This window comes from Hemicordylus capensis, chromosome 2 (genome assembly GCF_027244095.1).
Source record: "Hemicordylus capensis ecotype Gifberg chromosome 2, rHemCap1.1.pri, whole genome shotgun sequence".
In the NCBI taxonomy this organism is placed as follows: domain Eukaryota; kingdom Metazoa; phylum Chordata; class Lepidosauria; order Squamata; family Cordylidae; genus Hemicordylus; species Hemicordylus capensis.
The window spans coordinates 209789926-209931299 of NC_069658.1; the positions used below are offsets into that span (position 1 = coordinate 209789926).

General features: G+C 46.7%; 3 protein-coding genes and 1 non-coding gene across 10 annotated transcripts; all 4 read right to left on the reverse strand.

Moving 5' to 3' along the window:
- Window positions 1–1582: 1582 nt before the first annotated feature.
- LOC128342915 (GRAM domain-containing protein 2A-like) lies at window positions 1583–33635 on the reverse strand. Of its 6 annotated transcripts, XM_053291106.1 has the most exons (14): window positions 33252–33635; window positions 31340–31383; window positions 21167–21295; window positions 18282–18363; window positions 15693–15762; window positions 12835–12938; window positions 10367–10465; window positions 10116–10187; window positions 7761–7829; window positions 7317–7380; window positions 6692–6760; window positions 6448–6532; window positions 5406–5513; window positions 1583–2568 (listed from the first exon to the last, which is right to left on the reverse strand). In XM_053291106.1, the coding sequence occupies exons 3-14, from the start codon at window positions 21247–21249 to the stop codon at window positions 2553–2555; spliced, it is 921 nt and encodes a 306-aa protein (XP_053147081.1). In that variant the 5' UTR covers window positions 21250–21295; window positions 31340–31383; window positions 33252–33635; the 3' UTR covers window positions 1583–2552. The 6 variants fall into 6 exon arrangements, with proteins under 6 accessions (XP_053147081.1, XP_053147077.1, XP_053147078.1 ...); XM_053291102.1 differs by lacking the exon at window positions 31340–31383; XM_053291103.1 differs by lacking the exons at window positions 31340–31383; window positions 33252–33635 and adding an exon at window positions 28994–29325.
- A 12468-nt stretch (window positions 33636–46103) lies between these two features.
- On the reverse strand, window positions 46104–96165 carry LOC128347769 (mucin-16-like). 2 transcript variants are annotated; one of them, XM_053302862.1, is made up of 64 exons: window positions 95212–96165; window positions 95020–95115; window positions 93604–93720; window positions 91715–91843; window positions 91102–91241; window positions 89727–89794; window positions 89216–89388; window positions 87830–87856; window positions 87543–87703; window positions 87373–87440; window positions 87077–87249; window positions 86841–86867; window positions 86563–86717; window positions 86402–86469; window positions 86124–86296; window positions 85893–85919; window positions 85609–85763; window positions 85439–85506; window positions 85143–85315; window positions 84907–84933; window positions 84629–84783; window positions 84468–84535; window positions 84190–84362; window positions 83959–83985; window positions 83675–83829; window positions 83505–83572; window positions 83209–83381; window positions 82235–82261; window positions 79870–80018; window positions 79398–79465; window positions 79091–79263; window positions 78056–78082; window positions 77755–77903; window positions 77589–77656; window positions 77283–77455; window positions 76701–76727; window positions 76430–76566; window positions 76261–76334; window positions 75959–76131; window positions 75679–75705; window positions 72931–73067; window positions 72771–72835; window positions 72469–72641; window positions 72258–72287; window positions 71441–71583; window positions 67161–67228; window positions 65790–65962; window positions 65358–65384; window positions 64567–64709; window positions 64087–64154; window positions 61806–61972; window positions 61388–61414; window positions 61143–61291; window positions 58943–59010; window positions 58243–58415; window positions 54248–54402; window positions 52938–53005; window positions 51785–51939; window positions 50389–50552; window positions 50064–50131; window positions 49322–49494; window positions 49146–49184; window positions 47500–47579; window positions 46104–47298 (listed from the first exon to the last, which is right to left on the reverse strand). In XM_053302862.1, the coding sequence occupies exons 1-64, from the start codon at window positions 96152–96154 to the stop codon at window positions 47200–47202; spliced, it is 7671 nt and encodes a 2556-aa protein (XP_053158837.1). In that variant the 5' UTR covers window positions 96155–96165; the 3' UTR covers window positions 46104–47199. The 2 variants fall into 2 exon arrangements, with proteins under 2 accessions (XP_053158837.1, XP_053158838.1); XM_053302863.1 differs by lacking the exons at window positions 46104–47298; window positions 47500–47579; window positions 49146–49184; ... (4 more) ...; window positions 52938–53005; window positions 54248–54402 and adding an exon at window positions 55992–56411.
- An 898-nt stretch (window positions 96166–97063) lies between these two features.
- On the reverse strand, window positions 97064–104686 carry LOC128343762 (mucin-17-like; the record flags this gene model as incomplete). The annotated part of the gene is made up of 2 exons (XM_053293196.1): window positions 104668–104686; window positions 97064–102156 (listed from the first exon to the last, which is right to left on the reverse strand). Coding segments are annotated over exons 1-2 (5112 nt in total), but the record flags the coding sequence as incomplete, so codon positions are not given.
- Window positions 104687–124160: 19474 nt separating this feature from the next.
- TRNAA-GGC (transfer RNA alanine (anticodon GGC)) lies at window positions 124161–124236 on the reverse strand. The gene has a single exon. It is a non-coding gene; the product is annotated as a tRNA-Ala (tRNA).
- Between the last annotated feature and the right edge of the window lie 17138 nt (window positions 124237–141374).

Sequence of the window (141374 nt, forward strand, 5' to 3'; positions counted from 1 at the left end):
GAGTGCTGGGCTAGGACCGGGGAGACCCGAGTTCAAATCCCCATTCATCCATGATACTAGCTGGGTGACTCTGGGCCAGTCACTTCTCTCTCAGCCTAACTTACTTCACAGGTTTGTTGTGAGGAGAAACTCAAGTATGTAGTACACCACTCTGGGTTCCTTGGAGGAAAAGTGGGATATAAGTGTAAATAAATAATATTTTAAAACAAAACAAAACACCTACCTGATTGTAGGGTTTGCTAGATCAGCAATTTCACATTTGAGTTCCTTCAGAACTCTTGGGTGGATGTCATCTGGCCCTGGCAAATATGTAATTTTTTTAGTTTTTCAAGACAGTTTCCCCTCTCGTCACCTCAAATTGGCCCAGTTCTTCAGCCTCCAAGCCTGAGAAGCTCAGTTCCGGAGTGGGTAGATGCTCAGTATCCTCCGCCATGAAGACAGATGCAAATAACTCATTCAGCTTCTCTGCAATCTCCTTCTCCTTAATATTCCCTTCCATGCCTGCATTATCTATGGGACCAACCACCTCCCAGAAAACTGGCAAGTTTTCTGCTTCTGATATATTTATTTTTTTTGTTTTTCCTCTTGACACTCCTAGTTATATGCTCCTCAAACTCTCTTTTTGCATCCCTTATTGTCTCCTTGCATTTCTTTTGACAGAGTTTATCTTCCTTCCTGTCCTCTTCATTTGGGCAAGACTTCTATTGTCTGAAGGAGGTCTTCTTCCCTATTCTAGCTTCCCTGACTCTACTAGTTAGCCATGCTGGCGTCCTCCTGAACTTGGTGGTACCTTTCCTCCTTCTTGGTATACATTCCAACTGAGCTTCTGTTCTTGTGGTTTTAAACAAGAAAGTTCCATGCTTTCTTTGGCCCTCTTGACTTTCCCTTTCACCTTCCTTTTTACCAGTCCCCTTTTGCATTTGGATGGGAGACTACATGTGAGTGCTGCAAGATATTCCCCTAGGGGATGGGGCTGCTCTGGAAGAGAGAACTTGCAGGCAGAAGGTTCCAAGTTCCTTCCCTGGCAGCATCTCCAGATAGGGCTGAGAGAGACTCCTGCCTGCAACCTTGAAGAAGCCACTGCCAGTCTGGGTAGACAATACTGAGCTAGGTGGACCAAGGTCTGCCTCAGTAGGAGGCAGCTTCCTAGGTTCCATTCTGGGTTGTTGAAATTAAGGAAGCTTTGTAGAAAACCAGGACTGGAGTTTTGGGTGAAACAGATGGAGTGCATGTTTCTGCTCCTGGAAAAACCAGTTCCCAGGCTGCTCTTTGCTCTCCCTTCCATCTATACCTGCCGGGGCCCCCAGAGTTGGCTGGTGAATCTCAGCATTCTACCATGAAATGCAAAATGCATCCCAGCAGTCTGATGATCTGCCCAACCCTGAGGTCACATGGTTCCCTGATCTGGTATTTTAGCAGTAACACCTACACCAGTTTTTGTGGTGTCTCCTCCATCTGGAGGCCTCTTAACCTGGTCGTGGGAGAGAGTATGCCGACACAGCAAGAAACTGTGATCTGAGAAAACAAGCAGTTAGTGCCATGCACGCCACACGGTCTATATTAAATGAAAAGCCGATGCAACTTTGCAGTATAAATAGTTGAATTTTTAAAATCTAGCATGAGACTTGCAGCTTTATAATTCCCCCACAGAAAGGAACAGGGGAAAAGAAATCCACTCCCCTGCACCGCATGTTTGACTTCAATGTTTGGAGGGAGAAAACAGCCACCACCCTCACCATCCCAAAATAAATTCATGGATTCTTGCCCCCCCCCCCCACTCTTTAAAGAGATTTAAAAGACCTCTTTTAAAAAGAAAAAAAAAAGGAACCCTGCCTCTGCCTAGCCCTGTTCTGTTTCCTAAGAAGGTGCCAGCCTTCCCCTGTTTGTCCCCACCCAGCACCCCACAGGTAGACTACTACTGGCCATGGAGGTGATATGCTAGATGGCTTAAAAAAAGAAGTTAAATAGTGGACTGAAAATACAGAGTGTCCAGAGTTTGGTGCAGAGTCTATCATTTTTGAAATCCCTTGGGGAAGAACTTCAAATGATCAAAAAGGGGAGAAATTTAGATTACCACTGAATGCAAACTTGCAAGAGGACACTTGATTTAAAAGTCATAAAGGGGAGCTGTATTTGTGTCTCAAAATCCCCATTTTTTAAAAAAGAGAGATTTCTTTGCCAAAATGAAGATTTGCTCATGAAAGGAACAATTATTAGAAAAAGACGTTTTCCCCAAGGCACACTGTAGTTCTGAGCCATTCTCTCCTCCGCAGCCGAGACATCTCACCCAGCGGTATTTCAGATCTCCCCCACCCACCCCCACCCTGCTCCAATAACTCTATCTTGTAGCTGGAGCATCTTTAGCATGTTGCCTCTCAAAAGAATGGTCTCTCTTCCCACGCATCGGACGTGTATGGCATGTTTAGCGCTAACCAGCGGTTTGGGGATTGCAGCTGCCAGGGCTGCCTCTTTTAAAGTCTGACCAGCAGGAATGAAGAACGGTGGCGGACGGTTATGCTGCCCTCTCCATCAAGGCTCGGATCCAGGCTGCCTCAAGTTGTCTTGTACCTGTCAATACCAAGAAATGAATGAGGGCCAGGTAGATGTAGCCCCAGGCTGCTCATGCAGCGATGGAACCAAGCTGATCAAACTGTTAGGATTGTTAAAGTGTGTGTGTGTGTGTGTGTGTGTGTGTGTGTGTGTGTGTGTGTGTATATATTTGACTTTATATACCGCCTTTCATTAAAAACAATCTCAAGGTTGTTAAAAAACATACAATAAAATGACAATAAAAATATTAAGCTGAAAATATAAAAACAAACCAAATTTAAAATCTATAAGATACAAGCATAAAAACTATACATGGGTAAAAACACATAGAAGCAGCAATAAAAACAATCATGTAAAAGCCTGGATAAAAAGCCAAGATTTAACAAGCTTTCTTTTCTATTCCATCTCAGTCCTAATAAATTTGAGTTTCCATGCTACTTCTAAAAACTCTTATGGGCTAAATCTTATGCATATATATCTGTGGGTAAGCCTCACTATGTTCAATAACACTTCTTCCCAAGTAAACATGCAAAGGTCTAACCATTAGCGACCATCCTACATCTTACTACTGCATGGGAACCAACATCCCCATTTGTGTTGAGTCAGCCCTGATTTGAACACACGAAGCTGCCACACTGTCCGGCAACTGGTCTAGCTAGTCCCTGCTTGCCTGCTCTGACCAGCAGCAGTTCTCTGAAGTCCCCCCACCCCCGCTGGTCCTGCAACCTTAGAGATTTCTTGCTTTTTCTTTCTACTGGGGACTGAACCAGGGAATCTTCCCCTGCTTGCTCAGGGTAGAAAAGGACCAATGCGCCATGCATGCAGCTAGTAAAGGAGGCAAGAGGCTTGTCGTTGTCTAGCAAGAAGGAACCTGAACTGGGCGCCAGTTGCACAGTGAGGAGGAAATGACGCTGCTTCCTCGCCCCCCCCCCCCCGGCAAGTGTGGGGCAGTGAATCATGTCTTAATTTGCTTTGAGAAGAGGAAGGAATAAACTGGGATTCAAAAAAGGACTTCAGCTGCTTCTGCCCTTGTCAATCTTGGGGGAGGCGGGGAATAAGATCTAACAAAACCCTCAGAATGCTAATTTGAGCTGGGAAAGCAGTTTGGAAGAGTCCCCCTTTAACTGCACCACCATTAACTGCAGCTTCAGCAGTGCCCCACAACGCCACCTGGTTGAGCGGGATGCCTTTTCTCCCCCTAGTGTTCTGTAAATAGCAGATATTTGTGGAAGCTGGAGGGAGGGAGAAGCCACGGCTCTTGGCGCATGGAAAATAAGAGAGGGTTTACATTCTTAGTGGAGTTCACACAATCAGAACTAGGCTAGGAGGAGCCTTCTGTCCTAAACTGGGAGCTAGGCACCCTCCTGATTTCCGGTCAAAAAACCCAAGGTCAGAGGCAGGGAGCTTGATCATCAGTCAAGATCCAGCAGGGGAGGTAGATAATCTTTATTACGGTCAATGGCCAGCCTTAAATGCACTACCTAACAAACAGGACACAACAATATAAAACCAGCAGTGATTCTGGAGATCTTGAAATTGAATATGTCAGTGTTCTAATTATTATTAATGAACTGTTGACACACATTGCAGGCTGCTACACAGAACCTAGCAATTATAAGAACCTAGCAATTATGGAGAAGCATTTGGGTTCTCATCCAAAGGGAGGAGTCGGGCATAAAAATCAGCTGATCTGCCTGGATACATCCTTGAAAAGGGTAACAACTTATTTATTTAAAATATTTATACCCTGCCCCTCCAGTGCACTACTGCTCGGGGCGGCTCACAACAAGAAGTTAGATACAAGATACAATAAAAGTAATAATTAACTAAATTGAACAAAAACATTGTCAGATTAAAAATCAATCATTATTAGGTTTAAATTGAAGGTTATTTTAAAAGCTAAAAACTGAAAAATTATAAAAGCTAAGGAACCTACCAGATTTAAAAAAAAGAGCATTAAAAAGCCTCCTTAAAAAGGTGTGTTTTAAGATTTAAAAAAAAAAAAAACACTGAGGGAGGGAGCATGGTGAATCTCGTCAGGGAGGGTGTTCCAAAGCCGAGGGGCCACAACTGAAAAGGCCCTGTCCTCTAGTCTCTGCCAACCAGATCTCTGTTAGTGGCGGGGCCATGAGTGGAGGGCCCTGGCAGGTTCATATGGGCGAATTCGGTCTGAAAGGCACCCCAGCCCCAAGCCATGTAGGGCTTTAAAGGTCAAGACCAGCACCTTGAATCTAGCCCAGAAGCAGATGCAGGATGGGTGCAATATTTGAGATGGATGTCCCGATAAAAGGATGTACCCTGATTCTGTCCCCAGTGAGGGAAGCAGGGGAAATGGTGCTACTAGCTAGGGCTGATGATAATGATCCAAGCTCTCTGCCTCCAGCCTGGTAGAGGGGAAGGCAGGCAGAGGGAATTATGATCACAGAGGAGGGCAGGGTGGATGTGTTGACAACCCGGTTGCAAGTTCTATCAGTTTCTGTTGACAGATTCTCATCAATCCTTCATGTTTGCCCCAAAGTAGCTCTCCCTATGTTTTGTGGGGCCTACTCCCTGGTAAGCCTGCGTAGGTTTGCAGCCTTAATCCCTTGTGCAATGCCAGATATGTAACCCCGGAGGAAAACGAGTTAGCTAACATTTTGCTCGGGGTTTGTGGAAAGGAAAACATCAGCTGAGGGCAAGACGTCTGTGGTGTTCAACGTCTCAGCAATCTTGTTTGGGGTCCTCAGCAACTGTCTTTTCTTCTCTTAAGAAAAAAGTGTGCAAAGGTTTTTCTCTCTCTGTTTGCTTCTGGTTCAAGGATTTCAAATCCATCCTCTCCCAATAATCTAAGCAAGCAAACACAGGAAAATGCTCACCCATGCTGCAGCTCCAGCTTCGGCCAAGCGCCCATGGACGTCAGCTGCTCCTCCAGCTGGATGATACGGAGACCGATGTAGCCCGAAGAAAGGAGCAAGACCACCACCCTGCGAGGGAGAGGGGATGTAAGCATCACAATGAAGCGATTTTAGGCCAGTGGTGAGGGCGCTCCATGGGTGACCTCTTGTTTGCCCACTGAATGGGTGTACTAGTCACAGTAATTCTAGATGCCTCTGAGCATGCACAGAATGGCTTTCTTGCCACCATCATCGTGATGACTACGGGCCAAGGGAATAGCAGTCGGTATTGTGTTTTCCAGAAGCGCAATGAGCCAATGCATACAAGCAAAAGAAGCTGCTATGCACATTATTTAGGAATATTTATATTCTGCTTTCAACAACAGCGTCTCAAAGCATTTACTGTAGCAAAAGCACCAAGATGAGGCACCCTGGGCATCCCATAATTCCGACTGCTTCTGCAGGAAATAGTGCCCGCTGAACTCTATCGTCTTTGTTGGTATTAAACAGCATTTTAAATCTGCTCTGTGTTGTTGGGAATCTGCCTCATCTGTTTAATTGGTGTTTAACTGGTTTTATTCTGGTTTTATAGTTCTGATTTTAATTGTTAACTGGTTTTAATTGGTTTTATCCTGTTGTAAACTGCCCTGAGCTATTTTAAAAGGGCAGCATAAAAATCGAATGAATGAATGAAGAGTCCAGGATCACAAAGTGGGGAGGCAGCGGCTTGGTCTTCCTATTTGATCCTCACAACGACCCTGTGGGGTGGGCCATGGAGGAAAAGCACACCCACACCACTGGCCTAAAATCACCCACTCTGAGTTGCAAGTGTTTGAACCTGGGTGTTCAAACACCCACATATGCTCACATAAGGCTCTTCCTATTCCTAGGGCCATGATTCTGGCATCAGGTGCGAAGGGTTCTGGATTCAAATCCAAAAAAAGCTTTTGCACATGGGCAACACTTAAAAAAAAAAAGTTAAATGGGAAGGAACGCTGGCTCAGTGAGAGAGCGCCTCACTCACACGAATAAATAGACGAGGATCACTGTGTTGAGCAAGTTGAGGCGTGCCCACCAGCTTTCAGGCGCCCTCTTCACATGCTCTCCTCCTGCAAAGAGAAACGGCCATTAAGGCCCGGGAACGAAGGCCCTCGCTCTTAGAGAGTACCTGTTGATGTCACTCAGCCTTGAAGGTTTTTATTTCAACCAAGCAGGTAAATAAATTCTCTGCCCATGCAGCCCACCTGGGAAGACGGGCTGGCACTCACCGCTGCTTGTTAATGCCAACTGCTGCTCCGCAGATGCTTTCGGAGGCCTCTCCGACTCGCTCACCCTGTCTGGGAAACGAGAAGACCCACAGTGAGCACGGGCCAAAGCTGGAGGGAGAAGCAAGGCCCATGGGGATGGGTGGGGTGGGTGGGCACATGGGCAAAGCTAGATGGGGGGGTGAGTGTGCAGGGAAGGGGTGTGCACAGCACACTGGAGACAGGAAACTGGGGTTGAGGCCGAATACGATTACCAGAGGCGGTCCAGTTGTGGTTGTCACCGGCTCGCTTGGTGGCGACTCAAAATCGAGCCTTCTCTAGGGTTGCCCAGGGACTTTGGGACGCACATCCTGACAAAATTAGAGCCTCCCTTTCTCTGGTGGTTCTAAAGAAAGATCTGGAAACATATCTGTTGAACCAAGCTTTTAATTTATAAAGAGATTTTTTGTCTCTCTCTTAAATTGTTTTAATTGTATTAATGTTTTAATTGTGGTGTGTGTGTGTGTGTGTGTGTGCTTAGACTGTGAACTGCCCAGAGACTTGCGTGTGGGGCGGTATAGAAATGTGCTAGATAAATAAATAAAAACGAGGTGGGGTGGGGTGGGGGGAGAGGGCAAAGAGCTCTCACCGGGCACATCTGGAAGCATTTCTTGCTCTGGGAGGTCCTGGCTTGGGTCTGCCTCCCTGGAGATCTGCGAGGAAAGAAGAGCAAGGGTGGAGACGGACGGATGCCGGTTTTCTCTGTACCACGGGTTTTTTTTGTCAACAGCCGTCATGCCCCCCACCCTCTGCTTTGCTGGCTCCCCCCAAAAAAACCCTAAATGGCCACAGATGTGTTTGCCTTTCCGCTAACCCTCTGAGCATCTGTGCTGCCGTACCCTGCTCCGTTTCCATCTTCATGCAATCTGCCTAGAGAATCTCTGCAACGTGTTTCCAGCGTGGCTGCTTCATAGATTTACATACAGGCACTGTGAGACTGGCAGGTCATTTCTGGGATCTCTTTCCTGACACTACCAAATAATGTGTGTAGAATTACCCTGGGGGGGGACACACACTCCCCTCTTTCTCTTACCAGAGATATCTTCAGAAGATGCTCTGTGCTGGGATGAGGGGTCGTTGGGCTGCAGTTCCGGCTGCCATCCTAAGCCAAGGAGGAGAGGAAGCATAAGTCTCCAAGATACTAGAAGAGAGCCCTTAGGAGGCTCAGATATTCCAGGTAAATTTAAGTGGGGGTGTCACTACTATAGAGAGGCATCAGTTGACTCTCTCCCCTCAGCCCTATTTGCATGCCTAGCAACCAAGGGACAAATACTGCTAACTGGGCTTGTAAATACAAGCCAGTACAAGGGATCCCATTGTGCCCCTTTGTGGGTGGCAGCTGAAATTTCTCTGAGTGAAACTGAAGAGAGTGTTTCAGGTTTCCTTCAGGGCGGAACTGAAATTGAAAGAGGAATTTCAGAGCTCCTAGAGTTTTCTCCACAGCTCAAGTCAGGGTAGGGCCATATCTCAGGGGCAGAGCAGCTGCTTTGCATGCAGAAGGGTACCAGGTTCAAGCCCTGGCAGCATCTCTAGGCAGGGCTGGGAAAGACCCCCCGAGCGTGAAACCTCGGGGAGCTGCTGCCAGTCATTGTAAACAAGATGGAGCCAGATGCACCAAGGGTCTGACTCTGCATATATGAGACAGCTTCCTATGGGCCTAGTTTGCCAGTTACTCTATGAAGCTGTTCACGCGACCAGGAGCAATTGGGCGAAGGGAGCCTAGCCCCGTTTCTCCGGGTCATCTGCTGCCACGGGGGTTGCGTGGCTCCCGGCAGCAAACCACCTAAAGTACCCCTTCCCCTTAAACGGAGTTAGCGGAGCAAGCGCTCCACGAACCTCGTTTGGTTGCTCGGGTGCTGCCATGGTGCGGCTCCGTGCTGCTGCGGCAACACGAGGAGACCCCCACCACCAGGAGGCTGCAAGCATCCTCCCGGGCTCGGGGGTCTCTCCGGGATGCCCCATACACTTCTGCGAGGCATCCTGGAACTTCCTGGGAACATTTTCCTGGGGAACATCCTGGAATAGGAGAGGAGAGCTGGTCTGGTGGTCGCAAGCATGACTTGCCCCCTTAGCTAAGCAGGGTCTGCCCTGGTTGCATTTGAATGGGAGACTAGAGGTGTGAGCACTGCAAGATATTCCCCTCTTAGGGGATGGAGTCGCTCTGGGAAGAGCAGAAGGTTCCCAGTTCCCTCCCTGGCAGCATCTCCAAGATCCGGCTGAGAGAGACTCCTGCCTGCAACCTTGAAGAAGCCGCTGCCAGTCTGTGAAGACAATACTGAGCTAGATAGACCAATGGTTGGACTCAGTATATGGCAGTTTCCTATGTCCCTAACTTCCAGGGGGCGTGCGGCCCCCGATCTCCGCAGCCCCCGCCAGCTCCGTGACAGAACCGGCAGCTGATCCAGCCGTCCAGCTACGAGTGGCTGCTCGTCTGCGGGGAGAGCGGGCTAAGCCCCGCAAGCCCGACAGAAGCTCTTCTCACAGATCATGAGAAGAAAAGCTTCAGGGTCTGGTTCATGCTGCTGAAAAGACTTCTACTTCAACTTGTTGACAAACTGCATTGTTTTGTAGTGAATAGGAATTTCTCACTGTGATGCTGTAATTTGATATCTATTCTTTGCAAAAGCAGCCCATAAATATCAAAGTGTGTGTGTTTAAGTTGAGGTTTGGCGGTAGCTTTTGGCTTTCATTTATCGCTGCCTTGAGGGTTCTGTTTAGAGTGGAATGGAAAAGCAGGGTTTTTTTTTTTTAACAAGTCACGTCTCAAATGAGGGTCGACTCCTCTAGGATGCACACAGAACACCAAGCCCACACATGCACCTCCTGGCATTTCATGCACACAGGCAGTGGAAGGCAGCTTTGTATATTTAGGCGAGACTCCACAGGCGAGTGGCAGACCCCCTGCTTTGCATAAAGAAGGTCTCGGGTTCAATCCCTGGCAGCATCTCCCGGTAGGGATGTGAAAGTCTGAAACCATAGAGAGGTGCTGCCAATCAGGCAGCCGTAAACTAGGTGGACCAAGCATCTGACAGATTTGCTTTTCAGTCTGGGCCAAACTGGGGCATAGGAACCTAGGAAGCTGCCATATACTGAGTCAGACCCTTGGTCCATCCAGCTCAGTACTGTCTACCCAGACTACCCAAGGTTGCAGGCAGGAATCTCTCCCAGCCCTGTCTTGGAGATGCCACCAGGGAGGGAACTTGGAACCTTCTGCATGCACATGCTCTTCCCAGAGCAGCCCCATCCCTTAAGAGGAATACCTTACAATGCTTATTTGTCTCCCTTCCAAATGCAAACCAACAAACCCCTATTGAGCAAAAGGGGGCAATTCATGCTTGTCAGAAGACCAGTTCTCATCCCCGGTGCAATTAAACCTTCTGACGGTTACCTGGAGGTGTTTACAAACGGAGCGCAGCAGCTGGTACGTGCTTTCCCGCGAGCGTAGCGATCCAAAGAGGAACTGAGAGGGTAGGGAGAGAGAGAGAGAAAAGGGTGGGAAAAGATACTGGGGCTGAAAAATCTCCAGGAATCGCTTTGGTCAGCACTGGCCCCCCTCTGCCCCCTGCGACTCCAAAACGCCTCCTGCAGGTGCTGGCCCCCCATAGCCCCTGCCCCCATGCAGGGCTTTTCACATCTCACCTTCTCCCCTTCGGCCGTACGGACACTGATGGCGTTGGGTACCAGCAACGAGGTGTTGGCTTTCTTCAAGACACTGATGGTTGGCACAGGAACCATGACCTGTTTCAAGGAATCAAGAGGGCGGGGTGGATTCAGAGGCATCGGGCTGCCCCAGACACTGAACGACAAATCCCAGCCTCCCCAGCCTTTGGCCATTGTGGCTGGAGGTGATGGGAGTTGTAGTCCAAGAACATCAGGGGACTCCTGTCCCAACCATCGTCTATGTGACTGTCAGGTAAGCACTGTGGGTGAGCCAACAAGGGTGCAGAAGAAATGAATTGATTGATTGATTATTTGTTTAGTACATTTATATGTTGATCCCTGCAGAACGGCAGGGAAATCAAACACACGCATACATGGCTGGAGACATGGGAAATCGATTCTGCATTCAGTGTTCTCGCTATTTTTTTCCATCTGAGTGCGGAATGAGTTTTGTTCTGGGCGGCAGTATTATGGCAGTGTGTGCACCTACACATTCAAAGTGAGGCCTTCCTGATTCAACCTGAGTGGGATCTAAAATTAACTGAGCGGACATCAGGAAATGTGTGAGTGCGCACGCCTTAGAGGGAACAGTGCATACGTTTGGCACTCATTGAACTATCTGCCGTGTTTCAACAAAAAATATATATTTTTAATGATTTTCTGTACACAGGTGAAACTCGGAAAATTAGAATATCGTGCAAAAGTCCATTAATTTCAGTAATGCAAATTAAAAGGTGAAACTGATATATGAGACAGACGCATTACATGCAAAGCGAGATAAGACAAGCCTTAATTTGTTATAATTGTGATGATCATGGCGTACAGCTCATGAAAACCCCAAATCCACAATCCCAGAAAATTAGAATATTACATGGAACCAAGAAGACAAGGATTGTAGAATAGAACAATATCGGACCTCTGAAGAGTATAAGCATGCATATGTATTCAGTACTTGGTTTGGGCCCCTTTTGCAGCAATTACTGCCTCAATGCGGCGTGGCATGGATGCTATCAGCCTGTGGCACTGATGAGGTATTATGGAAGACCAGGATGCTTCATTAGCGGCCTTCAGCTCTTCTGCATTGTTTGGTCTCATGTCTCTCATCCTTCTCTCGGCAATGCCCCATAGATTCTCTATGGGGTCAGGTCAGGCGAGTTTGCTGGCCAATCAAGCACAGTACACTGTATACTTTTCAGAGGTCCGAGATTGTTCTATTCTACAATCCTTGTCTTCTTGGTTAGGTAATATTATAATTTTCTGGGATTGTGGATTTGGGGTTTTCATGAGCTGTATGCCATGATCATCACAATTATAACAAATTAAGGCTTGACTTATCTCGCTTTGCATGTAATGCGTCTGTCTCATATATCAGTTTCACCTTTTAATTTGCATTACTGAAATTAATGGACTTTTGCACGATATTCTAATTTTCCGAGTTTCACCTGTATAGGGAACTAGTAATGCAGCCTCACTCAGGGCTGTGCACCTTTGGTTCTCCAGCTGTGGTTGGACTACAACTCCCATTGTCCATCATGGCTGCGGATGATGGGAATTGTACTCCAAGAACTACAAGCTTGTAGCGGACCAAAGTTTTGAAGCCCTGGCTAAAAAAAGATTTTTGCTGAAACAGATCTGATTTCTAAGTGACTATATAAATATTATATTCTGTGCGTGGCTCATCTATTATATAAAGATTTTTTAAAAAGAAGTCTTTACCCTTGCTGTTTCCTTAGATCATATAACAGATAAGAGGAAGTTTTTAACCCTGTGTTGCAAAGGCTGTGTATGCCCTTACTGAAATCTAAACCTTGAGGTGTATTCTCAGAACAAAACTTGAGGGGTATTCTCCCCATCTCTGACAACTTTTAAAAAGTCTCTAAAGACACATTTATTCACCTTTTAGCCAGACTTGTGGTTTTAAATTGTTTTAAGGTTTTGATCTCTTAATTTGTTTCATGTTGCTGCAAACCGCCCACCGATGGAAGTTTGGGGCGGTGTAGAGACATAATAAATAATTACATTAAATTAAAATATTCTCCAACTCAGGGTCCCCCAAGTCAGCATACAGTCAATATTGCTCGAGTGTCTGATCGGGGTGCATTGGGCCTCACCTCATAATTGCACTCATTGCAACAAAACGGCACCTGCTTGGATTCCATCCTGTCTCACCGGGATGGCATTCCTGCAATGTGTTTGTGTGCAGGTGTGGCCACTCAAAGGGATGAAAGAGATTTCTGCAAGGTGAAAACTAGGGGCCAGCTGGTGCATGCTCCAGTTTAGGAATTCTCCAAGTAGCAGCAGAATTCAGGGGGAGTGAGACGTCGCAGGGAACAAGATCCCCGAGCAGCGAAGGAATGGGCCATCTGTCCAGCCCATGAGGTATCTCTGCGGCTGCTCCATCAGAACCCATCTCTGGTGGCCACCCCTGCCCAGCTTGGGAGACCTACCTTGACCTCCCGCCGAATCATACTGCAGTAGAAGCAGACGTGGTGGGGGGAAACGTACAGGCGGCCGTGATAAGGAACCTCCCTCTGCCAGGCGCACGAGACCGCTGGAACAGGAGGGGAGAAACGGGAAAGGGGTTTAGCCAAGAGGGCCACCACGGTATAGGGGTGGGGAACCTTGGCACTCCAGCTGTTGTTGAACTACAACTCCCATCATCCCCAGCCACAATTATTGTGGCTGGGGATGGTGGGAGTTGTAGTTCAAAAACAGCTGGAGTGCCAAGGTTCCCCACCCCTGGTATAGGGAGTCATTCTCGGAATGAACAAGCCCGAGTGCAAATGGGCCTCATCCGTGCCCAACTCCACTCCCAACCCTGGGGGAAAGGGCAACGAATCTGGAGTCTGGTTTGGGAGCCCTCCCCCACCTGCAATTCCTCTTTGGTTTGGTTTGGGGGGGGCCTTTTTATCAGCAAAGAGGCGGGCTGACTGACATCTGCCGATGCTGGGGGTCGTCTGCGCCATGCTGCGTTAGCCAAAGGTTGCTGTGCGAAAGCTGAGCCCGCAGTCTAGAGTAGGGCTGGACTTCTGAAGGAAGGCACAGAGCCGGTGGTGTGCCTTGTGCGCCTTGCAGGGCACTTTTGGCCGACGCGCGCAATGTTTAGCACCCCTGTGGCTGCCCTCTGCTGCAGCACAAGCTTCGGACACGACTACAGTTTTGTCCATGGTGGAAAGACCTTGTCTGGATGTCAGCGAGTGTGTCTCGCTTTTCACCAGGGGCTCTACTGAGCAGCTGCTGTCTCTCTTTTTGATGCATGCTGCCCCGTGGTGATGATGCTCCCCCTAACTGGGCCAAGAGGCCCCTTTCCAAGCGGTCATAAGGACATCAGAACAGCCCTGCTGGATCAGGCCCAAGAACGCCCATCTAGTCCAGCATCCTGTTTCACACAGTGGCCCACCAGATGCCCCTGAGAAGCCCACAGGCAGGAGTTGAAAGGGGCAAGCCCTCTCTCCTGCTGTTGCTCTCCTGCAAGTGGTACTCAGAGGCATCCTGCCTCTGAGGCTGGAGGTGGCCTGTAGCCCTCCGACTCGTAGCCCTTGATAGACCTCTCTCTCCTCCATGAAGTGATGCAAACCCCTCTTCAAGCCATCCAGGGCATTCTCTTCTATGCAGTAGGGGAGAGCAACTGTCCCTCTTCAGCCCAGCCCAGCATCCCTCCCAAGTGGCTCTTGCTGGTGTCTCCCTTGTGTTTCTTTTTAAACTGTAAGCCCTTTGCGGCAGGGGACTATCTTCAGATCCTCCTGTATTTAGGAATCCTCCTTCCTCTCCTAACTGAGCCAAGAGGCACCTTTTCAAGCGTGGGCTCTCTTCTGTTTAGCAGGGGGAGAGGAGCTGTCCTCCTTCAGCCCAGCCCAGCATCTCTCCAGTGGCTGTTGCCGGGGTCTCCCTTGCATTTCTTGTTAGACTGTGAGCCCTCTGGGAAAGGAACAATCTCAGGTATTTACTTTCGTTACCTGAAACTTGGTTTTCTCCCCTCCCCGCCCCACTTCCACTTTTTAAAAATTAGAAATCAGGAGGTCATCTGTTCTTTTTGAATAAATACAGGTATAACCTGTAATTAACCTGTAATTAACTTTTTAATGGGGTCATCTTAAATTCAAAGTTGTCTGATTTGAGTAATTAGCGTATTAGATTGTGTGTGTGTGTGTGTGTGTGTGTGTGTAAACTACTTGGAGCACGTTTGCTGAAAAATAATATGTAAGTATTCATAGTAGTGTATCCCATTTCCTGGTTAAAGAAAGATACACTTCCTTTTCTTTATAATTAAAAAAAAGGAAAAAAAGAATCCCCTACCAAGCAAAACGAGAAACACAGTAAATGCAAATAAATGAAGAGAATGAAACAGAAACAATAAGCCAAACCCGAAATAAAATGGATGAAAAAGAAACCATGAAGCTAAAAAGAAAGTGAATCTTTTTGGGCATTGTTAAGTTAATGGGCGGAGAGCTGGATTAGGAGGAGAGCTGGTCTTGGGGTAGCAAGCATGAGTTGTTTCCTTTGCTAAGCAGAGTCCACTCTGGTTTGTATTTGAATGGGAGACTAGAAGTGTGAGAAGTGTGAGCACTGCAAGATATTTCCCTCAAGGGATGGAGCTGCTCTGGGAAGAGCATCTAGGTTCTGAGTTCCCTCCCTAGTAGCACCTCCAAGATAGGGCTGAGAGAGACTCCTGTCCTGCCTGCAACCTTGGAGAAGCCGCTGCCAGTCTGTGTAGACAATACTGAGCTAGATAGACCAATGGACTGACTCAGTATATGGCAGCTTCCTATGTAACAAGACATGAAAACAGGATTCTTTATGAGAGCTTCCTTTCTTTTCAAATAAGATGAACACATGATGCATCCAGACCTTCAGATCTTGGTTCAGAAACATCATCTTCCTGGTAGTTTAATAAGTGTGCATTGTTGGAGTTCTGAACTATTGCAACGTTTTGGTGGGCACAAATTATGTGTGTTGATTCTCTAGGTCCACATTCTTTGTCTTGAAATGGAATTTGTGGTGAAGCCTGATATATCTGTGGGTGGCCTTCACCGCCTCACATCCCCATGTTTGCCTAGAATTCATGTGATGGGTTGACACTTATCTTTGGGGTGATTTTCCAAGTGTTGAAAAAAGAATCGAGAAATAAGAAGGGGGAATATGGAATCAGAAACTGGGCAACTCCAATATTCCCATGATTGTCTAGTATTCCCATGATCATTTGTTGCTTACCTGATTTTACCTGGTGATTTTCCAGGCGCTGAAAAAATACCCAGAAACGAGAAGGGGAAAGATGAGATCAGAAGCTGAGAAATCAAACACTTACTGTGCAGAAGTTCCTCTTCATCCGGAAGCTCTTTAAAGGCCCGGTGGAAGTTTATGGCATGTTTCATCAGCTGACGAGGAGGAAAAGAAGGAGACGGGTTAGAGCTGGTGTTGAAAGGACAGAACCTGAACAACAGAAGTGCTTCATTTCTAAGCAGGAGGGAGCCACAAGTTTAGAAACAGTTTTGCAGAATATGGGAAAGGCTCTGTGATTATTTTATTTTATTTTATTTTATTTATTGATTGATTGATTAGAAACATTTAATATACCACCCACTCCAAAGACTCCGGGCAGTGTACAAAAACATGTAAATAAGGCAACATTAAAGATTGCATTCTAAATTAAAAACTAAAGTAGCTAATGAAAAACAAAAAGTAAACTACAGGGCAAAAGGCTGGCGAAAAAGAAAAGTCTTCAGTAGAGATCTGAAGATCAGTAAGGAAGGGGCTAAACGAATCTGAAGGGGAAGAGAGTTCCAAAGAAGTGAGGCAATGGACTTAGCATTTATATAGTGTCTTATGAACATTCCCAGCACCACATCATTTATTATGGGGCAGCATCCTGAGTAAATTGCAGCCGGTAGGGTAGTCTTGATTAATTAATTAAGTTGTAAATCAGCAACATCTGGAGGATGTTGGGAACCCTGCCCTGAAGGGGACTATCTTACAGTGCTCACATGTAGTCTCCCATTCAAATGCAAATCAAGGCAGATCCTGCTCAGCAAAGGGGACAATTCACGTTTGCTACCACAAGACCAGCTCTCCTCCCCTTTTGTCAGAGAATGGAAGGGATGTGGTGATGGCCACTAGCTTGGATGGCTTTATAAGGGGCTTGGACAAATTCGTGGAGAACAGGTCTATCAAGGGCTACGAGTCTGGTGGCTAGAGAGGCCACCGCCAGCCCCAGAGGCACGGTGCCCCTGAATCAGTTGCAGGGGAGCAACAGCAAGAGACTGCGCACACCTTCAGCTCTTGCTTGTGGGCTTCCCAGAGGCATCTGGCGGGCCACTCTGAGCATCTTTTAAAAAACCCAACTTTTAATCTGTTCAGCCTTTTACCTCTTAGGGACTGCCGAGTTTCTCAGCTCTCCTGTTTCTGTTGCCTTTTGAATGGTTGGGTTTGGGGTTTGTTTTCGTTTTTTTGGTGTTTCGTGGTTTTTGTTTTTATACCGCCTTTCATAAAGCATCCCAAGGAAGTTTACAAAACTTAAAATACAGTAAAGTCCCATTAAAATCACAAATAAAGCCTTAAAATCAGTTCGATTTCAAGGTTTTATATGCTACTTATATGGAACATAAGAACGTAAGAACAGCCCTGCTGGATCAGGCCCAAGGAGGCCCCTCTAGTCCAGCATCCTGTTTCACACAGTGGCCCACCAGATGCCGCTGGAAGCCACAGGCAGGAGTTGAGGGCATGCCCTCTCTCCTGCCATTACTCCCCTGCAACTGGTACTCAGAGGCACCCTGCCCCCGAGGCTGGAGGTGGCCCACAGCCCTCCAACTAGTAGCCATTGATAGACCTCTGCTCCATGAAGTCATTCAAACCCCTCTTAAAGCCATCCAGGTTGTCGGCTGTCACCACAACTTGTGGCAGAGAGTTCCACAAGTGGATCACGTGTTGTGTGAAAATGGAATTTTATTTATCTTGATTTTCCATTTGAAAATAATTCAGATGGCTAATAAGAACTTCTAAAGCCCGTCCCCTACCTACCAGTTGCAGGGGAGCAAAAGCAGGAGAGAGGGCATGCCTCTTTCAAATCCTGCCTGTGGGCTTCCAGCGGCATCTGGTGGGCCACTGTGTGAAACAGGAGGCCGGACTAGATGGGCCTCCTTACATAGAACATAGAACATAGAAACTGCCATATACTGAGTCAGACCATTATCTAGCTCAGTATTATCTACACAGACTGGCAGTGGCTTCTCCAAGGTTGCAGGCAGGAATCCTTCTCAGCCCTATCTTGGAGATGCTGCCAGGGAGGGAACTTGAAACCTTCTGCTCTTCCCAGAGCGGTTTCATCCCCTGAGGAGAATATCTTGCAGTGCTTCTCACACATCAAGTCTCCCATTCATATGCAACCAGGGCAGACCCTGCTTAGCTATGGGGACAAGTCATGCTTACTACCACAAGACCAGCTCTCCTCTCCTTGGGCCTGATCCAGCCAGGCTGTTCTGATGTTACCTTTTCTCCACAATCTGAATATTGCCAAGAGGGTTGCTGGTGGGTTCTTTAAATATCTAGCCAGAAAAAACCACAATTGTCCTGTTTGCTGAGAGTTCAAAGCAGAGCTCCACAGCTGCTGTTGTGTGTGAAGCGGCAAGGTGAACACTGCATGGTGCTGTAGCACTCATGCGCATGCATGAAAATGCAGATGCACTAGAGACAAGATGGCATCCATTCCTCATTTCAGGACTGGAGTCTGAGACTCTCTCAGGGAGAGAGCTAAATCGCGTCAAATGACAACTCAAGGAATTCGCAGTCACAAAAATGCAACCAAGTGTCCTCTTCAGAAGGCAAATACCAGGGCTGTGGTGGTTTTTTAACAGGGGCGCTTGGAGCTTATGCGAACCTCTACCTTCTACCCCAGGCTTACATTAGAAACAGAATTTTTGTGCTGGGAGGAGATGCCTTCTTTCTCCACCTCTTTGGAGAAGGACGGATCGTATGTTTTTGACCTAGAACAAGATGTAGAATGGAGCAAAGGTTACTTTTTTTGTACAGGTGGGAGATTGCTCTGTTAGGGCAGGTGGGGCAGTGCCCCATCAACTCCCCCCATTTCCCTTTCATCAAGCACACCATCTGTTCATTCATTCTCTCTCTCTCTCTCTCTCTCTCTCTCTCTCTCTCTCTCTCTCTCTCTCACACACACACACACACACACACACACACACACACACACACACACCGCTCTGAGGGCACCCTCTGGCTCCTTGCCAGGCAGATCGGTGGCCATCAGAGCTCAGAACTGCAGTAATTATCAAACGATCAGTCCCTGCTGAGTTAGCATAATTAGTGCTCCAGAGCCAACTGGAGTTTGCCACCGCTCCCCCCGCTTTTATTTCCCCTGGGGCGTCAGCTTTCAACGCTCCCAGCCAATCAGAAGCCAGGATAGCTGACTGACAGCTATTCTGTCCAATCTCACCAGCCAGGACCCAATCATCTGATCTCCCAGGATCCTTGTATTCACTACATACAGAGAGAGGGGCAGCAGTGGGGAGGAGAGGCTGGAATCGTGCAAGGGGGCCAGGGAGAACAAATACTCCATCAGCAGTAGCCAGGTAAGGGGTTACTCCCTCTCTTCTCTTTCCCCTCTGCCCGCCTTTAACCCTGCTCTGTGATAAGTGGAAGTGGAGTGTGAGTTTGTTTTTTGCAACTAGAAAGGAACTAGAGAGAAGCTGTCCAGTTTTTTTAACCATTATTATCATGCCTAACGTTGGTTGGTGTTGTACAATAAATAAGGTTGAAGTATGTTTGTGCATTTTCATATTCATACATATACTTCTATATCTATACATCTATACCAGTGTTTCCTCTAACAGGGATTCCCAGATGTTGTTGACTACAACTCCCAGAATCCCCTGCTGCAATGCCTTTTGCTTGGGAGTTGTAGTCAACATCATCTGGGAATCCCTGTTAGAGGGAACACTGATCTATACCTATACCTACCTAATGGCGCAGTGGGGAAGTAATTTGCCTAGAGAGCAAGAGGTTGCCAGTTCGAATCCCAGCTGGTATTATATCGGGCAGCAGCAATATAGGAAGATGCTGAAAGGCATCATCTCATACTGCGCAGGAGCTGGCCATGGTCAACCCCTCCTGTATTCTACCAAAGAAAAACTACAGGGCTCTGTGGTCGCCAGGAGTCGACACCGATTCGATGGCACAACTTTCCCAGGTCTGGAATTTAGTAGCAAATGGAGCCTAAAATTGCTGGGGCTAAAACTGAAGTTGTTTAATGTGTGGTCCTGCACTATAGGTTTCCACTCCACTGTGTGTGCACTTTCTCTGCCCACTTCACGCGCCTGGGGAGGCAGACTGTGGCGTCTGAAAGCTCACGGCACCGTAAACCAACAAAAGTCTAAAGTCTAACAGGCGTGTTGTGGCAGATGTTTATACCACAACACACCTGCTAATCCCTAAAGTGCTACATCACTCTTTGTTGCGGTTGTAGTTGCTGTGGTAGTTGCATCACGTTAGCAACCTTCTGTTTAGTTTCAGTGCTCTGGTTTCTTAACTTCCTGCTTTGACCATCGTAATGATCCAAAAACAACTTCCTGCAGGAGTTTTCAAGCACATGACAGGAATATGCTTACGGTATTTTCTTGCTGTTTTGCTGGACAGAGGCCGTTTACTCCAAGGAAAGCCACAGTGGGGCTTACTCCCAAGTAACTGTGGTGTGCAGAGGACTGCATATCCAAAGAACTTGTCCACCTTGGACGTGCAAGGGCATGTCCAAGAAACATTTATATTTGGGAGAAAGGGAGAAACCAGGCTTGCATGAAAAAGGAGTCTGTGTGCATATTTCTGAGAGGAGCAGAAACGAGGGACTTCCGTGGGTGGCCAAATACCTTGTGGTATTTTGAAGTGTGTGCATGCAGGTGACGCCTGCAAGGGGGCACTTTGGACGCCAACCTCCACTCCAGTTGTTCCTCTTAAGGCCGGCTCACACCACCATTCATTGGGTAGGACCCGTGGCCTCATTAATCGTCATTCACGCAGCACTTAAAGTTTGCATGCTATGCTTGAAGTCTGCCAATTTTAAAAAAAAGGATTTTAAGATGTTTTGTATTGTATTTTCTCTCTTTTAAATTTTGTGTTGTAATTTGTTGTGTTTTTTTGTGTTTTCACTGGGTGTTTTTTAATGTTGTGGTGTGAGCCACCCAGAGAACAATTTGGGGGTGGGGTGGGGGCCTAAAAATAAAGTTGTTGTTAATGATGATGATGATAAATTTTGTTAGCTGCCCCACAACAAGTTGTTCTCCGGGCAGCTCACAACACAACATTTGAAAACATCCAATAAAAACACATGGAACATGACAAACAAATTAAAACACTTTAAAAAAAAATTAAAAATACAATACAAAACATTTTAAAAACTTTTTTTTAAAAAAACAACCAGTTGTGTGTGTATGTGTGGACTTTAATTGCTGTGTGAATGATACAGGTTATGGCTGAGACCAGCAAACAACTTTATAGATTGCGGGGGAAATGCCACTGCTGGTTGCCTCCCACTTCTTTCTGAATTCTCTGCGGGAGGGGTGCACCTGCTGTTAGCCCCGCCTACCGTTAGCCCCGCCTACCGTTAGCCCCAGGAACGGGTACCCCCTGACTCCACCTACCACTCACTGCTCTGTGTTCTTCCCCAGCAGCCTCAATAGGCACCTGTCCAAAGCATGTTTCCCCTTTCGGTTGGGCCTGATCCACCAGGGCTGTTCCGATGTTCTTATGAAGCACTCCACACCTGATGCAAAGACTTACCGGGACAAGGGGGGATTGTGTCCATTCCTGAGTCCTTCAGTGAAAGGCTCTTCTAGACTCTGAGACTTCTTCTGCTCGGACATCTTCTTCTTCCCTTTCTTCTGCTTGCTGGATGCATCGGCCACACAACTGCAGAATGAGTAAGGCCTGGTGAATCAGGTCACACCACCCGCCTTCACCCTCTGTGCTGGGGTGGATACCAGCACTTCCTAAACACACGGCACCCACGCAAGAACCACCCGTCATTATTATAATGAGCTGCAATTATCGTGCCCATTTTACAGACGACAACCGAGGCCTGGAAAGGAGATTTCACTGCATGTTTCAAGCTGAAGAGGAAAGGAGTGACTTTCTGGGGGGAGTGCAGAATTTATTCTCCCCCCAGTTTAAAGGCCCTTCTGGAAACCAAGTCCTATGAGGAATGGCCAAAGGAGCAGGGTGTGTTTAGCCTGGAGAAGACCAAGGGGAGATGCACTAGGCACTTTCACATATCTGAAGGGCTGTCACACAAAAGAGGGAACAGTCTCATCCTCTTGCTCCTGAGTAATAGAACCGAAATGGCAAGGAAGCAGACTCAGGCTAGGCATTGGGAAGAATTTCCTAATTGCAAGAGCTGTTGGACAGCGGAACAACCTGCCTCATGCTGCAGTGGGGGCTGGAGGGCTTAATACAGAGGCTGGGTGGTCATTCGTCAGGGCTGCTGTAGAAGGTTCTTGCAGGACTAGAAGACCTACAGGGGCCCCTTCCAACTGGAAATTCTATGATCCTCTTAGATACCTTCAGAATTAATTATTCCCGTGTCTGATTAACACCAGAGGTGGCAATACAGCTATGGGGTTTGGGGAACAAAGACGTCTCAGTCCGTGCCAACTTCCTCCCGTCCTTTGATTTGCTGGCTAAATTCTCACACCAGATGACGTCTAGTCATCCAAAGGTTGGCAATGAGGAATGAGACTGCAATTACCTTCATTACTAATCCTTCACCAATACCAGATCACAATCATTTTACGCAACACCTCAGGTCACAGGAGAGGGAAAACAGCTCTGCCTGCCAGTGGTGTGACCTTTAGTCCTCAATATAGTCTTCTGACACCAGGATAGCTAAACTGAACCTCCATGTTCAAAAGCAGTCTACCTCGGAGAACCAGTTGCTGTGGACAATCAGGCAGGGAGGGCTCTTGCCTGCGTGCCCTGCTGGTGAGCTTGCTGGCGATCTCTGGCTGGCCATTCCTGGAGCCAGGATGGGGGACTTATTGATCTTTGGCCTAATTCAGCAGGGCTCCATTTTATGTTCTTAGAGATGTACATAGAAACAGGAACATGGGATCAGATATACCTGTTCCTCTCCGGGCCTCAGCTCAGGAAAAGCCAGCTCTGCGGCTTGGAAGCGGAATCCAGCCATAGTCAGCACCGATTGGCCGATGACTGTGACATCACAATTCCACTTCCCCAGAGCAGTTTTGCCAATTTTAAACAATGACTTGAGGGCTAAATTATGCACAAATGTGCACAAAAGTGTCCAATGTGCAAAAAACATGGAGGGCCACACCCAATGATTACATTTGCTTTGGAAGCGAAGAAAAATATGCCTGAGTCCCTCATAAACGGAAGGAGGAAGGTGGAGAAAGTAGTAAAATATTTTAGCGAGGCAGAAAGAGAAAGTGGAGCCACCTTCGGTTATTACCCCACCCCCACTAAACCAGGAAATAAATAAGGAGGATGTCTGCATCCTCAAGATGAAATATCCAAAACTTGTCAGAAGTGCTCCAATTCTGCCATGTCCTATGGACACAAAACTTAGAATTAAAATTGAATTTTAATTTTAATTAAAAGTGAATTTAAGTTTACCGCTAAGATAGAGTATTTTGGACATGTTAGTGTTGTTTTGACTTGGGTAGGCAACAGTTAATAAAATCACAGATGTTTACAGACACATATTGTCAAATATCCAATGCCACTGCATGTTGACCATCAGTTGGTGAGCACCACTGCATGTCAGTTAGATAGTAATGCCAGACTCTCAACTGTCCAAAGTTACTGGCATACAACAGAGTAGAAATTCAAAAAAGAGAATGGGGGAAATCAAGTTTGCGGAAAGACTGGACGTTTGATATGGACATGCAACGGCGTTGGGCTGGTAATGGACAATATTTGACACTCAACGACATATCACATTTTATTATCTGCTGCTAGTTAAAGCAACTGTTTTGGGTTCAGCGTTAGAGCAGTAATAAATCAAACGGAAAGAGGAAAAAACCACGGACATTTTTAAGGAAGTGTAACTTTCAGGCTGGCCTGCCACACAAGCTTTGGCTACTGGCCTGAGGATATTCCAGAAATAAATAAAAATGCTTTCTTCGTCGTCTTCCCCTGCTGGCATTAGCAGCAGTTGGGATGAGTTTTCAAAACTCTGGTCTGCAAAACAGGATATAAGGCATCACGCAATCTAGTTGGACAGCTTCCACATTCCTGGAATTCGCCCACAAGCCACAAGGAGAATTGTCTGTGTAAGAGTGGGGATGCCCGGCTGTAGCAACCGTGAGCTCTGAACTTCTCCTTTCGCTAGCCTGACTTTTAATTTCCTATCGGTAAACAACGTTCCAAGAACAAATGCCAGAATGAGACGCAAAAAACCGCATAAGCCAATGCAGAGCAAAACAGGAAATTTTGGGTGGAACACTAGTGGATGGGAGCCGAACAAACCTCAGGTGGTGAGGAGTTCCACAGCGTTCTACCCAATTAGTCGACTCGCTCCCACTTTCCATGGTTAGAGTGTTGGGCTCCATAGACCTGAGTTTATATCCCTGTTCAGCCATGAAACCCCCGGACACTTCTCTCTCAGCCTAATCTACCACGCAGCGTTGTTGTGAGAATTTTTTTAAAAAACCATGTACCTTCCGAACCGAGAGCACTCCCAGTTCTGACACCCTGCGTGCTGAGGTGATAGCTGCTAGGAAGAGAACTTTGTACGATAGGACCAAAAGAGTAGAAAAGATGGTCCCGGGAAGGAGCTCTGCATATTTCAGCCGGACACGGTGGTCCTTAAGACAGATCCTACCTTCATACCTAAGATCAACTCGGTCTTCCATCGGTCCCAAGCACTGGTGCTACCGTCATTCTGTCCCAGCCTGAAGCACCCTCTAGAGCGTAAATGGCACACCCTAGATGTGCACAGGGCCCTGCGCATATACAGTCGAAGGACCAAGGACTTTTCGTGTCCTTCCACTTTTTGTGTCCTTCCATGCTAGGTCCCTGGGGACCAAGGCTTCCAAGACTACCCTGGCTCGCTGGTTGAGGGCTTGCGTTGCCACAGCCTATCAGGCCCTATCAATCCAAGTGCCGCAGGGAATCACAGCGCACTCCACCCGCAGTGCAGCTACCTCGGCGGCATTCGCAGCTCAGGCACGACTGGGGGAGATTTGCCGTGGAAGAGGAATGCTGCAAGTCCATCGAACAATAGAGGAGGAGAAAAGAGGCCTTGAAGAATATATAAAGGACAGTGAAGAAGATGCACTTCAAATGGTCAATAATGCGAAACTATTCAACACCAATGAAACAAAGCAGGCCTACAAGAAAGAACAAGTCAAGAACCGAGCAGAAAAATGGAAAAATAAAATAAGCCCCTGCATGGTCAATATTTGCACAATATAAGTGGAAAATCAGACATCACCAAGACCTGGCAATGGCTTAAGAATGGCAACTTGAAGAAAGAAACAGAGGGTTTAATACTGGCTGCACAAGAACAGGCACTAAGAACAAATGCAATAAGAGCAAAAGTCGAAAAATCAACCACAAACAGCAACCAACAAATGCAAGATCTAATAATAACACCAGAATTAATAAGTGAAAGAGCAAAGAAAATTAAAAACTGGACTGCGCCAGGCGACGATGAACTGCATGGCTTTTGGCTTAAACACCTAACAAGCCTTCATACACAACTATCAGTTCAATCACATTTTACAAGGAGGTGATATTGAACAATGGCTAACTACTGGGAAAACTCATCTCATAATGAAAGACCCAGCAAAAGGTGCAGTTCCAAGTAATTATAGACCGATAACCTCCCTGCCAACCATGTTCAAATTATTAACTGGAATAATAGCAGATGAAGTAATGCAACACATATTAACTAATAAGCAGCTTCCAGTTGAACAGAAAGGAAACTGCCCGAACACCAGAGGCACAAAAGACCAGCTGCTGATTGACAAAATGATTTTAGAAAATTGCAAGAGAAGAAAAACAAATCTAAGTGTTGCATGGACTGACTACAAGAAAGCCTTTGATTCATTGCCTCACACATGGATACTAAACTGTTTAGAAACAACTGGTGTCAGCAAAAACATTCAGATATTTATTTAAAAAGCAATGAGCATGTGGAGTACACAGTTAACAATCAATGGCGAGACACTTGGACAGGTTAGCATTAGAAGAGGCATTTTCCAAGGGGACTCACTATCCCCTCTGTTGTTTGTAATCGCCATGACCCCACTTTCACAAATACTAAATAAAACAGGCCTCGGATACCAAACATCTAAAACATCAAGTAAAATCAGCCATCTGCTGTACATGGACGATCTGAAGTTGTATGGAAAGTCCCAGTCAGAAATCGAATCACTGCTAAACACTGTCTGTATATTCAGTAGCGATATAGCAATGGAGTTTGGACTAGACAAGTGTGCTGCATTAATAATGAACAGAGGGAAAATAACAAAAACAGAAGGAATAGAACTGCCCAATGGAAGCAACATCAAGAACTTGGAAGAGAAAGAACATTACAAATACTTGGGCATTTTCCAGGCTGATAACATTGCACACACTGAAGTTAAAAGAAAAATTGGTAGTGAATACATCAGGAGAGTTAGAAAAGTCCTCAAGTCCAAACTCAGTGGTGGGAACACCATACAAGCCATAAACACCTGGGCTATACCTGTTATCAGATACACTGCAGGAATAATAGACTGGACCCAGGCAGAGCTAGAGACGCTGGATCGTAAGACCAGGAAAATCATGACCATCAATCATGCTCTGCACCCCCGCAGTGATGTTGATAGGCTATACCTCCCTCGCAGCTCAGGTGGAAGAGGAATGCTGCAAGTCCATCAAACAGTAGAGGAGGAGAAAAGAGGCCTTGAAGAATATATCAAGGGCAGTGAAGAAGATGCACTTCAAATGGTCAATAACGAGAAACTATTCAACACCAATGAAACAAAGCAGGCCTACAAGAAAGAACAAGTCAAGAACTGAGCAAAAAAATGGAAAAATAAGCCACTGCATAGTCAATATTTGCACAATATAAGTGGAAAATCAGACATCACCAAGACCTGGCAGTAGCTTAAGAATGGCAACTTGAAGAAAGAAACAGAGGGTTTAATACTGGCTGCAGAAGAACAGGCACTAAGAACAAATGCAATAAGAGCCAAAGTCGAAAAATCCACCACAAACAGCAAGTGCCGCCTTTGTAAAGAAGCAGATGAAACCGTGGACCACCTGATCAGCTGCTATAAGAAGATCGCACAGACTGACTACAAACAAAGGCATGACAAGGTAGCAGGGATGATACACTGGAACATCTGCAAAAAATACAAGCTACCTGTAGCCAAAAATTGGTGGGACCATAACATTGAAAAAGTTGAAGAAAATGAAGAGGAAAAAATATTATGGGACTTCCGACTACAAACAGACAAACATCTGCCACACAATACACCAGATATAACTGTAGTTGAGAAGAAAGAAAAACAAGTTAAAATAATCGACATAGCAATACCAGGGGATAGCAGAACAGAAGAAAAAGAAATAGAAAAAATCACCAAATACAAAGATCTACAAATTGAAATTGAAAGGCTGTGGCAGAAAAAGACCAAAATAATCCCAGTGGTAATTGGAGTCCTGGGTGCAGTCCCAAAACAACTTGAAGAGCACCTCAACACCATCGGGGCCACAGAAATCACCACCAGCCAACTACAAAAAGCAACTTTACTGGGAGCAGCCTATATAGCCAGCGTGGTGCAGTGGTCAGAGTGCTGGACTAGGACCGGGGAGACCCGAGTTCAAATCCCCATTCAGCCATGATACTAGCTGGGTGACTCTGGGCCAGTCACTTCTCTCTCAGCCTAACCTACTTCACAGGGTGGTTGTGAAAGAGAAACTCAAGTATGTAGTACACCGCTCTGGGCTCCTTGGAGGAAAAGCGGGATATAAATGTAAAATATAATAATAATAATAATAATAATATTCTGCAACGATATCTATAACAACAACAACATTGACCAAAAAATTCAGCCATCCCAGGTCCTTGGGAAGGACTCAATGTCTGGATAAAACAAACCAGTCAATAACACCTGTCTGACTGTGTAAATAAATAAATAAATAAATAAATAAATAAATATGGCAGAAGTTAACTTTGTCTCCTTGCAGAGCCCTCGTTTAAAAGGGAATACATACTGAGCCAGTGGGGAAACGAGAAGAAAACCAACAGACAGTGGCAAAAGGCAAAACCATCCCATAAATTTAGGGATATTTAATGCATTGGACAGCATGACATTTCAAACAATTGGAGCATTCCCGGGCTTGTCAATCATCCCTGTGGCTTTACAGTCATTGGCCAGAGCACCAGAGGGCGGGAGGAAATTTTGCTTGTTCTTTTCCTTGGTGTCTCTGGAAGTCAAGAGGACTAGAAGCTTCATTTTAAAAAAGCAAGCAAGCAAGCTGGACTTTCAGGGAAGATGCTGGAATAATTCCTAAGGCTTTCTTCTTTTGGGACACAGGCTCACGCCTTCTCTAACTGGCTCTGTCCCATCAGTCTTTCATAAGATCCTCAAATTTCCCCATATTGTTTATGGTGTCAATAAAGTCACGTTACGCACACACCCTTTCCAGGTGTCCTCCAAGGAATTTTCTGTAATGCCAGGAAGTCAGATACCTGTGCTAATCCAGACCCACACTTCCATTGCATGCGTCCAAGAAAGGTCAGTCCCCTGCCCCAAGGAACTTACAAATGGGTGCCACTTACAAAGATGGTCTGATATTTCTGACACAGTTGTATTTGTGTATATTTCAGCATCAACATTCAAGTAAATTTGGCATAAATTTGTCTCCTCCTGCCAAATTTGTATTATGTCTTGCCTTGGTTTGGGTACAACTCCCCATTCCAAACTCAAAAGGGTTCAAAACTTGACAAGCTAGATCTAAAAATACCTAACAAAACCTCTCTGAGAGGGGAGACCGGATACACGAATTAGACTGGACTTCATGTGGCAGGGGGCTCCACAGGCTGAGCCTCAGGACCTGTTTTTCAATGCCCACAGCCGATAAATAGATCTACTGTGAATACGTATATACCGCTTTTCAACGTCCTCAAGCAGTTCACACAGGAAAATGAGTAATAAACAGATAAGCACAGCAACTGATTCTCTGACCATGTACAGAGAGTGCATTTTGTTTTGCCCACCCAGCAATTGTGGCGGGGGGAGTCTACATATCAAGCAGGACGCCTGGGTCCTTTCTGGAAGAAGAAGGAGGTCAAAAATGCCCAGGGGAGAAACTCCGAGGAAGTTTGACTGAACGCCAGGACGCCTGGGTTCTTTTTATATCCCCCGATAAGAGGGAGGTTTAAAATTGCCAGAGGGGTGGGGGGAGAAAGAGGACAAAGAGAATCGGACCCCTGGAGCCCCTTAAGGGGCGGGGGGAGTTTCAAAACGGGGAAGGGGTCCTGGCTGAGAGAGGCGGCAGCAGGACGCCTGGGTCCTCTGGAGGGGGGGGGGGAATGGATGGCCCCCGCTGCAGGACCCGGGAGGCTCCTCTGGCCGCCGGCAGGGAAGGAACTGCTACCTGATGGAGGCCAAGGCGAGGCTCTCGCCGCCGGAGACGCCCAGCTTCACCATCGCGGCTTGGGCCAGGTCCGATGCCCGGGTGATGGGCGCGGACGAAGGAGGGTCCTCTTTGGCGGCCCCACCAGCCCGCCGCTCCCCTCTTCTTCCTCCTCCTCCGGGCTCGATTCCGTCCCGAGGACGATGCCAGTCGCAGCCAACGGATGAACTTCTCCGAAGAGAAGGGAACCGAGAGGCTGAGCTGCTGGCCTGGCCTGGCCCCTCCGGCAAAGCTCTGACGGACTCCACACCGGCTCACCCGCCCTCTCGGGACGGCCGCGCAGCAAGCGCTTCTGAACCGGAGTGACTCCGAATCAACTGTAGCCGAGTGAAGGGGAACAGCTAAGCTTCGTGCCTAGCGCCGCCTTGTGGCTGCCCGTCAGAAGGCTCCCAAAGTATGGGTTGAAGCAAGTGTCCATGCGTTCCTCAGGGTTAGATAGATAGATAGCGTTCATTTCCTCCAGATCTCCATTCCTACAGTGGCTGGCTCAGAAGATCGCAAGTAGCTTTCCCCTATGGTTTAAGCCCCAGCGCGTGATGTTCAGAGATAGGCTGCTCCTGAACATGGAAACTCAGTTGACTATAGCTAGGAACGTAAAAGTGCCCTGATGGGCCAGACTAAAATCCTATCTCCATCATCACTCAATCAGATATACTTCTTGCCGGTCCTGAAGACATCCCCTGTCTCTGAGCCCCAGCATTTGGCAATCAGAGGTTGACCTTGCCTATACATGGAGGTTCCATTTAGCTATCCAGGTCTGATAAACCCTCTCTGGGCTTAGCCAGTGGACAGATGGGATTCCCCGCTTGGAGTCCACATCCACTACTTCATGTTATACGATGGAAACCAGGTGGGGTGTAGATTAAATTATATTTAAATTAAATCACAGTGAAATCACCATTCCCTCCTCTTCCTCCTCCACAAAACTCCAGAAGGTAATATTTCCTTTTTAAAGTATCATGTCCATTGCTCAAAACCTGTACCTACGTGTTTTCAGGGGAACATTGACAAAAGAGAACAGCTTCATCTACGACACTGACTGTCTCACACATTACTTGTGTTTCCAAAGGCTACCACATGCTTGATTAATTATTATTTAGCATAGTTCTGGTCTTCTCTCTAAACCCATCTCTCGCCTGAAACCGAAGCCTCTGTCTTTCACAGCAGACATGAAACCATCCCAACTGCATCATGGGAGGTGTGAAAAAAGAATTTTCTTTTTTAAAACACACACACATATCTGCTTTAAAAAAAAAAAAAACCACAAAAATACTGCATGCCTGCAATGCCTAGCGCCTGCCCGCCTCCTCCGAGGCAGTGCTGGCGAACGTCTATTTCCAGCACTGTGGGATGTGGAGCAGAGCTGAGATTCTGGGCAGGGAGCTCATGTTACCCAGGGAGGGTGACTCAGTTTCCCCTACCACCCCTAAGCCCCACCCCCCAAAAAAGGAAAGCCCTGCCCTTAAACTCTGCCAGATCAATTCTCCATAAGGACACCCATGCTTCAAACAAACAGATAAAAGAAGCCTGCCAGATCACACCATCCAGACCAGCATCCCATTTCCAATGGTGACCAGCTCAACACCTCTGAGAAAGCCCATAGGTAGAGCAGGAAGCCCCCTCCAGCTGTCCCTCCTCAGCAGCTGATATTCAGAGGTAGACTGCCTCTGAACATGAAGGTTCCAGGCAGCCATCATGACTCTAGCAGCCACCAACAGACCTATGAACTGGCCGAATTCCCTCTGGAAGCTGTGGCCACCACTGCATCTTGTGGCAGTGAGTTCCACATGTCCAGTGCAGTGCATTCTGGGAAGTGCTTTCTCTTCTGTCCTGAATCTACTACCTATAAAACTTCTTTGGATGACCTGGGGTCTATTAGTATGAGAGAGGGAATAAAAACAACTCTCTTCCTGCTTTCTCCACATGATGGGTCATTGTATAAGCCTGTCTTCTTGGAGTTGTCTTTCTTATAAACCCTAAAGGGAAAACAGTCTAGCTTTCCTTGGTCGGGAAGGTGCTCCAAACTCCTGGCCTTTCTGGTTTGGCCCAGAACTGTGCACAGTATTCCAAATCTGGCCACCCCATTGCTGTGCATAAAAAGCCATTATGGATCCTTGAAGTTTTATTTTCAATCACTTTCCGAATCATTCCAAGCATGGGTGTTGCCTTTTTCCTCACAGCTGCCACATTCCAAGCCGATGACTCCACGGGGCTTTTTTAAAATAGTGGAGACAGTTGCCAATCTATTTGGGAGATTGGGAGCTAGAATGTGTGTTGGTGGTGGCATGGGCATTAGCCAATAGTTACCTGCCACAGTGCGCTCTGCTCTTCCACGCTGAAAATGCACCCTGCTGGTTTTTCAAAGTTCACAAAAGAAGGGAGAGAGGTTGTAACAAGCGTGATGAGAGAATTGGAAAACACACACACACACGTTTGTAAAATTCAACTCCTGTCTTCACCGAAAGTAAACCCAAAAAGAGAACCATTCTTTCCTTCCACAGTTCAGGTCAGCTGAAGTTCACGCCACTTAATTTCTTCTTCACACTTTATGTGTGTGTGTGTATACTGTATACTAAGTTCTTTGTTTGCCTTGATCTCCGGACTCTCTGAGACATGAGTTTGTTTCCAATGGCCATAAAAACAACTTTTATGATCAGGCAAGGACTTAGTGCGAATGCTCAGAAGACGCTCAATGTGGGGACACAGCCAAGGTCAACTGGAGAACTCCCTGGCCGAGCCAGGAGTCACGCAGGACCCGCTAGGATTCCAACAGGAGGGACGTTCATCCATTGACACCGCAGATTTATATCCCGCTGCTAAAGGAAAACATCAAGGAGCCAGCATGGTGTAGTGGTTAGAGTGCTGGTGGACTAGGACTAGGGAGACCCGAGTTCAAATCCCCCATTCAGCCATGAGACTTGCTGGGTGACTCTGGGCCAGTCACTTCTCTCTCAGCCTAACCTACTTCACAGGGTTGTTGTGAGGAGAAACTCAAGTATGTAGTACACAACTCTGGGCTCCTTGGAGGAAGAGCAGGATATAAAATGTAAAAATAAATAAATAAATAAATCAAAGCCGCTTACAAAAAAACTATAAAACTGTCTAGAACTAATACTTGCCGTTCCATTTCTATCCTCTGCAGGGAGCTTAGGGTGACATATGCAGTGCCCCCCTCTCATCCAGCCTCACCATACCCCTGCGAGGTAGGTTAGGCTGATCCAAGGCCAGTCAGTGAACTTAATAGCCAAGAGGGGATTTGAACCCGGCTCCATAAATGGGCTGCAGACAGCAGAGCCCTGCAGCCGGGCAGTCGCCTGGCAGGACGGTAGGAGGAAGGAACTCACCGTGGCACTGCGCGCACAGCAGGCTTAGAGGTAAAAAAAGGGGGCACTGTGACTCTCCCCTCTTTGCCCCCCCTTCCTTGCAGCCAGCTGCCGCTGCTGTGCCTCACTTGATTCCCACCGCCAGCAATCTTTAGGGGGCAAAAGGGGGAACTTTCCTCTCACCCCCCCCCACAGCTACTGCTGCCGGCGCCCCCCAGACTTTGCCGCTGTAGGCAGGTGCCTCCTCTGCCTCTACGTAAACCCACCCCTGGTGCTGCCCTGCCAGGCCCCCAAACTTTGCCGCTTGAGGCAGCTGACTCTCTTCGCCTCATGAAGGGACCGCCCTGGGTCTCTCTTGACCTCTGGTGTTAGACAAGGGAGGAGGTCCTCTCTCTCTCTCTCTCTCTCTCTCTCTCTCTCTCTCTCTCTCTCCACTCCCTTCACACTAGGCATAACCTTCTGAGCACTATCGCCTCCCCTTGTCGCCTTGGGTTTACCCATACTCCGAGACCACCCCCGTCCCGCAAGGGGTTCTGTCTTTCCTGGCAAGGAAGGTACCCCAACCTCCCAATCTCCTAGGTGGCCCTTTTTGGAACCCTTTCCAGCTCCCCGGCGCCTTTTATCAAAGACGATTGGCAGGAAGTTGTGATTCCAGGAGGATAATGAAGGGCAAAGAGGAGGATATGAACTCCCGTGAGGGAATTTGCTCCCCATTCACACTGGGAAAGAAGAAAGCATTATTAATCCCGTCGGGATAAACCAGCACAGTCCAAAATCAAATGCATGCAGGATGCGAAAAGGCACTTTTGCATCATCATCATCATCATTTAAAGCCAGCAACATTGTGTGAAGTTTTAGGATGGCATTCAGTGCCCTAGAGAGGGCAATCTGCTTACAGCTCGTTTGGCCGCGGTACGAAAGCCTCTGCCGAGGGGGTGTCATGGTCCATCTCTTGTTTCCGTTGGCAGGAATCTTCCACCTCCTTTAGACGAGCCGGTCTGGCATCCCACTCTCACCAGCGGCCGCTTTTTTATCAGCCCACGAGGCGGGAGAAGTCCAAAGGTCAGCCCTGCCGGGACTTCACCTGCCCCAGGGGAACCAGGAAGCGAGGGCAGCTGGTGGCTCGAGGGAATCTGAAGCAGGCCTCCGGAGAGCTAACCGACTGCTCCGTCCCCGCCGGGGTTGCCAGGAGACTTGCAGCCTTCAGACAGTTTCCAGGGTGACAGCAGGTAACTGCTCTACTTCCAGGGAGGCGAAGAACCACCTCGGTGTTACCAATGGTGACTCGGAGCCTCTAACGCACGACGCCGGCCTCGCCTCCGTACCATGCGGCGCTGCGCAGGCACATGCATGCCCAAAAATGTAGGCGGGAAGGAAAGCAGCTGGTGTTTGCATTGACGTGCTGTGAAATTTAAAGAGCCCTCCCTTCTCCCCCACACCCTCCCGCCCCATTTCCATGGGACACAGGATTGCCAGAAGGAATGTATCCATGCAGTGTTCATAGGAACATAGGAAGCTGCCATATACTGAGTCAGGCCCTTGGTCTATCTAGCTCAGTATTGTCTACACAGACTGGCAGTGGCTTCTCCAAGGTTGCAGGCAGGAAGCTCTCTCGGCCCAATCTTGGAGATGCTGCCAGGGAGGGAATGTGGAACCTAGATGCTCTTCCCAGAGCGGCGGCGGCTCCATCCCCTGAGGGGGCTATCTTACAGTGCTGCTCACACATCAAGTCTCCCATTCATCTGCAACCAGGGTGGACCCTGCTTAGCTAAGGGGACAAGTCATGCTTGCGACCACAAGGCCAGCTCCAGCCCTTGTAGAAGTGGAGTTATGGGGCAAAAAGTGCAGCCACTCTTCTGCTCAGAAATTATTTTCAAGCCCATTTACATACCATGCAAATTAGGCACCCAGATTTGGAAAGCCAGAATAGGGCTACCCTACTAGGGCCTGATCCGGTGGGTGGGGAGGTGGCTTCTGCGATGACCTGGACTGAAGCTATTCCTGGAGACCTCCCCCTCCCCTGCCACAACTGGGGAGATTTTCCCACATGAAGCCCTTACAATCTCCAAGACTGCTTTCAGAAGCAACCTGGAGAATGATGCCCATACCTGCTGGCAGCTCAGGGCCAGTCCTGGGGGGAGCTGGCAACCCTAGTGGGCACAGGGTGTGCCAAGGGGGTCTACTTTAAATGTTGCTCCCACCTCATAGAGTACGGCAATGCTAGATTTCCCCACACACATCTGCCATCATAACGAGAGGTCACACCACAGTGGTGGAATACCACTCAATGGGTCATCTCCAGGTAGGGCTGGGAAAGACCCCTGTGTGAGACCCTGGAGAGCGGCTGCCAGTCAGAATAGATAACGCTGAGGGAGATGGGCCAAGGGTCTGATGACGGGTAGAAGGCGGCTCCATATTGCCTTATCTAGTGAGACCTAAGCCAGGTCCAGCTCAGCCACCGTATAGTCTTCAAGTGGGTGGGGATCTCATTCCAAGGATTCTCTCTCTCATCCATGCTGGCAAGTAATCCCCAGGTGCGGTGTCAATTTGCAGGAAGCAGCAGCAGGGTTCAGAGGACACACCAAACAGTTCAAAAGATTAAGACCATTCGCAGAGTAGAACTGAGAGGACTCTTTTGTTGTGGTTCCCCTCCCCGGAGCTAAACAACTAATTAGTCACGGGAAACAGATACCCGAACAGAATCAGATTTGCAGCTACCAAGTGTAGTTAAGGGCATGCTGGTATATGCTTTGGAGAACCTGGATGGTCCATCCCCTGAGGGGAATATCAACATGCTCCATGTTGCCACTGGAGCATTTCTTGGAAAGCACCCAGCACCACCTCCCCAGGACATCTCCCCGGAGGGAGTCACCTTTTTTTACTGCTTTCAAGCCCCTTCCTCAGATCTCACCCTGAGACCTTTGGGACAGTCCCTTCACTCATGTCTCCCACTGTAGGCACTTTAGGATTTAAAATAGGTATAGACAGAGATCTATGGTGCGGCCACATCTAGAGTACTGTGTACAGTTCTGGTCACCGTATCTCAAAAGGGGCATTGTAGTACTGAATCCTTCCCCTGTGACTGATGAAGGCAGATGATGGAATTCTCTGCCCTGGGATGTGGTGATGGCCACGAGCTTGGATGGCTTTAAAAGGAGCTTAGACAAATTCACGGAGGACAGGTCTATCAAGGGCTACTAGTCTGGTGGCTGTGGGCCACCTCCAGCCTCAGAGGCACGATGCCTCTCAACCCCAGTTGCAGGGGAGCCATAGCAGGAGAGGGGGCATGCCCCTTTCAGCTCTTGCTTGTGGGCTTCCCAGAGGCATCTGGTGGGCCACTGTGAGAAACAGGATGCTGGACTAGATGGGCCTTCTTGGGCCTGATCCAGCAGGGCTGTTCTTATGTTCTAATATTGCTCAAGGCTGTTGACAACAAAGCAGAAGAACAAAACAATTAAAACAGTATCCAGTTAAAAACAAAACAGTAAAACAGATCAAACACTAAATGGTATTAAATGAATAGACCGGGGTTTCTTAACCTTGGGCCCCCAGAGGTTGTTGCACTACAACTCCCATCAGCCTCAGCCACAAAGGCCATGTCTGGGGATGGTGGGAGTTGTAGTCCAACAACGTCTGGGGGCCCAAGGTTAAGAAACCCTGGAACAGACGATCAATGAAGGTTTTAGACAATTAAGCTGCAGTAAGAAGACATCAAACCCAAGAAACGTTAACTAAACCCAAGCCACTATAATCAAAATGAGAACTTAAGAAAAGCCCTACTGGGTCAGACCAAAGGCCCATCCGCTCCAGCATCCTGCCTCACGCAGGGGCCCACCGGGCGCACCTGGAAGCCCACAAGTGTGGGAGGGTTATTTATCTCTATATTTAATCCTCTAAGGCATACCTGTGGCTAATCCCAGGTGTGGCAACTTTTGCAAGCATTCATGAGCAGCTGCCAGATAGCCACAGGTATGCCGCCACTGGCCGTGGGCATCAAGGGAAAGCACCACTGGCCACGGGCGGCGAGGGAAAATGCCACCACTGGGCTGGCAGGTGGTGAGGGAAAGCGCCACCACCAGGCCAGCCAGGGAGGGAAAGCACCAGCCAGGCCTGCGGGTGGAGAAGAAAAGCGGCGGGCATTGGCCAGGCCAGCGGGTGGGGAGGGAAGGGAAAGCAGACTGGGAGGGGGAGAATGGACTGGGGCTGAAGGTGGGGGTGAGAGACAGGGAGGACTTGGGGTGCAGATGTCCCTTCCAGAGGAGTGAGTGGGCGTCCCTATAAAATGTTTTACTTTAGATCTCTGGTAGAGTAAAATGCTGCCGCCGCCACCCCTCTATTGGCAGAGCCGGAACCACCTGGGCTTGGGGTGGAATATCCCAGGGAAACTCTCTTAACTTTGCTAACAAACAAAGTATGGGGAACTTCGTTCCATGTGCGTAGCTGGCAAACGATCCGTGGAGATTGGTTTTACACCAAAGTAGCAACTCCTCCCTCACAGAGTTAAACAAATACTCTGTGAAGCTTTAGGAGAAAAGAAAACAAGAAAAACGTTTTATTTAAAAGGCTGCAAAAATAGGCTGTCTTAAGCTCCAGTTTTAGGTTGCATTTAGGAACGCTTAAATGGTTACAAGAATACTTCAAAAGCACCCCGAATGATGCTGGGGCAGCATACAGTAAAATCTTAGTTGCTTAGTTGGAAAGAACAGATATTTAGGAAAATGAAAAGCACATGCATAAAAGCAAGATAAATTCCTGATGCACAATCTGATTAAACAAACTGTTCTCTGTGCTGGGTTCCCGAAGCCATAAGCGCTGGCTTTCTATCCTTGAACTCACCAAACTCCTGATGAGAATCAAACCTCCTACAGATCTCTCACCCTGAGAGATTATCCTGCAGCTCTGCCATGAGGCACCCGACCTCATGCTAGTTCGTACTCTCTGCTGAAATCCTCCTTCTTGTTCCCAGCAATCCCAGCAACAGCTCTCCTGTTATCAGCATACTGATAACACCCTGCACCAAACCTCCTGATGATCCCTCCCAGCGGTTTCATGTAGAAGTTAAACAACACCGGAGACAATATGGAGCCCTGAGGGACACCATAGGTAAGTTCAGATTTTGAAGAACAGTCTCCAAGGGACACCATCTGGGACACCACCAAGGGACGCTCCAGAAGGATACTATGGTCGATAGTATCAAAAGCCGCTGAGAGGTCCAAAGGACACTTCCTTTGTCAAATCCCAATTGGAGATTATCCATCAGGCCAACCAAGGCAGTCTGTATCCCATCGCTCGCCCGAAAGCCAGTCTGAAATGGGTCTAGATAATGTTTCCTCCAAGACTGCCTGGAGCTGGGAAGCCACCAGCCTCTCATTTACTTTGCCCAGCCATGGAAGGTTGGAGACAGGCATATAGTTGCTCAACTCTGAGGGATCCAATGCAGGCTTCTTCAGAAATGGTCTTATAATTGCCTCCTTAAGACAAAGAGACATCCTGCCCTCCCCCAGAGAAACATTTATAATCTCTACCAGGCCTTCTACAACAGCCCCCCTGCCAGATAGTATAAGCCATGTCGGACAAGGGTCAAGAGAACAGGTGGTAGCCCACACCACTCCAAGCAGCTTGTCCACATCCTCAGGAGTCACAAACTGGAACTGATCTAGCCTAACCACACAAGAGGAGTCACTGGACACCTCCGCATCAGACACTGCGGTAATTGTGGGACCCAAGTCTAAGTTGACCCAAATACGAATATGAGATTTTATCCACAAAGCACTCATCAAACACGTCACAGAGGGTAACTGATGGTTCCAGATTCTGATTCAAGGGAGGAGGGGCACTTACTAGCCCTCTCACAACCCTGAATTACTCTGCCAGATGTGAACTTGCAGACATAATACAGGCTGAAAAGAATCGCTTCTTTGCCGCACATATTGAGCATAGATCTTCAAATGTGATCTATGTTGTAATCTATCGGATTTGAGTTGAGTCTTCCTCCACTTGCACTCCAGTCGTCTACCTCACTGCTTCAGCTCCCGTAGTTCTTCTGTATACCAAGGGGCCAATTTCGAAGTGGGTCAGAGAGGACGCTTAGGAGCAATCATATCTACTGCCCCAGTGAGTTTGTTGTTCCAGTTCTCCACCAGGACATCAACAGGATCACTGGCAAAGCCAACAGTAACTCCCTCCAAAGCTTCTTGCAACCCTGTGGGATCCAATAACCTTCTTGGGTGGACTATTCTAATGGGCCCCTCACCCCTGCAAAGGTAGGATGTGATTGTGAGTCCAACCTTAACCAGATGGTGGTCCATCCATGACAATGAGGAAACCAAAGGAGTCCCCACCCACGGAACACCACCCTGATCAGAGTGAAAGACCAGACTGAGCACGTGACCAGCAATATGCATCGGTCACGAGACAGCTTGGGATAGGCCCATATTTGTCATGGCCACTATGAACTCCAGAGCTGCCCCGGACAAATCGGTCCCTAAGTGAAGTCCACCACCACCACCAGTTTGGGGGACTCCAACGCCAACTCTGCAACTGAGTCCGTGAACTCAGTTAGGGACTCTGTTGGGCAGCAGGGTGATCGGTACACCAACAGAAGTCCCAATCTATCCCTGGTGCCTAGACGGAAGTACACACACTTGTTAGGACCAGATACTTCAACAGACACCCTGGTAAGGGAGGTGTCATTCTTCTAGACCACAGCCACTCCACCTCCCCGCCCACGTCCCCTCACCTGCTCCTCAACAGAGTACCCTGGAGGGAGCAGCTGGGACCAAACTGTGCCACCAGCCTCTGCCAGCCCAGTCTCTGTGATACATACCAGGTCGGCCCCTGCATCCAGAATCAAATCATGGATGATTTCTGAGTTGTTCTGGACCAACTTGGCATTACAGAGGAACATCATGAGGCTCGGTGGTTGGTTGGCACTGCTCCTCAAAGTCAAAGAGCTGGCAGGACAGCCGGAAGGGGAAACTGCTTTTTTTTCTCGTTTCAAATTTTTATTAACTTTTGACAATAATAATAACCATAACAATCATAATAAACACAATTACAAGTTGACTTCCCGCGCACCTCTTTTCGTGATACCAACTATAAGTTTTACCCTTATTGTAATATTAATTTAAAAAGAAAAACACAAATTTAACCCTTGCACCACTATTAATCTGCCTAACCTGCATTTCAAATTTCAAATCCTGCTGTAAGATCCATAGTAGGAAAATAATTCTTTAAATAAACCAAAAATGTTTCCAGTCTTCCTTAAAGCGTTCTAAACTTTGGTCTCTGATCAGTGTTGTAAGTTTTGCCATTTCTGCATATTCTAAAGTTTTTATTAGCCAATCTTCTTTTGAAGGCAGTTCATTAGTCTTCCATTTCTGTGCATATAATATTCTAGCCGCCGTAGAAGCATACATAAAAAAAGTTAAATTATTTGTAGAAATTGCTCCTTGTGTTATTCCTAGCAGGAAGGATTCTGGCTTCTTAGGAAATGTCACTTTAAGTATCTTCTTCAATTCATTATATATCATGTCCCAATAAGCCTTAGCCCTCCCACAGGTCCACCACATATGAAAAAATGTACCTTCAATATGCCCACACTTCCAACATTTGTTTGAAACATTTTTATACATTAATGCCAGTTTTTTGGGCGTTAAATACCATCTATACATCATTTTGTAATAATTTTCCTTCAAAGCATAACAAGCAGTAAATTTTAAATCACTTTTCCATAACTTCTCCCACGCTGCCATTTCTATATTATGTCCAACATCTTGAGCCCATTTTATCATAGTTGTTTTAACCAATTCCTCTCTTGTCTCCTCCAAAAGTAATAATTTATACATTTTGGAAATTAATTTTTCATCGTCGGAAGGGGAAACTGCTAGGAGATTTCTGATTTCCCTTCCCCTGCCATGGCCTGCTGACTTGTCAATGTTCCTTCTTCTGTTCCCCACCACCACCGGAATAACTTCCCCGCAATCAATGGACACCCCCCCTGCCTCCCCATGTCCAGGCAACCCCAAAACACATAATAGATTGATTTCACACAAGACTCCAGTCCACAACAGAAGTGCTCCCAGCAGCAACTCCAGCTTCTCGTGCATGCTCTGCCCCAGACCTCAGTTCCACCACAAAGGCCCAGCACCAAAGCCTGGCAGCTTCTGCGGCCACCTGCAGGTTGGCCATCTGCCACTGGTGCACCCTCCATCCTTATAAGCACCCCCAAACTCCAAGGTGGGGCTGATGTAATTAGTGCCCACAGGTGGAAGTTATCAAGCAGCTATAATTGAGCAAAAGGGTTCAAAGAACACAGGCCTCCAGCTCCTGAGGGGCCGCCAGAGAGAGAGAGAGAGGAACACGGGCCCCCTCTCCCCTAGCTACACCCCTGACTGATGGCCCCGTCTTCCATGAATTGTTGGGGTTTGCGATTATTCAGCCGAGTGCCAAGAAAGCTGGCCACTCCACTTACAGAGTGTGGAGTTTAGTTGTTGCAGCTCTTTAAGGAATGTGCTTGGAGATCACTGTAGAGCCTAAACTAAATCGATTTATTGGTGAAGTACATTTGAGATAAAGGTAAAGGCAAAGTGTGGCATCAAGTCGATTTTGACTCCTAGTGCCCACAGAGCCCTGGGGTTGTCTTTGGTAGAATACAGGAGGGGTGGACCACCATGGCCTCGTCCCTTGCAGTATGAGATGTTGGCTTTTTAAAAGGCAAATTTCGGGTTACGGCCCATTTGACCCACGAGTATACCCCTTAGGTATTGGTAACAGGTTCTGGCTGCCCGATATAGGTACCAGCGGGGATTCGAAGCGGCAACCTCATGCTTGCTAGGCAAGCATTTCCCTGCTGCAATAGGAGAGACCTAATCCTATCTATCAGATACATAACGAATAGGTGTGGGGGTAGGGGGTGGGCGGGAGAGAGATGTTTCCATCTTCTTTCTAGGAGGAAAGGAAGAGGACTGACTCACTACCGGAGGTACCTGAGGAGACAAGGCAGGGGCCATAGAGGAAAAGCAGGGACAGGTAAGGAGACCCTCACTCATTACCTCTGCTCCCAATGCCCCTAGTGGCTATTAGGATAGTCGGTGCAAAAGGTCGATGCACTGGAACTCCATCTCCAACATGAATTTGTCTAATCCCTTTTTAAAATCCTTCTCAATTGGTGCCATCAGCACATCCGGCCGTGGCGAACTGCATAGTTTAACTACACATTGTGTAAATAAGTACTTCCTTTTATCTGTCCTGAATCTCCCAGCATTAAGCTTCTTAATGATCTTGCAAACAAGAAATACAAATATGAATACGATCAATATTTGTATTGATCATGTAGATCAATCAGTATAGATCAGTATAGATAGATCAATAGATTGCTATAGAAATCGAATGAATGAATGAATGAATGAATTTATACAGTATACCACTTTTCAACAAAAGTTCCCAAAGCAGTTTACATATAAATAAATAAATAAGATGGCCCCCTGTCCCCAAAAGGAACAACTCATGCAGTTGGGATCATGCTGGATCCTACAACAAGGAATCGTACAAAAAGCCCCTACAGGAGGGTTAGATCCTGCAAAAAGGGATGGATCTTGCAAACAACTCCTGAAGTAGGGTTAGATTCTGCAACCAGGGTCGGATCTTACAACCAAAGATCATGCAAATGGCCGCTAGAGGCGGGTTGGATCCTGCAAACAGGGTCAGACCCTGCAATCTGCCCCTGCTGCAGGGTCAGATCCTGAGAACGTCCCCTGAAATGCGGCTGGATTCCGCGGAGCAGGATCCGGCAGACGGCCTCAGCAGAAAGAGATAAAAAACAACATACTGGACTGATTTTCAACACGCTGGTTCTATCCCAACGTGTTGGACGCATTCACACGTAACGCGGAGCCACCGATTCTGCTCCCCCACTCCTGTCCAAATTTGGGCATAGCAGAGAGCAGGGAGGCTGCAGTCAGCGAGACGGCAGAGCTGAGGCGGGACTGGCTGTGTGGGTGTCCTTCTTGCATGAAGGACAGCCCACACAGCCAAACACGGCCAGAGAGAGGGAGGAGCTTCCTTGCTCAGTTCTGGCCACAGGTAACACGGCCTGCGGTTCTGAATCTGGATGTAATGCAGGCTGCATTTACATTTTTGGAAGGGCGGTATATAAATCAAATAAATAAATAAAATACATTTGGTGCCTTGCAGAGTCAGGCAGCAGCTGGCCACGGGCAACCTCCTGGATTGCATCTCCTGAAAAACCATGGCCTGCCAACGTAAGCATCCAGCTATGGCTGCTAACAAAAAGGGTGCACTCCATATGTGGAGGCAGTCTATCTGAAGGTCATAGGAACATAGGAAGCTGCCACATACTGTGTCAGAATAGGTCCACCTAGCTCTGTTGGAGATGAACTTCCAGTGCACCGACCTTTTGCACCCACTGTCCTAATGACCACTAGGGGCATTGGGAGTAGAGACAGTGAGTCAGGGTCTCCCTATCTGTCCCTACTCTATGACCCCTGAACTGACTCTGCAGCACTTCCTGTGCGGAGTCACAATCCTTCCTTTCCTCCTAGAGAGCAGATGGAAACATCTCTCTCTCTCCTTACCTATCCACTATGTAGTCCTTTAGATTAGAGATAGGTCTTTCCTGTCTAAGTGTATTTAACCAATAAATGTTTAGTGTTTAGTCACACAAGGATCTCCGTGTGTTTTCTCTAAATAGCTGCAATATCCAAACCACCCTCTGCTACCTACTCTGTAACTGGAGTGTGTTCTCATTCCTTAGTGCTCTGCTGTTTTACCTATTGTGGCTAAAAATCAACAACCTCTAACAAGCTCAGTATACACAGACTGGCAGTGATTTCTCCAAGGTTGCAGGCAGGAGTCTCTCTCAGCCTCTTGAAGATGCTGCCAGGGAGGGAACGTGGAACCTTCTGCTGCAAATACATCACTGAAAGGAAGGGGGGAAGGGTTAGGAAGATAGGAAGCTGCTATATACTGAGTCAGACCATTGGTCCCTCTACACAGATTGGCAGCAGCTTCTCCAAGGTTGCAGGCAGGAGTCTCTCTCAGCCCTATCTGGGAGTTGCTGCCAGGGAGGGAACTGGGAACCTTCTTCTGCTCTTCCCAGAGCGGCTCCATCCCTTGAGGGGAATATCTTGCAGTGCTCACACATCAAGTCTCCCATCCAAATGCAACCAGGGCAGACCCTGCTTAGCTAAGGGGACAAGTCACGTTTGCTGCCACAAGACCAGCTCTCCTCCAGGTCGGATGCTGTGGACAAACAATATGGAATGCCCATCGCCTTCATGACCTGTTGGTGGGCTTCCTGAAGGCTTCTAGCTGCCCAGTGTTGGAGCAAGGAAAATTTCCTTCCTTCCTATATGGGGCTGTCAGCACCTGAGTCATAGAGGCTACATGGAGCCTGCATGTGCAGAGGAGGTCTGCCTCTGAATAAGCAGAGACTGTGGTGAAGTGACAGCGGGTGTTCATCATGTTACTGCTGTGCTTGTAAGCTGCTTGGGAAGGATCCTTCTGGGTCCCTGTTAGCGAACGCTGAACTTGGTCTCAGCCAGCAGAGCAGTTCTCAAGTTCAGAGTTTCTGACAGTTCATGAGGTGCGGCTTGCCTCTTTCCAGGTTTTTGCTCTGAATCATGAGGACTAGAAACACCACCTGGGAATCCCCATTGCAGGGAGTACTGCTCCAAAGCCTCCCTGGACACACAGAGCGAGTGGCACTGGTTGGCCTTTCACTTAGAAGGTTTTAAGCAGCTGGGAGACAGATTGCACATTCTTACCCTTGTCTGGAAAGGAGTCTTTGTATTGGAGCACTTTATTTTATTTATTTAGCAAATTTATTGACTGCCTGATTTCCTTAGACCCGAGGCGGTTTACATAAATTAAAACAACAATGAAGACAAGAGAAGAAGGGATGGAAAGGGGCGGGGGAGAGAAAGAGAAAAGAAAAAAGACACCACCACCCCCACACACACGTTAAAAACTAAAAGCCTGGCAAAATGGATGGGTTTCCAGGAGCTTCTTAAAGGACAGAAGGGAGGGGGCATTACGAAACTCAGGAGGCAGGGTGTTCCATGAGGAGGGGGCTGCCACGGAGAAGGCCCTCCCACGAGCCGGGCCCCCACGTACCTCCCCTGGGCCTGGAACTCTGAGAAGGCCCACCTGAGACTTCCTAACACTGATTTTCAAGAAGGGATCCAGGGGCGATCCGGGAAATGACAGGCTGGTTAGCCTAACGTCCGTTCCAGGCAAATTGATGGAAAGCATCCTCAAGGATAAAATTGTAAAGCACCTAGAAGAACAGGCTGCCTGCTGGGTGAGAACCAGCTTGGCTTCTGCAAAGGTAAATCTTGCCTCACAAACCTTCTGGAGTTCTTTGAGAGTGTCAACGAGTGTGTGGATCAAGGTGATCCAGTTGACATCGTCTACCTGGACTTCCAAAAAGCTTTTGACAAAGTTCCTCATCAAAGACTCCTGAGGAAACTTAGCGGTCGTGGGATAAGGGGACAGATTCATGTGTGGATTGGTCACTGGTTGAAAGACAGGAAAGAGAGGGTAGGTATAAATGGAGAGTTTTCACAATGGAGGGAAGTAAGAAGTGGGGTCCCCCAGGGATCTGTACTGGGACCAGTGCTTTTTAATTTATTCATAAATGATCTAGAAGCAGGGGAAAGCAGCGACGTGGCCAAATTTGCAGATGATACCAAACTCTTCCGGGTAGTGAAATCCAAAATGGATTGTGAGGAGCTCCAAAAGGATCTCTCCAAACTGGGAGAGTGGGAAACAAAATGGCAAATGCGGTTTAGTGTTAGCAAGTGTAAAGTGATGCACATTGGGACGAAAAACCCCAGCTTCACATATATGCTGATGGGATCTGAGCTGTCGGTGACGGACCAGGAGAGGGATCTTGGGGTCATGATGGACAGCTTGTTGAAAGTGTCCACTCAATGTGCGGCAGCTGTTAAAAAGGCCAATTCCATGCTAGGGATCATTAGGAAGGGGATTGAAAATAAAATGGCTAATATTAGAATGCCCTTATACAAAACGATGGTGCGGCCACACCTGGAGTACTGTGCACAATTCTGGTCACCACATCTAAAAAAGGACATTGTAGATCTGGAAAAGGTGCAGAAGAGGGCAACCAAGATGATCAGGGGCCTGGAACACCTTTGTTATGAGGCAGGGCTACAACACCTGGGGCTTTTTAGTTTAGAAACAAGACGACTGCAGGGAGACATGAATGATAGAGGTCTATAAAATCATGCATGGGGTGGAGAAAGTGGACAGAGAGAAACACTTCTCCCTCTCCCATAACACTAGAACCAGGGGTCATCCCATGAAATTGATTGCCAGCAAACGGAAGTACTTTTTCACACAATGCATAATCAACTTGTGGAATTCTCTGCCACAAGATGTAGTGACAGCCCACAACCTGGATGGCTTTAAGAGGAGTTTGGATAACTTCATGGAGGAGAGGTTTATCATTGGCTACTAGTCGGAGGGCTACAGGCCACCTCCAGCCTCAAAGGCAGGATGCCTCTGAGTACTAATTGCAGGGGAGTAACAGCAGGAGAGAAGGCACGCCCTCAACTCCTGCCTGTGGCTGCCAGCGGCATCTGGTGGGCCACTGTGCGAAACAGGATGCTGGACTGGATGGGCCTCCTTGGGCCTGATCCTGCAGGGCTGTTCTTATGTTCTCATGTTCTTACTTTAAAACACACACACACACACACGATTTCAAATGTTTTTCAGTCTCTTGTTTATTTATTCACCCTTAAGAAATCTTCAACATTATAAATAAAACAACAGAAAAACAAATCATCAGATTAATCCCTGATATATATTATTTGAAAAGTTGGTTCTATCCCACACCATAAACACAGTCTGGGGTAGAAATAAGCATTCTGCTTCAGCTGCATGATCTCTAGAAGATTGCTCTTCTAAAAACACCTTTCTTAACATCTCTCTGAACAACCAACACAACTTTTAGCGACTGAGCAAAATAACATAAAAATAATAAAGGCTGTAAAGTGCAGTCAGTGTCGGTGGGTCAGCAACATGTCTGATCTCTCCCAGCGTTTCAAGAAGAAAATGCAAGATACTTACACAGGAACACAGGAAGCTGCCATATCCTGAGTCAGACCATTGGTCTATCTAGCTCAGTATTGTCTTCACAGACTGGCAGCAGCTTCTCCAAGGTTGCAGGCAGGAATCTCTCTCAGCCCTGCCTTGGAGATGCTGCCAGGGAGGGAACTGGGAACCTTCTGCTCTTCCCAGAGCGGCTCCATTCCCTGAGGGGAATATCTTACAGTGCTCACACTTCTAGTCTCCCTTTCATATGCAACCAGGGCAGACCCTGCTTAGCTTAAGGGGACAAGTCATGCTGGCTACCACAAGACCAGCTCTCCTCTCCAAAACACTCTCCTCCAAAACACTGCATTTGAGGCAGAATCTGACTACTGCATAATACTTCAATAAGCTCATTTGTTCCTTTTGCAAATATAAAAATAAGTGCTCCAAATTCCACAGTGCATTAATTAATAAATAAGACGGGGCCGCTCCAACCTCCTGATCATCCATAGAAAGCGTTCATATCGGAGAGGTCTGTGCCGAATCGGCACGAGTCATCCACATTCCCTTTTCTCTTTCCTCCAGGCCCAGCCAAGTTGGACCGATCGCAATTCATGTCTGAAATCCAGTCCCTTCTTTCAGCTACGGTAAACAGTGGTTTCCTGCTATGTGTCTGCAGGGAGGTGGAGGGGTGTTGTGTGCAAAGTAATCCTTTATTATTATTATTATTATTTTAAGAAGGGGCAGGAATCAGTTCTGCAGTCCACATCACCGTGCCTTTCGCATGTCCAGGTGTGGGAAGTAGAGGCCGAAAATGTTCTGCTGCACTTGGTACTTTCCTGCTTTCCTCCTCACGCAGAAGGCAATCTGTTTTTTTGTTGTTGTTTTAAAAAAAGATAAAGATATTTTATATACCAAAATGCACCCTCCCCCACATCAGCCTGGCTGGGACCCAACTGGCCTCTTCCCCTCCCAGGACTTGTTTGATACGCAGCCACAACCAAGTGAGCGCCACGTATCGCTTGCGCCAGGAAACCTCCACTGCCTCCAAGCAAGGCACCCACTTACCAAGCAGCAGACCAGGAAGAGAAGGATGAAGCCCAGCAGGACAGACAGGCATATGAGGATGATCGCCCAGAAAGGCAGCTCTGCAAAGACACAAAAGATCAACCACCGCAAACCAAAATCTCTGAGACACTGAGGTTCAATAGCACCTAGGAAGCTGCCACCACCGACTGGGTCTGACCCTGGGCCCATCTAACTCAATATTGCCTGCTCTGACTGGTAGCAGCTCTTCAGGGTTCCAGACAGAGGTCTTTCCCAGCCTTGCCTGGAGCTGTCAGGGACTGAACCTGGGACCTTTTGCATGCAACGTGGGACACTTTCGCTGAGCTACAGTAGTCCCCCAACTAAGAAATGTTAACTTCAAGTTAGGTGTAAAGGAAGCCTCCACCTACTGGGTCTGACCCTTGGTCTATGTAGTTTAGCACTGTCGACACTGGCTGGCAGCATTTCCGCTGGGCATCAGACAGGACTTTCCTAGCCCTACCTGCGGCCGCTGCTGCCAAGGGTTGAACCTAACACCTGCTGCTTGCAAAGCTACCTTGAGCTACAGGCCCCTGCCAAGTTGAAACCATGAACAGATAAGTGGAACAGAATGCTCAAGGCTGTTGGGGGCATAAAAACAAGACAAAAACGACCACCAAACTTCAAGAACTTTAGAAATAAACTAAACTGTGTTAATGCGGGGGTGGGGGAGCTCCCACGGATTGCAAAACGAACCATGTGGTTGATCAACAAAGTCAAGGGGGAAAGTCCTTTCCCCAGCACAGTTCCGACAAAGCTGCCTCCTACTGAGTCAGACCCTTGGTCCGCCTAGCTCAGGAGAGTCTGCTCTGATCAGCAGCAGCTGTCCTCTCGGGAGGTTCAGGCGGTAGTCTTTTCCAGACCTACCTGTGGATCATCGAACCCGGGACCTTCTCCAAGCAAAATGGACAGTGGTCCTGGGAAGGCGGGCATGAGGCCAAAGTCTTGGATCTCAACTTCCAGATGCCTCACCAGGTCTATGAAAATGGCCATCTCACCCCCAAACTCAACTTATTTATTTATTTGTTTGTTTGTTTGTTTATTAATTATATTTTTATACCGCCCCAAACGCAAGTTCTCTGGGTGGTTTACAAGACAATAAAAAGATTAACATATTTCAACAATTAAAATTTAAAAAGTTAAAACTATTAAAACACAATTAAAACAGTATCTAATTAAAAGCCTGGGTGGACAAATGCGTCTTGACTGCACTTTTAAAAGTTGTCAGAGATGGGGAGGCTCTGATTTCAGCAGGAGGTGTGTTCCAAAGCCTCAGGGCAGCAATGGAGAAGGCCCATCCCTGAGTAGCTACCAGATGAGCCAGTGGCAACTGCAGACAAACCTCTCCAGATGATCTCGATGGGCATTGTGTGGTTCTCTTAAATACCCAGGGCCCAAGCTGTTTAGGGCTTTATAGGTTATAACCAAAACCTCCCCAGAAACTTATCGGCAGCCAGTGTGGATCTTTTAAGATAGGAGTGATGTGGTCTCTCTGAGATGACCCAGAGACCAGCCTGGCTGCTGCATTCTGAACTAACTGCGGTTTCTGGACTATGTACAAAGGCAGCCCCACGCAGAGTGCATTGCAGTAGTCAGGTACGGAGGAATTCATTGATGAAAATACCTACCTGCTTTGTGGGTCACTGGACTCACAGTCGAAGAATATCCTGGAAAGGAGCAGGAAAAACTTGTATTTAGTATGAAAGGGGGACAACGTGCGGGAGAAGGCGGACTCCAGCCTCCCACCAGATCCCCAGGACCTGCTTTCTCCCCTGAGCTCCTCTGTTCTGTCCTCCCCTCTTACCGCCCACATGCAAGCTCTCTGTGTCCAGCGTGTAATTTCCCAGCCGGGAGACGTGGCCAGTCAGGTTCCTGAAGAGGTCATAGAGGAGAGCGCTGTCAAATGTCCTCGAACCGTGATGGATGGCGAATGTGCAGACAGAATCGATGCCAGTTTGATTCTCCTGGGCAGTGGGTCTGGAAAAAGAGCACCCGAGTCAAGACCGTTGAGGGTTAGGCTGCCGTTGGATGCCTGCTGACCTCCCAGGAAATGCATACAGCCTGATTGCACCATGATGGGGCTTCACAGCCTGATCTTAGGTATGTGTATATGGTCGGCTATGGTAGGTATGGAAGCCATGAATTCAGACATGAAGCACGGTGGTGTCGAGATACTATAAATAAATGTGCAGAAATCCTCTGAGAATTTGCACTTATAGAAACTCCCTTGGCTTGCCCTGAAATGCTTCTTCGTGGGACAAAGCCTGAAAGTAGCTTTGGATTTTCACTTCCCCCAATGCCAACTCTATTTCCAATGGTCTCCTTAGCCACTTCGGCTCCCTCCTCAGTAACACAGCTGCATCTTAAAGGGCAGCAGTGGAGGCTGAAAGGGTTCGCTCAAGCTCTGGGGCTACCTGGATTTGGTTATGTACATGTCTTTGAGTAACCCCAGGACTGGGAGGACTATCAGAGAACATACCGCCCAGAGACGAAAGTTTGGGGCACGGTGTACAGATTTGATCAACAAATAAATAATCAATAAATACCTGAAGTTTTCCACAGAACAGCCAAGGAAACTGGTCCCTAAGTCGCTGCGACGGAAAAGCTGGTTGAGCTATTGGAGTTAAAAGAAGAGGGGGATTTAATAGGAGGTCCGGAAGTGACGGGAGAGCAAGCAGAGTCTGTCTGCTGGGGGGCCAATTCTTAAGCATCAGCTGGCTACTTTGGGGCCTGATTCCACCCCCGGGCTGGTCCAGCATAGGCTGCTGTGTGCTGTGTGTGCTCCCAGATGCGGGCACGTGGCATGGAAGGGGGGGAGGCTAGTGCTTGCCCTCACCACCCCACCACCCCACCCAGCCCTGCAGCACTTACATCTTCCTCAATGTTTGCTTTGACGCTCTGGTAGGCAGCTGAGCCGGGGCGCTTCAATTCTGCCGTCAGTGGCAGGTTAGTGATGGTGAAATTCAAAGCAAAGTCCTTTGGCTTTGAGCTGAGCGGAGGGCCGTTGGTCACCACGTCAATGGCAGGCTCCAGAGCTGAGGAGGAAGCAAATAGGCAAGACCTGGTGATTCCAGAACACAACTGGATACCAGCCCCCAGTGATTCCTAGGGGTGTGCACAGGGGCGTAACTACCGTTGGGCAAGGGGAGACATTTGTTTCGGGTGCCCCCCAGAGGCAAGTCACATGATCATTGTCCCAGCTCCCCATCTATCTGGCTCATGATATCTTAGCATCTATCTAGCTAAGCAGCATAAATCCTCTTACCGCTACTATTTTGAGTGTGTTCTAGGCATTAAAAGTAGCACAAATATATAGTATTCAATGTATATCACTATATATATTGTGAAGTGTGTGTGTGTGTATTCGGTGAAAATGTATTTCCAGGCAGCGTACTTGTTTTGAAATATCAGACTTAAATCCTTGTATTAGTTGGTTCTGTGTTATTTCGTTTCACTTTTGTTTTTACGTTTCTGATTCGTTTTCCATTGGCTTGTATTTTATTTATTTCATTATTCATTACCGACATTTTTGTATTTCATTTTAAGATTTAGGTGGGTTTTTTTTAAAGAAAAGTCACTGACCTTTCAGAAAGGGTATTGTAGAACTGGAAAAGGTGCGGAAGTGGGCAACCAAAGTGATCAGGGGGCCTAGAGCACCTTCCTTATGAGGCAAGGCTACAATACCTGGGGCTTTTTAGCTTAGAAGTGACTAAGTGGGGAAAGGGGACATGATAGAGGTCTATAAAAGTAAGCATGTTGTGGAGAGAGCTGCCATTACAGACAAGAGAGTGAACACAGGGGCGTAGCAAGGTGGGAGTGGGCCCAGAGACAAGATTTTAAAATGGGCCCCCCACTCACTAAAGCTCAGCTCATGAAATAAAGAAATCTTAAATGAGGCTGAAGAGTGGTAACAAAAAGCATAGTAAAATTTATATATATAAAACCTATGTGCCACAATAGAACATCACCCTAAATTATTTTTTAAAAAGTTTTGTAAATTGTGGACGATGCAAGTCATTTCATGGTACTAGAGAAAGACAGGCTGTTTTGGTAGCTCCAAGTCATCAATTTCGGAAGATGAATACAAGTGAAGGAAGCCCGGGTGGGTGTGTGGCTGGGGGAGTCAGTCATGTGACTTGCCTCTGGGGGGCTCCCCCAAGGCAGTGGGTCCCCAGACAACTGTCTCCCCTTGCCCTATTGTAGTTACGCCCCTGAGTGAACGTCTGTCACCATGTGGGCCTCATCTCCTCCCCGTCAGCTGACATACCTCTCACAGTCACGCCTTTCAGCTGGAACCTACTGCCCAGCCACTGGGAAGAGGCGTTCCGCGTCTCTTGCTGGAATGTGTCTTTGACAGTCTCTTTGCTGATGTTCATTGCAGGGTTGAAGTAACATTTACATTCCACCACGATGGACCCATACCTGTGAGAGAGCAATGGGGAGAGAAAGAAAGAAGGAAATGGGAGGAGAGCTGGTCTTGTGGTAGCAAGCATGACTGGTCCCCTTAGCTAAGCAGGGTCCGGCCTGGTTGCATACGAATGGGAGACTAGAGGTGTGAGCACTGCAAGAGATTCCCCTTCTTAGGGGATGGAGCCGCTCTGGGAAGAGCATCTGGGTTCCAAGCTCCCTCCCTGGCAGCAGTTATGATTTCTCAGTTTGGCCTACCCCACAGGGTTGTTGGGAGGTAATGTTGTTCTATGTTCAGAGGCAGGATACAGCTGCTGGGGAGGGACAGCAAGAAAGGAGTTTGCCTTCATCTCCTGCTTGGGGATGCCCCAGAAGTTTGTCCTAGAGTGGGAGACAGGACTAGATCTGATGCAGCCGCATTCTTAAGTTCTCAGGATAGCTAGGAATAGGCACTGCAAGATATTCCCCTCAGGGGATGGAGCTGCTCTGGGAATAGCAGAAGGTTCCGAGTTCCCTCCCTGGCAGCATCTCCAAGAGAGGGTTGAGAGAGACTCCTGCCTGCAACCCGGGAGAAGCTGCTGCCAGTCTGTGCAGACAATACTGAGCTAGAGGGACCAAGGGTCTGACTCAGTAGATGGCAGCTTCCTATGTTCCTAATAGGTCTTTTGGCAGGGGCTTGAACCTGGGGCTTTCGGTATTCAAAGCGGGGCTCTGCCACTAAGCTATGGACCCCCCCCAAAGCAAAACAATGCTGATCAGAGACAGAGTGGAGAAGGGAAAGGGGGCTTGTGAGAAGGGGATTCCCTCCAGACCCTGCAACAAGGAGAAGAGTCAGTGGTGCGTGTAAAGCAAGAGATGCACCTTCTGAGGCTCCTATTGGAAGAAGAAATACGAGGAAAGCACAGAATTCAAACAGGATAACTGAGGAAGGCAGCGAAAGAAGTCAGAGCAAACACATGGCTATTTGCATCTGGTTTTTTGTTTGTTTGTTTGTTTGTTTTTGCAGGACTGACCTCAATCCAGTCACGTTGCAAGTCTTGAATCCCTCACCAATGTTGCTTCGATTGAAGAGGCGATTTAACTGCAACAGTTTAACAGATCACGTTAGGTCTCGCTGGGATTCAACCTGCCATTTTTATCCCTACGCAGTGCATGAGAAAGAATCCCCACCCACCCCCCTCAATCTTTTATCCAGAACAGGAAAATGCCCCCAGTTTAGCTATCTGGACCCAAATCAACTCATCCTGAGGTGTTTTGGTATCCACCCCCTTTCTAGGAACGGGTGCAGTCACATCTTTTGACCTTGTTTGACACTGGGGAGGAGAGGATGAAGAGGTTAAGCTGACCCTTGCAGGGAACCGTGGAGAGACAATTGGAGCTGAAATCCCCCAAACTGAAATTCAAAAAAGAATTTCAGAGGTCCTCCAAGGAAAGAAACTGAGATTCAAAAGAAATTCCCAGTTGTATTCAAAGGAGGCTCTAAGATTCAAAGAGGAATTTCTGGGTTCTCCCAAGAAGATTAATAATGCTTCATAAGAATGCTTAAAACTTAAAAAGAATGTTTGGTTTTTTTAAAGTCATAATACCTTAAAAGTCCTCCAACATATGCCGGTTAGATAATTAGTTCTAGTATATCATAGAAGTCCTCAGACAGATGCTGTTGAAGTTATGTAATCTTATCATTCCAGGTGAGTTTGAGTCCTTATAAAGTCATACGCATTTCAACCCTTTGGTCTTCCTCACGAGGACAATCAGAGTCTATTTGCTAGAGTGGTTATTATCAGAGCCTTGTACCTTCTCTATACACCAGAATTTCAATTCTTTTTCAGTACGACCATGTTCCTTAAAATGACTAACCAGGGGTGCCTGAACCTTTCCTCGTCTAATGCAGCTTTTATGTTCCCTTATACAAATCAATCAAACAAATAAATAATAAATATACTCCCCTTTGAAAAACATTCATGTTAAGCTTTAAGCATTCTGATGACGCATTATTAATCTTTATTATTAAAATACTCATTTATATATTCTTATTTCTCATATAACTACTCTAGGAACATATTGTTTTTTCTGATCTTTTGCATTGCTGATTGCATTGCATTGCATTGGTTTACCTTTTGGATCAGGTTTATTCCCTGTTTTGTTTTGTTTATGGTGTTCTTCCAAGAAGAAACACTGGAGAATTTCCTCAGAGGGTTTCCCCACACTCTTGGGTGGAAAGGTTCAAGTGAACAAAGTTCTTAAGATAGAGGCTTCCTTTCCACTTGTCTTCCCCAACTCTTTTACATCTAGATCAGTGGAGTATATGGATGATGCTTCTCACCTTGTTGCTGATAGTGGTCATCAGTTGTCTATATTCTGGAGATGATGGGTCTGTGTTGGTCAAATTCTCGTTGACTATCGTGAAGCCGAGTTCGTAAGCCGCTGTGTCTGGGATTGGAGGCAGTTGGGTTGCAGGCCTCACAGACAGCATGAATCCTGGAAAGAGTTTTAATGTACATCATTGTTATTTAAAAGATATTATTAATTATTATCATTAGTAATTATTATTATTCTTATTTGTAGTATTATTTGTATTATTCATATAATAAATATTATTATTTATTAATATTATTATTTGTATTGTGTATTTTGTATTGTTTTTATACTTGTGTTTTAAATTTTTTAATCAGATTTGTCTTATATTTTTAGCTTAATATTTTAACTGTTGTCATTTTTTATAATCTTGTTTTTAAATTTTGCTGTAAACTGCCTTGGATTGTTTTAATGAAAGGCGGTATATGAATTTAACGATAAAATAAATAAATAAAAATAAATATTTATTATTATTATTATTATTATTATTATTATTATTATTATTATTATTACATATCACACCATCTATGGATGGCATTTTACAGTGCCTGCCCTGAAGACTTGCAATCTAGAAAATGACCCGAGGGAGATGATAGAGGAAGGGAAAAGATGTGGAGATAGGAGATAAAGAGGGGAAGAATATGTGATTGTTTCCGTGTAAGAGGAGCAGGGCTGTCCTTAGGGCATGGCGAGCAGGGCCACCACCCCGGGCCCCGCTCTCTTAAACCCCATTAGAATTAACTGGAAGGGGCCCCCACACAAGCTGATTGGCCCCGGGCCCCACACCCTTCCAAGACTCTCTAAGGACAGCCCTGAAGAGGAGAGGTCTCTGCCCAGAGGGGCTTACAATCTAGAAAATAACACAAAGGGGAAGGAAATGAAGGTAGGGGTCAACCAGAGGAGAATATGTACATATTTCAGTTCCACATTCTTAAGTTTAGTTACAGACGGGTGTGAAGGGTTAAGGGGTTGTAATACACAATAGGTAAAGGCAAAGTGTGCCGTCAAGTCAATTTCGACTTCTGGCGACCACAGAGCCCTGTGGTTTTCTTTGGTAGAATACAGGAGGGGTTTATCATTGCCTCCTCCCGTGCAGTGTACGATGATGCCTTTCAGCACATTGGGAACATACAATTCAAAACAAAAAAAATTGTTTGCAAATCAAAGGGTAATTATTTGACAGCATCATAAAACGTATATGTGCATTTAAAATAACATGATTCACCTCCAAAATCTAATCTCTCTCTCTCTCTCTCTCTATATATATATATATATATATTTTTTTTTTCCCCCTGTTTCCCCAGAAATTTCTATTTTCTGTTTTCCCTCTTGGGGGTCCAACCTTTCTTTAAGTTCAGGCTATATATCATATTTTGTTAATTTTCCATTGCTGATCTTATTTTATTTTACTTGGCGATCAGCAATATTTCGCCTCAGACTTTTGTGTATGTGCATTTCAAGGGTGATGTTTGGGTTTTTTTTAATACCCATCTTTTATGAATCCCCGTAATAGAAGTGAAGACTCAGAGGGGGGACTGAAAGTAATCGTTCTCTTGATCTTGTCTAAGATTTTCATCCAGTATGTTCTCACTGCTGGACTTTCACATAGGCACAACATCCACAAAAGGAGTATTACATTTTTCAACAAACAGATTTCACTATGGGGAGTTGTCAACCAAGAAGGAGGAAGCAGCAGCCGCTGGGCAAAGTAATTGTGCAAAAGAAGATTGTTTATTGACTGATTTTTGCCTGACCATGTTTATCCTACTTTGTGACGATTAAACCACCAGAGTGGCTCACAACAAACACAATACAAACAGTGTTGGAAACCATGAAGAACAGCCAAAAACACAATCTGAGACAGTCCTTAAATCGAGATAATAAAGCGCCCAACGGAAGAATAATGTCTTTACTAGTCGTCGAAAGACCAAAAGAGATGGGGCAGCTTGGACCTCCAGTGGGAGGGAGTTCCTGGGTGCCGCTACAGAGAAGGCCCTGTCCCGCATGCGCGCCAACTGAACATCCAATGGCATCGACACACGGACCAGAGCTTCTCCTGGAGATCTTAGGAGGCAGGTGGATTCAGGCGGAAGCAGGCGGTCGTTAGGATTCCGGACCAAAACCAGGTAGGGCTTTAAAGAGAATAACCAGCACTTTTAATTAGAGGTGGAAACAAACAAACAGCGGAGCCAAAGGAGTTTAAACAAAATGGGGGTGATTTTGTTCCACTCATGTGGCTCCCTGAAAGCAACCTGATTGCAACGTTCTGAACCAGCCACCACTTCTGAATATCTTCAGGAACATCAGAAAAGCCCAGCTGGACGAGGGCCGAGGCCCATCTAGTCCAGCATCCTGTTTCCCACAGGGGCCCACCAGATGCCTCTGGGAAGACCACAAGGCAAGAGAAGAAGGCCAATCCTCCATGCTGTTGCTCCCTTGCAACTGATATTCACAGGTACACTATTCCTGAACTCGAGGTTTCATTACAAACATCGAGACCAGTGGCCATTGTCCTCTGTGAATGTGTCTAATCCCTTTTTAAAGTCATCCAAGCTAGTGGTCATCACTGCACCTTGTAGCAGTGAGTTCCACATGCTGTGCTTTCTTTGGTCTGTCCTAAATCTCCTGCCATTTAGTTTCCTTGAATGACCACTTGTTCTAGTGTTGTGAGAGAGGAAGGGAAAAGTTTTCTCTGCCTACTTTCACCACACCATGCATAATTTTACAAATCTTAAACATGTCGCCCTTTAGCTGCTTTCTTAGTAAACTAAAAAGCCCCAAATGCTGTAGCATTTTCCAATACAAAAGGTGTTCTGGCTATCTGACAATTTTGGGTGTTCTCTTCTGCTCGTATCTCAGCTGTTTTCTATCCTTCTTGAGATGCAGAAACCAGACATACTACCACTATGGATATTTATATACTGCTTTTCAACAAAAGTTCTCAAAGCAGTCCACATAAAAAAAATAACACCCCCCCCCCACAAAAAAAAAGAATTTTAAAAGTTTATATGCAGCATTCCAAATACAGCCACACCGTAGATTTGTATGCTGGCCACATAAAATGGGCAGTTTTATTTTCAGTCCCCTGCCTAATGATCCCTAGCATGAAACTTGCCCTTTTCTTCACCACTGTTGTGGGCCAAGGCGCCATTTTCACTGAGCTGTCCACCATGACCTCCAGGTCCCTCTCCTGGTTAGACACGGGCTGCTCAGACCCCCATCAGTCTCTATGTGAAGTTTGGGGGTTTTGCCCCATTGGGTGTCACTTTACACTTACTTACATGGCACCTTGGACATGAGTAAATTCCTCCCTTGTCCAAATTTATGGCAGAATGCATGGTGGCTCCGACCCCTTCCTATTTGTTGCACGCCGCACTATCCTCCTGCACCATACTTCCAGCTCACAGAAACAACTGAAGGTTAAGCCAACGCTTTCTCTTTATTTACAGAATGCTTCTTCAACTGACACAGCCACTGCATGCTCTTCTTCGAAATCTTCTGAACAATTCATTCCGCCCCTTCACTTCCTGTTCCGCCACTAAACTCCACCTCCCGTTTGCTGCTTCTAACACAACATATTAACCTGATTCAGACATTATGTTGTATGCGTGTTCAGATGTCTATACACTCATACACTTGTTTGTGTGAATGACTCTACCTGTGTTCCTTTTAAAAGGGAACTCAGACACCATGGTACGGATCGGAAGTGTACTTGTGCTGTACCTGAGTTCAGCACAACCTGTGGATGACTATACAGATCTGTACCTGCACACACTGTACACTCATTGTACGAGAGTTGAACATAACGTGTGAAGGGGCCTATTGTTACACTCCTCACCAGAGGGTTTGATTCTATGTGATCCAGAGGGGTCTATGGATTCTGTACATGCTTGGCATCAGAATACACATTTAAAGACAAGCATACAGCAGAATGTTTCGGCCCCTCTCTACCCAGACACTTACCGTGCACATGAAGGCTGTACTTTTCCACTTTGTATTGTCCAATTTTGGTGCCTCCTTCCGTCAGGTCACTGAACTCACCATACACCTTCTCGCGGTCAAAAGGGGCCGGGAGAAGGTCTTTCTGGTAGCTGCAGAGAGTGTTCACTGTCACGCCAGCACTGAATTCCACAGCCCTATGGAAATGCAGGTGTGGGTTAGTGGCTGGAAAATATCTGATTTCCTGGGGAACATGGAACTGCTCGGGGCGTAACTACCATTAGGCAAGGGGAGGCAGTCGTCTTGGGGCCCCACTGCCTCAAGGGGCCCCCCAGAGGCACATCACATGACTCCCCACCTGCCCATGTTGCACCCCCTTTGAATTATGTTGAGTCTCTTGGAGATCGGCAGGAGCAGAGAGTAAAAAAACTAGATTCAATGTGAACTGGATATTCATAATGGGGATGTGAGTGCACTATGTATTGTGAAGTGTGTTTGTGTGTGTGTATCAGCGAGGGGCCCATTTTGAAAGCTTGTCTCTGGGCCCCCTCCAGCCTTGCTACGCCCCTGGAACTGCTCTCAATTTTGTCTTCAAAGCAGTGAAAGGTGAGTGCCTTTGCACGCCTCTTCTTGACACCTGGGGGCTTCCTCAGCTTGTGGGGTCATGTAAAAAGAACGGTTCGGGGTTCAGCTCACTGCCCACTCAGCCTCAGCGGCCTCTTACCGAAAGCCTTCCACTTTGCACCCGATCAGTGCTGGGCTGACACTCGTCTTCCTGAGCAGGGGATCCATCTGGGGAAGAAAAGATGGCACGCGCGTGAGGAGGAAATCGAGGAGGAGAAAGAGAAGAGGGTTAGAGTTCAGCCCATTTGCCAGAGAAGAACAAAGCCAGATTGGTCAATCTGGCAAACTTTATAATGCCAATTCATATTATCTATTTATTTATTCATTCATTTTATTTATTCGATTTATAGACACGGATCCATGCCCAAACACCACACGGGAAGTGGCCTCATGTTGAGTCAGACCCTTGTTCTACCTCTCTGAGTATTGTGTACTCTGACTGGCAGCAGCTCTTCAGATTTCAGACACAGACATCGGCCCTCACTTAGAGATAAATCTCAAAAACTACTCTGCCTTTCCACTTTCAGTGCTCAAGACCGCTGAATCGATAAAAGAGCGACAAAGAACTACCACTACTCAAAATGCACAACGCCCAGTGTTATGGCCAGTCAAGAACAGCTTTTCCTTTCCCCCTAAAGAGTGAACTGGACGTGAAGCCTCTCCTGTCCGCCAGGCAGTGACCTCTAGGGATCAGCCACTCAGCACACGGTGACTGGGAGCTAGGAGGGAGCCTAGAGGCAGGCAGTGAAGGGGTTCTTTGTTGGCTGAGAAGGAGCCAGGCAGGAGAGGAGGGCGGATGGGCGGAAGGCTTAGTGGGGAGCAATGGAGTTTGCTCCTCATGGCAAAAGCTAGCCTGAAGAACTCGCTCATGGAAGGACATCTGCAGATCCTTGGGAGACAGGATTGCATGGAAGGTATGAGAACTGAATTCTCTCCTGGGGTTTTGGGGGTGAGTTTCAACGGGGAAGGAAGCCAGTAGGGATGTGCACGGAACCGGTTCGGAGGCCCTTTATGGTCCTCCGAACCGGTTTGAAGAACAGGCAGTTCCACCGGTTCGACGGCGGGGGGTGTTTACCTTTAAGAGCAGGGGAGGGTGCACTCACCCCTCCCGCTGCTTTCCTCCTGCTGGTGTCCATTTTTTTAAAAAGTCCATTGGGGCGGCAGCATACCTCCCTCCCACCCCATTGCCCCCGTTTTCCAGATATGACCGTCTCGCACGCGCAGGCATGTCGGAGACTTCTGGTCATATCCGGAAAACGGGGTCAACGGGGTGGCAGGGAGGTACGCTGCCGCCCCGATGGGCTTTTAAAAAAATGGACACCAGCGAGGGAAAAGCAGTGGGAGGGGTAAGTACACCCTCACCCGCTCTTGAAGCAGCACCCCCACCACCTTCGAGCCTTCCCTCCGCGGTTCCATGCACATCCCTAGAAGCCTGGGCTTCTGCAGGGTTTAGCGAGGAAACAGTTTGTTAGCTTACTCAAGTTAGATTTCATTCTTTTTGTGCTATTGCAAATCCTTACAACTGGTTTATTGTGTTCTTATCTGTAACATAACAAGCTAAGAGCAATGCTAGCCTGAGCCCTTTCCTCCCACTAGGGCTCTGTAGAAGTCTCTGTACCCTGTAAAGGGGCTTTTAAAGGCTCCTTGCAATTGGAAGGAGTACCACTCCCACTATCAACTGGAGTGCTTTTGGAAGTATCCTTGCAAGTACTGAGTGTCTGTGTTACCTGTAACTGAGGCTGCTAGAGCCTCAGACTGAAGCAGTCTGTAGTCTTTTGAATAAAGTTTTCTCTTTTTATTCTTTGTAATTTCACCTGCCTCTGAATGGATTTTTAACTCAGGAAAAGGGAGTTTTACTCTGGTGTAGACACGCCTCAAGGTTAATTGTTCAACAACCTACCAAGATTTCTCACCACATGTAGGCTGGAAGCGGGAGGTTTTTGTATTTTTCCATTTGGTAAAAGAAAGAGAGTTTTCCTGGAATTTCACCCACACCAGGGAGGGACTAAACTCTGTTACAAAGTGGGCATGGTGGCAGCGATACCAGAGGAACAACCTTTGTTGAACAAACATGGAGGGAATGATGCAGCATTTTTCTTCCCCCCACATGGGCTTGCTTTGAGACAAAGTCTGGACTTAAATCTGCAATTTGCTAGTCGCTAATTTGCTACACCCAGTTTCATTTATTTCCATGCTGCTTTTTCAAAGAATAAGTATCTGTTAGATAGCTGAGTGGCTATCTCAGCTCTGGCAAATGTTTAACTCTCCCCACCACCACATACCCAGGCTGCACAACTTACAAAGTGGTTCATGACTTTCCCCGTGGAATTGAACCGGCGGGAACCTGGCGTCTCCAGATCCTTCGTAAAACGCAAGTTGGTCAAAGTATAGTTCACGGTGAAATGCCCAACCATTGGTGTCTTGTGGGTTGTGGCAACAGTGGTGAATGCTGGAAGAAAGAGGAATCAGGGTTTGGGGTCAGAAACAATTCAGCAGTGGCATTTCCAAGTGCATTTAATGTTGTGGGGTGCTCCAAGATACTTACATGGAGTTACCGATGGCTCGTGGTAACCTAGAAGTTAAAGAAATGGCATGAAACAAATGGAAAGATAAGGTGAATGAAGAATTATCTAAGGCAAAGGTTCCCAAGCTTGGCTCCCCAGATATCATTGGACTACAACTCCCATCATCCCATGCTTTTGTCCATTGTGGCAGGGGATGATAGGAGTTGTAGTCCAACAACATCTGGGGAGCCAAGCTTGGGAAGTCCTGGTTTAGACAAGCAATTCTCAGCTAGCAGCCAAGAGAGGGGTTGAATGCAGTTTGGAACTGAAGTTGCCTTAAAGTGAAATTCAAAAAAGAATTTTACTGGAGAATTTACTAGACAAGACAGGGCTAAATGTTCCAACGGTCTGGATTGGTCCAGGGCAGCAGCAGATTGCTCAAAAATTGCATTTTCTTACCATTGACATAGAGACTGTCTCTTTCCAGGCTGTAGGGCCCCATTCGGGTGAAGCCCTTGGTCATGTTGACGAATTCATGGTATACCTTCTCTCGGTCAAAAGGCGGCGCCGTAGAGTTTCTCCTGTAGTGGCAGATGCTGTCTATCCCTGTGTTAGCATCCACGGATCTGGGGATGAGAAGGTCATGCTTAGGCTTTGCTTCAGTCCTCTCCTGCTTCAGGTCCAACAGATTAATGCTGAACTGGAGCCCTGTTTGGATATTACGCGGAACGCTCAAGCCTCCTTCAGACATTATCAAACAGAGGCTGTCCCCAAGTACAGCCTCCAAAAAAGAGGCACAAGTCCCGCCCTGCTGTCAATCACTCTCTCCTGCTGGGTGGGTGCCCCAAACCTGCAGCCTTCATCTGAAGGATATGGGAGGTCGCTTCCGTGAGCAAGAGCAGAGTTTATTCCAATGTGCAGTTATAGAAAGAGAGAAAAAATGTCTCAGTCCTCAACTATAGTTTGGGAAGCGAGAAGATGATAATCTCATCTGTCCTTTGCAATTCACCTTCTTTTTCCTGTTCTCCTCGCCTTTCCTCCCTCCCTACTCTCTGTTTCTTTCTCTTCAATTCTCTATTCATTTTCATTTCCCCTTCCCTCTGTTATGTTTTTCTTTTCTCTGTGAAAACGCCAATTCCGTGCTAGGGAGCATCAGGAAGGGGACTGAAAATAAGAATGCTAATATCATAATGCCCTGATACAGCATTATAAGGGCAATTCCATGCCCTTATATGGTGCGGTACGGCCACATTTGGAGCACTGTGTACAGTTCTGGTCACCGTATCTTAAGAAGGACATTGCAGAACTGGGAAAAGTGCAGAAAAGGGCAACCAAGATGATCAGGGGTCTGGAGCACCTTCCTTATGAGGCAAGGCTACAACACCTGGGGCTTTTTCATTTAGAAAAAAGATGACTGTGGGGAGACATGATCGAGGTGTATAAAGTTATGCATGGAGTAGAGAGAGTGGACAGAGAAAAGTTTTTCTCCTTCTCACATCACTAGAACCAGGGGTCACCCCATGAACCTGAAGGTCAGGAAATTTAGGACCAACAAAAGGAAGCACATTTTCACACAATGCATAATTAATCTATGGAATTATCTGCCACGGGATGTGGTGGGGGCCACTAGCTTGGATGGCTTTAAAAATGGGTGTAGACAGATTCATGGAGGACAGGGCTATCAGTGGCTACTAGTCGGAGGGCTATAGGCCACCTCCAGCCTTAGAAGCAAGATGCCTGTTGCAGGGGAGCAAGAGCAGGAGAGAGGGCATGCCCTCAGTGGGCTTCTCAGTAGCAGCTGGTGGGCCACTGTGTGAAACAGGATGCTGGACTAGATGGGCCTTCTTGGGCCTGATTCAGCAGGGCTGTTCTTATGTTCTTATATGTTCAGATGATGTCTGTAAGCATGAGGTGCCCACTCCACGGGGGAGAGTGATTGACAGCAAGGCGGAACTTCTGCCTTTTTTCCGGAGGCTGTTCTCGGGTACAGCCTCAGCCTCCATTTGATAATGTCTGAAGGAGGCTTCATACAAGTAGTGTACCGTGAACACAAGTAACAGATCTGCACACAGGTAAAGTGATTCACACATTACCTTGAAGCCAGATACAGCAGTGCACTTCTAACTGTACCCTGCATTTAAGAGGACTGTACCCAGTCCTGCTTTTAAAATGAACACCGGTACAGCCAGCCATTGACACAAAAATGTGTACAAAATCATCGAGACATTTGTACACCAGTAGGGCGTAATGTCTGAATAGGACTTAGGTGTCTGGGCAGGATTTTAGAGCTCTTTATACCTGGGGTATAAAGAAGAAGTTTCTTTGCAGCGGCAACCTACCCCTCAAAAATGCAAAACTGAAGTGGTGATTATTCTGAGGGGAATTCTAGCCTGACAGGGAGGGACAGACCATTACATTATCTTTGGAAGTTAGCTTATGAATAAAATTTCTCTAACTCTGTTGAGTTTTGCAGAAGTACAGTCCGCAAACATAGGCGCTTGCTTGAATAGCTACGGGTGTGTAATTAGGTTGCCAAATGTAAGTTATTGATATTATTTTTAAGGATATTTTTATGCCATTTCCCAGCAAAAAGAGGCATGCTTAATATGCCCCATTCCAAGTTTTTTTAAAAAATGATTTCTGCAACTTTTTCTTTTCAGGACATTTCAGGACATTTCAGCACTGAAAACAACAACAAAACACCAATAAGTAAATAAATAAATCTCCCCACATCCCTTACCTCAAAGCTGTGAGATTGCATCCTGTGAACATGGGCCCAATGGTGCTCTTGGGAAACATTTGCCCCATCTAGGCAATCAAAGAAGATTTCATCAGTGAGAAATGGTGCCTGAAATGAGCCTTTATCTGCTCATAAAGTTGGATGCATTGGATATATGAAATCATCAGCAAGTATCACCCCCTCCCCCGCCCCCGATTCAAAATCTTCTTTGCTAAATCCTCACTGGAAATGCTCAGTGCAGAAAATGTAGACTGGGGTCGAGGAGCAAAGCTTATCTGAGGACTGTCTCTGGTTTCTAGTCCATCTGGGTTTAAGACTGCTCAGGTCCCTGAGTAGAACATACAGCCCCCACCCCCTAAACACTTCTTCTGCAAAACTGAAACTGTTTTTCCAGCTTCTTCACATGGCCTATCTCAGCCTGAGGCCTTCAAGGGCTTTCCTGTTGGTGAGGCAACAGTACATGGAATGTTATGGACTCACCAGTGAAGTGAATGTTCTCTCCGTAGAATTAAATAGTTTCGACTTGGGAATTCCCATCTCGGGTTTGTACTTGAGATTGGTGGCGGTGAAATTAATGGTGAATTGCTCCATGGCTGGAGGTGGGGCAGTGGTGGGCAAGTGAGCTGAAAAAGGAAAATGGCAGCTCAGGTACTAAACATTTCTGTTCTTTCTCTATTAATAAAAAAAATCTTCTTGATCAGTGGAGTCAAAGCAATTTACGAATAAAACTAACAGTAGTGGTTCCAGGGTCCAGACATGCATTTTGTAGGGCTGGTCCAAGTGGGACCCCCATTCACAGTTGGAAAAATAGCCAACAAACGTTCCCCCCAGAATGCACCAAGGAATATGACATGGTGTCTGATATAGCAGCATCCCTGGTGTATTCCAAGAAACAAAATGGCGGCCAGCCAGAGCCAGGGGCTGGGAGGTTGCCTGGCACTTCCAAAGAAATGTGATATAGTTTAAAGATATGGCGGGGGGCGGCGGGCGGGACAGGATACCTGCCACCATCACTAACTAGCCATAAGCCCCTAAGACAAAACTTAAATAAATTCACTCCACCCCTGAAATGGCCCTTATTTCATCCTCCAAACCTTCCATCACATTCCCACATTTTGTTGAAAATTTTGTGGCAAAATTGCTTGGATCAACCCTAGTATTTTGCCATACAAACTGATTCCCTCAGGGAATGAATGAGCAACGGATAATACTCCATCTTATTGAACTAGAGGACATTTTGGTTAAAATTAAATATTGTTCCGGATACTTACGAGGCACAGAGATTACTTTGTGATAACCTAGAAAGTAAACAGACCATTGTTAGAAGAGATAGAGGAAAAGGTAATATTTGCTAACTGGCCATTTGCATCCTTTGAGGGCAGAGCCAAAAATAAAACCCTTCCCAAATTTGAAACCTCCCCAGATTTCAAAATCCGAGACTGGAGGATTTTTAGTTTTTGTTTTCTCACATCAATGGGTGCGTTGCCCCCGTCTGATTAAGAAATGGCACATCCCATAAAGTCAGAAATGGCACGGGGGCACACCAAGAGGTGAGAAAGATTTACACACTCATGGTGCTTGCATCCGCATCATGTGGGGCGGGCCAGTGGGACAATTTATCGTCAATAGTGGACCTTATGAAATTAATAGAAATCCACTATTTGCAGAAATCTGGTAGAAACCTGTAGAAATCCACCAGTTACCATTGACATAAAGGCTATTCCGGGCCAGGGTATAGGGACCCATCTTGGTGAAGTCACTGGTCTTGTTTACGAGCTCGTGATAAACTCTGACTCTATCGAACGGGACGACGGAGGTTTTGGTTCGGTAGCTGCATATGGCATCCATTTCAGTGTTCTCCCAAGAATTGGCAGGCCTGAGGAAAAGAACAGACCACAATTCACAGCTTTGCTCGTGGTAGATGTTCAAATAAAGGTGGCCTTGGACTCCCAAGATTGCATGGGTACGAATTGTAGTGGTCATTGTAGTGACTCTGTGGCTGCATCCCAGAACATATGGGTTGTTTGTTTGTTTGTTACATTCATAAACTGCCTAACACCTGCATCTCAAGGTGGTGTATATAACTTAAAGCAAATAAATAAAACTCAATAAAATTTAAAAATCATTAAATTTTTAAAAGATGGTGTTAACAAAAGCATTAAAAAAAAATTCTAGCAAAAGGCCTGAGAAAAGAGGTCAGTCTTAAGTGATGTTTTTAAGGCAGCCAGAGACGGAGAAGCTCTTATATTGACAGGGAACGCATTCCCGCATGCCAAACCAGCCAGTGGCATCCATAACCGAACTTCCCCATGTAATCTCAGTAAGCGGCAGGATTCGTGAAAAGAAGAAGAAGAACAACAACTATTTATATACCACTTTTCGACAAAAGTTTCCAAAGCGGTTTACATAGAAAAATGATAAATAAATAAGATGGCTTCCTATTCCACAATCTAAAAAGAAACAAAAGACAGAAACTAGCAACAGCCACCGAAGGGGTGCTGTGCTGGGGGTGGATAGGGCCAGTTACTCTCCCGCTGCTAAATTAAAAGAATAGCCATGTTAAAAAGGTGCCTCTTTGCCCAGATAGCAGGGGCAGCCCAGTTAGCAGAAGGCACTCTCTTAAATACCCTGGACCCAACCCTTTATAGGCACTTTGTATTTTGCTCAGAAACATATTAGCAGCCAGTGCAGTTCTTTTCAAATCGGGGTTATAGGGTCCCTTTGGGACACCTCAGAGACCAATCTGGCTGCTGCATTCTGCACTAACTGCAGTTTGCACAAGCTGGGAAAAGTTTCTTTTATTAAGGGAAAAGCCCACCAAAAGTGGATGAGGAATGAAAAGGAATTAAAATAGCAAAATAATAAATCTTAAACGAATGAAGAACAAAATGAATGAATGAAACAGAAAAAGATAAGCATGAAAATAAAACAAAAGCACACACACACACACCCCTGCACACATCTAATTTGTACAGCGAGTTACATACTTCAGGAGGAACCTGGATGTAGAAGACCTGTAAAGCATCAGTTCAGATCAAAGCAGGGTTCCCGCCATCCCTAGAAAGAGTTCTTACCTAAAGGTAATAGCCTGACATCCCATAAACTCAGGTCCAATGCTGCTCTTCACCAAGATTTGTCCAAGCTGAGCGACAAAGAGAACATCATAAGAATTATTCAAAGAACGGCCCATCTCTGATCCCTTAGGGTTCTCAAAGCACGAGTAACGCGGGATATTCGCAATGGGGTCTCTTACTGATTAAACGTGTCAGTGGAGTGTTGTTGTTAAGTAGCTTAAACGGCATGTATTGCCCTGCTGTGATTTGATAAAATCTCTCCTGATAATGAATTATTCTTTTGGATGGTGGGATAAGTGATTGCCTTCAAGTAAGTTGTAAAAAAAAGAAAGAAAGAAAGAAAATTGAAAACCACTGGCCTAGTCTACTATTTGCTCTAGATTCCTTTGGTTTATGTAAGAATAGGATTTTTTAACCCCAGAGAGAATTCAGGCTAAGCTAGAATGTGCAGCCCTAATTCGGGGGGGGGGGACCAGAATCGTGTGTGTGAGCTCCCCAATAGTTTGCAGCAACTTCAGGGTAAATCCAGATGATATGTGAACTCACACCCTCTGTACTGGAGGAGATGCAAGCTAAAAGCCACGTCTGTAAAAGTCAAGTTTTGCACACAGGACCTTTCGCTCACATCTCCTCCTGAATGGAGAATGATGGTTTGCATTTGAATGAAAAACTACCTGACAAACCACTGTGAGATATTCCCCTTAGGGGATGGGGCTGCTCTGGGAAGAGCATCGGCTTGCTGGGATGCCCCCCCCATGTTCCCTCCCTGGCAGCATCTCCAAAATAGGGCTGGGAGAGACTCCTTCCTGTAACCTTGGAGAAGCTGTTGCCAGTCTGTGTAGACGATACTAAGCTAGATGGACCAAGGGTCTGACTTGGTGTATGGCAACTTCCTCTGTTCCTACATTGGCCAAATTTACCCTGAAGTCCCTGCGAGCTATCGGGGAGCACTTCACACATGATTCGGGTTTTTCAGTGCATGTCAGAGTGTAGTCCGATTTATATCCAGAGTAAAAAAAACCACTTTTTGTGTCAGTTTTGGGGGGCAACTTCGAACTGGCAGTAAACTTCTGTGTGAAAACCTTGCAGTAAAGCCTGTTGTGTGATAAACACCCAGGTAGGGTTGGGGGAAAAACCCTTCCTGAAATCTTGGAGAGCTGCTGCCAGTCAGTGTAGACAGTATTAAACTAGATGGACCAAGTGTCTGACTCAGTATGAGGCAGCTTCATACATGGGTTTTTAGAAAGCTGGTTAAATCTTGGCTTTTTATCCAGGCCTTTACATGATTGTTTTATTGCTGCTTCTGTGTGTTTTTATCCATGTATAGTTGGATAAAAATAAATGTGGATTTATTTATAACAACAAATAAATAAATAATGGCTTACTAGATGGAGCCCTCTGAGGTCTGTTCCAGCAAAAGGCAATTTTTGCTGCAGCTTTTTTGTTGTTGAAAAAAAAATGAGGTTCTGGGTATGCCCCGACACGTCTCCCACAAAGTGTGGAGGGGCCATTGCCGATAATTCAGCTTTTTTCAAAATTCACACTTTCGCAGGTTTGGAAAAAAAAATCTGGAATGAAAGCGGAACGCCAAGTGCCAGCAGAGGGCGCTGCTTGGCAACTTGTTGTCTCTTTGGTCTTCTACAAGGCTAAATGAAGGGGAGCTTGACAGCTGTTTTCGGTATGGTCTGCTGTTTGAAGAACAACTGCAAGCGCTGGGGGGGGGGAGAACGAGGTTGTGACAGATTGATTACCCCCATTAATCTATTTTTGCAGTCAAACGCAACCCTATGTGAGCAGTCAATTTGATGCCCCAAATTAAACTGCCACGATTCTGCTGTGAAGTCGATTCGCTCCTTCACTGAGTTTTGAAAAATGCCAGGTTTTGGAAAACGCCACTCCACCCATCAAGGGAAAGCAGCGGGACATAACAGGCTTTTTTTTCAAAAGCTGCTGGAAATAGAGGATTATTTTAAGCCGGACATAAAACGGGCTAAGCCAGAATGCACAGCCTCGATTCGGGGGGAAACAGAGTCCTGTCTGTACTGGTCCCTGATAGCCTGAAGGGACTTCCAGGTCAATGCAGCTGATATGTGGACTCACACTCCCAATCCGGGAGGAGATGTGAACCAAAAGCCATGTGTGTAAAGCCAGGGAATGAGGAGAGGAGCCACATCAAATGTGATGTGAATGGTCCATTTAATGCTCCCAATTAAACTGCCACGATTCTGCTGCGAAGTCGATTCGCTCCTCGGATATCATGGAACCCCAGGCGGCACCCGGGGCGTTCCCCAGGGGTCTCCCCTCCAGGCACTGACCAGACCTGAACATAAACTCCCAGGAGATACAGCCAGAGATTGCGCTGGGGACCTCCTGAAATGCAGAGGCTCTTCCACTGAGCTAGGGATGCTCCTGATGAGCATATGAAGCTGCCAAACGGAGCCAAAACCTCGGTCCATCTAGCTCGGTACTGTCTGCATTGAGTGGCAGCATCTCTTCTGCATCTCAGAGACAGGTCTTTCCCTGCCTGGGGATGCTGTCAGGGATTGAACTTTCTGCATGCAAAGCAAATACTCTGCCACTGAGCAACAATCCCATCCCCATCATACTGGCCGTAGTGCAATGTCCTGTTTCCCACTGAGGTCAACCAGCAACAGCCCTTCTCTTGATTTCCCTGCCCCTGGCATCTGGTATTCAGAGGCAGACTGCCCCTAAACATGGAGGTTCAGTTAGCTATTATAATCAGCATCCTGATTCTAAGAAAGGCGAACCAGGTACCTCTGGGAAGCTGACAATGAGGGCATGAAGGGAGCCTTCCCCGCCCCCCCATGGTTTTTCTTCAGCACTTGGTCCTCAGAGGTACACTGCCTCTAAACATGGAGGCTCTATTTTACAAGCATTTGACAAGCAGACAATCAAAAATAAGACTGTAGCTATGTTGGATATTGATAGTGGCCACCTCCACATCTTGTGGCAGGGAGTTCCACAAACGAACTATGCACTGTGTGAAGAAAGACTTTCTTCTGTCGGTCCTGAATCTACAGCCAAGCAGTTTTGTTAGGTGACCCCAACAGTCTTAAGAGAGAGGGAGAATAAATGGTTGTTGCTTTTTGGTGTTTTATGGTTTTAACTCATTTTCATGCTTTTGTGTGATTTTTATGGTGTTTTATTGCATTTTAATTGTTGTAAACCACCTTGGGATATGTTTTATGAAAGGTGATATAGAAATTGAATGATAAATGAATGAATGAATGAATGAATGAATGAATGGTTTCTCTTTTTCTTTATCCACTTTTCCTACATAATTTTGCAAACCTCTCTCAATCTGCAGTTGCCTTCTTTTTTTCTCAGCCCCCAACACTTCAGCCGAGAAGCTGCCAGAACCCCTAAATTATTTGGAGTGCCTTTTCGGTATCTATATGTCGCATTTACACCTCATCTTCCTTTCATCGTGGAACTCGAGGCGGCACCCAGGGCGTTCCCAAGGGGTCTCCCCTCCGGGCACTGACCAGACCTGAACCTGCTTAGCTCCAGCAAGTTGGCTGCACCATTTGCGATCAAACCTGGGAAGTCTATTTATTATTTATTTACTTAAAATATTTATACCCCGCGCCACTCCAGTGTAGGGATGTGCCCGGAACCGGTCCTACGTGTCTCGGAGGCGACGGGGGGTGCTCCCTTAAGGATGGGGGAGGGTGCACTTACCCCTCCCGCTGCATTTCCCCCACCAGCGCTTCGTAGTATCAAAGCCCCTCAGGGTGACAGCGTACCTCCCTGCCACCTCGTTGCCGTCCTTGGTCAGAAGTGGCTGGAAGTACTGGGCACGCGGGTGCCCGTTGCATGCACATGCATGCATGGCAGATGGGTGCGTGCGTGCCCGGTACTCCCAGCCACTTACAGCCGAGGAGGCCGCCCCGAGGGCCGAAACGTTTTGAAAGCTTCTCTAATGGCCTCTGAAATGTTTCGGGCTCAAGTCTGCTCCAGTGCACTACTTCTTGGGGCAGCTCACAACAATAAGATAGACACAAGATAAAACAAAAGTAATAACATTAACATTAACTCAATTAAACCAAAAAGTTGTCCGACTAAAAACCACAATCATTATTAGGTTCAAATTAAAGGTTATTTTAAAAGCTAAGATCTGAAAATATATAAAAAGCTAAAGAACCTACCAGATATAACAAAATAATAATAATGGAGCATTAAAAAGCCTCCTTAAAAGGTGCATTTGAAGATATTTTTTAATCGTTGATCTTCTCCCCAATATAACCCCTACAACTTACCAGTGAGGTTAGGGCTCTCTCTGTCGAGTTGAACACCTTTGAATTGGGGACCCCCATGTCTGGTTTATATTTGAGGTTGGTCACAGTGTAGTTCACCACAAAGTGTTCGAATCCTGGAGCCTGGGTGGTGGGTGGCAAGGCAGCTGGAGAAATGGAGGTCACAAATGGAACATGAAGATAGCGCACAGAAGCACTGAATGTGTGGGTTTTTCCATGCCCACATCAACACCCCACGAGTGATGCAGGTGTTATGGCACCCTCCTAAATGGACCTAGAGACTAGCAGGTTTCTCACACCTCATCCCTTTCTGTGTGTCTGAATTCTGCTCCGTGCTTTCTCCTTAATTTTAAGTTAATCAGGAGAATGTCTAAAACGAACAATGGCATTCAAGCAGAATTCAGACATGACCACCCCTTTCCGTTCCTTCAGTTCATCTGAATCTCTTTCCCCATGCACTCCTTGGGAAAACCCTGCACAAGAGACCATGTGAGATTGTAGGCATGATTCCATGAAGATCTTTTGGTTCAGTACTTCTCAGAAACCAGCAATTTACAATCACATCAAAATGACGCGTGTGTCCCCCAGTGTTTTATTGACACACACATCAGTAATGTGGTGATGGGAAGACACAAACACACTGAAATTGCCACATGGCACATTTGTGGTGCTCCCTAAGGCTGGGCCTTTTTAGAAAATAACTTTGGTGAAGTTTAGGAAGAGTCTTAGCTGAACTTGGAAGACAAGGCTAACTAATTTGGAACGCCAAGATGAAATTAAGAATTTCTGAAGCATCCCTGATTAAACACTGTATACTTACTGGTTGGGGGTGTGTATGCTTCATGGTAATCTGGAATGAAAAGGAGTAATTACTGAAAGAACAATGTTAAACTGTATTTGTTCTATCTTTCACACAAACATCCTGTCCTCTCCAGTGATAGGGTTGGATAGAAATGTACCCCAAACTCCATCACTAGGACGCAATATGCAAACTAACCATTCACTCAAATATTTGGAAATCAATCGATTACCGTTGACATAGAGGCTGTATTGTTCCAAGTTGTAGGGCCCCATCTTGGTGAATCCATTTGTCCTGTTAACTATCTCATGGTACACCTTGACCCGATCAAATGCGGACATAGTAGCATTCTTTCTGTATGTGCAGATGGCGTCCATCCCAGTTTCATCCCAATTTTTCACTGGCCTGGGAGGAAAGGCAGAATTTTAGCAAGAATATTCTGAATTGACTCCCGAGATGAGCAAGAAGAAGCCCCTCTTGTCTGGCTGAGAGACGGCCACAACAGGAATGTGAACAGAGTTACGGGAGGCCTACCTCAGACCTGCCACCTTGCATCCCAAATATGCTGGGCCGATGCTGCTGCGGAGAATCCTGCCAAGCTGGAAAGGAAAACAGGTTGAATGTGTCCGGCTAGCAGAAAACTCCCCCACATATGGCAAAGAATTCCCACCAACAGGAAAGAGGCCACGCTTACCAGAGTGGTGAGCGCTCTCTCTGTCGAGTTGAAAGTCTTTGTGTTGGGGGTTGCCATCTCTTCCTTGTATCTGAGGTTAGTTACGGTGAAATTGACGCTGAAGTGTTCCACCTTTGGGGCTGTAGTGGGCAGGACAGCTAGAACAGAACGAGGAACAGAACGGCCATTGTTTTAATGTCCTGCCATTGAAGCCTTGCTGTTCTCTCTCTCTCTCTCTCTCTCTCTCTCTCTCTCTCTCTCTCTCTCTCTCTCTGTCTCTCTATATCTCTCTATCTCTCTTTTCTGTGACCTGGCTAAAGAACTCTTGGAGACCCTTCTCACGATCATTGAGAAGGGCCAGAGGGCAGTCTACGGGGAAGGCGGGTTAAACCTACCTTCCCCGCAGATGATCGAGTCGGTGTTGCTGGGCACGCTCCCCGCACACCCAGATGGTTCCCCATGCGCCAAGGTAGTGGGGAGGGTTTGGGCCAGGATGTGTCATTCCGGCCCCCAGAAATACAATGATGCATTGCACGAGTGTGCAGTGCATCATGGGGATCCCCCCTCCGCTCCCCAGGCTCCTCACAGCTGCCACATGATCAAGAGAGCACTCACTCCCTTAACCTTGTTTTCAAGGGAGGCTACATAGGCAGGCTTGCTGCCGTGTTGTGGTAGGGATTGGGTCTGATCCCAGCATTAAAAAAACAAACAACAACAACAGACGACTACATGATTCAAACCTTCAAAACTTCCTGTGGTTTTTTTTGACAATGCATGTATATATGCCACTGCTGCTGTGGTCTCAGGAAGGGTATTCCCTCCTGCAGTGACCAGCCTCCCTTCCCTCTAAAGAGTTAACAGGAAATGAATCCTTGTCTTGACTGACAGGCTGGTGAACTACAGGGTGCAGCCAATCTGTACACCAGGTGGGTAGGACCTAGAGAGCTCTTGCTGGGGATTCTGGGAAGAAGGAAGGAAGTTCTCTGCTGCAGGAGCAGGAGAACATGTGGCAATGGCATTTGCTGCAACAGGATGACTGCAGCTTCCTGGGAGATCGAACTGCAGGGGCTTGATTCTCATCAGGAGTTTGGAGACTTCAAGGATAGGAAGCCTGGGCTTTGGTTTCGGGAAGATTAATCTAGGTAAAAGTTTGTTTACTAAGACTTTGCATTAGAAACTTATATTTCATTGCGTGTGTGCTTTGCATTTCCTAAATATCTGTTATTTGCAACTAAATTTGATGTGTCTATACCTACAAAGATTAGAATCGTTCGGACAAGGGTTTTCCCCAAGATACTCTATGGATAAGAAAGCTGGACTTTGAAGAAGCAAGATAGACTCTGGGTCAGTCACTTAACTTTCAGCCTAACCTACTTCCAGAGTTGTTATGAGGAAAAAATAACCATGTATTGTACACCGCTCTGGGCTCCTTGGAGAAAGAGCGGAATTTAAATGTAACAAATTAAAACAAAATCAGATTCTGATTCAACCTAATCCAAATTTGATAATTTTGGGTTCTATGGACTCTGGCGATATTGGATATCAGATCGGATTCGGAATTGGAATCCGAATTCCAACTTAAATTTGGATTTTACCCCATAGTGATCAGTGGGGAAATCAGGGAGGGGGGGAATCACCAGTGCAGGAACAGGCAGACCTTTTAAAAAGGATTAAAAGGACTTCACAAATTTTAATCCCTTAATAGCTAGAAGGAAAAGTGAGAAATTTTTTCTAACCACAAAAACAGAAACATTCAAAGTACTTACTGACTGTATGCATGCATACAGTCTGTATGCATCTGAATACAAAAATAAGGAAGACAAAAATTAATATAAAATAAAAGGAATATCCTTGTTCCTCTTCATGGGGGTGGAATGATGGTCCTAGGAGGGCTTCAGAACCAGAACCTTTGGTAAAGTTCTGGCTTGAAACAAGCAGATTTTACTATTTAGCCATTTTAAAAGAAAATTTTTAAAAATTCACCAAAAACCAGGGGAGTGACTCATAGCTTTGAAAAAAGAATACACAGAGTCCTGCCAATGTGGACTTCATGTTTGCCAGATTTCATAACTGTATGCCCATCCATTCAGGAAATATAAAAAATGGGGCTAAAAGGGCATGCTGTTACCCTTTTTCATGAAAGCAAAGAGCAGATTCCTTTAAATACTGTTGGAATTATGGTCCAAGGGGGATCTTCCATTTCAGAAGTTTTTGTAAAGTTCTGGCTTGAAACAAGCCAAATTTCACCATTTTCAGTCATTTTAAACAAGAAATTCAAAAATTCGCCAAAAATCAAGCGATCAATCAATTATCTTCACATTTACTACAGAGGGCTCTGACCTCCTTCCCCACATGTGCAGCAAGTTTAAAGGGTCTAGCAGTGCATTTTAGTGATTTCTTTTATTTCCCCATTCATCTCTATGGGGGGAAATCCTATTCCATTTTGCTAATTCCGAAATTATAAAGTATTCCTGAAATTGTTACATTTCAGAATGAATTCCAACTTTACTGATCCAATTTTTTAAAAAAATCAGATTTGGATTTTATCTATTTGGGGCAATTTCGGATAAAATCCGAATTTGCACAGGCTGTGTGTGTGTGTGTGTGTGTGTGTGTGTGTGTGTGTGTGTAAACCTGCTTCCTGCTTAGTCAGTGATATCTCTTTAGTAAATTTAAATGTTTTTAACCAAATGGATGGCTGGATCACTTGAAATCACTGGATCTTTTTCTGCAATGGACACTGATTAAGAATTTGTACAGAACACTTACTTGCTTCAAGAGGCTCTTCATGGTAACCTAGGAAAAGGGGAAGAGAAGTGTTGGTGAAATGGTGAAGAGAGTCAATGGTTCAAAGCTGAAACTGGAAGGAAAAGTCAATCTTCCTCTCTTTTCATCTGGAAGTATAAACCTGAGTTTCCTCTTCTCAGCTCTTTAGCGCTCTCAAGTTAAATACAGCTCCCATGATAACTGAGCCTGCCTGCCTATCCATCACGACTCCAAAAAGCCCACAATCCATCCAATGAAAGCTCTGAGCCAACCACTTGATTACCATTGACATAGAGGCTGTATTGTTCCAAGTTGTAGGGCCCCATCTTGGTGAATCCATTTGTCCTGTTAACTATCTCACGGTACACCTTGACCCGATCAAATGCGGACATAGTAGCATTCTTTCTGTATGTGCAGATGGCGTCCATCCCAGTTTCATCCCAATTTTTCACTGGCCTGGGAGGAAAGGCAGAATTTTAGCAAGAATATTCTGAATTGACTCCCGAGATGAGCAAGAAGAAGCCCCTCTTGTCTGGCTGAGAGACGGCCACAACAGGAATGTGAACAGAGTTACGGGAGGCCTACCTCAGACCTGCCACCTTGCATCCCAAATATGCTGGGCCGATGCTGCTGCTGCTGCTGCTGAGAATCCTGCCAAGCTGAAAAGGAAAACAGGTTGAATGTGTCCGGCTAGCAGAAAACTCCCCCACATATGGCAAAGAATTCCCACCAACAGGAAAGAGGCCACGCTTACCAGAGTGGTGAGCGCTCTCTCTGTCGAGTTGAAAGTCTTTGTGTTGGGGGTTGCCATCTCTTCCTTGTATCTGAGGTTAGTTACGGTGAAATTGACGCTGAAGTGTTCCACCTTTGGGGCTGTAGTGGGCAGGACAGCTAGAACAGAATGCAGGAGAAAAGAAATGATTGAGCTGATGGTCACCTGGTGGAATCTTGCTGCTATCAACACTTCTTTTTCCTCCATGGTTTTTGTAACAGGGGATAATGAACAGTGTTTGTAGAGCACTTACTTGCTTCCACGGGAGCTTCGTTATAACCTAGGAAAAGGGAAAGCAAATAGTTAATTTGCTTCTAGTTAGCCATTATTTTGCATTGTCAATTTTAGAGGTATTTTGTGCTATAGAAAGAATGCTTATCTCTCTGATATTCACAGTGATAGGCTGAGGATATTTGCTCAAATTACAAATACCAAATTACAAATATCATAGTGACACTACTACAACGACAATGAAGAATATTTATATATCACTATTCAACCAAAGTTCTCAAAGCAGTCTACATAGAAAAATAAATAATACATCAAGAAGATGGTCCCCTGTCCCCAAAAGCTTGTATTTGATAGTCTAAAAAGAAACATAAGGCAGATACCAGCAACAGCCACTGGAGGTATGCTGTTCTGGGGCTGGATAAGGCCAGTTGCTCTCCCCCTGCTAAATATAAAAGAACTGCCACTTTAAAAGGTCTCTCTTGCTCAGTTAGTGACATAATACACACATACGCATAATCTGTCCAATTAAACTGCTTCTCAAACCTTCTTTCCATTGACATATATTGACATCTATCCAATTAAAAGGCTTCACAAACTTTCTTACCATTGACACAGAGGCTGTATCTTTCCAGTCTATAGGGCCCCATCTTGGTGAAAGCATTTGTCCGGTTGACTATTTCATGGTACACTTTGACTCGGTCGAACAAGGGTATGGTGGAGTTGTTCCTGTAGGTGCAGATGGCGTCCATTCCAGTTTCATCTCCATTTCTCACAGGTCTGGGAGGAGAGAGAGAACTTTGGGAAGCATTCTGAACTGACTCCAAGAGACGGACCAGAGGGGAATAAGACCCTGTTGCCTGGCTGTGTGATGGACAGAGCAAGAATGTTAACAGATTGATGGAAGTCCTACCTCAGAGATGTCACTTCGCATCCCAAATATTGCTGGCCAATGCTGCTACCAGTGAGAATTCTACCAAGCTGACAAAGAAAAGAAATGTTGAGTACGTCAAGTAAGCAGGAAACTCCAACCTGTATTGCTAACAATTCACATCAACCGGGAAAGCAAAAATACTTACCAGGGTGGTGAGAGTCCTCTCTGTTGAATTGAAAGTCTTTGAATTGGGAATTCCCATCTCCTCTTTGTATTTGAGGTTGGTTATGGTGAAATTCACAGTGAACTGTTCAACCGCTGGGGTTGGGGTTAGGATTGTAGTGGGCAAAACAGCTGCAATAGAATGGGAAGAAAACCAAACAACATCATGTGGACGCTCTCCTAGTCAAGACGTCTAATCATGAGCAACACTTCCATAGGACCCCTTTTTCCTTATTTATTTTTTTCATAATGGACACTAATTAAGAAATTTATATGACACTTACTAGGTTCCAGAGGGACTTCGTGATAACCTAAGAAAAAACAAAAGATTGTCATTAGTAAAATGGGCAAGCCAGTGGTGTGTCAAGTCAACTCTAGTGGGAAAATACTAGAGTTAAATACTAGAGGAAAATACTAGAGAAAATACTAGAGTTAAAAGAGTTCACTCTTAAATAGAGTTAAAATTGTCCTCAACTTGCTTCTCAGAATGGACATCTTGAGCTGAAAATTAGACAGAATGTTTAAAATGTATTAAATAAATAAAATGTATTAAAATGTATTTGTTACTTAGAGAGGTCATTCTCACAGACAGCTGTACCCAGGCTAGTGCACCCCTACCCGGGTACAGCTGCTCGTGAGAACCACTGGGACTGGTCCCCATTCTGGAACTGCTCGGCTGGGTAGCCCGAGCTTTTTTTACCGGGACTAAAAGTGAGGTAGGAAGGCACGTGCACACCCTTCTCCCTCACTGCCTGGTCATGTGGGCAGCTGGGCTGCCGGCAGCCATTTTAATGATAGAGGCCAAGGGAAGGAGTGACCTGACCTCTAGAGTTTCCACAAGGCATCGTGCAGCTCTCACAGTGCATTGTGGGATTCCTGGAGGCTGGACTTTGCTTCCCCAGGCTCCAGATCGCCACACCACTTGCTGTAGCAATGATCATGTGGGCAGGTGAGTGGTGCAGCTGGGAAGAAGCAGGCAGTCATGTGGGGGAAGGTAGGTACACTTATGTCATGTGGTCCAGTGGTCATGTGAACAACCCTAGTATTTTTACTATTAAGTACCTGTAACCTTCCTTTGACAGAGTCTCTAGGCTGACCAACGACAAAACAAGCAAACATGAACAGTTCATAAAAACATGCCAAATTTGTTTTGCAGCTCCCTATAAATACTGCCACGGAAAAACTAATCAGAGTAGTTGGAAATTCCCATGTGTGAGTCCTACATGAACCACCCTTATATGTCTGGAAATTGGGATTCCAGTTACATGATTGGGTTCCACTGGCAAAACAGAATAAAATGCTTAAAACCACTTGGTTACCATTGACATAGAGGCTGTATCTTTCCAAGTGGTAGGGCCCCATCCTGGTGAAAGCATTGGTCTGGTTGACTATTTCATGGTACACCTTGACTCGGTCAAAAGCGGGAGTGTTGGAGCTGCTTCTGTAAGCGCAGACGGCATCCATCCCAGTTTCCTCTCCATTCTTCACAGGTCTAGGAGGAGACAAATAATCTTAGAAGAAGCTTTCTGAACTAGCCAAAGAGGAAGCCAAGAGAAGATTGGCTGGAAGATTCACTTTTGTCTGGATAAGAGTGCTGAAATTTGAATGTGGTTGTGAAAGGCCTACCTCAGAGATGTCACTTCACATCCCAAGTATGCCGGGCCAATGCTGCTATTGACGAGAATTCTGCCAAGCTGACAAAGAAAAGAGAAGTTGACTATGTCAAACCAAAAGGAAACACCAACCACTATCCCTATAAGTCACCTCAACTGAATGGAACGGAACGAAAGAGGAGAGCTTGTCCTGTGGTGGCAAGCATGACTTGTCCCATTAGCTAAGCAGGGTCTGCCCTGGTTGCATTTGAATGGGAGACCATGTGAGCACTGTAAGATATTCCCCTTAGGGGATGGAGCCGCTCTGGGAAGATCAGAAGGTTTCAAGTTCCCTCCTTAGCTTCTCCAAGATAGGGCTGAGAAGAATTCCTGCCTGCAGTCTTGGAGAAGTTGCTGCCAGTTTCTGTAGACAATACTGAGCTAGATAGACCAATGGTCTGACTCAATTTATGGCTGATTCCTATGTTCCTATGACCCAGATTTACCAGGGCAAGGAGTGCTCTCTCTGTAGAGTTGAAAGTCTTCGAATCTGGTGTTCCCATCTCATCCTTGTATTTGAGGTTGGTTACTGTGTAGTTCACAGTGAAGTGTTCCACCACTGGGGTTGGTGTTGGGATTTTAGTGGGTACAGGAGCTGGAAGAGAATGGAAAATAGAACTGTCATACTGAAGCCCTACTAGTCAAATCAAGTCATGTGCTAATTAATATGATTTGCATATTTGTTTGTTTGTTTGATTGATTGATTATTTATCAGTTTACAATTAAAATTATTTAAACATTAAAATAATTAACATTAAAATCATTTGAACCCCAACATTGAAAGTATTAAAACTATAAATCTAATTAAAAGCCTGGGTGAACAAATATGTCTCCAGTGCCTTTTTAAAAGTTGCCAGAGATGGGGAGGCTCTTATTTCAACAGGGAGTGCATTCCAAAGCCCAGGGGCAGCAATGGAGAAGGCCCGGAGAGTAATATGGTCTCTCAGAGATGACCCAGGGACCAAGCTGGCCGCTGCATTCTGGACCAACTGCAGTTTCCGGACTATGTACAAAGGCAGCCCCACATAGAGCGCATTGCAGTGGCCCAGTCTGGAAGTTACCAGCATATGTGTAACATGCCCTGGTGGTGCAGTGGTAAAACTGCCGCCCTGTAACCAGAAGGTTACAAGTTCGATCCTGACCAGGGGCTCAAGGTTGACTCAGCCTTCCATCCTTCCGAGGTCGGTAAAATGAGTACCCAGAATGTTGGGGGCAATATGCTAAATCATTGTAAACTGCTTAGAGAGCTCCGGCTATAGAGCGGTATATAAATGTAAGTGCTATTGCTATTGCTAAGTGCTATATGTGCCACCATTCTGAGGTCAGTGGTAAGAAACAGAGGCAGCTGGCATATCAGCCAAAGCTGCTAGAAAGCACCTCTGGCCACCACCTCAACCTGGGACACCAGGGAGAGGCTTGGATCCAGAAGGACCCCCAGACTGCGTACCTGTTCCTTCTGGGAGAGTGTGACCTCATCCAGAACTGGCAGATCAAAATCCCACACAATAAGTACCTCCGTCTTATCTGGATTCAGTCTCAGTTTGTTATCCCTCATCCTGCCCATCACCACCTCCAGGCAGGCATTTAGGGAGAGTACGCCTTCTCCCGACATGGAGAAATAGATTTGGGTGTCATTAGCATACTGATAACACCCTGCACCAAATCTCCCAGCGGGTTCATGTAGATGTTAAATAACATCGGAGACAATATGGAGCCCTGAGGGACACCATAGGAAAGTTCAGATTTTGAAGAACAACAGTCTCCAAGGGACACCATCTGGAACCTGCCCGAAAGGTAGGAGTGGACCCACTGCAAAGCAGTGCCTCTCACCACCAGTCCCCTCAGACGTTCCAGAAGGATACTATGGTCAAGAGTATTGAAGGCCGCCAAGAGATACAAAACGACCAACGGAGTCACACTTCCCCTGACAATTCCCAGTTGGAGATCATCCATCAGGCCAACCAAGGCAGTCTCTACCGCAAAAGCCAGTTTGAAATGGGTCTAGAGAATCCGTTTCCTCCAAGACCACTTGAAGTTGGGAGGCCACCACACTCTCAATTACCTTGCCCAGCCATGGAAGGTTGGAGATAGGCCTGTAGTTGCTCAACTCAGAGGGATCCAAGGCAGTCTTCTTCAGAAGTGGTCTTATAATTGCTTCCTTAAGGCAAGGAGACATCCTGCCCTCCCTCAGAGATAATCTCTACCAGGCCCTCTACAACTGCCTCCCTACCCAACAGTATAAGCCATGATGGGCAAGGATCAAGAGGGCAGGTGGTAGGCCACAACATTCAAGCAACTTGTCCACATCCTCAGGAGTCACAAACTGAAACTGACTCAGGGTCACCACGTAAGAGGAGCTGCTGGACACTTTGGCATCAGACACTGTAACAATTGTGGAGTTTGAATCTAGGTCGGCCCGAACACAAGAGGTTTTGTCCACAAAAAACTCATTAAAAGGTTGCAGTATTTTTATGTATGTATGTAACACATTTCTATACCACCCCATATAAAAATCTCCAGGCGGTTTACCATTTGAAAGACAATAACAATATTAACATAATTAAAGCACTTTAAAATACAGATAAAAACTCTAAAACTTTAAACTTTAAAACTGCAGATGAAAAGCCTGATGAAACAGGTACGAATTTAGATTTTTCTTTAAAACATCCAGAGAAGGAGAGGCTCTAATTTTGTTAGGGGGCGTATCCCAAAGTCCCAGCACCACCTTACAAAAAGGCCTGGTTTTGAGTCACCACCAACCAGGCTGGCGGCAACTGCAACCGGACCTCGCGATGATCATACAACACTTACGTGGTTCCACAGGGGCTTCATGATAGCCTAGGGAAAAGGAGGAGACAATACTTGGTGAGGCAATGAAGGGAGTAGAGTGTCAGTGACAACAGAGTTCAGAGCTAGCTCTATATAGTTCAAATCCACTTGGGTCCCATTGACACAGAGCAGGGGTTCCCAAAAGTGGGTACTAACACTCCTAGGAGAACTTCAAGGTCTCCCAGTGGATACTGAGCTCTCCTGCCACACACACACACCTCCTACACCGCAGCTGCACTATTTGTTCCCCATCTGCAGATTGTTGTCTTTAAGCCAACACATCCTTAGTGATGTGCCCACTACAGAAGGGATGGGAGGAAGGTGAAGACCCTCCTCCTCTCCTCCTGATTGGCTGGCTACATGCTCAAGTTCCGCATGCCGCTACCCTCAGCTTGACTGACAGGTTCCAGAAAATTAGCACCAAGTACTCCCTTTAAATTAATAGGACAATTAAATTGGTCCCATTAACTTTAATGACTGCTTCTGTAGTGTGGGTGTGAGCCAATGACTGTAAAACTGAAATTTGTGTGTGTGCACAAACACACACACAGTTACAGTTATGAGACAGGTTACATCCAGACTAAGTTACTCATATACAGTCTTATTGAAATTGATAGGACAAGTTTACATTCGCATCAATTTCAGTGAGACTACTCATAACATAAACTGGATGTAAGCCAGTGACTGGAGTAGCCCATCTTCTAACTGCAGCACTTAAATTTGCACACGGACATGCACACACACAGATACACACAGACAAAATCTTGTGAGGAGTATCTGAGCTATATTTTCAGGATAGCCTCAGAAAAGGGAAAATATAATACTTAAATTTCAAGTTGAATTGGCTGTGGAAATGTCACGAAAATTATACCTTACAATTTCTACTTTAAAAAGCATTGGCAAAAAATATTACTTCTACACAATTTAAATCATCTACTTAAAAGCCATTTGCTTACCGTTGACATAGAGGCTGTATCTTTCCAGTCTATAGGGCCCCATCTTGGTGAAAGCATTTGTCTGGTTGACTATTTCATGGTACACATTGACTCGGTCAAACACGGGAGTGGCAGAGTCATTTCTGTAAGTGCAGATGGCGTCCATCCCAGTTTCTTCTCCATTTCTCACAGGTCTGGGAGGAGAAAGAAAACCTTAGAAGCTTTTTGAATTAACCAAAGAGGAGGGAAAGAGAAAATAAAGTCACTTTTTTCTAGATAAGAACGCTGAAATGTGAATATGGTTCCTAAATGCCTACCTCAGAGTTGTCACTTCACATCCCAAGTATGCTGGGCCAATGCTGCTATTGACAAGAATCCTGCCAAGCTGACAAAGAAAGGAGATACTCAGTATGTCTGACCAGAATGGAAATGCCAAGCAAGGGGACACACAATTCACACCAATTGGATAGAACGGAACTGGACTTACCATAGTGATGAGAGCTCTCTGTGTGGAATTGAAAGTCTTTGAATTGGGAATTCCCATCTCGTTCCTGTATTTGAGGTTGGTTACGGTGAAATTGACAGTGAAGTCTTCAATCGCTGGGGCTGGTGTTGGTGTTTGCGTGGTGGTTGGCAACACAGCTGGAATGAAATGGAAGACAAAAACCCCAGTCATATTAATGATGTACTCTGGAAAGCAATCCCTTCTTCTGCCTCTTCTTCCCCATGTTTTTAATGGCCCCTAACTAATAATGTTCATACAACACTTACGTGGTTCCACAGGGGATTTGTGATAACCTAGGGAAAGGGAAGAGACAATACTTCATGAGATTGATTTTAAAAAGGCACCAGAATATCAGTGACAACAAATTTCAGTGACAGCCGTATATACTTCCAATCCACTTGGTTACGGTTGACATAGAGGATATATCAGTGTACATAACAGGCACAGAGCAAACATGTACACTATCTATATAAAATTTTTGAGGATGCTTTTGTTACCATTGACATAGAGGCTGTATCTCTCCAGGTCATAGGGCCCCATCTTGGTGAATCCATTTGTCATGTTAACGATTTCATCGTACACTTTCACTCGGTCAAAGATGGGCGTGGTGGAGTCATTTCGGTAAGTGCAGACAGTGTCCACACTAGTTTCAGCTCCATTTCTCACAGGCCTAGGAGGTGAGAAGGGATTTTAGAAGCATGTTAATTGCACCAAGGAGGTGGCCAAGAGACGAAGTCACTGTTATCTAGGTGAGAGATCATCAGAAGGGACTTACTTCAGAGTTACCACACGGCATTCCAAAAACACTGGCCCAACACTGCTATTGATGAGAATTCTATCAAGCTGACAAAGAAAGGCAAAGTTCAGATGGTCAGTACTACAGAGAACCCCAATCCATTTCACAACGTGCATCAATTGAATTGGAGCCGTATTTACCAGATTGGTGAGGGATTCCTCTGTAGAATTGAAGACCTTTGAATTAGGAATCCCCATCTCTTCCTTGTACTTCAGGTTGGTTATGGTGTAATTGACAGTGAAGTGTTCAGTTGCTGGGGCGGGTGTTGGTGTTTGGGTTGTAGTGGGCAAAACAGCTGGAACAGAGAATGGAACACCAAACATCCATCATACCGGTGCTCTACATGAGCCTTCCCCTCTCCCTCTATACCTCCATGTTCTTTATGTCCCTTAAGTCATTCTTTCCATACAACACTTACTTGGTTCCAGAGGGGCCTCATGGTAGCCTAAAGAAAGGGAAAAGACAATACTTAGGGAGGTCACCGAGAATGTGGAATTCCAAGCTGAATGGGCTGGGGAAATGTCACCAAAAATATTACAGTACTTCTACACAATTCAAAAGTAAAAGTAAAGTAGTGCCGTCAAGTTGGTGTCAACTTCTGGTGACCAAAGAGCCATGTGATTTTCTTTGGTAGAATACAGGTCATTTGCTTACCGTTGACATAGAGGCTGTATCTTTCCAGTCTATAGGGCCCCATCTTGGTGAAAGCATTTGTCTGGTTGACTATTTCATGGTACACCTTGACTCGGTCGAACACGGGAGTGGCAGAGTCATTTCTGTAAGTGCAGATGGCATCCATCCCAGTTTCTTCTCCATTTCTCACAGGTCTGGGAGGAGAAAGAAAACCTTAGAAGCTTTTTGAATTAACCAAAGAGGAGGGAAAGAGAAAATAAAGTCACTTTTTTCTAGATAAGAATGCTGAAATGTGAATATGATTCCTAAATGCCTACCTCAAAGTTGTCACTTCACATCCCAAGTATGCTGGGCCAATGCTGCTATTGACAAGAATCCTGCCAAGCTGACAAAGAAAGGAGATACTCAGTATGTCTGACCAGAATGGAAATGCCAAGCAAGGGGACATACAACTCACACCAATTGGATAGAACGGAACTGGACTTACCATAGTGATGAGAGCTCTCTGTGTGGAATTGAAAGTCTTTGAATTGGGAATTCCCATCTCGTTCCTGTATTTGAGGTTGGTTACGGTGAAATTGACAGTGAAGTCTTCAATCGCTGGGGCTGGTGTTGGTGTTTGCGTGGTGGTTGGCAACACAGCTGGAATGAAATGGAAGACAAAAACCCCAGTCATATTAATGATGTACTCTGGAAAGCAATCCCTTCTTCTGCCTCTTCTTCCCCATGTTTTTAATGGCCCCTAACTAATAATGTTCATACAACACTTACGTGGTTCCACAGGGGATTTGTGATAACCTAGGGAAAGGGAAGAGACAAAACTTCATGAGATTAATTTTAAAAAGGCACCAGAATATCAGTGACAACAAATTTCAGTGACAGCCGTATATACTTCCAATCCACTTGGTTACCATTGACATAGAGGATATATCAGTGTATCTAACAGGTACAGAGCAAACGTGTACACTATCTATATAAAATTTTTGAGGATGCTTTTGTTACCATTGACATAGAGGCTGTATCTCTCCAGGTCATAGGGCCCCATCTTGGTGAATCCATTTGTCATGTTAACGATTTCATCGTACACTTTCACTCGGTCAAAGATGGGCGTGGTGGAGTCATTTCGGTAAGTGCAGACAGTGTCCACACTAGTTTCAGCTCCATTTCTCACAGGCCTAGGAGGTGAGAAGGGATTTTAGAAGCATGTTAATTGCACCAAGGAGGTGGCCAAGAGACGAAGTCACTGTTATCTAGGTGAGAGATCATCAGAAGGGACTTACTTCAGAGTTACCACACGGCATTCCAAAAACACTGGCCCAACACTGCTATTGATGAGAATTCTATCAAGCTGACAAAGAAAGGCAAAGTTCAGATGGTCAGTACTACAGAGAACCCCAATCCATTTCACAACGTGCATCAATTGAATTGGAGCCGTATTTACCAGATTGGTGAGGGATTCCTCTGTAGAATTGAAGACCTTTGAATTAGGAATCCCCATCTCTTCCTTGTACTTCAGGTTGGTTATGGTGTAATTGACAGTGAAGTGTTCAGTTGCTGGGGCGGGTGTTGGTGTTTGGGTTGTAGTGGGCAAAACAGCTGGAACAGAGAATGGAACACCAAACATCCATCATACCGGTGCTCTACATGAGCCTTCCCCTCTCCCTCTATACCTCCATGTTCTTTATGTCCCTTAAGTCATTCTTTCCATACAACACTTACTTGGTTCCAGAGGGGCCTCATGGTAGCCTAAAGAAAGGGAAAAGACAATACTTAGGGAGGTCACCGAGAATGTGGAATTCCAAGCTGAATGGGCTGGGGAAATGTCACCAAAAATATTACAGTACTTCTACACAATTCAAAAGTAAAAGTAAAGTAGTGCCGTCAAGTTGGTGTCAACTTCTGGTGACCAAAGAGCCATGTGATTTTCTTTGGTAGAATACAGGTCATTTGCTTACCGTTGACATAGAGGCTGTATCTTTCCAGTCTATAGGGCCCCATCTTGGTGAAAGCATTTGTCTGGTTGACTATTTCATGGTACACCTTGACTCGGTCGAACACGGGAGTGGCAGAGTCATTTCTGTAAGTGCAGATGGCGTCCATCCCAGTTTCCTCTCCATTTCTCACAGGTCTGGGAGGAGAAAGAAAACATTAGAAGCTTTCTGAACTAACCAAAGAGGAGGGAAAGAGAAAATAAAGTCACTTTTGTCTGGATAAGAACACTGAAATGTGAATAGGGTTCCTAAATGCCTACCTCAAAGTTGTCACTTCACATCCCAAGTATGCAGGGCCAATGCTGCTATTGATGAGAATCCTGCCAAGCTGACAAAGAAAGGAGATACTCAGTATGTCTGACCAGAATGGAAATGCCAGGCAAGGGGACATACAATTCACACCAATTGGATAGAACGGAACCAGACTTACCATAGCGATGAGAACTCTCTCTGTGGAATTGAAAGTCTTTGAATTGGGAATTCCCATCTCGTCCTTGTATTTGAGGTTGGTTACAGTGAAATTGACAGTGAAGTGGTTAATGACTGAGGCTGGAGTTGGGGTTGGCGTTTGGGTGGTGGTCGGGAGAACCGCTGGGATAGAGTGGAAGACAAAACAACTGTATTGATGCTCAAGTACTGAATCTCACAAATATCAGCACTTCTTTCTCTATGCCTTTTGTCATAAACAGTAATTAAGAATTTTTATACAAGACTTACTTGTTTCCAGAGGGGCTTCATTATAACCTACGAGAAGGGAAAAATTCATTTGTGAGATAGGCAGGATGGTAAAGTTTTACGCTGAGAGTGGTCGTGAAATTGATGAAATTTAAATCCTACACAATCTACCCATTCTGCTTTAAAATCTTTTGGTTGTTATTAACAGAGAGACTCTATGTACAGCTGCATTACAACGAGGCAACACCCACAGGCACAAGGTCTGTCTTTATAAAATAGCAGAAATCCCGGGAGTAATTTTACATCTCTTGCAGAAATGTGTTTGGGCATCCCTTGAACATTCTGACATGTTTTTCCATTGGTGGAATCCTGACATTTGCTTCTAATCTTCTTTACAATTGCATTGCCTTAATGCTTGATGCCTACTTGGTTACCACGAACATGAATGCTGCTGCAAGAACCACATATTTAACACACAGAATCTATCCATATGAAATACTGGTTGGCGCGGTCTGTCATTGACCAGGCAGAGTCATTTTGCATGGATTATACTTATAGGGAAGTTCAAGAAATTAAATTATGTAATAGAAATTCTTTGTTAATGTGCTTGCAAAAGGGAAGCAAAAGAAGAGTTTGAAATTTGTAGGATATCAACTTCAAACCTTATTCATTTAAAAAAAATAAATTACCATATATGGTAAATTTGATTCATAGTAAATTTGAATCTGAAAAAGATCTTCTGCTTCTCTTGAGCATGATGTTATTTTGGAATTATTGATCTGATTATTGAGTGTTAAAATCCATTCAGAAGAATAACAGCTAAAATCTGATTATTTTATTCCGAATTTCTAAAAATAAAAAAATAAAACTTCCCCCCAGTACATTCTGGTGTAAAAAATAGTGTATTCAGTTAATTTAGGTGGCAGGATTGTTCATGCAAAATTTGGTTTCCTTAGATAATTGGGAAGCATGATATTCAGAATTTTTTCTTTAAAAATGCAATTAAAAAAACAACTTCAACATTCAGCAAGCATATTCTGGTGTAAAAATAGTGCATTCAGCTAATTTCAGTGGCAGGATTGTGTATGCAAAAGTTGGTATCTGTAGTTCATCAGGAAGTATTCTATCTATCTATCTATCTATCTATCTATCTGATTTATATACCGCCCTTCCAAAATGGCTCAGGGCAGTTTACAGCATGATAAAAACAATTAAAACAAGTTAACAGTTAAACTATAAAAACAGAATAAAACCAATTAAACAATTGAAACAGCTAAAAAAACACCTGGAAATCAGGGCAGCAATTTAAAACAATTTAAAACAATTTGTCAATCATTTAAAAACCCTGGAAGGCTTTTTATGACTTTGTTTCGCACAAACACGCAAACAGATTCTTAAAAATATATACCAGATTTGAAAACCTATTACCGTTCACATAGAGGCTGTATCTTTCCAGGTCATGGGGTCCCATCTTGGTGAATCCGTTTGTCATGTTAACCATTTCATGGTACACTCGGACCCGGTCAAAGGCGGGGACGGTGGAGATGTTGCGGTACGTGCAGACGCAATCTATTCCCGTGGCATCCCCGTTGTTCTCAGCTCTGGGAAATCGTGTTTGTTTGAAGAAATGGGTATAAATGTATCATGAACTGCAGTCACACACTGGCCCCGGGTCAGAGGTATAATAGGGCAGACAGTTCAAAGAGCCCGTCTGAAGAGCTTGTGCAGCTGATGTTCTGATGTTCTGGCTATGCTCCTTGCATGTGTGTTGCACATACATGCACGGAATCCCCAGCAGGGTAATGGGGAGGGGGGCGAACACAGGCCCGGGTTCCCCTAGCTATGCCCCCAACCACCCCTTGTGTCTGTGGGGACCCACTGCTGCTACAAAGAACCTCAACAAGAGACTCTGAGTGGTCTTAAGGCACCCATGTCTTACCTAACTCCTGTCACTCTGCATCCCATGAAATCAGGCCCAATGCTGCTGTTTCTCAGTAGCTGGTCAAGCTGTGGAAAAAATGGGCATAATGTACCATTCGTTTGGGTGTATTATTTATCCACATGAGGAGCTTGGCTACACTTTCTGTCTGGAAAGTCGCCATAGAAAAGCCAGACTCATAACTAAGGAGAATCCTGGAGGTTCTCCTGAACACCGCCGGAGAGAAATGGAGTAGGTCGTAAAGCTATTGGGCATCTCTCGCCTTCTGTTATTCATCAGTGCTGATTGTATTGTTTTAAGTGCCTCCCCTATGTACAAAAGCTAATGCATTGGAGTCTTTTCATTTAGAAAAACTGAGGGTGTTGTATAGCTCAGTGGAAGAGCACCCTTGCATATAGAAGATCTTCAGTGATACAATCTCTGGAAGCATCTCTAACAAAACCTCCATGCTCGGACGCAGTCTACCTCCAGAGAGCATATGATGGAGGCAGAGAAAGGTAATTGCTTAATGGGAAGGGCCATAGCTCAGCAGAAGATGGGTTGATTCTATATATCATTATTTTTTATTTATTTATTTGATTTCTATACTGCCCTTCCAAAAATGGCTCTCGGGGCGGTTTACACAGAGAAATAACAAATAAATAAGATGGAGCTATATATTAGGCACTGAGCTATATATAAGGCAGTTTCTCATGGTTATGAATGGTATGGAGAATGGTGCAGAGTTCTGACGGTTGGGAACTTCAAAACTGGAGAGAAGGTGCTTAAAGAGCTGCTCTTTATGCTGTCATACACAGACAATCTAAACATCTATGAAGCTGCCGCATACCATTTCAGACCATTAGTCCATCTGTCCCTAATCAATGAGGTCATTCAAACAAGCAAAAACTGTGTTCTACCCAGGTTTGGGAGCTGTGTGAGCTCCCAATCTTCAGTTGTGTGGGTGCAAACAGCAAAGCAGGAGGAGGGAGAAGTGATTGTGTAGAAGCAAGGTTGGAGAAAATGCTACCCAGGTTTTCCTCCTATCTTGCTTCGACACAATTGAAAACTGGGAGCACGCACAGTTCCCAAACCCGGGTAGAACACAGTTTTCGCCGGTGTGAATGACCTCAATGTGTTTTTCAGGAAAGAAAAGTCTACCCCACTGAAATGGCGCGTTTCTACCTGAAAATCCAATGCAGAAAATATTTCACACAGTGAAAGTCTTTCCATCCTGCAAGTGGAGTAAAATAATATTGGAACAGGGAAGGGATCAGAAGGAAAACTTGTCAAAGCTCACTCAATGTTCCCCCATAGATGTTTCGACTCTAACAGCAAGAGATGGTGTTGGTATCCCAAACAGTAGCACATGCCCACCATTTCTGATCACACTTACCCTACTAATCAGATCTTTCACTGTCATGTTGAACTCTTCAGAACTGGGGTTGTACTTGAGGTTGGTTGTGGTGAAATTTACTGTAAACTGTTCAACATTTGGCAAAAAAACTTGAGTTGCTGTTGGGGTTGGAAGGCCAGCTAGAAAAGAGAAAGAGAAAGCAGCCGTCAGAGCAAGCCAAGAAATCTCAAGTCACTCCAATGGTGTGGTGCAGGGATTCTCAACGTTGAGTCCCCAGATGTTATTGGACTTCAGCTCCCATAATCCCCAACCAAAGGCCACTTGGGCTGGGGATTGTGGGAGTTGAAGTCCAATAACATCTGAGGACCCAACATTGAGATTCCCTGGGGTGGTGCCCTTTCAAGCAACTGTACATGCCCAGATGCACCCCTTGAATGTTGAATGAGGCAGGAACCTCTTGATAGGCACCATTTCAAAAAATGTTCACACATACATGGCCTCATCCAACAGCACTGGCACATGCACATCATGCTCTCCTTTCACAGAGGAATGACTGTCCCACTTGAAAATGGGAAATGAATTGCAATATTGAAACAATTCAAGAGACCCATGTGGGGGCTCAATTTCCCCTGTTCCCCCTACAAGTGCTCACCTGTTGCCTGGGTTGAGATGGTGGAGGCAGAAACTGTAACAGGTATTGTTGCTACCGGAGTGGTTTTTGTGGTCATTCTGGGCGTTACGGGAGGTATAACTGGGGGAAGTGGAGGCCTCGCTGAAGAGCCTAGGTGGAGGAACAATGAACCAAAGAGTTAAAATAGGGACCGGGGACAGAGATGAAGAGTCCTCTGCCGGCTTTTAAAAAGCACAAAGCACAAGAATCCGTTTCAGTAAAATGAAACTGGAGAGGAGCAACCTCTCTTGATTCCTTCTTGGATGGGATTCCACCCTGCTAGAATATTGAGTTTTGCCTTTTCAGATTTGGAAAGACAAGTTTCAGGGCTTGGAATCCTCACCTCAGATAAAGGTCTAGGCAGTCCTCTCTGGCTTGGATTTTAATCTGAGCTGGAGAAGATGTCAAATCCTCCCTTCTTTAGGGAGTGTGAAAAAGGCACTGGGGGCACAATGGAGTCTAAATCTGTGGCTTGGAATGACATTTTTAAGCCCTATTCAGAGCCTGATTGGGAGAGTTCTCCCATCATGCTCCTCTAGGGCAGGGCTGTGCAACTTCAACCCTCCGGCTGCTGATGGATACTTGAGGCCAACTCTTTCAAACGTACCCATAACCCTCATTTTCCAGTTCAGTCTTTGGCAATAGCCTCTGAAGATATTCAGAGCTGATACCTTGAGCCGAAAACCCTGTCAAGAAGGGCCACTTGGTTTGTGGCTTATCTAGTCAAATCAGGGATCGATGTGTCTCTAAGCAAGACGTGTTGCAGAACTGAGAGTGTGGGAAATGGACATGCCTACTCAGAAAAACTGGAGCCAATCAATCATTTTCTTTGGCTTGGGCAGACCCAAACTGATTTTTTTTTTAAGCCAACAAAAAACTCCATAGTGGATTTTGGAATTTTGCAGTCTGGGAGTACTTCTGGATCCACACCTCTCCTTGATTTCTGAGGTTGAGGCAGTGGCCAGGGGTGCTTTCTATCAGCTCCGGCTGATACGCCAGCTGCGCCCGTTTCTTGAGATCAATGACCTCAGAACAGTGGTACATTTGTTGGTAACCTCCAGACCTGAATTCTGCCTTTGTACATAAGTCCGGAAACTCCAGTTGGTTCAGAATGCGGCAGCCAGGTTGGTCTCTGGGTCATCTCGGAGAGACCACGTTACTCCTTTACTGATGGAGTTACACTGGCTGCCAATAGGTTTCCGGGCAAAATACAAAGTGCTAGTTATAACATAAAGCCCTAAGCGGCTTAGGCCCTGGGTATCTAAGAGAGCGTCTTCTTCACTATGAGCCACACCGCTCACTGAGGTCATTGGAGGAGGTCCGTCTCCAGTTACCGCCAACTCATTTGGTGGCTACACAGAGACGGGCTTTCTCGGTTGCTGCCCCGAGATTGTGGAATGTGCTTCCTGCTGAGATACGATCCTCCCCATCTCTGGCAATTTTCAAAAAACACCTGAAAACCCATCTTTTCACCCAAGCTTCCCCAAGCTTTTTAGAACTGTCTGTTTTTAATTTTATGGCTGCTTTTAAATTGTTGCATTGTTTTGACTTTTATATGTGTTTTAATTGTTTTTATGTTAACCTCCCAGAGACGAACGTTTGGGTGGTATAGAAGCTTAATAATTAATTAAGTGAGTAAGTAAGTAAGTCCCTAATGACTCATCATTTCCCCCCCATCCAAGCTTTCTAACTTGCCCACGCTTTTAAATTGTTTTAAGGTTTCATTTTTAATTTGTTGTTGGAAACCGCCCAGAGACGGAAGTTTGGGGCAGTCTACAAATTTGGTACAGAAATGAAATGAAATGAAATGAAATGAAATGAAATGAAATAAATAAATAAATAAATTCAGCGCTGTTCTTCTTAATACGTACTTGTCGTCGCTACAGGCAACGTGGTCGAGAGTGGAGTCGTGGTGTTGCCAGCCTCAGGAGGTTGCTCTTCTGGTCTCTTGGTGACCGGCTGGATGACAGATTCATTGACCGCCGTTGCTGAATAGGAAAGATGTGCATTAATGCTGCCCGAAAGGAGCTGTTCTTTCCCACTGTGGAGGAGCCATGGCTCAAAGTTAGAGCATCTGCTTTGCATGCAGAAGGCCCCAGTTTCAATCCCTGGCAGCATCTCCAGGTAGGGCTGGGAAAGACCCCTGAGCCCGACCGGAGAGAGCAAGACAGCGGCACTGGGGTGCTATTTAAGTATGAATGAAGGAAGGAAGGAATAGCTTTATTACGATCATTGATCAGACATGCATGAAAACTAATACTACATTCAGATAAGATTTCTATCACACAGTACACACCAACACAAAAGCAAGTTTATAGCAGCATCTAAGAGACAGAGACAGAAGTTAACCGTTGGCGGATCTTGACAGCAGCTGCAGAAAATTTGGCAACATTATGCATGACAGAAGATTTCTTATCTGCAAGAAGTGTGGCATAAAATCCATCTGTTTGGCCAAGGAGATGTAATGGGGGGGGGAGTGATAAGATTACTCCGGCTATCAGTATAAAAGGAACAATATAGCAGCACGTGGTGGAGATTCAACCTCGCCTGAAGACAGGGGCAGATCTGCCTGGCCAAAGGAATTTATGAAAAATTCCGAAATAAAACCACTGATGGTAAAGCATCATATTTTGCTCTGAGAAACACTCTGTGCTGGCTAGGTAGAGAAAGTGACAATACCTAACTGGCGGGTTCCTGGCTAAAATGGCCAATGTGTCCGCTTATATTCTCCGAAATACAGCTTAAGCCCATTTGGTGCTCAGTGTCCAAGATCCCCTGAGGATCTCCTTGGCTTGATTAAATCCTAATAATGACAGATATACTATAGAAAAGCCAAGTGATGAAAATATACCCAATAGTGCTTGTGTCCAGGAGGATTGAAACCTGTCAGCCAGCATAAGGGGAATCAACCCCAAAGGAGAAAAATAGAATGAAATATTTTTGTCTTAAGCCAAAAATAGAAGATTAAAATTGGTATTCCATGCACATCATGGGCCTTCGTCATCTTGGGTGCTTTATGAAAAAGGAATATTGCATTGAGAGTCCCAATCACATCCCTCCAATTGGCTGGGTAATACTTTATTTTTGTGTTCTTATGGTATCAACACTGCATTTTAAAATTCTGTTTTATTCTGTACACTGCCCTCAGTCCGTTCAGGACAGGCTATACAAGCATGTACTCTGAAAACAAAAGCTCTGCTAAGCCGTACCAGTGGGAAGCAATGTCACCTACGTCCCGCCCCGACCACATTAATAGGTTTTATCTCCACATGCAGAGGCTTACTTACTTGCAAAAGGTGTTGTACTGAGTGAAACTGTCGTGAGGATTGCAGTTGTGCTTTTGGTTGCGCCTCCTTCAGGAACAAGAGGGGTGGTCAAGGCAGCTGTGGAGAGAATGGAAGAACTCAGACCTGAAGCCCAAAGCGCAGAGCTGTCAATAACCCTGGGCGATACTGGTGTGGACAGAAGATCAGACAAACCTCTCTCTGTTGCTGATGATGTGATAGCTAATGTGTTCATCACAGATGGGGTGGTAGTTGGAGAGACAGAGGAGGTGGCCTCTTTGGCTACAGAGGAGATAGATGCTGTGGTGGTTACAGAGACGGAAGGAGCCATGGAGGCCTCTGCCATGGTTGTTGCTTCAAATGTTGTTGTTTCAAACGTTGTTGTTTCAAGCGTTGTTTTTGAAGGAGAAGTGGAGGCCTCTGCCGTGGTGGTTGTTGCAAGTGTTGTCTCTGAAGGAGAAGTGGAGGCCTCTGCCGTGGTGGTTGTTGCAAGTGTCGTCTCTGGAGAAGAAGTGAAGGTCTCTGCTGTGGTTGTTGTTGCAAGTGTTGTCTCTGAAGGAGAAGTGAAGGTCTCTGCCATGGTTGTGGTTTCATGCGTTGTCTCAGCAGAAGTGGAGGCCTCTGCCATAGTAGTGGTTTCATGCGTCGTCTCTGAAGGAGAAGTGGAGGCCTCTGCTGTGGTTGTTGTTGCAAGTGTTGTCTCTGAAGGAGAAGTGGAGGCCTCTGCTGTAGTTGTTGTTGCAAGTGTTGTCTCTGGAGAAGAAGTGAAGGTCTCTGCTGTGGTTGTTGTTGCAAGAGTTGTCTCTGAAGGAGAAGTGGAGGCCTCTGCCGTGGCTGTTGATTCAAGCGTTGTCTTCTCTGAAGGAGAAGTGGAGGCCTCTGCTGTGGCTGTAGTTGCAAGCGTTGTCTCTGGAGAAGAAGTGAAGGTCTCTGCCATGGTTGTGGTTGCAAGAGTCGTCTCTGCAGGAGAAGTGGAGGCCTCTGCTGTGGTTGTTGTTGGAAGTGTTGTCTCTGAAGGAGAAGTGAAGGTCTCTGCTGTGGTTGTTGTTGCAAGTGTTGTCTCTGAAGGAGAAGTGAAGGTCTCTGCCATGGTTGTGGTTTCATGTGTTGTCTCAGGAGAAGTGGAGGCCTCTGCCATGGTTGTGGTTGCAAGAGTCGTCTCTGCAGGAGACGTGGAGGCCTCTGCCATGGTTGTGGTTGCAAGAGTCGTCTCTGCAGGAGAAGTGGAGGCCTCTGCTGTGGTGGTTGTCGCAAGTGTTGTCTCTGCAGGAGAAGTGGAGGCCTCTGCTGTGGTTGTTGTTGCAAGTGTTGTCTCTGAAGGAGAAGTGAAGGTCTCTGCTGTGGTTGTTGTTGCAAGTGTTGTCTCTGAAGGAGAAGTGGAGGCCTCTGCCGTGGCTGTTGATTCAAGCGTTGTCTTCTCTGAAGGAGAAGTGGAGGCCTCTGCTGTGGCTGTAGTTGCAAGCGTTGTCTCTGGAGAAGAAGTGAAGGTCTCTGCCATGGTTGTGGTTGCAAGAGTCGTCTCTGCAGGAGAAGTGGAGGCCTCTGCTGTGGTTGTTGTTGCAAGTGTTGTCTCTGCAGGAGAAGTGAAGGTCTCTGCTATGGTTGTGGTTGCAAGCGTTGTCTCTGAAGGAGAAGTGAAGGTCTCTGCTGTGATTGTTGTTGCAAGTGTTGTCTCTGAAGGAGAAGTGAAGGTCTCTGCCATGGTTGTGGTTTCATGTGTTGTCTCAGGAGAAGTGGAGGCCTCTGCCATGGTTGTGGTTGCAAGAGTCGTCTCTGCAGGAGAAGTGGAGGCCTCTGCTGTGGTGGTTGTCGCAAGTGTTGTCTCTGCAGGAGAAGTGGAGGCCTCTGCTGTGGTTGTTGTTGGAAGTGTTGTCTCTGAAGGAGAAGTGAAGGTCTCTGCTGTGGTTGTTGTTGCAAGTGTTGTCTCTGAAGGAGAAGTGGAGGCCTCTGCCGTGGCTGTTGATTCAAGCGTTGTCTTCTCTGAAGGAGAAGTGGAGGCCTCTGCTGTGGTTGTTGTTGCAAGTGTTGTCTCTGAAGGAGAAGTGAAGGTCTCTGCTGTGGTTGTTGTTGCAAGTGTTGTCTCTGAAGGAGAAGTGGAGGCCTCTGCTGTGGCTGTAGTTGCAAGCGTTGTCTCTGGAGAAGAAGTGAAGGTCTCTGCCATGGTTGTGGTTGCAAGAGTCGTCTCTGCAGGAGAAGTGGAGGCCTCTGCTGTGGTTGTTGTTGCAAGTGTTGTCTCTGCAGGAGAAGTGAAGGTCTCTGCTATGGTTGTGGTTGCAAGAGTTGTCTCTGAAGGAGAAGTGAAGGTCTCTGCTGTGGTTGTTGTTGCAAGTGTTGTCTCTGAAGGAGAAGTGAAGGTCTCTGCCATGGTTGTGGTTTCATGTGTTGTCTCAGGAGAAGTGGAGGCCTCTGCCATGGTTGTGGTTGCAAGAGTCATCTCTGCAGGAGAAGTGGAGGCCTCTGCTGTGGTGGTTGTCGCAAGTGTTGTCTCTGCAGGAGAAGTGGAGGCCTCTGCTGTGGTTGTTGTTGCAAGTGTTGTCTCTGAAGGAGAAGTGAATGTCTCTGCCATGCTTGTGGTTTCATGTGTTGTCTCAGGAGAAGTGGAGGCCTCTGCCATGGTTGTGGTTGCAAGAGTCGTCTCTGCAGGAGAAGTGGAGGCCTCTGCTGTGGTTGTTGTCGCAAGTTTTGCCTCTGCAGGAGAAGTGGAGGCCTCTGCTGTGGTTGTTGTTGCAAGTGTTGTCTCTGAAGGAGAAGTGGAGGCCTCTGCCGTGGCTGTTGATTCAAGCGTTGTCTTCTCTGAAGGAGAAGTGGAGGCCTCTGCCGTGGCTGTTGATTCAAGCGTTGTCTTCTCTGAAGGAGAAGTGGAGGCTTCTCCTGTGGCTGTAGTTACAAGCGTTGTCTCTGGAGAAGAAGTGAAGGTCTCTGCCATGGTTGTGGTTGCAAGAGTCGTCTCTGCAGGAGAAGTGGAGGCCTCTGCTGTGGTTGTTGTTGCAAGTGTTGTCTCTGCAGGAGAAGTGGAGGCCTCTGCTGTGGTTGTTGTTGGAAGTGTTGTCTCTGAAGGAGAAGTGAAGGTCTCTGCTGTGGTTGTTGTTGCAAGTGTTGTCTCTGAAGGAGAAGTGAAGGTCTCTGCCATGGTTGTGGTTTCATGTGTTGTCTCAGGAGAAGTGGAGGCCTCTGCCATGGTTGTGGTTGCAAGAGTCGTCTCTGCAGGAGAAGTGGAGGCCTCTGCTGTGGTGGTTGTCGCAAGTGTTGTCTCTGAAGGAGAAGTGGAGGCCTCTGCTGTGGTTGTTATTGCAAGTGTTGTCTCTGAAGGAGAAGTGGAGGCCTCTGCCATGGTTGTTGATTCAAGTGTCATCTCTGGAGAAGTGAAGGTCTCTGCCATGGTTGTGGTTTCATGCGTTGTCTCAGGAGAAGTGGAGGACTCTGCCATGGTTGTTGATTCAAGCAATGTCACTGGAGGAGAAGTGGAGACCTCAGCCATGGTTGTGGTTGCAAGAGTTGTCTCTGAAGGAGAAGTGGAGGCCACTGCTGTGGTTGTTGATTCAAGAGTTGTCTCTGAAGGAGAAGTGGAGGACTCTGCTTTGGTTGTGGTTGCAAGTGTGATCTCAGAAGCAGAAGTGGAGACATCTGCCATGGTTGTCATTTCAAACGTTGTCTCAGAAGGAGAAGTGGACACATCTGCCATGGCTGACGTTGCAAGTGTCATCTCTGGAGGAGAGGTTGAGGCCTCTGCCATAGTTGTGGTCTCTGGAGGAGAAGTGGTGGCCTCTGCCGTGGTTCTTGATTCAAGCGTTGTCTCTGAAGGAGAAGTGGAGGCCTCAGCCATGGTTGTTGATGCAAGTGTCATTTCTGGAGGAGAAGTGAAGGCCTCTACCATGGTTGTGGTTGCAAGCATTTTCTCTAAAGAAGTGGAGACCTCTGCCATGGTTGTGGTTGCCGTTGTTGTCTCTGAAGGAGAAGTGGAGCCCTCTCCCATGGTTGTTGTTTCAAGTGTCGTCTCTGAAGGAGAAGTGGAGATCTCTCCCATAGTTGTTGTTTCAAGAGTTGTCTCTGAAGGAGAAATGGAGACCTCTGCCATGGTTGTTGATTCAAGTGATGTTACTGGAGGAGAAGTGGAGACCTCTGCCATGGTTGTAGTTTCAAGTGTTGTCTCTGTAGGAGAAGTGGAAGTCTCTGCCATGGTTGTTGATTCAAGGGTAGTTTCTGCAGAAGAAGTGGAGACCTCTGCCATGGTTGTTGATTCAAGTGATGTCACTGGAGAAGTCGAGGCCTCTGCCATGGTTGTAGTTGCAAGCGCCATATCTGGAGGAGAAGTGGAGACATCTGCCATGGTTGATTCAAGCGTTGTCTCTGAAGGAGAAGTGGAGGCCTCAGCCATGGTTGTTGATGCAAGTGTCATTTCTGGAGGAGAAGTGAAGGCCTCTACCATGGTTGTTGTTTCAAATGTTGTTTCTGAAGGAGTAGTGGAAGCCTCTCCCATGGTAGTTGTTTCAAGCATTGTCTCTGAAGGAGAAGTGGAGATCTCTCCCATAGTTGTTGTTTCAAGCGTCGTCTCTGAAGGAGAAGTGGAGATCTCTCCCATAATTGTTGTTTCAGGCGTTGTCTTTGAAGGAGAAATGGAGGCCTCTGCCATGGTTGTTGATTCAAAGGTTGTTTCTGAGGGAGAAGTGGTGGCCTCTGCCATGGTTGTTGATTCAAGCGATGTCATTGGAGGAAAGGTTGAGAACTCTGCCATGGTGGTTGTTTGAAGTGTCTTCTCTACAGGAGAAGTAGAGGTCTCCAACATGGTTGTTGTTTTAAGCGTCATGTCTGTAGGAGAAGGGACGGCTTCTACTGTTGATGTTTCAGGAGTTGTCTGCACAGGAGAAGTAGAAGCCTCCACTGTGGTTGTAGTTTCAAGAGTAGTCTCTGAAGGGGAAGAGGAGACTACTGCCACGGTGGTTTTTTCAACTGCAGGAGAAGTGGGAGCCTCCAATGTTGCTGTTTCAGGAGTAGTTGTTTCTGCAAGAGAAGTAAAGTCTTCCGCAATGGTTGTTGTTCCAAGAGTAGTCACCGGAAGAGAAGTAGAGGCCTCTGCCATGATTGTTGTTTCAAACGTTATCTCCACAGGAGAAGTGGAGGTTTCTGCCGTGGTGGTTGTTTCAAGAATAGTCTGCACAGGAAAAGTGGAGGCCTCTGCCGTGGTTAGTGTTTCAGGAGTTGTCCCTGTAGGAGAAGAGGAGGTCTCTGCTGTGGCTGGTGTTTCAAGAGTTGTCCCTGTAGGAGAAGAGGAGGTCTCTGCCGTGGTTAGTGTTTCAGGAGTTGTCCCTGTAGGAGAAGAGGAGGTCTCTGCCATGGTTGGTGTTTCAGGAGTTGTCCCTGTAGGAGAAGAGGAGGTCTCTGCCGTGGTTGGTGTTTCAGGAGTTGTCCCTGTAGGAGAAGAAGAGGTCTCTTCCGTGGTTGGTGTTTCAGGAGTTGTCCCTATAGGAGAAGAGGAGGCTTCTTCTGTGGTTGGTGTTTCTGGAGTTGTCCCTGTAGGAGAAGAGGAGGCCTCTGCCTTGGTTGGTGTTTCAGGAGTTGTCCCTGTAGGAGAAGAGGAGGTCTCTGCCGTGGTTGGTGTTTCAGGAGTTGTTCCTGTAGGAGAAGAAGAGGTCTCTTCCGTGGTTGGTGTTTCAGGAGTTGTCCCTGTAGGAGAAGAGGAGGTCTCTGCCATGGTTGGTGTTTCAGGAGTTGTCCCTGTAGGAGAAGAGGAGGTCTCTGCAGTGGTTGGTGTTTCAGGAGTTGTCCCTGTAGGAGAAGAAGAGGTCTCTTCCGTGGTTGGTGTTTCAGGAGTTGTTCCTGTCGGAGAAGAAGAGGTCTCTGCCATGGTTGGTGTTTCAGGAGTTGTCCCTATAGGAGAAGAGGAGGCTTCTTCTGTGGTTGGTGTTTCTGGAGTTGTCCCTGTAGGAGAAGAGGAGGCCTCTGCCGTGGTTGGTGTTTCAGGAGTTGTCCCTGTAGGAGAAGAGGAGGTCTCTGCCGTGGTTGGTGTTTCAGGAGTTGTTCCTGTAGGAGAAGAAGAGGTCTCTTCCGTGGTTGGTGTTTCAGGAGTTGTCCCTGTAGGAGAAGAGGAGGTCTCTGCTGTGGTTGGTGTTTCAGAAGTTGTGCCTGTCGGAGAAGAAGAGGTCTCTGCCATGGTTGGTGTTTCAGGAGTTGTCCCGGTAGGAGAAGAGGAGGCTTCTTCTGTGGTTGGTCTTTCAGGAGTTGTCCCTGTAGGAGAAGAGGAGGTCTCTGCCGTGGTTGGTGTTTCTGGAGTTGTCCTTGTAGGAGAAGAGGAGGCCTCTGCCATGGTTGGTGTTTCAGGAGTTGTCCCTGTAGGAGAAGAGGAGGCATCTTCTGTGGTTGGTGTTTCAGGAGCTGTCCCTGTAGGAGAAGAGGAGGTCTCTGCCATGGTTGGTGTTTCAGAAGTTGTCCCTGCAGGAAAAGAGGAGGCTTCTTCTGTGGTTGGTGTTTCAGGAGTTGTCCCTGCAGGAGAAGAGGAGGCTTCTTCTGTGGTTCGTGTTTCAGGAGTTGTCCCTGCAGGAGAAGAGGAGGCTTCTTCTGTGGTTCGTGTTTCAGGAGTTGTCCCTGCAGGAGAAGAGGAGGCTTCTGCCGTGGTTGGTGTTTCAGGAGTTGTCCCTGCAGGAGAAGAGGAGGTTTCTTCTGTTGTTGGTGTTTCAGGAGTTGTCCCTGTAGGAGAAGAGGAGGTTTCTTCTGTGGTTGGTGTTTCAGGAGTTGTCCCTGGAGGAGAAGAGGAGGCTTCTTCTGTGGTTGGTGTTTCAGGAGTTGTCCCTCTAGGAGAAGAGGAGGCTTCTTCTGTGGTTGCTGTTTCAGGAGTTGTCCCTGCAGGAGAAAAGGAGGTTTCTTCTGTGGTTGGTGTTTCAGGAGTTGTCCCTGTAGGAGAAGAAGAGGTTTCTTCTGTGTTTGGTGTTTCAGGAGTTGTCCCTGCAGGAGAGGAAGAGGTCTCTGCCGTGGTTGGTGTTTCAGGAGTTGTCCCTGCAGGAGAAGATGAGGTTTCTTCTGTGGTTTGTGTTTCAGGAGTTGTCCCTGCAGGAGAAGAGGAGGCTTCTTCTGTGGTTGGTGTTTCAGGAGTTGTCCCTTTAGAAGAAGAAGAGGTCTCTGCCGTGGTTGGTGTTTCAGGAGTGGCCCCTGTAGAAGAAGAAGAGGCTTCTTCTGTGGTTGGTCTTTCAGGAGTTGTCCCTGTAGGAGAAGAGGAGGCTTCTTCTGTGGTTGGTCTTTCAGGAGTTATCCCTGTAGGAGAAGAGGAGGCTTCTTCTGTGGTTGGTCTTTCAGGAGTTGTCCCTGCAGGAGAAGAGGAGGCTTCGTCTGTGGTTGGTCTTTCAGGAGTTGTCCCTATAGGAGAAGAGGAGTCTTCTTCTGTGGTTGGTGTTTCAGGAGTTGTCCCTGTAGGAGAATAGGAGGCTTCTTCTGTGGTTGGTCTTTCAGGAGTTGTCCCTGTAGGGGAAGAGGAGGCTTCTTCTGTGGTTGGTGTTTCAGGAGTTGTCCCTGTAGGAGAAGAGGAGGCCTCTGCCGTGGTTGGTGTTTCAGAAGTTGTCCCTGTAGGAGAAGAGGAGGCTTCTTCTGTGGTTGGTGTTTCAGGAGTTGTCCCTGCAGGAGAAGAGGAGGCTTCTTCTGTGGTTGGTGTTTCAGGAGTTGTCCCTGCAGGAGAAGAGGAGGCTTCTGCCGTGGTTGGTGTTTCAGAAGTTGTCCCTGTAGGAGAAGAGGAGGCTTCTTCTGTGGTTGGTGTTTCAGGAGTTGTCCCGGTAGGAGAAGAGGAGGCTTCTTCTGTGGTTGGTGTTTCAGGAGTTGTCCCTGTAGGAGAAGAGGAGGCTTCTTCTGTGGTTGGTCTTTCAGGAGTTATCCCTGTAGGAGAAGAGGAGGCTTCTTCTGTGGTTGGTCTTTCAGGAGTTGTCCCTGCAGGAGAAGAGGAGGCTTCTTCTGTGGTTGGTCTTTCAGGAGTTGTCCCTATAGGAGAAGAGGAGTCTTCTTCTGTGGTTGGTGTTTCAGGAGTTGTCCCTGCAGGAGAAGAGGAGGCTTCTTCTGTGGTTGGTGTTTCAGGAGTTGTCCCTGTAGGAGAAGAGGAGGCCTCTGCCGTGGTTGGTGTTTCAGAAGTTGTCCCTGTAGGAGAAGAGGAGGCTTCTTCTGTGGTTGGTGTTTCAGGAGTTGTCCCTGCAGGAGAAGAGGAGGCTTCTTCTGTGGTTGGTGTTTCAGGAGTTGTCCCTGCAGGAGAAGAGGAGGCTTCTTCTGTGGTTGGTGTTTCAGAAGTTGTCCCTGTAGGAGAAGAGGAGGCTTCTTCTGTGGTTGGTGTTTCAGGAGTTGTCCCTGTAGGAGAAGAGGAGGCTTCTTCTGTGGTTGGTGTTTCAGGAGTTGTCCCTGCAGGAGAAGAGGAGGCTTCTTCTGTGGTTGGTGTTTCAGGAATTGTCCCTGTAGTAGAAGAGGAGGCTTCTTCTGTGGTTCTTGTTTCAGGAGTTGTCCTTGCAGGAGAAGAAGAGGTCTCTGCCGTGGTTGGTGTTTCAGGAGTTGTCCCTGCAGAAGAAGAGGAGGCTTCTTCTGTGGTTGGTGTTTCAGGAGTTGTCCCTGTAGGAGGATAGGAGGCTTCTTCTGTGGTTGGTCTTTCAGGAGTTGTCCCTGCAGGAGAAGAGGAGGCTTCTTCTGTGGTTGGTCTTTCAGGAGTTGTCCCTGTAGGAGAAGAGGAGGCTTCTTCTGTGGTTGGTGTTTCAGGAGTTGTCCCTGCAGGAGAAGAGGAGGCTTCTTCTGTGGTTGGTCTTTCAGGAGTTGTCCCTGTAGAAGAAGAAGAGGTCTCTGCCATGGTTGGTCTTTCAGGAGTTGTCCCTATAGGAGAAGAGGAGGCTTCTTCTGTGGTTGGTGTTTCAGGAGTTGTCCCTGCAGGAGAAGAGGAGGCTTCTTCTGTGGTTGGTCTTTCAGGAGTTGTCCCTGCAGGAGAAGAGGAGGCTTCTTCTGTGGTTGGTGTTTCAGGAGTTGTCCCTGTAAAAGAAGAAGAGGCTTTTGCTGTGGTTTGTGTTTCAGGAGTTGTCCCTGTAGAAGAAGAAGTCTCTGCCGTGGTTGACGTTTCAGGAGTTGTCCCTGTAGGAGAAGTGGAATCCTCCTCCGTGGTTGGTGTTTCAGGAGTTGTCTCCAGAGGAGAACTCGAGGCCTCTGTCATTTTAGTATTTACAAGTGTTTCCTCTGAAGTGAAGTCCTGTGTCGTGGGGGTTGTAGCTGCAATGCCATTTGAAACAATTTCCGTCAAGGTAGTTGCCACTAGAAAGAAGATAATCTATATTACTTCAATGGTTTTGTTACAGTGCAATCCGTTGAATTTATTTATTTATTGTTTATTTTTTCTATACCACCTTTCATTAAAGCAATCTCAAGGCAGTGTGCACCACAGTTAAAACAAGACTACAAAAATTACACAATTAAAATATTATCTAGAATATAAAAGTATAGGTATGATTAAAAGATTGAAAAACAAGGACAATATAACCCTTAAAGATACAAAACAGCAGCATTAGAAACAATCATATAAACGCCTGGGTAAAAAGCCAAGATTTCACACGCTTTCTAAAAACTGTGGTGGAGTCTGAGGAGCGGAGGGCCACTGGGAGAGCATTCCAAAGTCTGGGGGCAGCCACAGAGAAGGCCCTGTCCCGCCTGCACGACAGCTGCGCCTCCCCATCGTCGGCACCCTGAGCAGAGCCGCCCCCCCCCTCCACAGATGACCTCGTCAAGTGGACAGCAACCTTTGGGAGCAGGCGGTTTCTCAGGTATCCAGGGCCCAAACCATTAAGGGTTAACTAACAACATTAACTACCGTTTCCTAATACACGAGGCGAGTCTCACAATCAGTGAGATCTGCCTCCAGAGGGTTTAGCCCGCTCTCCCCTCACACGAGCAGGCTGCAACCTTCGGCGGCTGGACCGGCCGCCCACACGACTGCCGGCTCCGTCACGGAGCCAGCAGGGACTGCGGGGATTGGGGGTCATGCTGGAGAGACCCCCCAAGCCCGGGAGGCTGCTTTTAGCCTCCCGGCGGGGGTCTCCTCATGTGTTGCTGCAGAGCGGAGCTGTGCCGCGGCAACACACGAGCGTAGAGCCCAGGTTAGCAGAGCGCTCAGTCCACTAACTTGGGACTTGGGGAGGGCTCCATAGGTGGGTTACCCGCTTGGGTATAAACCAATATATCACTCCCCCGCAGGCGCGTAACAATGATAGGGCAAGGGGAGACAGTTGTCTGGGGGCCCCACTGCCTGGAGGGGCACCCCAGGGGCACCTCATGTGACTCCCCATTGCCCCCTGCCCAGCCCCATAGCCTCTCAGCCACTTGCCCTCTTCGCTGTCTCTCCTGCTTGTTCTGCTGGCCACAATCCTTTTCTCCCGCCTCTCAGCTGATCGGCGGGTGGGCGGGGCTTCCAGGGAGGCCTCCGTGTAGGCCGCAGTGAAGCCTGAACTCGAGTAGGGCCCAAGCCAGCCAGGAAGGAGGAGGCAGCCAGAGTGGTCTCTGCAGCAGAAGACCCCTTGCTGCCCTGCTTAACCCAGACCAGCATTTGCCAGGTAGAGTCTGAACTCCTTTTTGTGGTTACCTTTCCCGCCCCCCCCCCCATATATAGGGATCTGCTTGCCATAGGGCTTGGATATGGGGGGGGGGGGGGGAGGGACCGAGAAGTCTCTGAATATTTATTTTGAAACAGCTTAGAAAATTTGCTGACTTAAAAAAAACTATCTAAAAAGTCCTATAAGTGGCTTGTTTCATGGCAGAAAATTGCAAAAACTTCTGGAACAGTATTTTATTAATTTTATTTATTTATTCATTCATTTATAAATGCACGTATGTTCAAGTTGTTTTGCAACCCAGAAGGTCTGAGTGAGAACTGTGAAGCATGTGTGGTGCTTTTATTTTATTTTTCTTGTGTGTGAACTGCTCCCCAATAACTTGCAGGGACTTCAGGGTCAATCTGGCCAACATGTGAATGCAGCACCTCCATTCCAGAGGAGATGTGTCTTAAAGGGCTTTAAAAAGCCTCCTGTGAAAAACCTCCTGCAATCAAACTTGACTGAATTTGTTCAGAATTCTGGGAAAACAAACATAGGCTCACCCTGCATGGTTGAAAGTCTCCTTTGCTAATCTGCAGCGAGGGGCCCATTTTAATAATTCATCTTTCTAGTGTGTTCTAGGCATTAAAAGTAATACAAATGTATAGTACTCAATGTATATCACTATATATTGTGACGTGTGCGTGTGTGTATTCAGTGAAATGTATTTGCAGGCAGCATACTTATTTTGGAATATCAGACTTAAATCCTTGGGGGCCTGGGGTGTGCGGAGGCCCTGGACTTTGGTGGGGGGGCATTTCAAAATCTTGTCTCTGGGCCCACTCCAACCTTGCTACGCCCCTGCTCCCCCGGCACAGATGAGGGCCCACTGGTTTGCGCGTTTGATCTCCACGTCACACAGTTAGAACATGTTCAACAATACACCACAAAATAACAGGTTTTGGAGGGGGTGGCTGGTCTCGGTTACTGTATTTCTTGAACTAGTATTGACTATGTTGTTACTATCTACGGTGTTGGGCCATTCATCCTTTGGCAGACGGAGCCCTTTCCCACACATGCTGCCTGAAACCTTTTGGCATGGAGACGTCAGAGCCTGAACCTGCAACCTTTGACAGGCACAGCAAGGGTACTACCATTAAGCTGCGTTCCAAAAAACAACCCCCAGAGGAACATAGCTGCAGATTAAGAACATCAGAACAGCCCTGCTGGATCAGGCCCAAGGAGGCCCATCTAGTCCAGCATCCTGTTTCGCACAGTGGCCCACCAGATGCCGCTGGGAGCCCACAGGCAGGAGTTGAAAGGGGCCTGCCCTCCTTCCTGCTGTGACTCCCTTGCAACTGGGACTCAGAGTCATCCTGCCCTTGAGGCTGGAGATGGCCCACAGCCCTCCGACTAGTAGCCGTTGATAGACCTCTCCTCCATGAAGTTCTCCAAGCCCCTCTTCAAGCCATCCAGGTTGTTGGCTGTCACCACTTCTTGTGGCAGAGAATTCCACAAGTGGATGATGCATTGTGTGAAAAAATACTTCCGTTTGCTGGTCCTAGATTTCCCGGCAATCAATTTCATGGGGTGACCCCTGGTTCTAGTGTGATGTGAGAGGGAGAAGAATTTCTCTCTCTCCACATTCTCCACACCATGCATGATTTATAGACCTCTATCATGTCTCCCCGCAGTCGTCTTTTTTCTAAACTAAAAAGCCCCAGGTGTTGTAGTCTTGCCTCCTAAGAAAGGTGCTCCAGGCCCCTGATCATCTTGGTTGCCCTCTTCTGCACCTTTTCCAGTTCATGATTGACTCATGAACGAATGATGTTATATTTTATTGAGCCAGACCATTGGTCTATCAACGCCAGGATTATCTACCTTGACAGGCAGCTGTCCTTCAGGTCGTGCGCAGAGATATCTCTCCCACCCTAATTATTGTAGACCCTTTTAACTGGAAGGACTGACCCGGGACCTTCATGCGCTGTACCACTGAGGCAATAGCTGCTGCCTAGAAGGTCATGCAGAAACAGCTTCCTTCCTCTTTGCTGGAACACTGCGATGGAGGAACTGTGCTGGTAAAAGCAGTCTTTTGTTCACCAATTCCAAAAAGGGCAAACGTCGTCCTTTTGCGTTTGCAATGGGATCAAATGTTTGGAACATGCTTTTCTGTATTTTCCTGGAGTAGGATCCAACCCTACTCCAGGAAAGGGTGACATTTCGTGGACAAATATCAGAGGCTTTTCCTTCCCAATCAGCTTTTGTGTTTTGCTTGCAAACCATCCCATACTAATAGCCGCAAGACAGGGAGATTAACCCAGGATTAAAGTTCCGCTCTCTGTGTGTCCCCGGCAGTGTGGCAGGAAGGAGGAAGAGGAGGGATCCATCCCACTCACTGCCCTGCTTACTGAAAAGTCCTTCCTGTGGGCTTCGTTGTTGCCGCCTAGCTGCAAAACATGTGAGCCATAACCCAATCAGAAATGTCTTGCTTTTGGCTCAAGTGAGGGAGGTTATATTTGGGGTCCTGAAAAGGGGGGGGGCAAAGTTATTCAAAAGACTTTCATATGTTCAGGGTTTTTAGCTGGCCCCGGCGCTAGCAGAGCCCCTAAGTTGCGTACAGAAGGTCCCAAGTGGAATCCGTGGCAGCTTCTCCAGTTAAGTCTATCAAAGACTTCGGCCTGAAACCCTGGAGAGCTGCTGCCAGTCAGAGCAGACAATACTGAGCTAGATGGCCCAAGGGTCTGACTCTGACTCTGTATAAGTCACTTCCATATAGACCTACTTTGTCAGTTCTATATGCAAATTTCTTGGTGTGGTGTAATGATCAAGGGGGGGGGGGATACAAAATCCCTCCTCTAGCTGTGAGAAGTCCCAGAAAGGCTGACCCCATCCAGAGAGGAGAGCTGGTCTTGTGGTAGCAAGCATGACTTGTCCCCCTAGCTAAGCAGGGTCTGCCTTGGTTGCATATGAATGGAAGACTAGAAGTGTTTGCACTATAAGATATCCCACTCAGGGGATGGAGATGCTCTGGGAAGAGCAGAAGGTCCCAAGTTCCCTCCCTGGCAGCATCTCCAAGACAGGGCTGAGAGAGATTCCTGCCTGCAACCTTGGAGAAGCCGCTGCCAGTCTGTGCAGACAATACTGAGCTAGAGGGACCAATGGTCTGACTCAGTCTATGGCAGCTCCCTATGTTCCCCCACGTTTTAATAGGAGCAGATTCACCCTTCCAAAGGAATATTCTGGGAAAGTAAAATGGAAAACTCCTCCGTACGAAAAAGGCTTGAGCAGGCCTTCAAGAGTGTGTGGCTAGGAGGACCCACACTTGCCCATGGAGGTGATGAAGGAAAAGGAGAACGACAGGGAAAACTAGCCTGAAACAACAATAAATGAGCAGGAGCTCTTTCTGAACGTTGCCTGTAGGACCAGAACTGGGTCCATTGATTGACACTAGCTCGACAATAGGAACTGGCCTGCCTGAAATGTGATTGGCCCTGTCTGAAGCACCCAGAGGCTGACAACCCAACATGGGGGATGAACATAGTAACATAGGAAGCTGCCATATACTGAGTCAGACCATTGGTCTATCTTGCTCAGTATTGTCCTCACAGACAGACAGCAGCTTCTCCAAATCTGCAGGCAGGAATCTCTCGCAGCCCTATCTTGAAGATGCTGCCAGGGAGGGAACTTGGAACCTTCTGCTCTTCCCAGAGCGGGAATATCTGACAATGCTCACACTTCTAGTCTCCCTTTCATATGCAACCAGGGCGGACCCTGCTTAGCTAAGGGGACAAGTCATGCTTGTTACCACAAGACCAGCTCTCCTCTCCTTATGACTTCACTATACCTTGGAAAAACTATAGAGGCCTCAACAATCGCTGCTTCCATTCAAGTAAAACCCTTTCCTTGGGACTACAGGATCCAAGCACTTAGACAAGAAATAAATTCCCTGATGCGTCTAGCTAAACTGGTTCCTTTCCATCCTACTCACTTCCAGGTAAGGAATATCCAGTTGATTCCCAGCCCAAGGCTGTGAGTTTCTCCTTTCCTTGCAGTAGCTGCTGATCAGACCGAGGCCTCCAGGGAAGAACTGAACTCTCACACACCCCTCCTCTGCTCCTCTACAGGCTTTTTGTCCAGTCAAAAGTTGTAAAAAGTCTTACAAATTTTTTAAAAAGGCAGTCAAAACGCATTTGTTCACCCAGGCTTTTAATTAGATTTGTTTTAATTGTGTTTTTAATAGTGTTAACATTTTAAATCTTAAAATTGTTGTAATGTTTTAACCTTTTTATTTGTTGTTTTTATTGTTTTGTTGTAAACCGCCCAGAGACTTGCATTTTGGACGGTGTGTGTGAGGTTGCTGGTTCAAATCCCCACTGGTCTGTTTCCCAGATTATGGGAAACATCTATATTGGGCAGCAGTGATATAGGAAGAGGCTGAAAGGCATCATCTCATACTGCGTGGGAGGAGGCAATGGTCAACCCCTCCTGTATTCTACCAAAAGAAAACCACAGTGCTTTATGGGTGCCAGGAGTCGAAATCGACTTGACCGCACACTTCACCTTTACCTTTACAAATGTATTAAATAAATAAACCCTGCCCCTCACTCTGGACTGGGCCACAGGGATTTTATTCTCCTGGGCTTTCTTCCTTATTTGGAGAAGCCCACCCTCCAAACAGTTACTCTAATTGAGTCCTCGTCCTCCCTCAAGCCTGACTATCATTACATATAGAAATGACTTTTTCTTGAACTTGTTGATCAACTGTATTCATTTTTTTTTGGCAAGTAACAGGAACCTTTTCTCAGGATACTTATTCTTTGAAAACAACCAGCAGAGAAATAAACTAAATTGTGTGTGGGTTTTTTAAAAAAGTTGTCGAGATTTGGTGTTAGTTGTTTTTTTAAAAAAAATATTTTATGCCCCAAGCTTTTAACTTTGAGCATTCTGTTTAGCTTTATATGTTCATAGATTCAAAGCGTGGGCCTGTAGCTCAGGGTAGATTTGCATGCAGAAGGTCCCAGGTTCAGTCACTGCCAGCATCTCCAGGTAGGGCTGGGAAAGACTCCTGCCTGAAACCCTGGAGAAATGCTGCCAGTCAGTGTAAACAGTGCTGAGTCAGATGAGCCGAGGGTCTGACTCAGTAGGTAGCAACTACCTATGTGCCTAACATGCACCTAAAGTTTCTCGGGGCAAGAGTTTCAGTGGAAGGGCATCTGATTTGTGTCACAAACACAAAGTATTCTTATATAGATTTAACTCCTTTCCCTTTCTGACTCCACCCCCCGCAACACACACACTCTACAGGATTATCACAGGGACAAACTTCCAAACAACAAAACCTAAAAGATTACTAGATAGAATACAACAGACATGTTCAGGATTCCCAGATTATATTAGTGTGCCCACAATTGTTCTGTTGACATCCATTGGGATGACCTTTTCCCAGTACAAAACTATGGTGCGACCACACTTGGAGTACTGCATACAATTCTGGTCACCACATCTTTAAAAGGACATTGTTGAACTGGAGAAGGTACAGAAGAGGGCAACCAAGATGATAAGGGGCCTGGAGCACCTTCCTTATGAGGCAAGACTACAACACTTGGGGCTTTTTAGTTTAGAAAAAAGACGACTGCGGGGAGACATGATAGAGGTCTATAAAATCATGCATGGCGTGGAGAAAGTGGAGAAATAGAGATTCTTTTCCCTCTCACACAACACTAGAACCAGGGGTCACTCCATGAAATTGATTGCCAGCAGGTCTAGGACCAACAAACGGAAGTACTTTTTCACACAACGTGTGATCTACTTGTGGAACTCTCTGCCATAGGATGTGGTGACAGCCAACAACCTGGATGGCTTTAAGAGGGGTTTGCATCACTTCATGGAGGAGACGTCTATCAAGGGCTACTAGTCAGAGGGCTGTGGACCACCTCCAGCCTCATGGGCAGCATGCCTCTGAGTACCAGTTGCAGGGGAGCAACAGCAGGAGAAGAGAGGGCCTGCCCCTTTCAACTCCTGTCTGTGGCTTCCAGCGGCATCTGGTGGGCCACTGTGTGAAACAGGATGCTGGACTAGATGGGCCTTGGGCCTGATCCAGCAGGGCTGTTCTTATGTTCTTATGTACCTGCTCATCTATGAGGACTTGTCTGCTAGCTTTGAGTAGCTGCTCTCAGAGGCTTTGAACAGGATGATTCTCTGTAAACGGTTTTTTCCTCTTTGTTAAATATTCAGAAACGACAATGGGCAATAGAAGCCCCCCCCCCAAAAGCCACAGGTGGGGCCTACACTGTGGCTATGGCCACTGGCTTGGATGGCTTTAAAAGGGGCTTAGACAAATTCGTGGAGGCCATGGCTATCAATGGCTACTAATCCAGTGGCTATAGGCCACCTCCAGCCTCAGAGGCACGATGCCTCTGAATCCCAGTTGCAGGGGAGCCAGAGCAGCAGGAGAGAGGGCATGCACATACTTCTTGCCTGTGGGCCTCCCAGAGGCATCTGGTGGGCCACTGTGTGTGAAAGAGGATGCTGGTCTAGACAGGTCTTGGGCCTGATCCAGCACTGGGCTGTTCTTATGTACACTGGAAAAGGTCAGATTGTGAAACCAGGAACATGGCGGTCCTATTTAGCCATAATTAACAATTTGGCTAGGAGCCCTGCTGGGCCCCACCAAGGAAGTCTCCCAGCATCCTGTTTCCGACAGCCGCCAAACGGATGTCCCAGGCAAGCCCTTCAGGTAACAGGTGATGGAGGCAGGGGTCTAGCTGTCATTGAGCAAATGGGTTCCAAGAGCCCGGGCCCCCAGCTCCGGAGGGCCCCCCAGCTCCACCCCTCTCTCTTTTCTTCATTCTCTCCCTCAACCTGAGGGGCCGTCAGGGGGAGAGGTGAACATGGTCCCTCTCTTCCCTAGCGACGCCACTGGGTAGAGGTGCTTGGCGCATGGAAGTCCAATTCTTGTGGCCTTTGCCTCCTATGAGAGGGGGAAGGGCCGCCCTTTTCACCTCCAGCGCCTGAGTTACATTAGGGGTGCTGTGGAGGAGGGAGATCCGGAGAGAAAGGAGCACCCGGAAAGAGAAGAAGGGACCACGTCATGTCCAGATTTGCTTACATCAGTGAGTTATAAGACAAGACGCAAAAACCCCATCGCTTTCACAATGTTTGTCTGATGCCCAAAAAAAGGGCATGAAGCCAATTAAAACAGCACTGAGGAAGGATACACCTTCGCTGGCACCTGATCGCTCTTCCTTTTCCCACGGGTTTTCAATGAATTGCCCAGTCATTGTCACCTTGACCTTTTCCCTCTCAAGAACAACGCGTCACTTTCCATAATCGGACAGCCGGCACTCAAAATTGACCAAGCCCACATGCTGCAAATCTCCATCTGCTTTCAGATCATTAGTTATGGGGCGGCTAGAGAACAATTTGTTATGGGGCAGCTAACAAATAGAGTTGTCTATTTATTATTATTATTATTTCTTGTTTACACAGTCAGACAGGTGTTATTGACTGGTTTGTTTTATCCAGACATCGAGTCCTTCCCAAGGACCTGGGAGGGCTGAATTTTATTATCAATATTGTTGTTGTTGTTATGCTATTTGCACACAGTCTACCAGATGTTATTGACTGGATTTGGTACTTTAATTATTGGGCCCTTTCCAAAGGTCTAGGATAAATAAAGAAGAATTAAAGATAGTGTTGTCGTATTTGTGCTGTCCTGTGTGTAGTGTGGCCTTCTGTAGCTGATGTGTTGTAATTTTATCGATGGCCAAGGTGTTAAAATGGTGCTCCAGTTCTTTTGGTGCTGCACCAAGGGCACCCACAACTATTGGCACCATGATTGTTTTCTTTTTCCAGAGCCGCTCAATTTCAATCTGAAGGTCCTTGTATTGAGTTTTTTGACCCAGAGTTCTGATTAAGTCCCCACTGAACAGAAACAAATTTGCTGAGAAACTCTAGATTGCTGCACTCTGGACTTTCTCTCTCAGGAGAAGAAAGCTGTGCGGTATCGACATTCAAAGACTTGCCCTGTTCCAGGCAATGGTTTTCTGATTCAAGAAATCGGGATGCACCAACTTTTAACAAAAGTAATGGTTGCAAAAGATTCAAAATGTGACAGATTGTGCATGTGATACTTTCAGTTCAAACCTGCACTTGGAACAGGCAATTTTACATCAAACCGGGAGTGCTTTAGGGGTTTCTTGAGTGGTTTGCCAGGCATCAACTAGGAACACTCATAAACTACCTGCTGTCAGAGACTGCATGCCATTGCATGTCAATTCCGTAATGCAATTGCTTTTCTAAATACCACAGCATGTCAGCTATCTAACGCTACTATATACTAAATGGCACTCCATGCAGCTATCAAATACTTATATTCTTGGATGCCAAATACAGATATTAAATCTTTAGTTCTGGCCCTTGGAGTCAACTCCATCAAAACACTTCTTATCTGTTAAAAGGTACCTCAAATTTAATCGGCAACAGATTCATGGAGTTGACAAAAGTGGCTTTTTTGAATGATTACACCACAATAAATCTGTAATTCAGGTGCTACACCCATATACGAGGGCAGTCTGTCTCCAAATATTCATACTGGGGACAAAATACCTGAGGTAGCTAAATGGAACATCCAGTCACAGGAGCAGACTACCTTCCAATTCTGTATTTATCCAAATCAAAGATGACTCTGAATTTAAGACAGCCCCCCTTAAAAAGCAGAGGCCAAATACAGATTATGCCCTCATTTTCTCAAAAAGAACAGGACTCTGAATTTAAGACAACCTCCTGATTTCTAATATTTAAAAAAAATTGGGGGGAAATCTAGTCTTGGATTCAGGTAAATACAGTATTAAATATTTGGGTTAGTAACTGAACACTGATTAACTGGGATAGCAAAATGAAACATCCATATACAGGAGCAGTCTACCTCCAGATCCTAAAAGTTGGACTCCTCCCACTGTCATTTCTTCTAAGGGAACATTCCTGCTCTCATCTGCTCACCTTGAGTAACTCCAGTCAGAACTGAGCCCCATCCACCCTGTTTCCTGATAGCTCAGAGCATTGCATAAAGCAAACTCTCTGAGCAATCACTTAACCTCTACTCTGGTGTCAGTATACAAGGTTTGGCCGAAGTTGACACAAGGGATTAGACGTGTCAGGGAAGCCTCATTTAGAATAGCTGATCTCCATCGGGTTTGACACGAGCTCTGACTAAGAGGAAGAGAAGAGGTCAAACAAACAAACAAGAATTCCTTCACGTCAAAATCATGCAGGAGTACGGTTCAGTACTTGGACAAGGGGAAGAACTGCGTTTCAGGTTTCCACTCCCCGATGCCCAGCTTAGGCTGGACAGCCTAGAGGTGTTTCTGCCCATTTTGCAGTTTGAGGACAGCTCGGAGTGAACTGAAGGGGACCGTTGCATAGATTTCTGTCTATTCTGGAACCTCCATGTTCAGAGGCAGTTTATCTCAGAGGCAAAGCATGTCGCGGGGGGGGGGAGCACAGAGGGAGGGCTGCTGGCTTCACGCTCGGCCGAGAAACTTTCCAGAAGCATAGGGTTGGCCATGGTGGGAACCAAGATACTGGAGGAGATGGACTTCGGGTCCAAGCCAGCATGGCTCTTCTTATAGAGATAAATAGAGCCTCTATATTCAGAGGCAATCTATCTGGAGACAAAGAAGAGTGGAAGGCTATTTGCCTACATGTGGGCTTCCTGAAAGCATTTAGGCGACCACTGTGGGGAACAGGATGCTGGTTTAGATAGGGTTGGTTTCTTCTTATGTTCTTATGAAGGGAAAGTCTACAAATGCCTATAAACCAGAGTTAATAAACATACACACACAGGGACAGTCTATCTTTGCGTACTAAATAATGGGGACAGAACACCTATTAACCAGGGTGGCTAAATGGAATACCCAACCACAGGAGCCATCTGCTTCTGAAGGTTAAATATTGGGTTGGGTACCAGAATGCCTCTTAGCCAAGGTAGCTAAATTTAACATCCATACACAGGAGCAGTCTACCTCTGAATATTCAGTATTGGAGAGAAGGGACAGAAATATGCCCTCTGGGCTGTCAACCTGGGTCACTTGGGTGTGCCCTGGCCAACCCAACATGCAAAAGTGCTTTAGGCACATTTTGGAGGCTCAAACGCCTTCCCAAGCAGGGTGGAGAGCTTCTGCCCAGTGAACTGTGATGCAAAAAGCAGAGCCACCCAATGCTTCTCCGCCTCTCTGGCCACCTGAGTTTCAGGACATCCGAATGTAACTGGGAAGGATCACCCACTTTTTCTGGGGGACAGCTAGTTCTGCCACCTGATTAACAGCAATTTCGCAGGTGGTGGTTTTTCGGATCACTTAGGAAGATGTGAGTGTGCATTGTTTTTTGGAACAAAGGGGGCTCATTTGGAATAATGAAATATATGCATATTTCGAATGCAGACCCCTACCACATGATTATAAAGTCAGACTAATATATGGGGTTAGAAGAGTTGGGAAGGCCTCTGTCTGGGGAGCGGCAGTTTGTACCCCAGCCTGCCACTGGGAAATGCTGTCCGACACGGAGCAGCACCATCCAACCGATACGAAAACCGCAGCGGGTACAGCCCTACCTACTCCGATGCTATTTTTGTCTCACTTTCTGCCTCTTTTTCCTTTGTGCATTCCTTTAGGGCAGGGCACCCCTGCCTTTCCACCTGCGTTTTCAAGTGCTGATCACTCTTTGTTTATGTTCCTCACAGCAAAGTTAACAAGACAATAACAGGAGGGGAAGCGAGCAGGTGCACGAGTCTAGAGGCTGAAGAACAGGTGTCTCCCAAACTGAGAATCTAAAAGGAGCATCAGAGGAGCCCTGCTGGATCGGAACAAAGTGGGACCATCTAAACCAGCATCCTGTTTCCAACAGGGGACAGCCTGGGGAGCCCCCAAGCAGGTTGTGAAGGAACCAGCCCTCTTGTTCTTTGCTCCCAATATTTGTTATGCAGAGGTAGATTATCCCTGTACAAGGAGGTTCCACTGAGGTGTCCTGATTAATAGCTGTTGATAGACATTTTCTCTCCATAAGGGCCTAAGAAGAACCCAACTTCATCAGAGCCAAAGTCAAACAAATCCACCATTCTGCTTCTCACGGTATCCAGCCTGATGCCTTTGGGAAGCCAACAAGCAGGATAGGGACATAAGAAGCTGCCATATACTGAGTCAGTCCATTGCTCTATCTAGCTCAGTATTGTCTTCACAGACTGGCAGCGGCTTCTCCAAGGTTGCAGGCAGGAATCTCTCTCAGCCCTATCTTGGAGATGCTGCCAGGGAGGGAACTTGGAACCTTCTGCTCTTGAGAACGCAATACCCTTCCCTTCCATGCTTCCCAGAAACTGGTATTCAGTTATACTGCGCCTAGCCATGACGTCTCCACATAGACATCTTGACCCCTGGCAGACATATTGTCCTCTGTGAATTTGTCCAACCCCCCCCCCCCTTTAAAGCCATTTCAGCCAGTAGCCATCACCATGTCTTGTGCCAGTGAGTTCCAGAGGTTAATCAGGTGTGGTATGGAGAAGCCCTTTCCTTCTGCCCTTTCTGAATGTACCACCAACCTTTTTTACTGGGTGACTCTGAGTTGTCATTATTTCAGTGAGGGAGGAAATTGTCCCCCTTCGTCCACTTTTATAAATTTGTCCCATGCCCCCTATTAGCCCCCCCCCCCGCCCCCCCCAATTCATATAACTTTAATGGTGTAGTATTGCAGAAGTGACTGCAGCAATGCTTTCATAGTATCACAGAACTTTAGAGCTCCACAAAACCTTGGAGGACTCCAAAACCAAACCCCTGCTCAGTGCTAGAATAAAAGATTCACGTGATTTTAGAGCAGGAAGGGGCCCTTAGAGGTCGTCTATTTCAGCCCTCTGCCCAATGCAATAAGACATTATGATCCTGCCAATGTATTTCCAGTTCCTTTCCTAATGCCTTGGTGGACTTGATTGATTGATTGATTGATTGATTAAGTGCCATCAAGTCGGTGTTGACTCATAGCGACCACATACTGGGGTGAAAGTTTCATACAAACATGTCCTTAAAGTCTTCAGTGAAGAATTAGCTATCAGGATAAAGCTGATATTCTCCCAACTGTTGACAAGCTGGAGAACAATACATTTTTTTAAAATCCAGTTTTTACAAGTATATATGGAATGAACCAGTCCCTAACTGCCTTGCTTCATGGACCAAGAGTCGGTTTCCAGAATCCGGAGATTCTGGAGAGGAGAGTTGGTCTTGTGGCCGCAAGCATGACTTGTCCCCTTAGCTAAACAGGGTCCACCCTGGTTGCATATGAATGGGAGACTTGATGTGTGAGCATTGTAAGGTATGCCCCTCAGGGGGTGGAGTTGCTCTGGGAAGAGCAGAAGTTTCCAAGTTCCCTCCCTGACAGCATCTCCAAGATAGGGCTGAGAGAGATTCCTGGTTGCAGCCTTGGAGAAGCTGCTGCCCGTCTGTGAAGACAATACTGAGCAAGATAGACCAATGGTCTGACTCAGTATATGGCAGCTTCCTATGTAAAGGAGGGAAGAGCTGGTCTTGGGGTAGCCAGCATGACTTGTCCCCTTAGCTAAGCAGGGTCTGCCCTGGTTGCATATGAATGGGAGACTACATGTAAGTACTGTAAGATATTTCCCTTAGGGAATGGGGCCGCTCTGGGAAGAGCATCTAGGTTCCAAGTTCCCTCCCTGGAAGCATCTCCAAGATAAGGCTGAGAGAGATTCCTGCCTGCAACCTTGGAGAAGCTGCTGCCAGTCTGTGAAGACAATACTGAGCTAGATAGACCAATGGTCTGACTCAGTATATGGCAGCTTCCTATGTTGCTATGTAACAAGCGAGAGCCAGATGCCTCTGGGAAGCCCACAAGCAGGGCAAGAAGGAATACTGTCTGCCCCAGAATCTATAATTCAGAGATAGATTGCCTCTGGACATGGAGGTTTTACCATCTAGCTCTGATGACTACTCAGTGCCAATAGACCCATCTAAGAACCTAAGAATGAATAAGCAAAAGTCTGTCTAGCTCAGCATTCTGTCTCCAACAGTGCTGGTTATAACCTATGAAACTCTAAACAGCTTAGGCCCAGGGTATTTAAGGTAGCATAAAGTGTGCCGTCAAGTCAGTGCCAACTCCTGGCGCCCACAGAGCCCTATGGTTGTCTTGGGTAGAATACAGGAGGGGGTTCCCATTGCCTCCTTCTGCGCAGTATGAAGTGATGCCTTTCAGCATCTTCCTATATCGCGGCTGCTCGATATAGCACCAGCGGGCATTTGAACCAGCAACCTCTGGCTTGCCAGGCAAGTCATTTCCCACTGCGCCATTGGGTGGCTTCAGGGTATTTAAGAGAATGTCAATTTGACCACCTTAAGTGGCACAGCAGAGAAATGCTTGACTAACAAGCAGAAGGTTGCCAGTTTGAATCCCTACTGGTATGTTTCCCAGACTATGGGAAGCACCAATATCGGGCAGCAGCAAGATAGGAAGATGCTGAAAGGCATCATCTCATACTGTGCGGAAGATGGCAACAGTAAACCCCTCCTGTATTCTACCAAAGCCAACCACAGGGCTCTGTGGGTGCCAGGAGTTGAAATGGACATGGAAGTTCTACTTAGCCATATCAGCCTTGGCCATGGTGTGAAGGAAACTTGCTGAAGCTAAGCAGCTCTGAGTCCGGCTTCTGACAGAATGGGAGACCACCCAGAACCCCACGGATGCCACCTTGAGTTTGTTCTCAGGAAAAAAAATGGCGGGAGGGTGTAATTAAAATGTTTGCAATGTTTGCAAACTGCTCTGAGCCATTTTTGGAGGGGCAGTATATAAATCAAATGAATGAATGAATGAATTTGTTGTTAACTCCACTGGGGTCCTAGGACAAAGGGCGGTATACCAATGCTAATAAATACGTACATAAAATTGAATAATAACCATTGATCAACCTCTTCAGACAAATACCTTGCTGGCACACTTGACCACAACAAAAGAAAAATGCATCTCATTGACTGTAAATTTAAAAGAAAAGAAAAGAAAACTGACAATTTAAGAAAAAATTGAGTAAAACTTTGCAGTAATTAAAGCGTACGATGATGATGAATATTAATATGCCACTTCTCAACAAAAGTTCTCAAAGTGCTTTACATAGAAAAACAAACAAACAAATAAACAAGATGGCTCCCTGTCCCCAAGAGCTCACCATCTAAGAAGAAATGTAAGATAGACACCAGCAACAGCCCCTGGAGGGATGCTGTGCTGGGGATGGATAGGGCCAGTTGCTCTCCCCCATAAGGGAATCACCACTTTGAAAGGTGCCTCTTATTGCTCAGCTAACAAGAGACGTGGCCATGTTGCCACCTGTCTGCCTGTTCTAGGCCTAGGACCGACGTGCATCTGAGGCTGAAAAGACAAAGCAGAAAACCCACTTACCCAAAAGACACCAGACGACCGAGTACATTCCCATAACCGGGGAAACTCGGCGTCCTATAGCACGCCGCAAAGCCAGACTTCTATCTCTTTCTCTCTGGTATCCAATTTCTTGGGGAGGATGGTGCACGAATTATACTCAGCCTCCCTCTCTTTCTCTCGCTGGCCTTGATCTGTGCTAGAAGGCAATGTCACCACTCAACAGCCAGACCGACGGCTGTCCCACAACCATATCTCGTGGAGTTGGCCCAGCCCTGAAGTTCGGGTGCAGGTGAGAAAGGACACACCTCCTTCAGTGCTCCGTCACACAAGGTAGGAGGTTTTTTTAGTGTTTTTTTAAGAATTGCATCTTCCTGTCTCTTGATCAGAGTCTACTTTTTTTTTTTAACCTTTTTGTCTTGAAAAGATCAACATACCAGATCTGATGACGGCGAAATGTGAAGGTTCCACACCCATGGTTGGTTCTCTCTCTCTCTGTCACACACACAATCATCACCTAAATATTTAAGCTTTCAGGCATGCCAAAAATTGATTGCCACCCTAAAGGTCAAATCTTGGGGCTCCCGATATTGGCAAGAATTCCAGGTCCAGCAGCACGGAAGCCGAGTCAGACGGTTGGTCCCCTTAGCCCAGGGCTCTTCTTTGTAAGGCCCAGGGGCCAGTGGAAGCCCCCGCCCCATCAACACCCCCCAGAGTGCAGCCCCCTGGCTAATGGTTGACTGGGCTTGTGCAAAGCAGGGGCCAAAGCGGAATACTCCACCCTGTCCCCTGGCACGGGGCAGAGGCAAGCATGCCCACCCTGCAGTGCTGAGCCTTGCCCAGCGCCCAGGAGGGGGTCCTTGAAGGGGAAGGCGGTCCTCTTAAGAGGGGGCTCCGTCTCTCTTAAAGGGCCCTCCCAGCACTGAGAAAAGCCCAGCATTGCACAAGTGTCAGCACTGGGGGAAATGGCTCTCGGACAGAAGGGTCATTGTTGTTGTGTTGTTTGCCAAAGCACACACCCCCTCCCTTGAAGAACTGTGAAGACCACTGCTCTAGCCATGGGCGTCTGTGGTGGTGGTGGTGGTGGGGAGATCCCCCCACAAAAAGAATTGAGCCAGTTCCCATTGCACTCAATGGGGCATACTCCCAAGGAGGGGGTATTGGTCTGCTCCCACCCCACCCAGAAGAAGTCCAGCAGACGCCCTTGGTGCAAGCTCAGTCTTGTCTACACTGACCAGCAGCAGCTTTTCAGGGTTTTCAGAAAGAAGCCCTTCCTGACAAGGGTTGCCAAGTCCCCCGGAATTTAGGGGAGCCCCCGGATTTTGGCTCCTCCACCCGGCGGCGAAATTCCACCCGGATTTACACGGTTTTCAAATGAGCTGCCCAGATCGCCCAGATTTTAGTCTGGCTCCGATCACATGGGAGGGCAGAGAAGGAGGGGTGGGAAGGATGGAAATCTGCCCAATAAATAAATAAATAAATAAATTGCAAATTAGCTGCAGCATGATTTGCATAATATGCGAATTAGGCCACCCGGATTTGGGAAGAAGTTTGGATAAGGCAACCCTATTTCCTGGCCCTCCCAGGAAATGCTGGCAGGGATCGAATGGTTTGAACCGGGGGCTTTCTGCAAGCCAAGCAGACGCTCTTCCACTGAGCTCTCCAGCAGGGTGGCATTCAGCCTTGGCTGGCTTCCCCCTACTGTCTTCCGGGACAAATACAGTTGTGATGGGAGGAGAGCCTTGTTCAGGCCAGCTGCCGTCTTTAAAACCCAGAAAAAGCAGCTCCAAAGTTAGGGGAGCAATTGAGCCTCGGCAGCAACATTAGGGGAGGAGGTCTTTTAGGGGGATGGGCGGGGCGGGGGAGGCTTTAGTTCAGTGGCAGAACCCCTGGTTTCCATACAGAAGGTACCCGGTTCAGTCCCTGGCAGAAAAGCCCCAGTCCGAAACTCTGGAGAGCCACTGCCAGTCAGTGCAAATCATAGCAAACCAGATGCGCAGAGGTTCAGACTCAGCAGGGGGCAGCTTCCCGTGCTCATCAGGAGCGTCCCATAGCTCAGTAGCAGGTCCCAGATTCATCCCCTGGCATCTCCAGTTCAGGTTGGGAAACACCCTGGTCTGAAATCCTGGTGAGCTGCTGCCGGTCAGTGTAGACAAGGCTGAGTTAGATGGACCAAGAGCCTGACTCTGTAGGCAGCAGCTTCCTGTGTTTAAGCCCTAACTCTTTCCCACCATTCAATTTCCCAATCAAATCTCCCACTGAAGCTACAATTAGCCCAACTGAGGGGAACAGAGACAGTTAATCATTTTCGCCCTAGTGGGTCTATTAACATATTCTCCACCAGTGATTTTGTTAAGAGCAAGGGAAATTTCAGTTAGGAGAATGGTGTGGAGAAGGGATTAAAACCTCTTCTCATAGTGACACTTTCCCCACCCAATCGCACCCCCACCAGCTGCTTTTGAGTTTTTGTGAAATACTGGGAGATCTGGTCATAATTGCTCACTTTCTCAGCTATGTTGGCCCTTCTTTCCTCTGGAGAATCCAGTTAGCGCTCTACCAAAACCACTTCTTGGGCCAACCCATCTGGAAACAACAAAAAAGAGAGAAGCGGGCGAAACGGGCTCCCTGATCAATCAAAGGGTCAGGGCACCTGCCCTACCAGCTCTTATGGCTAACCGTGGTGCTTAGTATATCCTGCAAGAATTTGTTTAATCTCCTTTTGAAAGCCATCTCTGCTCACGGCCACCTCCACACCTAGCAGTGGCAAATTCCATAAGGCAACCGTGCGTTGGGCGAAGATATATTTTCCTTTTCTCATCCTTCAACATAATATGGGTGATCAGCTCATAGTGGCAACTCCCTCTCCTGTGATGATGAGAGAGGGGGGAAATCTCTCTCTCTCTACACTACACCTGGGGCTTTTTAGTTTAGAAAAAAAGATGACTGCTGGGAGACATGATTGAGGTCTATAAAATCATGCATGGAGTGGAGAATGTGGAGAGAGAGAAATTCTTCTCCTTCTCCCATAACACTAGAACCAGGGGTCATCCCATGAAATTGATTGCCAGGAAATCTAGGACCAACAAACGGAAGTATTTTTTCACACAACGCATCATCCACTTGTGGAATTCTCTGCCACGAGATGTGGTGACAGCCAACAACCTGGATGACTTGAAGAGGGGTTTGGATCACTTCATGGAGGAGAGGTCTATCGACGGCTACTAGTCGGAGGGCTACAGGCCACTCTGAGTCCAAGTTGCAGGGGAGGAACAGCAGGAGAGAGGGCATGCCCCTTTCAACTCCTGCCTGTGGCTTCCAGCGGCATCTGGTGGGCCACTGTGGGAAACAGGATGCTGGACTAGATGGGCCTTCTTGGGCCTGATCCAGCAGGGCTGTTTTATGTTCATAAGCCTAGATTAAATTAAATCTAACCAAATTTCACAAACCTAAATTAGATCAAACTAAACCACCAAAACAAAAAATTTAGAGTTCAAGGAGTTTAGAGTTTGTCTTGTCTCTAAACTCAAATGCCTCCAAACCGTTATTTAGGTTTTTAAAAACCCATGGTAATAAAGAGATACTCCAGAAAGCTCTGGTAAAAATATGACTGGGGCAAAGAGCTTTTCTGGGCAGGAGGTGGTGAGGTAGCTTTGTCCCACATGTTGGTTTTCCAGAAAAGAAATAGCAGAATATTTGGCATTAAATATGCTTCCATCCTAAATGTATTTCCTCTAATGGAAGTTATCTTGGTCTTTGATGGAACCAATGCCAAGTAAGCAACTTTATTATTTACATTTTTTATTATTATTTACATTTATATCCCGCTCTTCCTCCAAGGAGCCCAGAGCGGTGTACTACATACTTGAGTTTCTCTTTCACAACAACCCTGTGAAGTAGGTTAGGCTGAGAGAGAAGTGACTGGCCCAGAGTCACCCAGCAAGTCTCATGGCTGAATGGGGATTTGAACTCAGGTCTCCCTGGTCCTAGTCCAGCACTCTAACCACTACACCACACACCAACTTTAGGATGGCGATTTTATTTTTATTCCCAGTGTATGGTTTGGCAAAGGGCCATAGGCTCATAGGAAGCTGTCTTAGGCCAAGGCAGACCCTTGGTCCATCTAGCTCATTCTTGTCTACACTGATTGGCAGCTGCCACTCTCCAGGGATTCAGACCAGGGTCTTTCTCTGCCCTACCTGGAGATGCTGCCAGGGGTTGAACCTGGGACCTTCTGCATGCCACGCAGATGCTCTTCCACTGAGCTACAGACCCCACCCTGGTCCAGTAGTGGGGGTGGTCAGCACTCAAAATACTCATGGGGGGTTCCTCTCTTTGCCCTCCTCCAGTGCTGCCTATGCTCATGATGACCTGGCCACGCAGAGACCCATTGGGGGTGCGTGCCGGCCTCCAAAATAGCTGCCACCACCAGAATGGCCTGAAAACACGCTGAACTGGCCCTTTTTAGAGTGGGAGAAGGCTGGTGGGGGGAGGGGGAGGGGGAGGGCAGAGACACCCACCCCCCACGGCTGCCGACGCTGCCCTGTTTAACTTAGAACCCCTGGACTGGCTCCGAGCTGGCTCAGGGCGGGAGGGTCGACTCGAGATCGAGACGAACCAGGCCCGGTCCAGCTCGAGAGCAAGCCCTTGAGCCGGCCCGGTTCGATGGTGAACCGGCTCGACCTCAAGCCAGTTCGTACATCCCTACATTCTTGCTAGTGTCTCTTTGGGGAACCAAGTTTCAAGTTCGATTATCTTATATTTAGCAGGGGGAGAGCAACTGGCCCTATTCAGCCCCAACACAGCATCCCTCCAGTGGCTCTTGCTGGTGTCTGCCTTCTGTTTCTTTTCTAGATTGTGAGCCCTTTGGGGACTGGGAGGCATCTGATTTATGTATTATTTATTTTTCTATGTAAACCGCTTTGAGAACTTTGGTTGAAGAGTGGTATATAAATATTTGTCTTTGTCATTGTCGATTCTTCACTCAGTTACAGTGCCAAAATACTGCAGCGCTCTGACGCTGACACATTGCAGTGTTTTACAAACAGCAGTTCTGGAAGGGAGATATTTAAAAATCCCCTATAAAGAATGTTTCCGCCACTGTTACTCCTGCTGTTACTCCTCCGCAACTGGTACTCAGAGGCACCCTGCCTTTGAGGCTGGAGGTGGACCACAGTCCTCCGACTAGTAGCCATTGATAGACCTCTCCTCCATGAAGTGATCCAAACCCCTCTTCAAGCCATCCAGGTTGTTGGCTGTCACCACATCTTTTGGCAGAGAATTCCACAAGTTGATTACGCATTGTGTGAATCTGATGTAATGAATTTGATGAAATTAGGTGGAATTAATGTTTCACCCCGCCTTTTTTATATAATTAGCTGCATGCACACATAGATATGCATGGGGACGTTATAAAATAGTGCAGATTTTTTTAAAAAAAAAAATTAGAAGTTCTTAAATTAGTTGGATTATCATCTGAGAATCAATAGTGGAGAGCAGATTCTCAGAGAGCAGATTCTCCCACTATAATTAAGCAACACAAGAGAAGAGTCAATTCAAATCAAATATTTTATTACAGTCACAGACAAGTACAAGAATAATACACACACAGAAGCCCAACAGAGTAAACCACAGGCGTTGTAAAATAATATTAGCAAGTCAACGCTCAAAACAGAACAGCTAAATTAAATTCAGGAATTCAGGAGATAGCAAAACAAGGACTCATGGGTGCCTCCTATATTGTCAATTGTACCAACATCTACAGCACAAATATAGAATTCCTTTTTATAAACTGTCATCCAGGTTGTATAGACTCTTCTTCTCTTGATCATCTTCTAGCTCACCAAAAAGATTTAATACCTTATAAAGCGGATAAGTTTTGTTTGGTAGCCAGCAAGATTCTGAAGGAGTTCATTATGAACTTAATTTAGCTGTTCTGTTTTGAGCGTTAACTTGCTAATATTATTTTACAACACCTGTGGTTTACTCTGTTGGGCTTCTGTGTATGTATTATTCTTGTACTGGTCTGTGACTGTAATAAAATATTTGATTTGAATTGACCCTTCTCTTGTGTTGCTTAATTATAGTGGGAGAATCTGCTCTCTGAGAATCTGCTCTCCACTATTGATTCTCAGATGATAATCCAACTAATTTAAGAACTTCTAATTTTTTATTTTTTTAAAAAAATCTGCACTATTTTATAACATCCCCATGCATATCTATGTGTGCATGCAGCTAATTATATAAAAAGGCGGGGTGAAACATTAATTCCACCTAATTTGCGGGCTTTCGTTACATCAGATTCACACAATGCATAATCAACTTGTGGAATTCTCTGCCACGAGATGTGGTGACAGCCAACAACCTGGATGACTTGAAGAGGGGTTTGGATCACTTCATGGAGGAGACGTCTAACAAGGGCTACTAATCAAAGGGCTCTAGGCCACCTCCAGCCTCAAAGGCAGGATGCCTCTGAGTCCCAGTTGCAGGGGAGTAACAGCAGGAGGGAGGGCATGCCCTCAACTCCTGCCTGTGGGCTTCTCAGAGGCATCTGGTGGGCCACTGTGCGAAACAGGATGCTGGACTTGATGGGCCTTCTTGGGCCTGATCCCGCAGGGCTGTTCTTATGTTCTTATGTTCTTAGATTCAACAAACAAGATACATCTGTGGATGAACAAGTCCAACCTTGCCAGCGTTCAATAAACAATTTCCAGGTTTAAAGCCATCTGTGATAGGGTTGCTGTGTCCCCTCTTCAAGCCTAAAGTATAGTGCAGTCTTATGCATGTTTACTCACAAGTAAGTCCCACTCTGTTCAATAGGGCTTGCTCCCAGGTAAGAGTGGACTGCTGCCTTAATTATTTAGTTTAGACAATGCAGCATTCTCAAATAGGTAGCAGCATTCTTTAACATCCCGCCTAAGAGTTCTGCAGAACTCGAAACCTTGCTTGCTCCTTTATGATGCATCCGTTGGTCCTAATAAATATTTCACCCTCGTAATGCAGGGTGTCGCATCTCTCAGGGATGCTGCCACAGTTTCCTGCACTGAACTTGGGGCTGGGCCAGAAGATCTGTGAGGTCCCTTCCAACTCTAACATGCTAGGATTCTACAGGGCCATTTACACAACCTATCGGGTAGGTGAGTGGGCAGGGGGAAGGCTTAAGTATCCTGCACTGACACATGATCCTGGGAGCTGGGTTAAGGGTGCATTTGTGCCCTTAACCTTGGCTAAGAGCCGGGCTTCAGTGCCGGATCTGTGTGGGTCCCGGCGGTTCTTCTCACGGCAGCCAAGCCCAGGCCACCATTGTATTGATTAATTTTTTATATCTACGTAAGCTGCTTTCGGAACTTTTGTTGAAAAGCAGTATATTGGATTTTGAATTGCGCCGAAGCCAACCGAAGATTATTCTCAGGGCATATTGGCCCTCTACGTCTTAAGCGATTAAAACTTGATCTCAAATGGTAACTGCTGGAAATGCAGTGAGCTGCACGGCAATTTAACACACCTGTTCTGGGACGAGGGGCGTAGCGAGGTGGGAGCGGGCCCAGAGACAAGATTTTAAAATGGGCCCCCCTCACTGAAGCTCAGCTCATGAAGTAAAGAAATCTTAAATGAGGCTGAATAGTGGTAACAAAAAGCATAGTGATATGTATATCTATATCTATATCTATATCTATATCTATATCTATATCTATATCTAATCTATATCTATATCTATATCTTACTATGCTTTTTTATATATATCCCCTATGTGCCACAATAGAACATCATCCTAAATTATTTTTTTTAAGGTTTTGTAAATTGTGGATGATGCAAGTCATTTAATGGTACTAGAGAAAGACATGCTGTTCTGGTCGCTCCAGGTCTTAACACTCACATCAGTTTCGGAGGATGAATACAACGGAAGGAAGCCCGGGCGGGTGCACAGCTGGGGGAGTCCGTCATGTGACGTGTCTGGGGGGGCCCCAAGGCAGTGGACCCCTGGACAACTGTCTCCCCTTGCCCTGTTATAGTTACGCCCCTGCCTGGGACTGCTCCATAGTGCAAGGCTTCTGGAGGGAGGTCATTATGTGAATCAACTTGGTGCTGGGCTCATCCTTTGCACTGAAAGCTCTGCATGTTGTGTTGGGGTTTATCCCATCGGACTGGGGCCTAAAATCCAGTTCTGAACAATGGCTCTGGAGGAGCTTGCTGGTAGCCAAGTGGTTCATATTGAGGCAGTGGCTATCTCCCAATCCCCTCTAGGTGTGAGGACTGGGTACAGGACCTGCTGGAGCAGGCAGCACATGGAAAATGGGCCCTTTTAAAAGTAAACAAATCAGACAAATGATCAGAAATCTGGGGCAACTTCCTTGAACTTTTCTTAGACTAGAAACCCCTCTGATCTACCCACATCACCTAGTGCAATGGTAAGTGGTCCTTTGCCTCTTCCGCCCTCCCCTTCGGCTTTCCTCCCTCCCCTTTCTCTCTCCTTCTCTCCTTTCTCCCCTCTTCTCCCCCCACCCCAACTAGTGCCAAGGGAGGAAGGGTGGGCTGGGTTCGGGGGTGGGGGCGGGGGAACGGGGAAAGGTGTTGTGAAAATACAAAATGTCAAAAAACATTAAATAAAAAGAAAAGAAAACCGGTATATTGATATTTGTCGGATTCATTTGTCGCACCAATGGTGAAATGGTGCAGTGGGGAAATGACTTGACTAGCAAGCCATAGGTTGCCGGTTCAAATCCCCACCGGTATGTTTCCCAGAAACACCTATGTCAGGCAACAGTGCTATAGGAAGATGCTGAAAGGCATCATCTCATACTGCGCGGGAGGAGGCAATGGTCAACCCCTCCTGTATTGTACCAAAGACGACGACACCTACTCGGGCATTTACCTATGCTTTGGCTCAGCTCCTGTGACTAGACACTCCCCTCTGCTGGAAACCTTTAGGAACTGCAGGCCCTGCCCAGAACAGGTTTGGTGGGTCCAGCACCAATCACCTGAAGTCTTAATGTCAAGTCTTTAACAAACAGGAGACTCATTTTGGCTCAAGCTCCACAAAGCCAGGAAATTGGAGCCTAAGTCATCAAAGGCAGGCTCTAAGCAAGCAGAATTTGTGACATTGCACCACATCATTACTGATCACGTGGCACATCTGTTAGGTTCGATCCTTAGGTTCCAATTTCCCAACGTTGTGGAGCTTGAGCCAGAATGAGAGCCTTAACTCTGGTCTGGAACTGGCAGGTTTTTTGGCTACCTAATTTCCATGGTTTGTGAAGAGAAAATTTATTGTTACAGTCCAATACCCTCCCCAATATCACATTTTGTGTTGATTCTACTGTATAATATAATGCAATAAATTACATAATATTTTAGATATTTCTAAAACAGTTGTAGGATATTTTGCATTATAATAGAATCTGACAATGGTGTAGCAGAACCAGTGTGGCCATTAGAGTGTTGGACTAGGACCAGGAAGACCCGAGTTCAAATCCCCATTCAGCCACAAGACCCACTGGGTGACTTTGGGCCAGTCACCTCTCTCTAACCTAGCTTACGTCACAGCATTGTTGTGAGGATAAACATAACCATGCATGCACATTACTCTAGGCTCCTTGGAGGAAGAGCAGGATCTAAATGTAAAAATAAACAACCAACAACAAAATTTGCAACCAAATATACAGCAGTATCTTGGAAGGTGAATGCGGGGGCTATTTGGATTTTTTAAAATCTCCAGTGTGAGAGCCATTTCCCACCTCCCTGCAGTGCGGTGCTTTTCCCAGCACTGGAGGGCAGTGGGGAGAGGGCTGTAATGTTACAGAGCTCTATGATGTCCCAGCACCATCTTGAAAGACACACACAACACTTCCCAGCAGTGCTGTGTGTGTGTGTGTGTGTGTGTGTGTGTGTGTGTGTGTGTGTGTCTTTCAAGACAGTGTGGGGCTTTGCAGGGCTGGAAATGGAATGGAAATATGTTAAGTTGCATGTTGAAATGTTTTCGCTACTGCATAATTGCATAAATACACCTGTTTTATATTTTTACATTCTTGTGAGTTCAGTTGCTGTTTGTGTCCTCAAGAACCCACGTGTTAAAAATACTGCATGTGTCATGGTGTATGTGAGGGGGGCGGTGGGGGGATGGTGCTTAGCTTGAAGGGGGGGCTCCATCCGGGGGGGGGGTCCAAAGGCCTATAGGTCCAGGCTCCAAAATTATCTAGGTGCACTTCTGATTTGTAGATCTCAACAGTTGCCATATTTATTAGCAATAGAATGTTGAGGCTTTTAATGGCAGAACCTTTTTCTTTCTTTTTTGCTACTTACCTTAACTAAAGGGACACACCTGTGCCCCTTTACTAAAATGCCTTCCCTGCAAGGAGAAGCCTAGCACAGCAGGGCCTGGAGCTTTGTCTGCCTGATGTACTTTCTACTTGTAGAGAGTTTTTGCTTAATCAGGGGCGTATCTAGGGTAGGGCGGGCAGGGCACGTGCCCCGGGAGCCACTTGAAGGGGGCGCCATTTTGTAAAATAAAAAAAAATGGCTGCTGAAAACAAAATGGCCACCGTGCATGCTCAAATGGCCTCTGTGAGGCCCTAGGTCATGCCAGGCCTTGCAGAGGCCATTTGAGCATGCACAGTGGCCATTTTGTTTTCAGTGGCCATTTTTTTTTAAAAAAGATTATTTTTAAAAATGGCTACCGCACATGCTCAAATGGTCCCTGCCCTAGAGGCCAGCGGGGTGAGGGGGAACCTTTGCAAAAAAAACCCCAGCCTTTAGGAAGACCCTCAAAGGGGCTACAGGTAAAAATAAATAATAGAATAGAATAGAAGACATTGTACACATATTCTGATTGGCACTATGTACAGAGAATCAGGACTTGTGAATACTGAGCTGACACTTTAGTATTCATTTGCTCTTACTTTGCTTCTTGTGATAAGTGAGTTAAATGTGATGTCTTGCTAATATGGCTATTAATGATGAGTTTGTCTTTGAATCAGTGTGAATTCCTTAATATTAAGGCCCACTTGCTCTCTTTCTCTCATTTTAATTGTCTTTCTGAAATACTAGAATATATTCCAAGCAGTGACACAGTTTACTCTGCATATCCTTTAATTATTTCCAGAGTATATGGGAAAAGTCAAATTCTCCATTGATTTTTAAAACTTATGTAATGGTGATGCTATAATGCATAGTAGAGAATTAGACAGGCACTTCTGTTTAGTTTTCCAAGTACACCTCCACATAGTATTTGGGTATTTCATGAGTCCCCGCATACTGAAATTTGTAGTTTTCCAGTATTTTTTGGTCTGGCTAAGTCCACTGCTAAATAGTTTTTGAAATATTAAAAGATTAACGAGCTTGACTTGTATTTTTCAGCTGATATTATGGTAAAGTTATCTGAAAGATGGGTGTCAGATGCTTGGACAGGGGGCGCAATTTCAGTGTTTGCCCTAGGCGCTATTTTCCCTAGATACGCCTCTGGGGAGCATTCCTGAAGGCCTCTCCCCGTTCTGCAGTTCCCCCATGAATTGCATTCATGCGTGCAATTCAGATGCCGTGTTATTTTCAGCAATCCAATTCACGTGCAGAATTCGTTGTTATACTTACAGGACATGCGGGTGGTTGCTGTGGTGTTAACAGTGAATGGTGCAAATGATGAAAGTGGAAGCTGTACCGGGGTCTTTCCTTGCTCGGCTCCCAGTGGGCTTTGAGTGGCTGGATGAATGCCTTCATGGGCTAAATGGAGACAAAAAATGAAAAGAGGAAAGATTATATCAGGGCTGTTCTGACTACTGGGAATAGGCAGAAGCCTGCTGCCCTGGTTTGGGACCCACGCATGCTCCTGATTGGCCATCGTGAGGATTCCATCAGCAAGGTAGGAGGAGGGAGGAGGGCTCACTTGTGAGCCAGGGACGGAGGCGGGAGGTGTGGGGAGTCCTTCCCCTCCACCCCCATTCCGGAGCTGGGTACAAGTTCTGGGCTCACCACAGCCACCCGCCTCCGTGTCCAGCTCTCAGATGAGCATTTTCCCTTCCTCCTGTCCTGCTTGCAGAATTCTCATGATGGCCAATCGGGAGCATGCATCGCTCCAAAACTAGGGTCCCTATCCCCTGTCATGAGAGCAACTCTACAAAATATTATGGATTAGCTAAAGCAAGGGGAAGTGTTTAGTCATCATCAACCCCACCACCATTGAAAGAGCCCCCTTCATGCACGTTTAGGGGGAGCATGGAAAAATGGCTGCTTTGTGGTCCCTGATTGGCTAGAACAGTCCTGCTGGATCAGGCCCAAGAAGACCCATCCAGTCCACAGTGGCCCCCCAGATGCCTCTGAGAAGCCCACAGGCAAGAGGTGAGACAGTAGGGTTGCCATGTCACCCGGAATTTAAGGCAGCCCCCGGATTTTGGCTCCTACACCCAGCTGCTAAATTCCACCCGGATTTACGCGGATTTCAAATGCGCTGCCCGGATTTTACTCCAGATCCGATCACATGGGAGGGCAGAGAAGGAGGGGAAAGTATACAAATCTGTCAAATATATAAATAAAATGCAAATTAGTTGCTGCATAATTTGCATAATGTGCAAATTAGGCCACCCGGATTTGGGGAGCTTGAATATGGCAACCCTACCAGAAACATCTGATTAGTTACATAGCACTGAATCACCTTAAGTGGCCCAGCGGGGAAATGCTTAACTAACAAGCAGAAGGTTGCCGGTTCGAATCCCCGCTGGTACTATATCGGGCAGCAGCGATATAGGAAGATGCTGAAAGGCATCATCTCATACTGCGCAGGAGAATCGACATCGACTCGATGGCACACTTTACCTTTCCTGTGACAGATGCGATCTCCATTTGGCTGGCATGATTTGAGGAGGGATGAGAAAGAGCAGGGATGGGCAAACTTAACCCTAGAGCTGTTGTTGAACTACAATTCCCATCACCCCCAGCCACAATAAATTGATGAAGATGATGGGAGCGGTAGTTCAACAACAACTTGAGGCCAAAGCAGCTGGAGGAAAGATTAGGAGGTTTCTGCATGAGAAGACAATCTAAAATTCGACATAAGGAAGCAATAGAGGGAAGGCAGGGAAATGGAGGTAAAGAGAAAACATAAGAATATAAGAACAGCCCCAAGGAGGCCCATCTAGTCCAGCATCCTGTTTGACACAGTGGCCCACCAGATGCCGCTGGAAGCCCACAGGCAGGAGTTGAAAGGGGCATGCCCTCTCTCCTGCTGTTGCTCCCCAGCAACTGGTACTCAGAGGCATCCTGCCTCTGAGGCTGGAGGTGGCCTATAGCCCTCCGACTAGTAGCCGTTGAAGGACCTCTCCTCCATGAAGTTATTCAAACCCCTCTTAAAGCCATCCTGGTTGTTGGCAGTAATTGTCTGCACTTAGGGATCATTTCAACAAGTAAAGATAAGAGTGGCAAAACCACAGAGAGCTAAGAAGGGTAGGACGAAGGGTTTGTACTGGATCTAGGAGGGGACACAGAGCCAAAGCAGGGGTTTGAGGAGGTGGTGTCCCATGGTCTGGGTGATATGAGAAGGGAAAAGGTTTGGTGGCAGAATTCCCAAAAGAGATGAGAAGGTTGAGGAGTGAGTATGGAAGGCCAGATGCCAGAGAAGAACAGGTGTTGACTCACCTGTTAAAGCATCAACATCCTGGACAGGTGAGGTCCCAGATGGATGAGATGTTCCCCATCTTGCCACCTCTGTGGACTGCATCCCAGTAAAAGACTTGATGGTAGACACAGCGCTGGTGGAGAGGCTAAATGAAGTCGTAGTACGGGTTGGAGGACTACGTCCTGTGGGGAAACCTGGAATATCTAGAGCTATGGTAGTACTCCCAGGGCTAGAACGTGAAGGTATTCCAGAAAATCCTGCTGGAGACGTTAAGCCCTCCGAAGTGGTTGCTGTTTCAATCATAGTCCCTTCAGGAGAAATTGTGGATGGTATTGTGGATGTTGGTTGAAAGGCAGTCCCAAAAGGAGAACTGGAGGGATTTTGCATGGTTGTTCTTTCAACTGTAAATCCAGCAGGAGATGTGAAGCCCTCTGCCATGCTTGCTGTTTCAATCATAGTCCCTTTAGGAGAAATTGTGGATGGTATTGTGGATGTAGGTTGAAACGTAGTTCCCAAAGGAGAACTGGAGGCCCTTGCCGTGGCGGTTGTTTCAACAGTAATTCTTGTAGGAGAAGGGGAGCCCTCTGACATGCTTGCTGTATCAACACTAGATCCTACAGGGGAAGTGGAAGACTGTGCTTGGGATGTTGGTTCAACTGTAGGTTCCAGAGGAGAACTGGAGGACTTTGCCATGGTTATTCTTTCTGCTGTAACTCCTCCAGGAGATGTGAAGTCCTTCGACGTACTTGATGTTTCAATCCTGGTCCCTACAGAAGAAATGGAGGATGGTACTGTAGTTTTTGAATCAAAAGATGTTTCTGAGGGAGAACTGGAAGCCATCGCCCTGGTGGTTGTTTCAACGGAAATTCTTGTAGGAGAAGGGGAGCCCTCTGACGTGCTTCCTGTTTCAAAACTAGATCCTACAGGGGAAGTGGAAGTCTGTGCTTGGGATGTTGGTTCAACTGTAGGGGCCAAAGGAGAACTGGAGGCCTTTGCCATGGTTGTTCTTTCAGCTGTAACTCCTGCTGGAGATGTGGAGCCCTCCGTTGTGGTTGCTGTTTCAACACTAGAACCTACAGAGGAAGTGGAAGACTGTGCTTGGGATGTTGGTTCAACTGTCGGTTCCAAAGGAGAACTGGAGGCCTTTGCCATGGTGGTTCCTTCAACAGTAAATCCTACTGGAGATGTGAAACCCTCTGCCGTGGTTGCTGTTTCAATCATAGTCCCTTCAAGAGAAATTGTGGATGGTATTGTGGATGTAGGTTGAAAGGTAGTCTCCAAAGGAGAACTGGAGGCCTTTGCCATGGTTGTTCTTTCAGCTGCAACTCCTGCTGGAGACGTGAAACCCTCCAACGTGGTTGCTGTTTCAATCATAGTCCCTTCAGGAGAAATTGTGGATGCAGGAGAAGGGGAGCCCTCTGACCTGCTTCCTGTTTCAACACTGGATCCTACAGGGGAAGTGGAATACTGTGCTTGGGATGTTGGTTCAACTGTAGGTTCCAAAGGAGAACTGGAGGCCTTTGCCGTGGTTGTTCTTTCAGCTGTAACTCCTGCAGGAGATGTGAAGCCCTCTGCCTTGCTTGCTGTTTCAATCATAGTCCCTTCAGGAGAAATTGTGGATGGTATTGTGGATGTAGGTTGAAAGGTAGTCTCCAAAGGAGAACTGGAGGCCTTTGCCATGGTTGTTCTTTCAGCTGTGACTCCTGCTGGAGACCTGAAACCCTCCGACGTGGTTGCTGTTTCAATCATAGTCCCTTCAGCAGAAATTGTGGATGGTATTCTGGATGTTGGTTGAAAGGTAGTCCCCAAAGGAGAACTGGAGGGCTTTGCCATGGTTGTTCTTTCAACAGTAATTCTTGTAGGAGAAGTGGTGCCCTCTGACGTGCTTCCTGTTTCAACACTAGATCCTACAGGGGGAGTGGAAGATTGTGCCTGGGATATTGATGCAGCAGTAGGTGCCAAAGGAGAACTGGAAGCCTTTGCCATAGTTGTTCTTTCAGCTGTAACTACTGCAGGGGAAGAGGCGCCCTCTGACGTGCTTCCTGTTTCAACTCTAGAACCTACAGGGGAAGTGGAAGACTGTGCTTGGGATGTTGGTTCAACTGTAGGTTCCAAAGGAGAACTGGAGGCCTTTGCCATGGTGGTTCCTTCAACAGTAAATCCTGCTGGAGATGTGAAGCCCTCTGCCATGCTTGCTGTTTCAATCGTAGTACCTTTAGGAGAAATTGTGGATGGTATTGTGGATGTAGGTTGAAAGGTAGTTCCCAAAGGAGAACTGGAGGCCCTTGCCGTGGCGGTTGTTTCAACAGTAATTCTTGTAGGAGAAGGGGAGCCCTCTGACATGCTTGCTGTATCAACACTAGATCCTACAGGGGAAGTGGAAGACTGTGCTTGGGATGTTGATTCAACTGTAGGTTCCAGTGGAGAACTGGAGGACTTTGCCATGGTTATTCTTTCAGCTGTAACTCCTCCAGGAGATGTGAAGTCCTTCGACGTACTTGATGTTTCAATCCTGGTCCCTACAGAAGAAATGGAGGATGGTACTGTAGTTTTTGAATCAAAAGATGTTTCTGAGGGAGAACTGGAAGCCATCGCCCTGGTGGTTGTTTCAACAGTAATTCTTGTAGGAGAAGGGGAGCCCTCTGACATGCTTGCTGTATGAACACTAGATCCTACAGGGGGAGTGGAAGATTGTGCCTGGGATATTGATGCAGCAGTAGGTGCCAAAGGAGAACTGGAAGCCTTTGCCATAGTTTTTCTTTCAGCTGTAACTCCTGCTGGAGATGTGGATCCCTCCGTTGTGGTTGCTGTTTCAACACTAGAACCTACAGAGGAAGTGGAAGACTGTGCTTGGGATGTTGGTTCAACTGTCGGTTCCAAAGGAGAACTGGAGGCCTTTGCCATGGTGGTTCCTTCAACAGTAAATCCTACTGGAGATGTGAAACCCTCTGCCGTGGTTGCTGTTTCAATCATAGTCCCTTCAAGAGAAATTGTGGATGGTATTGTGGATGTAGGTTGAAAGGTAGTCTCCAAAGGAGAACTGGAGGCCTTTGCCATGGTTGTTCTTTCAGCTTCAACTCCTGCTGGAGACGTGAAACCCTCCAACGTGGTTGCTGTTTCAATCATAGTCCCTTCAGGAGAAATTGTGGATGGTATTCTGGATGTTGGTTGAAAGTTAGTCCCCAAAGGAGAACTGGAAGCCATCGCCCTGGTGGTTGTTTCAACAGTAATTCTTGTAGGAGAAGGGGAGCCCTCTGACCTGCTTCCTGTTTCAACACTAGATCCTACAGGGGAAGTGGAAGACCGTGCTTGGGATTTTGGTTCAACTGTAGGTTCCAAAGGAGAACTGGAGGCCTTTGCCATGGTTGTTCTTTCAGCTGTGACTCCTGCTGGAGGCGTGAAACCCTCCGACGTCGTTGCTGTTTCAATCATACTCCCTTCAGGAGAAATTGTGGATGGTATTCTGGATGTTGGTTGAAAGGTAGTCTCCAAAGGAGAACTGGAGGGCTTTGCCATGGTTGTTCTTTCAACAGTAATTCTTGTAGGAGAAGGGGAGCCCTCTGACATGCTTGCTGTATCAACACTAGATCCTACAGGGGAAGTGGAAGACTGTGCTTGGGATGTTGGTACAACTGTAGGTTCCAAAGGAGAACTGGAGGCCTTTGCTATGGTGGTTCCTTCAACAGTAAATCCTGCTGGAGATGTGAAACCCTCTGCCGTGCTTGCTGTTTCAATCATAGTCCCTTCAGGAGAAATTGTGGATGGTATTGTGGATGTTGGTTGAAAGGTAGTCTCAGAAGGAGAACTGGAGGCCTTTGCCAAGGTGGTTGTTTCAACAATAATTCTTATAGGAGAAGTGGAGCCCTTTGACGTGCTTTCTGTTTCCACAATAGATTCTAGGGGGGAAGTGGAAGACTTTGCCTGGGTTGTTTGTTCAGCAGTAGGTGCCAAAGGAGAAGTGGAGGCCTTTGCCATGGTTGTTCCTTCAGCTGTAACTCCTGCAGGGGAAGAGGCGCCCTCTGACGTGCTTCCTGTTTCAACACTAGAAGCTACAGGGGAAGTAGAATACTGTACTTGGGATGTTGGTTCAACTGTAGGTTCCAAAGTAGATCTGGAGGCCTTTGCCATGGTGGTTCCTTCAACAGTAAATCCTGCTGGAGATGTGAAGCCCTCTGCCATGCTTGCTGTTTCAATCATAGTCCCTTTAGGAGAAATTGTGGATGGTATTGTGGATGTAGGTTGAAACGTAGTTCCCAAAGGAGAACTGGAGGCCCTTGCCGTGGCGGTTGTTTCAACAGTAATTCTTGTAGGAGAAGGGGAGCCCTCTGACATGCTTGCTGTATCAACACTAGATCCTACAGGGGGAGTGGAAGATTGTGCCTGGGATATTGATGCAGCAGTAGGTGCCAAAGGAGAACTGGAAGCCTTTGCCATAGTTTTTCTTTCAGCTGTAACTCCTGCTGGAGATGTGGAGCCCTCCGTTGTGGTTGCTGTTTCAACACTAGAACCTACAGAGGAAGTGGAAGACTGTGCTTGGGATGTTGGTTCAACTGTCGGTTCCAAAGGAGAACTGGAGGCCTTTGCCATGGTGGTTCCTTCAACAGTAAATCCTACTGGAGATGTGAAACCCTCTGCCGTGGTTGCTGTTTCAATCATAGTCCCTTCAAGAGAAATTGTGGATGGTATTGTGGATGTAGGTTGAAAGGTAGTCTCCAAAGGAGAACTGGAGGCCTTTGCCATGGTTGTTCTTTCAGCTGCAACTCCTGCTGGAGACGTGAAACCCTCCAACGTGGTTGCTGTTTCAATCATAGTCCCTTCAGGAGAAATTGTGGATGCAGGAGAAGGGGAGCCCTCTGACCTGCTTCCTGTTTCAACACTGGATCCTACAGGGGAAGTGGAATACTGTGCTTGGGATGTTGGTTCAACTGTAGGTTCCAAAGGAGAACTGGAGGCCTTTGCCGTGGTTGTTCTTTCAGCTGTAACTCCTGCAGGAGATGTGAAGCCCTCTGCCTTGCTTGCTGTTTCAATCATAGTCCCTTCAGGAGAAATTGTGGATGGTATTGTGGATGTAGGTTGAAAGGTAGTCTCCAAAGGAGAACTGGAGGCCTTTGCCATGGTTGTTCTTTCAGCTGTGACTCCTGCTGGAGACCTGAAACCCTCCGACGTGGTTGCTGTTTCAATCATAGTCCCTTCAGCAGAAATTGTGGATGGTATTCTGGATGTTGGTTGAAAGGTAGTCCCCAAAGGAGAACTGGAGGGCTTTGCCATGGTTGTTCTTTCAACAGTAATTCTTGAAGGAGAAGTGGTGCCCTCTGACGTGCTTCCTGTTTCAACACTAGATCCTACAGGGGGAGTGGAAGATTGTGCCTGGGATATTGATGCAGCAGTAGGTGCCAAAGGAGAACTGGAAGCCTTTGCCATAGTTGTTCTTTCAGCTGTAACTACTGCAGGGGAAGAGGCGCCCTCTGACGTGCTTCCTGTTTCAACTCTAGAACCTACAGGGGAAGTGGAAGACTGTGCTTGGGATGTTGGTTCAACTGTAGGTTCCAAAGGAGAACTGGAGGCCTTTGCCATGGTGGTTCCTTCAACAGTAAATCCTGCTGGAGATGTGAAGCCCTCTGCCATGCTTGCTGTTTCAATCGTAGTCCCTTTAGGAGAAATTGTGGATGGTATTGTGGATGTAGGTTGAAACGTAGTTCCCAAAGGAGAACTGGAGGCCCTTGCCGTGGCGGTTGTTTCAACAGTAATTCTTGTAGGAGAAGGGGAGCCCTCTGACATGCTTGCTGTATGAACACTAGATCCTACAGGGGGAGTGGAAGATTGTGCCTGGGATATTGATGCAGCAGTAGGTGCCAAAGGAGAACTGGAAGCCTTTGCCATAGTTTTTCTTTCAGCTGTAACTCCTGCTGGAGATGTGGATCCCTCCGTTGTGGTTGCTGTTTCAACACTAGAACCTACAGAGGAAGTGGAAGACTGTGCTTGGGATGTTGGTTCAACTGTCGGTTCCAAAGGAGAACTGGAGGCCTTTGCCATGGTGGTTCCTTCAACAGTAAATCCTACTGGAGATGTGAAACCCTCTGCCGTGGTTGCTGTTTCAATCATAGTCCCTTCAAGAGAAATTGTGGATGGTATTGTGGATGTAGGTTGAAAGGTAGTCTCCAAAGGAGAACTGGAGGCCTTTGCCATGGTTGTTTTTTCAGCTTCAACTCCTGCTGGAGACGTGAAACCCTCCAACGTGGTTGCTGTTTCAATCATAGTCCCTTCAGGAGAAATTGTGGATGGTATTCTGGATGTTGGTTGAAAGTTAGTCCCCAAAGGAGAACTGGAAGCCATCGCCCTGGTGGTTGTTTCAACAGTAATTCTTGTAGAATGGGAGCCCTCTGACCTGCTTCCTGTTTCAACACTAGATCCTACAGGGGAAGTGGAAGACCGTGCTAGGGATGTTGGTTCAACTGTAGGTTCCAAAGGAGAACTGGAGGCCTTTGCCATGGTTGTTCTTTCAGCTGTGACTCCTGCTGGAGGCGTGAAACCCTCCGACGTCGTTGCTGTTTCAATCATACTCCCTTCAGGAGAAATTGTGGATGGTATTCTGGATGTTGGTTGAAAGGTAGTCTCCAAAGGAGAACTGGAGGGCTTTGCCATGGTTGTTCTTTCAACAGTAATTCTTGTAGGAGAAGGGGAGCCCTCTGACATGCTTGCTGTATCAACACTAGATCCTACAGGGGAAGTGGAAGACTGTGCTTGGGATGTTGATTCAACTGTAGGTTCCAGTGGAGAACTGGAGGACTTTGCCATGGTTATTCTTTCAGCTGTAACTCCTCCAGGAGATGTGAAGTCCTTCGACGTACTTGATGTTTCAATCCTGGTCCCTACAGAAGAAATGGAGGATGGTACTGTAGTTTTTGAATCAAAAGATGTTTCTGAGGGAGAACTGGAAGCCATCGCCCTGGTGGTTGTTTCAACAGTAATTCTTGTAGGAGAAGGGGAGCCCTCTGACATGCTTGCTGTATGAACACTAGATCCTACAGGGGGAGTGGAAGATTGTGCCTGGGATATTGATGCAGCAGTAGGTGCCAAAGGAGAACTGGAAGCCTTTGCCATAGTTTTTCTTTCAGCTGTAACTCCTGCTGGAGATGTGGATCCCTCCGTTGTGGTTGCTGTTTCAACACTAGAACCTACAGAGGAAGTGGAAGACTGTGCTTGGGATGTTGGTTCAACTGTCGGTTCCAAAGGAGAACTGGAGGCCTTTGCCATGGTGGTTCCTTCAACAGTAAATCCTACTGGAGATGTGAAACCCTCTGCCGTGGTTGCTGTTTCAATCATAGTCCCTTCAAGAGAAATTGTGGATGGTATTGTGGATGTAGGTTGAAAGGTAGTCTCCAAAGGAGAACTGGAGGCCTTTGCCATGGTTGTTCTTTCAGCTTCAACTCCTGCTGGAGACGTGAAACCCTCCAACGTGGTTGCTGTTTCAATCATAGTCCCTTCAGGAGAAATTGTGGATGGTATTCTGGATGTTGGTTGAAAGTTAGTCCCCAAAGGAGAACTGGAAGCCATCGCCCTGGTGGTTGTTTCAACAGTAATTCTTGTAGAATGGGAGCCCTCTGACCTGCTTCCTGTTTCAACACTAGATCCTACAGGGGAAGTGGAAGACCGTGCTAGGGATGTTGGTTCAACTGTAGGTTCCAAAGGAGAACTGGAGGCCTTTGCCATGGTTGTTCTTTCAGCTGTGACTCCTGCTGGAGGCGTGAAACCCTCCGACGTCGTTGCTGTTTCAATCATACTCCCTTCAGGAGAAATTGTGGATGGTATTCTGGATG

What these genes read in the sequence shown, in the direction of transcription:
- LOC128347769 (XM_053302862.1), bottom strand. Translation starts at nt 96,154, where the DNA reads ATGGCAGAGGCCTCCACTTCTCCTGAGACAACACATGAAACCACAACC. An exon ending in TGCAAGGTGGCAGGTCTGAG is followed by an intron (nt 72,642 to 72,770) that starts GTAGGCCTCCCG and finishes CTTTCCTCCCAG; the next exon opens with GCCAGTGAAAAATTGGGATG. An exon ending in AGAGAACATTCACTTCACTG is followed by an intron (nt 64,155 to 64,566) that starts GTGAGTCCATAA and finishes TTGATTGCCTAG; the next exon opens with ATGGGGCAAATGTTTCCCAA.
- LOC128342915 (XM_053291102.1), bottom strand. Translation starts at nt 33,304, where the DNA reads ATGGACCATGACACCCCCTCGGCAGAGGCTTTCGTACCGCGGCCAAAC. An exon ending in CACAATCCCCCCTTGTCCCG is followed by an intron (nt 18,364 to 21,166) that starts GTAAGTCTTTGC and finishes ATCTTGTTCTAG; the next exon opens with GTCAAAAACATACGATCCGT. An exon ending in ATCTTCTGAAGATATCTCTG is followed by an intron (nt 7,381 to 7,760) that starts GTAAGAGAAAGA and finishes CTTTCCTCGCAG; the next exon opens with ATCTCCAGGGAGGCAGACCC.